At 31.9% G+C, this 131,383-nt stretch overlaps 1 protein-coding gene across 3 annotated transcripts; it reads right to left on the minus strand.

Moving 5' to 3' along the window:
- Positions 1–52,131: 52,131 nt before the first annotated feature.
- LOC127718034 (uncharacterized) lies at positions 52,132–108,130 on the minus strand. Of its 3 annotated transcripts, none has more exons than XM_052223928.1 (6): positions 108,093–108,130; positions 91,417–91,504; positions 73,158–73,231; positions 68,239–68,517; positions 66,830–66,937; positions 52,132–52,953 (listed from the first exon to the last, which is right to left on the minus strand). In XM_052223928.1, exons 2-6 carry the CDS (start codon positions 91,441–91,443, stop codon positions 52,788–52,790), a joined length of 654 nt encoding a protein of 217 aa, XP_052079888.1. In that variant the 5' UTR covers positions 91,444–91,504; positions 108,093–108,130; the 3' UTR covers positions 52,132–52,787. The 3 variants fall into 3 exon arrangements, with proteins under 3 accessions (XP_052079888.1, XP_052079889.1, XP_052079887.1); XM_052223929.1 differs by lacking the exon at positions 52,132–52,953 and adding an exon at positions 58,668–58,979; XM_052223927.1 differs by lacking the exon at positions 52,132–52,953 and adding an exon at positions 62,947–65,119.
- Between the last annotated feature and the right edge of the window lie 23,253 nt (positions 108,131–131,383).

A 131,383-nucleotide genomic window follows, 5' to 3' on the forward strand; every position in this document is an offset into this window, starting at 1 on the left:
ATCTAACAATAATGTATCATCATTTAAATGCTTAATATACAGCACAGGGGTGAAAGCAAAGCCGTAAACAGCAATTAGCGTCATCATTGTGTTTTCCTCCATTTTTTATTATAAAAAAATGTGTAATTCTAAAACTTCAGCCGCTCATTATAAAACTATTGATGGTGTATAAGTATTCAGAATAATAATCAAACTTTTTCAACAAAATTATACAAAGAGTTTCGTTTACTATTCAAGCTGAAAGTCTTGAATATCTTGTATATATAGACTGCTTGCTCTAAAAATTATGTCAAGGATTTAATCTTTTAATTTATATATCAAAGAGAAGTTGACTGATAGACAAACAGACAACTAGCAGAAAGACAGAAAAAAACATCAACAAATATCACAAGGCTATTTAAGAGTAAGAGGGATCCATATATTTAATAGAGGACGGTAGTATTTCAAGGATCATCTACCCTAATGTAATAAAATAGTGTTTTTATGAAGAAAAAGGGTTGTCTTCTTTGATTGAAAAAAATTCATTTGTAAACATCGACATCATTTACAGATATTGTAATATATCGGAAAACTACATGTAAATGTGAACTTCAAAGCCCTCATTTAAAAAGGTAGTTAAGAGATTCTAATTCGGGAAACTTTCTTTATACTGATATTGCTTGCGAATTGAAACAATCATCGGACATTTTCATTATAATGTTATTTTATGTATATTTTTTTTTAAATAATGTATTTTCCAAATCTATAAAAAAAAACAAAGTTTGAACACACATAAAGATAAAAATAAGATTCTTTTTATTCGAATGTAGCATTATTTATTACAATTGTATTGAGCATGCGTAGTTGAAATGTTTCAAAGGCATAAAGTTCAAACCATCGAAAACAAAAGCAATCTCCTGGTAACCTTGTCATTGTTTCAGCACCTTAATGTCACTTCCTATGAATAAATGGACGATGCTATCATCTGTGACTATATGAAGTCCCGAGTCTGATTCATTCATTTGGAAATAATTATTAAGTCAATTTATAGATAAGTGGAATCCGTTTGTTCACTTCTAGAGGACATACAATCGCTAGAATCAGAAACACTTTTGGAATACCTCTTAAAACTATTTATCGATTCAGATCTGTTTTTTTGGTCACTCTTGGTTGACAGACAATCACTGGAGTCTGAAATACTCTTACATACACTTTCAACTCTGTGTGCTTTAATTAACAAATCCCTTTTCCTTATTATTGACTTTTTTCGCATTCTTTCCTGTTTTTGGTTTCCTTTTAGAGATTTTCTAGGATCGAGTGGTATGTTTTTATTTTTATTGTAATGATCCTTTACGGTCAATAAGCTTTTACAAGGAGAACCATTTACATTGGATTTTTTACGAGTATTTTGTTTATTGTCGGTCCTATTAGCGTCTTTCCCTGTATGATGTCCTTGTTTTTGGCTTTTGATATTTTGGGATGCTCTTTCCTTTTTATTTACTACATTTTCCTTGAAGTGATGATCGACAATTTTTGTTGAAGGAATGTTCATCGGTCTATATAGATTATCTTTCTTTGAGGAATCAATATCAAACTGTGATGATAAGCTTTCATTATGTCTATGAACTTCTGATGATATTTTCTGTGTATGGAAAATACTTTCACTACAACAGCTGTTTGTGCGATATTCTTCAAAGCACCCGGATTTTGGCTTTCTGCATTTTATTGCATGTTTATTCTTCTTGCCGGTTCTTATTGATGCTTGCAAAAAACTTTCGTCTTCCTCCTGTTGTTTCTCTTCAGATGCACTCCTTATGATTGGAGGTAGAACGTTTTTTCTATTAAAGAATCTAGAGCGCACGTTCAAGATCCCATCTTCTGAACCGGATGTTAAGGAAAATGTATCAGACATAGTTGAACTAGATGACAGAGACGACATAGGAGTCAATGTACGAGGAGATATTGGACTCAATGTTATTCCAGAACGCTGAAGGGAACCAGTCTTTTCCCTTTTAATCATGAGCCGGTGTGACAGCACTGATAACGTAGGACTTGGAGGAATGACATCAATGCTTGGTAACATTTTCATATTATTCTCTATGATACTACTTTTTTTCTGAGGTTCTGCGATATTATTAGCTTTCTTTGATTTTGACAAACTCCTTCTACGAGATTCAAATTCGTCCGATGATGTTTCAGGATCTATGTCGTCTCTGATTCGTGTAGAACAAGATGGGCGAATATAAGTCGGTGATCTCAGAGGTTCCGGAGAAGTAATTGTTATATCAATGGCAGATATTTTGGTTGTAGTGGTTGTTTTCGTTCTTAATGTACATTCACTATTTACTCTCTCAATTGCTGTGAGAGAATTCAGTTTATAAAAAACATCATCATGGGTTTCTTCGTGGTAATGATTAGATGTGTTCTCTGAAATATGACCGTTTGCATCCTCTGTGCTTGACTGTTCGCTGACAGAAGTGGTTGTAGAACTCTGGCGACAGATGTCGTAAAATGTTGCCCGACTGGAACAGTCCGTTTCGTCTCCATCAGGAAATATCGCATACTCTCTGTGCTTCTTTTTGGATTTACGACTTTTCCTTTCTGACTCAACATATTTGAAATGGGACATTCTTAAATAAGAAAAAAATAACAATATGACCATTTTTCCTTGTTTAAAACACAATTAATAGAACACATTGGTACACTAATCTGCTCATGAACATTTTTCAATCATACAATAGTTTAAAATTGATTTTATAAATACGGATGTCTCCGATTTTTGCAAAACAAAAATTCCAATATCCTTCAATATCAAATATCCTTCTCTTTAGTGCATTTTCTTCCCATGCAAATCTATGTAAAAGCGTTTTATGTATAATTTATCTATCAGAAATTGATAAGAAAATCCGAAAAAAGAAAAAAAAAACATGAATTTTATCATTTTTCTTCATTTTTAACCGAAAATTCAATACTATTTCATTAAATTTTGATATTTATAGTATTATGTTTTCTACTTTTGAAAAATCTTACCTGTTCGTAAAATTTGTTCGATGCGGCACTTTCCTCGATACAAACTATTTGATATGTAATGTTTACTGTTAACAATTGTTTTTATACTTGCACGAAATATTTGAGAAAAAATTTGATTGGAAGAAAATATGAAAAACAGAATTTCTGAATTGGGCTAGGTGATAATATATTTTTAACACTTGATATAGAGATACGTCAATAAGAAGGAAATGACGAAAATTACGGAAATTGCCGAAGTCAAAATTTTCAAACTTCAAATTAAATCAATAAAACTGAAATCATTAGTAACTGTAAACTGTTACTGGTGTAGATAAGATGAAAAATAGAAACAATATGAAAATTCGTCACTTATTGCGAATCATTGTAAAATATGTAACATAAAACAGACCTTTTCAGACTGAAATGGACAAGCATTGAACTACATGCAACTGAAAGACACTTAAGTAATGTGTCGGGGTTAGGCATGTTTGTGAAAGGTGATATATACAGTTAAATAGCTGTAACATGAAAACTCCTTTTTTCAGATTCTTTCATTCCAAAAGGATTGAAAGGTTAACAACGAAAGGCCATATTATTAATCACACACAAAGGAAATTTGATCGAGATGTCAAAGAACGCATTAACTGCAAATTGAAAATATCCCCTGGCCAGAAGCCGGAATTTAGATTTAAATTATAGGGAATGACTATTATATCTTTCTGTCTATTCGAAATAACCTAAAAAATGTGGTGAACACTTTTAAATAACCCGTTAGGTTATTCTTCATAGACAGAAAAATATTACAGTTATTCTTTAAATATTCATCATGAAAACTCTTCAATAACCCTTTATCAGTAGGATAATAATGTGCATAAGGAGATTTGTGGGGAAAAAATTTCCTGCAACCACATCTTTAAGCTAATTAAATCGCAAAATACCTCTAGAGGTCAACATTCTGTGCTTAATAATTAAACAATGTACTAAGCACTTAAACGTTTTAGTGTAAACAATGAAAGGATACATAAAAGTTAAACTATTAGAATTAAACATTTATTCCCTATTGTAACAAAATTTGAGAGGACCGATATTTCAATCGAATAAATGATATTATGTTCAAAAACATCATTCGTTGCCAATACTGAATGTCAAAGTCATAGTCAGAAACTGTGTAGTCCTTGACTTTACAGAAGAAGTGAATTAGAATTTATACCATTTGACATAGGAATATTACCACATTATCTAAGTGGACACTTTAAATAGCCTTAATATTTAGCTCCAATAACAGTATACCTAAATCATACGCATAACACTAGAAGTGAATTATAGATTATACCATTTAACATAGGAGTAGTACCTCACTATTTAAGTGGACATGTCAAATAGCCTTCAGATTTTGCTTCAACTACATTATACCTAAATCATATCCATTACAGGAGAAGTGAATTATAAATTATACCATTTAACATAGGAATTTGACAACATTATTTAAGTGGACACATCAAATAGCCTTGAAACTTAGCTTCATTTTCATTATACCTAGATAAAATGCTTTCTGGAGAAGTGAATTATATATTATACCATTTAACATAGGAATTTGACCACATCATTTAAGTGGACACATCAAATAGCCTTCAAATTTTGCTTCAAATACATTATACCTAAATCATATGCATTACAGGAGAATTGAATTATAATTAATACAATTTAACATATGAATTTGACAACATCATTTAAGTGGACACATCAAATAGCCTTGAAATTTAGCTTCATTTTCATTATACCTAAATAATGTGCTTTCTGGAGAAGTGAATTATATATTATACCATTTAACATAGGAATTTGACCACATCATTTAAATGGACACATCAAATAGCCTTGAAATTTAGCTTCATTTTCATTATACCGAAATAATATGTATTACTGGAGAAGTGAATTATATATCATACCATTTAACATAGGAATTTGACCACATCATTTAAGGGGACACATCAAATAGCCTTGAAATTTAGCTTCATTTTTATTATACCTAAATCATATGCATTACAGGAGAAGTGAATTATAAATTATATCATTTAACATAGGAATTTGACCACATCATTTAAGTGGACACATCAAATAGCCTTGAAATTGAGCTTCATCTTTATTATACCTAAAGCATACGGATAACAGGAAATGTAGGTTATATGTCAATGGGACAGCTACTGCAGACCATTAGATATCAAAATATATTTAATAAATGATAAATTGAAAGACATTTACGATTGCAATATTTGGAGCAGGGACTTCTTACTGTTCCGGAGTATAAGCGATCTTCCTCAGTGTTTGGTGGTGTTATTGTTAATCAGTTTTAGTTTTTTATGTTGTATCATGTATACGGTTGTATGCCTTTGGTCGTTTTTCTTATTGACTTCTATGATATTCACTAGCAATCTTCTTTATATAAAAATATAATAACGAAACTTTACTCTTATATTGCTTAGACTTATCTGTCTGAAAAGTAGAAGGTGGAAATTATAAAATGGACTCGCGAGTTACTTTTAAAAAAAATATGTTCTGATATTTTAGCTTAATTATAGAAATTGAACGTGATGCCGTGGCAAGAAAATAGATTCGTGTCTGTTGCTGTTTAAGAATAAAAAGAGGCAAATACCTTGTCATAAAAATTAATCTTAATATGCAATTGTTTTCCTTCTGCCAATTTTGTGTTATTTAAAAAGACATTTTTCAATTTTTCAATTTATGAAGACGTTCTTTTTTGTGTAAGAACAAAAGATGCAACAATAATATATAATCATACAATTTTCATAAAAGGGAAAGGTTTCGCCTAGAATAAAAAAAAATCAAGAACGATAATTTGCAGATACTTGGGATTAAAAATCAATTTAGACCCCCGATCTTCCCTAAATAGATGTTAAGATAATCAAATCTAAAGTAAAATATGCACAGTTAAAACAACAACATACTAGAATACAAGAGGAAATACGTTTATAAAACGAAGCAATTCATTTCAAAAAAGAAATTGTGGTGCGATTGCCTAAGAGACAACTTTCCATTAAACCGAGATATACCCATTTCGTAAGTCGAAAATGACTGATAACGTCATTGCAAACCACAAAAAAACAATCCAAAGACAAACAACAGTCTACAAAATACAATATAGAAAAACTATATACTACTGATACATGAACTCCACCAAAACCTTGTGTGACCGCATGTGCTTCGGAAGGGTAAGACGAACCTTCTCCACATGTTGTACCCATCGTTTGCTAATGCAAGTACAAATTCAGTGAAAAGTCTAAGTCGGCCACAATTCAGTGAAAAAGAACAAGTATTGTGAATACGACAATTGTCGTCTTTTGTGAAACATAATGGTAAACAAAATTGTGATGGCGTCCGTAAAATTGTTGAAAGGATAACTTCTACTTCACCACTTTTAACTTTGAGATAGCTGCCGTGTAAGCAGCAACCCACTTTCAAAAGTATTAAAAGTTATTGAGCTGCCCATTTCTGATATTGTCAGTTGAGTTTGGAAAACTGATTTTGCATGATTTGCTGTTGGTTTGATGACTTCCAATTTAGTATGAATCACAATGCATTGAGCTGGAAAACCAAAACAAAAATAATCACCTAGAACACCTAGAACACCTAGAAATATGCAGCAGATATCTTTCTGCATTTGATACGATCGATCATATTTTGAATCAAACTTTGAAAAAAACATATTAAGTAGAAAAAGAATCAGAAAAAAGATGTGATATCAAAACAATTGCCTTTTTCTTGACACTAGCATGACGTTTATGTAATAAAACTAGAGGCTCTAAAGAGCCTGTGTCGCTCACCTTGGTCTATGTGCATATTAAACAAAGGACACAGATGGATTCATGACAAAATTGTGTTTTGGTGATGGTGATGTGTTTGTAGATCTTACTTTACTGAACATTCTTGATGCTTACAATTATCTCTATCTATAATGAACTTGGCCAAGTAGTTTCAGTGGAAATTATTTTGTAAAAATTTACAAAATTTATGAAAATTGTTAAAAATTTATTATAAAGGGCAATAACTCCTTAAGGGGTCAATTGACCATTTTGGTTATGTTGACTTATTTGTAGTTCTTACTTTGCTGTACATTATTGCTGTTTACAGTTTATCTCTATCTATAATAATATTCAAGATAATAACCAAAAGCTGAAAAAATTTCTAAAAATGACCAAATCAGGGACAGCAACCCAACAACGGGTTGCCTGAATGGTTTGAAAATTTAAGGGCAGATAGATCTTGACCTAATGAACAATTTTGTATTTGAAAGATTTGCTCGATATGCTTTGGGTTTAGATATATGAGCCAAAAACTGCATTTTACCCTATGTACTATTATTAGCCATGTCGGCCATCTTGGTTCGCGGGCGGGGTCATCAGACACAATTGTTCAACTATATACCATAATGATGATTGTTTACAACTTTGGTAAAATTCGTCTTAGTAGTGTCAGAGAAGATTTATGTAAAAGATAACAAAAATTTACGAAAAATTGTTAAAAATTGACTATAAAAGGGCAATCACTCCTTAAGGCGTCAACTCACCATTTTGGTCATGTTGACTTATTTGTAGAACTTACTTTGCTGAACATTATTGCTGTTTACAGTTTATCTCTATCTATAATAATATTCAAGATAATAACCAAATACGGCAAAATTTCCTTAAAATTCCTAATTCAGGGGCAGCAACCTAACAACGGGTTGTCCGATTCATCTCTGAAAATTTAAAGGCAGATAGATCTTGACCTGATAAATATTTTTATCTCGTCAGATTTGCTCTCAATGCTTTTGTTTCAGAGATATAAGCCAAAATCTACATTTACCCATATGTTCTATTTTTAGCCATGGCGGCCATCTTGGTTGGTTGGCCGGGTCATCGGACACATTTTTTAAACTAGATACCTTATGATGATTGTGGACAAGTTTGGTTAAATTTTACCCAGCAGTTTCAGAGGAGAAGATTTTTGTAAAAGTTTACGGACGACGGACGCGGGACGACGGACGACGGACGACGGACGCCAAGTGATGAGAAAAGCTCACTTGGCCCTAAGGGCCAGGTGAGCTAAAAAGTAATTTTCACTCTGTAAATGCTACTACTGAAGTAAATTATGAGGAAACAGCAGCTTTCAGCAACAAGGTTCTTCAATAGGGTAGGTGTCTCACGGATTGCAGCATCGAAAAATCTACACTCACTAAAGATGTCACTATCAGTAGGGGACGTACTAAGACATATACAAATTATCCGACTATTCTGGTAATACTATCTTAAGATCTAAATAAAGGCAACGTAGTAGTATACGCTGTTCAATAGTCATAAATCGATTTAACTGAAACAAAGAGGAAAACAATGGAACAACAGAAACACTGAACTGCTACAAAAACAAACGCCAACATACATAGAAACGGACTATTTGATAACTACTGTCATATTCCTGACTTGGTACAGGACATTTAAAAAAAATATGGTAGGTTGAACCTGGTTTTTATGGCTAGCCAAGCCTCCTGCTTATATAACGATGTTAAAAATACCGCTAAAATGACAACATGACGTGAGAGGAATACAGTTAAAATAAACTCAAGAACACTCAGGACAGAGAAATACATAAATAAATAATATCATAGTACATTACAACATGTAAACCACAGAATAACAATGGACACCTTCCATTTACACCACAATAGAATTATGAACTGTACGTCACACGAATGTATCAACGCCACAAAAAGTGACGTCATAGGTAAATATCTAAAAATAGAATATAAAATTGGGATTAAGTTTGTAATGGTGTTATTTTATGTATTTTCTAATCATTACAAGAATATTAATATAGAATTGTGTTAGTAATTGTGTAACTATTTGTATTTGCTAACCATGTGGGCTTTTCTTCTAAATCAAAAATGTAAAAATAAATAAATCCTGTGCATATAGTTGCTTTAAACTAAAAATCATATAAATGAACTAGCTGATTAATTATCTAAGACCGCAAAAACATGTCGCCTTTAATTTGAAACACAGACAAGTCGACTACCATGTAAACAAGAATTTTTACGCGCAGCTATTATATTTGAACCGATGAACATGTACAAACTGAATTGCTTATAACCAGAAAAACAGCAGAATGCTAATCAGACATGAAAATAAACAGATTGCGTCTACTCACTGGACTGAGGTGATTTTTTGCCCTTGTAACAACCTCATCAAGATGTTACTAATTTCCCTGACAATCATGACGTGGAACAGGATCTGCTTACCCTTCCGGAGCACCTGAGATCACCCCTTATTTTTGGTGGGGTTCGGGTTACTCAGTCTTTAGTTGTTTATGTTATGTTTTTATGCTATTGTTTGTCTTTTGATCTTTTTTCTTTTTTGTCATGGCGTTGTCAGTTTATTTTCGACTTTGAATGTCCCTTTGGTATCTTTCGCCTCACTTTTATGGCGATTACTCGTACCTCATTTGTGTTTTATGCAGTATTTATCGGTTTTAATCAATTGTGAATAATTAAATCGTTATAGTCCTATCAATATAATCCATTGTAAATCAAAACTAACATAATCCTCCAACGGTCCTCCGTTTAAGAATTCCTACAATGAATTTATAAGACAACATAACAGTAAAGACGTCCTCCCATGTGCGAAATTTTGTAGACGTGCATGTTAAAACACTTTATACATACAATACATAACAACTATAAATTGACAATGGGAATCTGTTATGAACAATTACTTACGACAAAAAAAGATGATTTCAGCTTCCACATTGTGAAGTTTTCATTTCTATGTAGCAACATTTCTGCAGCGCTTGTACATGGAGCATACATCTCCTATTTGATAAAATATTAAAGGGCTTATCTTTCATATCTTGAATTCTCTAATAGAAGGTTTGACTTTACAAGGACAGAAAAGCTATCAAATCAAATCAAGCTTTCCAAGTGGTTAAGTTCAAGTCTACTTAAAAAAAATTTTACAGACACCATCACCAGTTCCTTGACCCATTAGGATTATCTGTTTCACAGATGACGACGATTGTGATCTAATTGTCGTATCCAATATCCAGTCCTTTTTTGGTATATGGCATCACTGAATTTGTACTTATACGAGCATCACGACAGGTACCACACGTCAACCGGGATTTGACTACCCTTGCGGAGCACCTGAGATCGACACAAGTTCACGTCGGTTAGTCTTTATTTTTCCTGTGTTGTTTTCTGTAGACTTTTGTTTGCCTTTACATCGAGTTTCGCTTTTTTCCAATTGCTTTGTCAGTTTGTCTTCGGCTTTGAATTTGAATATCCCTTTGTTATCATCATCCTCATTTTACATGACTAGATCTATACTCTGCAATTTGTAACATATTTTGATTATTGTATTTTCTTGAATAGATTATGAATAAACCCCCAGGCTGATAAAAATTATGAAAGAAAAAATAATATTATGGAGAATCCCTGACATTTCTGAAAAATTTAAATTATTTATATTCATATTTTGTTTACGTTTGTGTTAGAAACCAATTGTTGCACTTTACATCTATTGGAATTTTTATCAGTCTTCCATTTTCTGGAAAATTTTATGCATCATCCAATACTGTTGATTCCTTTTAGGACAAGATAACATTAGGGGTCACATTGGTCATTTGTTTGCACCTGTCCTAAGTCATGAACCTGTTGTTCAGTAGTTGTCGTTTGTTGATGTGGTTCATAAATGTTTCTCGTTTCTCGTTTTTTATATAGATTAGACCGTTGGTTTTCCTGTTTGAATGGTTTTACACTAGTACTTTTTGGTGCCCTTTATTGCTTGCTGTTTGGTTTGTGAGCCACGGCTCCGTGTTGAAGACCGTACTTTGACCTATAATGATTTACTTTTACAAATTGTGACTTGGATGGAGATTTGTCTCATTGGTACTCATACCACATCTTTTTATATCTAATTGATCTATTTTTTTTCTCAGATTTGCATTCTTGTAGACTTCGTTCAAGTGTATTAAACTATATCGTAATTAATTTATTTGTTTTATTTCAAAGCAAATATCTATCTGGGAAAAATTGGGAACACTGGTACAGGCGCCTGTTTAGAAAAGATTGTTTGAAAGTCATTGTTAGCTGTCTTATAGTTATCAAATTGATCTTATTTCTGATACAATACACAAAATACACAATTTTAAGCTTAAAAAAATTATGTGATTCCAACCAGCTTCTGTAAAATACGTTTTTACGATCATAAGTTTTTGCGAAGACGCACCCGTTTCCCTATTCGAAACATGTCATGTTTGATTCAACTACATTTGCGATTCTTTCAATAATTATTTATTTATCAAAATTGAGTGTCATTGACAGAACAGATGTGCTATCGTTGTGTTTTCTAAATATAAATAGTAATACAAAGTTATAATTTACTCCTGATTCTTTTGCTGAGGTATTCTAATGCAGCGGCAGACAATAATCTTAGATCATTTTTCACTATTATTTATATATATTCATGGTTTGCTTCACACAATATATATTGTGTGCCTTCATTTAACATTCAAACTGTGGTGACTGTTGATTGCATGTATCCAAGTAAATATCCCTAATTTTCAAAATGTGAACTTTTCAATTCTAGATCTGTGACACAACAGTTCAGCAGCAGCTTGATATGGAGTATGTGTTCATACAATATTTATTAACTTGTGTTTTGTATCAGCTTTACTTGATAGTGTGTTTACGTTTACAAGAAAACAACTGAACTAAGGAAGTGTATGGTAAAGTTAAAAATTCCCCTCATCTACATCCTGACCAAACATTTACGCAGCCACAATCCCGTCTTCCTTTTTTTAATATTGATGTTTTACTGAAATTGATTATCACCAATTTTTCTGTATTGGTAACACAAACGTGTTTTGTGTTAAGCAGGCACTGCATAGCTTTCCGAAACACCTGCGATCACACTTAGTTTTTGAATACAGTGGCTGTTATCAATGATTAAACATTATGATATCATTTATACAGTGTTATACTCAGAAAAGTTCTGTGGGGTACAATATATGTTCATTAGTGTTTCTTTTTCTTTTATTCATTTAAGAATGTCCTGACCCGACAAGCACTCTCTTATAAACAGCCTCTTGTTTCGTACACCTCTTAATGTAATGACAATTTAATCATAACAGATCCTTATATTTTGACATTTTACTTGGGGAAAAGATAATTGCCTTACAAATGTAACTAAGTATTTAAAAATAGCATATTTGGATGATTGCACATTTAGCTTCGTGTTGATTCTTTGATTAATGGGAAATATACAGCTTATATATACTCATCTTCAAAACGAAAAACATAGGCTTAAATATAATGCAGTTGTCGTTTGTTGATGTGGTTCATAAGTGTTTCTCGTTTCTCGTTTTTTATATAGATTAGGCCGTTGGTTTTCCCGTTTGAGTGGTTTTACTCTAGTAATTTTTGTGGCCCTTTATAGCTTGCTATTCGGTGTGAGCCAAAGCTTCGTGTTGAAGACCGTACTTTGACCTATAATGATAAAATTGAGAATGGAAATGGGGAATGTGTCAAAGAGACAACAACCCGACCACAGAACAGACAACAGCAGAAGGCCACCAACAGGTCTTCAATGCAGCGAGAAATTCCCGCACCCGGAGGCGTCCTTCAGCTGGCCCCTAAACAAATATATATACTAGTTCAGTGATAATGAACGCCATACTAAACTCCAAATTGTACACAAGAAACTAAAATTAAAAATAATACAAGACTAACAAAGGCTAGAGGCTCCTGACTTGGGACAGGCGCAAAAATGCGGCGGGGTTAAACATGTTTATGAGATCTCAACCCTCCCCCTATACCTCTAGCCAATGTAGAAAAGTAAACGCATAACAATACGCACATTAAAATTCAGTTCAAGAGAAGTCCGAGTCTGATGTCAGAAGATGTAACCAAAGAAAATAAACAAAATGACAATAATACATAAATAACAACAGACTACTAGCAGTTAACTGACATGCCAGCTCCAAACTTCAATTAAACTGATTAAAAGCTTATGTCTTCATCATATGAATATCAGGCACAATCCTTCCCGTTAGGGGTTTAGTATCATACCATCATAACATATATGAGAAGAACATAACCCGTGTCGAATGGTTTACTTTTACAAATTGTGACTTGGATGGAGAGTTGTCTCATTGGCACTCATACTACATCTTCTTACATCTATGTATAATAAAATGTAACTCTTTACTTTAAAATCATGAAGCTGGTCACATGCGGGCAATTCTATTTGTTAAGTTTAGCAGTGTTCTGTTGTATAATTTTTGTAATTTGCCAATGTTAAGGTCTTCATAATAAATAGGCTAGAATTTTGGTACACTACTTAAATATTGTCAAAGACTAACACTGTTTTCTCTAAAATACAATACTAACGCAAATAAATGTATCAAGTATTTTGCTTTAAGCAGCATAGAGATCACATCTTCATTTGATTAGTTCGTAAAAATATTCACGACAATTGAATTTTCTGAAAAGTAAGGTAGTCAGTATTTCTTATTTATTCATACATAATTCTACAAAAGTTTAAAAAACAACACCAAAGACACGAAAAATGTCTTACAGGTATTAAAATGCACTATTTAAACAATTTGAAATATAATAGAATTGTTCAAACGTTTGCGAATTCTAAAAACGTTCTAAAATATATTTGAGAATCAAGTTATCAATTAAGTAAAATAAACGTTATGCTTTAGGTACAGAAACATAATATCGTTAGTATAATATCAATTTCAATCAGGATGGTAAGCAAGCAACAATTAATCAATCAAAGTCAATATTAATATTACCAAGTATAGCGATACTTAATAAAATATCTTTAATTTTAAGGCAACAACAAAGTATTAAGGCACACATTTGTGATACACTAAGGGACTAATGGACATCCAACACATGCAACAAAAAATGGTTAAGCAAATCCCGGAGAGTTAATGCCAGCTTGGCAAGAGGCAGGGTTTTTTTTTTTTATTCAAAATGATTTTTTAAATTATTCTTACAGCAAATTTTAATAACACAATATCTGTGTATCGTTTATGCTAGTGCTCAAGTACAAGCTACTTGCCTTGTGATAATCATGGATATTAACAGTCCATCAGCAAAGGGTCTCCCAAGTGGTAGTAATAATTTAAATCGTTCTACTTCTACCATTTTGATAAAAAATTAACAAATAATAAAGGTGATAGTTTATTTTCATTTAAAGCTCATTGCGTTAAAACCCAGATTTGTTCCCCAAAATCTACAAAATATGCATGCACATTATTCTGTATAAAAAGTGAACTTATGTTTCTTCATTAAGATGTCGTTGGCTATCGAGTACTGTCATCTGTATTTTAAAGCCTGTTTTTCTTCCTTTACTGTTGGTTTGTTCATGACGCAATAACTATTATGTAAAATGATGTAGTACCAAATCCTTGCATATTGTATTCATTTAATATAACACAAAGATACACAACACTATTGAATTATGCACCAGTTGTTGTCACAAAAATATCAATCATAGAGTCAAAAAAAAATTTGTTTTCACGAAAAATGAAATATAAACTTGTGAGGCTTTCCTTCCTTTGCTGTTTGGTCAATGACTCCATACCAATTATGTCAATTGATGTAATACCAATTTCTAGTATATTGTTTTCAATGCAATATTACACAAAAATACACAACAACACAAAGATGCACAAACACATTGAACTATGCAGCAAATGTCGTCACAAAAACACCAACTATAGAATCAAAAACAAAATTTGTTTTGACAAAAAAAAACTCTAAAACGTGTTAACCTTTTCAGGCTTTCCGTCCATTGCTGTTTGGTTAATGACTCCATACCAATTATGTCAACTGATGTAATATCAATTCCTTGCATTTTGTATTTAATGAAATATTACACAAATATACACAACAACATGGAATTATGCAGCAGATGTCGTCACAAAAACTCCAACCATAGAATCAAAAACAAAATTTGTTTTCACAAGAGATAGCTATAAAACGTGTTAACCTTTTCATATATGGAAATTTTATCAGTTTGAATGTCTCGTGTATAACTGAAAAACACTCTTGTTTACATAAAAGTAAATTGTAAAACGTGTCAAAATATTCGAGTCCCATGCAGTTTGAATCTGGTTGTTTTTTACAATGTAATAAACTTGTTTATATTCCAGTATGGTTATGTAGTTTGCTATTAAAACTCTTTGTGAGCACGCGTTTGTCGGAAACCTATGTGCATATCTATACTACTAAATTTTTCCACTGATTAATAAGCCTTTACGCCGTAGAATATACAAAATGTTATCAAGCTATACATTTTCCCTCCCAATAGTCCTACAGTTTTCAATTAATCCATTGGATGCTGGATGTGTACTAATTGATATTTTAGTCTTACATACATGATTTTTTTTATTAGTTGTCATTTGCCTTGATCTAGCTGTCAGTAACTGCGAGTTCCCGTCCACGTCCACGTGTTTTTATTAGATGTATTTCTATATGTATCAATCTGATGAGTTATGCCTTTTTTAACTGATTTTTATAGTTTACTCTTATGTTGTACTGTAACACCACTGTCCCAAATTAGGAGAGGGTTGAGTGATCACAAACATGTTCAACCCCGCCACATTCTTTATGTGCCTGTCCCAAGTCAGGAGCCTTAAGTTCAGTGGTTGTCATTGGTTCATGTCTGTCATATTTGTTTTTCGTAAATTGTTTTGTTAAAACTCAGGCAGTTAGTTTTATCAATTGAATTGTTTCATATTTTTCATGTCGGGGCCTTTTAAAACCGACCATACGGTATAGGTTTTTCTCGTTGTTGAAGGCCGTACAGTTGCCTGTTAATGCCTAAATCCACTCCATTTAAACTTTAGTGGATATTTGTCTCATTGGCACTCATACAACATCTCCTTATCTTTATACTTAATAATCAAATTCTTTTTTTTTTTTGTAATTTTTTTATATACCTGAAATTGCAGAATCCAAAGTAAATCTTGTTTGATGCTGTTATACATTTTTCCTACTAACTTATCATTTAGAATCAATTTTTTTATAATTTTTTTTATTTACCTGAAATTGCAGATTCCAACTTAATTATGGCCTAATACTGCAGTATTCGAAGTTTTAATAATTAAAATCCAACTTCTGATATCATGTTATCTGAATTCAATTCAATTTATCACATTTCAGATGCTACAGCTAATGTAATAAAAGTATCAGACAAATGTTATTAGTGTGCTCATATATCTTATTTGTGTTTTTTTTTCCCAGGCATATGCCGCCCTTATGCTCCAGAGTCGCATGGTTCTGGTATTGTTACATGCGATGCCTGAATTTCCGTCGTTTACTGATTGTTCGATTACTATTTTGCTCTTGAAAAATCCAGGACCAATCGCATAAATAATGTATAAAATCCTTATATTCAGTAAGGTATGTCACAATTTACAAATGCACTGCAGATATCATCTGAACTAAACAGAGCTATTCGTATGCTTCAGACACACACGCAACATTACATTTCAATCACACATTCTTTTGTTTTTTGTCAAGTAGTTAAACGCACTGTTATGAACTCTTGCAATTAGATCCTAATATGGAGAAAACTGATTTATCTGAATCAAAATATTAGAAAATAAACATCATCCGGGTTTCTCACAAAATCAAAAGTATATTGCAGGGCATTGGTTTTCTCGTTTACATTTTTTACATTTCTTATTGTGGCATTTTATACCTTACTCTATGGCTTTTGTTCATAGTCGAAGGTCATAAGGTGATCTATATTTGCTAACATCTACGTCACTGGTCTTTAGTGAATAGTTCAAATACTAAGGCTTTTCTACCTCAAGAATATATTACCTTAGCTGTATTTGACAAAACTTTTTTGGTCCTCAATGCTCTTCAACTTCGTACTTTATTTGGCCTTTTCAACTTTTTTTGGTTCGAGCGTCACTGATGAGTCTTTTGTAGACGAAACGAGCGTCTGACGCAAATACATAATTTCGTTCCTGGTATTTATGATGAATTTATCTCTAATTGACAATCATACCACATCTTCTGTTTTTAATTATAGCACGACAGATTTACTGACACTTAATCAAAACCATATCATCAAATTGAATTCGTTTTACTAATAAGTAATCAAAAAGGAAAACAGGGATGTGAGGACAGCTCTTTGACTTACAAATGAAGCATTTGTTTCCCGAACGTTACAAAATTCAATCTCAAATGTGTACATCAAACCAAGCACACGAATCCTAGAGTGATTTTTTGCTCCAATTCATTACACTTGTACAAGTCTAGATAATGTATTCTGCTATATTCAAAATCAATCTTGTTTCTCTAAAGAAGGATTTAAAGACTTAAGTTCAATTAGTCTATGGTGCATCCATACTGAAAACGAGTAATTCATAATAAATATATCCCTATTTGAATTATACGTAATTAATTTGGATACAAGGAATGACATGGGAATGGTAGAAATTGCTATTAGGATATAAATAACTTACCAAATTAAATATATTAAAAATATTTAATAGACATCTTCAAACAAAACTTATTTAAAAAGAATGTTTTTTTTCTAATGTTGTGTTTATATTGTTAATATTTAGATATAAAAAAAACCAATAATGAAGATTTATAACAATCCATTTATTTTCATCTTGTGCCGTAATCGATACCTATATATTTCTAAAACTTTAAAGTAATCCTCTAAAAAGTATAAGATGATGATGATACTGACGTTTTCGAATTTCTTAGATTTGAAAAAGTGAGGAGCAAGAAACCAAAGGGACATTCAAACTCGAAAACTAACGTTCGTCATTCTCGTTATCATTTGGATAACTCGCGCATATATTTTTTTTGCTCTGTTAAGTTCCGATCCATAGTCTTAAAGTGGTTCACTTTACCATCAAACAGCAGGGTTCGGATATGAATATGGCTACTACGTTTTACGAGGGTATCATTAGCTCCGCAGTCAGCATTGTTGTGTTGACATAAAATGTTATATAATTCATTTTCTGTAAATTTACTGTTTATGAAATGTTGAATTATTCGAAACACTTCGGTTGTTCTGATCTTAGGTAGAGATTGCTTAAGTCGTATTTTAGAAAAACAAAATCGAAATTTTCTGGTTTTAATGCTCTTCAATTTCTTATTTCATTTCGCCTTACAAATGTTTGGATTTGAATAATCTTATGTAGACAAAACATGTCTACGATGAATTTCTACTTCATTGTGATACTGTATGTAAAGACCAAATACTGTTTTCTACATGAGCTGTGACCAACTATATAACATTTGATCCGGAAATGTAGCATAACGGTTGACATTTCAGTTAGGGAAATTATTTTCTTCGGCCATACAATGAACTTGTAAGATCAAAGTTTTAAATAGGTTTAAATGTCTTCAAATCAAAAGTACATGAGGGTATGGATGGAGTGTCCTTCGTTTCTGTATTCGTTAATTTACTCGCTCATTATTCCTTATCTTTAGAAATAATGGTTATTCTGTAATTACTTGATAACTGTATGCTAAACATTGTTCTTTTTTGTAATCAGTATATTTCTACCTAATTCTTTAATTTCTGCAGTTATTCTTTTTTTTTTTAGTACCCTATCATTCTCTAATCTTTGATTTTTAAACCATTTTTCTCTATTCTGTATACGCCATCCACAACCTCGTACGAATGGATAACGATTCTATGTTAACGTCTCTTATCTATATCAAATAGTGACTTTTTTAATTCAAGGAAAATTATTAATTGAGGAATTTTTCTCGACTATTTCGCTTTACGTAGTTTGATGATCTAATTTCTGTTGAAAGAATATGTTATTCTATACTCACGAAAACATCTGATTTGACCAGTATAGTGCCCAGTTTCTATAATTAGTCAAGAATCATTCCACACATTTTTGCTAAATGTTTATTCATCTTGAGCTGCGTCGGATAGAAATCGATCTTATGCAAGTGCACGTATACATGTACATGTACATGTAAAAGATTTTAATCGATTTTTGGAACTTTTAAATACAAAATAAAAGATGGATTTTGGTCTGTTTTGTAGGGTTCTTATAAGAACTCTATGTTCAAACAGTTACAGACTTTCCGTTGAGATTTTGTCAACCCGAAATAGGTGAACAGATGTCTTGATATTCTTTGCATTAGGCCGTTTTCTATCCGACGCAGCATATTTATAAACAATTGTTCTTGAAAATTTTAAATGACAATAAAAAATATTTCTATACATATAACTTTGCACCACCATAATGTTACATTGCAAGGAAATAGCTTTGTCTTTCTGACTTTTGTGTGTCTTTTCGTCTTTTTTTGGCACTGACATTGTTTTTTTGTTATAAATTATAAAGGGGTTATCATAATGCACAAACTTATTTTTTATCAAATCAGGACTTAAACGACATCAATAATAATCATCACATCCTATGTTATGGTTCTTATTTTGTTTTTTTTCTAATTTGTAGATAAATAGCTATTTTCATTGGATTATTCAATAAACGAGTTCCTTGTCAAAATACAAATATAAATCATCTTGATTATTTTGAAAAAGAGAGGCGAAAGACACTAAATGATCATTCAAACTCTTAAGTCGAAAATAAACTGACAACGCCATGAGGAACTGAGGGACAGAACATAGTTTATATCTGAATAACAAAATAATGTAAACAGACGATGACCAAAACTGGTCACATCTCGGACGAAACGTGACTAAGAAAATGTGATAGAATTTAATAACTTACTGATGTATTAAGACAACGGCCATGACCTTTTACATTGATCAACAGTTATAAGAATATTTTGTACTGAACAAACTTAATTAACAATTTACAAAATGAATTCGATATATATTACTTATTGCTACTAAATATATTGACAATTTCATTTATTTGAAAATGCTAAATGCCAACTATGGTTAACTTGAATGCTAAATGTTGTTATTTTCCAAAATCTATCAGGAAAAGCCAATTTGGATATATGTACATGAAACGTTTTTTATAACCGTTAAATAGAAAATCAAATATTGTAGTACAATGAAGTATGTGAGAATACAAATAACATAAATGTGTTAAACATTTGAATTTGCATATATCATATATAATTATGAAAAGATATATTTCATAAATGTTATTAACCTTCTGTTCAATTCCTGGAGAATGCGCATTATGTACCTTGTATGTTAATGGAAACACTTCCGCTTTCAAAAAGAACTTAACAAAATGTATAGGACACTTCGCATGAAACAAATCGAATCCATAAACTTTGTGATCCAAAATATTCTGCCATCATGAGCATTCTTTTTACTTTACTAAATCAAATCTTAAACAGCATCATTTGTAATCCTCACATCCCAATTTATTGTTCTTATTTTGGGGTTCTCTAATTTGTAGATAAATATCTATTTTCCATGTATTATTAAACAAACAAGTTCCGTGGCAAAATACGATTATAAACCATCTTGCTCATTTGAATGAGCAACAGAATAATGTTAATATTTGGATAACTAAATAAGGTAAAAGGCGATGACATGACCTTTCAAATCTTAAAAGAAACGTGACTAAGAATATGTGTTAGACTAACATAAATGACTGATGTATTATGGCAAAGATCATGACCTTTTACAGTAATCAACAGTTACTAACAATTCACAATAAAATGCGAAATATATTACTTACTGCCAGTAAATATATTTACAATTTCATATATATGAATATGAGGCTAAATGCCAGATATGGTTAACCTGAATGCCATATATGAAAAATAACCAAATATGGCATTCAGGTTACCGAGAAATGCCAAGTCGAATATATTTGCATGAAAAGTTTTCAAAACCGGGACATGGAAAAATTGATATTGTAGTACAATGAAATATGAGAATATAAATAAATTTAGGCAACAATACTTTATCGATGTTTAAGTATCTTAAAACAATATGAAAATACAAAAAAACACAAAAACACAAACCGATGGAATTCCATGAAATTGAAAAAGAGGCTAGACCGGATGCACCTACATGGTAAGTTTCCTCTGCTATACATGCATCACTCGCCATGCGATTCAATACACAGTCAAAGTTTAAAAAATCAGGAATAGGAGATAATCGGTAAAATTGCCAATCAGATAATTATTATGGTATCTTATGATCATAGACCGCTAAAACATATCGCCAGTGACACAGACACATCGCATCTGTTAAACAATTCGTTAAACACCTGATAACGAAGTCCGTAAAGTGTGTACATGCATAACGTATTAATTGAGATCTGTAAACGTCATACGATATGGTTTATGGTATTTTACTGAATATAATGTTGACATTTGGTAAGTAAAAATGAACAAGTTTTTTTAAAATTCATATATTGAATATATTATATACCATTATGAAATGATATATTTCATTAATGTTATTGGCCTTCTGTGCTAATGGGAGAGCATGTGCATATTGTACCTCGTGATTTGATGGAAACGCTTCCGCTTACAAAAAGACGTTTACAAATTTTCTATTGAATTTATCCTACATTGAAACCATTTTTAAAAGTGTTTAAATATTTAGTAAAATTTAAGATTAACAGCTTCGTGTGTGTTAAAGTATGTTACAATTCAATTTAACATGCTTCAAGAGTAATCATACTTGCAATGTTGAAAGATGTTGGCACAGTCGAAGGATTAAACTCAAACGATGAATAAAAAACAAACAATCTGTCGAAATATAAGCTGTGTATTGTTAATTCATTCTGAAGTCCTCGGATGCAAAATTTTGACAGCAATGTATCGATCTGAATTTATGATTTATGTCAAATCAACAAAAAATCTTTCATTTTGCGCTCTTTGATATTTCGATTCCACTACGTTTCACAGTAAAAAGGAACAAAAGATAACGTTGATCTTCACTTCACCTTCCGCTAAAAATAAATGGTGTCCATATACTTGATAATCCATAGATATGGGACTGTGTTAGTCATGTTAATTGCATCTATTCAATATAACACATCTAGCTTTAAATTAAGATATTGACCTTCATCTAGTAATAGGAAGTGTTGGTCTGTTAAAAAATAAACTTAACGACACATGAGATGATTCTAGAGCTTGTGATTTCATCATTAGTTTTTTAACAAGGAGACACGTCTTAGAATGAAGATATTAAGTTCACAATTTTCAAGTTGAGGTCGTCCCTTCAACAGAATTTACTGAGCCATCATGATCATGGAATATCTTTTTCACAGATGATCAAAGATATATCCGATTATCTTAGTCTATCACGTGCTCTGTACTTCAAATATGTCATCATTTCATGCCACATTCACAGAATAAATACTTGCAATGAATTAAACGAGGGGTGCCATTTTTGGCGCAGGATAAAATATTATGTAAAATCACCGCATGTTTTTCATAAGCAAACGTTCGTATGACTTACGGATTATTTATTGTCTACTTGTCTACTTGATTTTCACATTACATAAACTGCTTGATAATTAAATTAAGTATTGACAATTCACTTGGAAACTGCATATACACCTACGACACTTGCCAAGGTTGAACTCCTGTATAATCATAGGTCTGTTCTATGTTCCTTTGAAATATTAACCAAAGATGAAGAACTGGATTTTCCTTCAATTTATTGGATACATAAACTACAAAAGTGTCTTTTCAAACAACGCTATATTGCTGGGTCTTCCAAGTGCTTATAGAAACCTCTTTCTAAGTTATTAACATCAATTTTATCAGCAATCAAAACCGGACTTCGAAATTATTGTGAAACTACCTATATTAACGGTGGCGTGAAGCAGATGTGGATACTACATGATTCCAAAGATCTTTTAGAGTACATTCAATCAAAGACTCTTTCATCTTGCAATAGTATTAGAGCATTTTTGACATGTCTACACTTTTCACAAGTATTTCCCATTCCAAACTAACAGACAAATTGAAGGAGTTGGTCTTGTTTTGTTTATAAAAAAAGAATGGCCAACTTAGATACAAGTATGTTGTCTTAGGGAGGGATACATCGTACTTTGTAAAAAATCACTCTGATTCAAACATTAAATTCTCTGAAACATGTGAAACTGATATTATCAAAATGCTTGATTTCTTGATTGACAACATATTTGCTACGTTTGGAGAACAGGTTTTTTATCCAACAACCGGCCTTCCAATAGGAATCATCTGTTCCCCTCTTCCTGCCGACTTGTCCCTTGATTCATATGAGGCTGACACAGGAACGTTTTAGGAAGAAAGAAAAGTATCCTTTAACTTCACTTTTCGTTATATAGATGATGTTCTCCAACTAAATAATTCAAAAATTTGGTGACTATGTTGAACGCATCTATCCCATCGAACTTGAGATAAATGATACAACAGATACAGTTAAGTCTGCCTCATATCTTTACTTACATCTATATATTGATAATGAGGGTCGGTTGAAAACAAATCTTTACGACAAAAAGAGATGATTTCAGATTCCTAATTGTAAACTTTCCATTCATATGTAGCAACATTCCAGCAGCGCCTGCATACGGAGTATAAATCTCCTTGTTGATACGATATTTCAGGGCTAATTTTTCCTATCATGATTTCCTTGATAAAGGATTGCTCACAAGGAAGCTATTATATCAAGAGTTCCAAGTGCTGAAGTTGAAATCATCTCTTCGTAAATTTTACGGACACCATCACGATTTGAATTGGTTGACCGTTATAGAATATCTGTTTCACAGACATGACAGATGAAGACGGATAGTCCCAATTGTCTTGGCCTCTAGTAAGTGTTCTACTACTAATCGTTTGGTCCTTTTAACGAGTTCTTTAACTACTATCAAAGAACTTAACGATAATTTTTGTAATAAAACATATGAAATCAGTGGAATTAACCATTTTTGAAGTGTAAAAAATTCTTGGGATGTTTTAGATAAATTACGTGCATTTGATGGTCCTTGTGATTCGGTTAACAGTTTTGACTTTTCCACCCTTTATACTACACTTCCACACAATCTTATCAAACAAAAGTTTCCCTATCTAATTAAATGGTCGTTTGATAGATCTGGTTGCAAATGTATCTGCTGCAACTCATATAAACCCTTTTCTCTAATGAGAAAGGTAAATGTGCTAGATATACTTACTGAAGGTGTGATGAGATGATTAAAGGACTAAATTTTTCTTCTTTACAACATTTATGTACGTTTCAACAATAAAGTTTATCGACAGATTTTCTTTACTGTAATGAATCAAAGTTTATGGCCAAAACTCAGTAAAGAACCGTCTAAATTCCATTTAATTGATAAATTCAACAACACTTACCGTTATCTTGATGATATTTTTTCGTTAAATAATCAAGAATACTCTAACTATACTGCTGAAATTTACCCAACGGAACTTACTTTAAACAAATCTAATATCAACAGCAATAACTGTCCTTTCCTAGATTGAGATAAATCAGTATCACACCAGAGACTAAACACAAACATTTACGACAAAAGGGATGATTCTTCTTTCCCTATTGATCATTTTCCTTTTTAGGACGGTGATGTTCCTTTGGTACCGTCATGCGGTGTTTTTATATCCCCACTCGTTCGCTATGCTCGTGTTTGTAGTGACGTTTTGAAATTTAATGAGCGTAATCTAGGTATTACTAGTAAATTATCAGGGATTTCGTTACCACAAATTACTAAAAATCTTTACTAAATTCTTTCATAGATATAAAGATTTGATCTGCAAGTTTGGCTGTACCTGTAGAAAACTTATTTCAAACGGAATAGCACATTCATAATTGTACGGTGATGTTGTAAACCGAGCCCGGAAATTTAGATACGATCCGGGTAAAATTATCAATCCTTTAAATAAACTTATTATAAAAGGTTACCTATTCGACACTTTAATTAAATCTTTGAATATTGTTTTTATTAGTGTAAATATTGATTTTGTTATCAGTAAATTAAAACCATACTAAATATTACACATATGTACTTTCACGGTACTAAAATCTGTCGATAATTATAATTTGGCATTGCACAAGGTCATGTTTTTCTCTGACTGTTAATGACGTCTTTACACTAAATCCATTGGACATGTTGGATGTTGGATGTGTACTGATGGATATTTGAATCTAAGATACATGATTTTTTTTAGTTGTTATTGGCTTTGAACTAGCTGTCAGTAACTGCGAGTACTCGCAGACCTGTACTTAGTGTCTGTTTATTTTTGGGGTGTATAGAAACCCGTCCACGTCCACTGTTAGTTTTGATAAATGTATTTCTATTTGTATCCATCTGATGAGTTAAGCCTTTTTCAACTGATTTTTATAGTTTGTATTTATGTTGTACTGTTACACCACTGTCCCAGGTTAGGGGGAGGGTTGAGCGCTCACTAACATGTTTAACCTCGCCATATTCTTTATGTGCCTATCCCAAATCAGGAGCCTGTAGTTCAGTGGTTGTCGTTGGTTCATGTCTGTTTTATTTGTTTTTCGTAAACTGTTTTGGTATAAATTAGGCCGTTAGTTTTCTCAATTGAATTGTTTCGTATTTTTCATGTCAGGCCGACCTTTTATAGCATCTAACTATATTAGTTACCCACTAACTCTCATTACAAAATATAACCAAATGGTGAAAAACTTTATTAAAATTATAAGAAAGCATTGCAACAATCTGCAAAAAGACAAACAATGCAGAGAAATTTTTACCCAAGTGCCTAGTATAGCATATTCGAGGTCATATAAACTAAACAAAAATATATAAAACATTACCTTGAAACTTATAACGAATGTTGGTTGAAGGAACCGCATTTCATTATAATTACGTGAGTTCTGGGGATCAATATATTAATCTGTTAAATTATTCATCTCATGAATATTCATTAGTAATGTACAGATTTGATAAATAAATTTGGCTGTACCTGTAGAAAACTTATTAAAAACGGCATTTCACATCCTAAATTTTACGGTTATATTCACGGCCGTCACTCGGCTAACCGAGAGATTGGTCGGTTAATCTATATTCAGTATGCGGCTATATCGGCGGTTGGTCTGTTAATTGGGTTGGCTAAAGTCTGTTAATCAGGTGTCATCGAGAAAATACTTGCAAGTTCAGTATGTTTCATTGTATAACTTTTTAAATATATTTTTTATCATAAAAATTATTCATGTCTGACAAAACAATTTAATGTACTGAATCCAGTGGTGTAATTATTTTTTTTCTAGCTTCGATAAACATTCAATAAAATGAAAAGGCAGGTTACTCATCAATAAATTTATACACATTTTACACACAAAAAATGTACACAAAATGACAACTTGGCTGAATTTACTTGCATGCAATATTTTGAACATCGAAAAAAGACAGGCATTATGTTTGTTAACCATATTAATATCATTGTGTGAAAAATCTACACGAAAATCTGTATTTTGGTGATATTAATCAATTTTTATTAAAAACCTGGTCTGTTAATGGGTCGGATGTATAAAACCCGGTCGGTTATTTGGTCTGTTAAGAGTTATGAATGGCAATGAAAATATAATTTGATTGCTTTATGGGGAGTTATCGGATCAAATGGGTAGGCTCAAGACGAGTGACTAAAATATACGGAAACAACACATGAACAATGAAACATAAATTTAGACAATGGAAATTGGAAATTGATAAAAATGGTTTCAAAAAGTGTAATATTAAAGTAATATTAATTTCATTCAAGAATGGTCGCATATACCATGTGAATTCTGTTTCGTTATTATGAATGACACCAATTTGTCATCTACATTGGTAACCAGTATATACATCATTTTTATAGTTCGTTCTTATGTTGTACTGTCATACCACTGTCCCAGGTTAGGGGAGGATTGGGATCCCGCTAACATGTTTAACCCCGCCACATTATGTATGTATGTGCCTGTCCCAAGTCAAGAGCCTGTAAATCAGTGGTTGTCGTTTGTTTGTGTGTTACATATTTGTTTTTCGTTCATTTTTTTTTATATATAAATAAGTCCGTTAGTTTTCTCGTTTGAATTGTTTTACATTGTCATTTCGGGGCCTTTTATAGCTGACTATGCGGTATGGGCTTTGCTCATTGTGGAAGGCCGTACGGTGACCTATAGTTGTTAATTTCTGTGTCATTTTGGTCTCTTGTGGAGAGTTGTCTCATTGGCAATCCTACCACATCTGCTTTTTTATATCAGAGATAAACGTCGTAATGTAACTAAACATCAGTAAGTAAAATATATTGGGATGCTAAAATATAAAGAATAGAGAAAGAATAATGAGAAAAATAAATAAAATGTAGAGAAAAGTGACATAACAATTTAAAGAATACAGAAATAAACAACATTCCCAATCCGAACCCTCATGGTATACACGAGAATCTGGATGGAGACGCAGAATATAGAATAATAGATAAGGACAGTAGAGAGTGATGCATTGCTAAAAAAGAGAGAAAAATAACAATTGTTTAAGAATACAGACATGAAACACCCCTTTTTACTATTTGGACCCTCCAAGATGATTGTTAAAACAATTTTGGCATTTATTCCACATCTCCTTATTTTTAAATTAATAGTATAGACAACGATATCTATATAGATGCTTTGCAATTTTTTTTACTGTACATCACTTTATGTTATAATGAGACTGGAGTCCGATAAACATTGGCCTCCAGTCAACCGCTGAATCTGATAGCTCAGTAAATATTGTAAAGTGCAAACAAAACAAAATTTCAGGGGGAGGGGGTGGTTGAAACCGTAACGGATTGCGATGTACTCAAATTGGTGACAAATGCTAGAATTTTACAAGCGCACAACTGCAGTTCTCCTCTGCACTTATGTAGAAAGGAACTAAACGGAATAAAATGAATTAAAACTTAAGATAATCAAATGTAGCTGCATTCGCTTCTTTCCATTTACTTCTTAAGAATGTTTTGTAAACAACATATGATTAAGTAATAGAACAAAAGAACCAATTGGATGATGCTGACGAATAAGGGTTTAACGTCCAGTGGCAAATATCATGTCCATATGAGAACGAAAACATGTTATATGTACCCGGTGTTGTATAAGACAGACACTTTCAGTCGGATTTTTGAACGTGCTTCTTTGAACAGACACAAAAATTAAGGCTGATTGAAAACGTTAATAATAAATTCATGCATATTCCAGCGGCCAATCCATATCACGCTATATTGCAGTGACACACCTTTCAATAAAATGCAAAGAAAGTCAAAATAAAAATGCTCTTACTACAAGGATACTATTGCACCGTATTGTCATTTTTTTTACTCAAGTACATCTCATTCTTAACTTTTTTAATGGGAAATTATAAAGGTAGCAAAACTATTGTCGTGGCTAAATAACTCTTAACTGACACAGTTTTAATTGTCCAACCCATTAACAGACTTTATTCCCCTAATAGTCACTAAAACGTGGTATTACTCACGTTATATTACAATGATGAAATATTTACTAATGTCAATTTATTTTTTTAGAACCAAAGTACTATTTTGTGTCCTTTAAATTATATCTAAAATTGTTTGTTTCGCCTTTTATTAAAACAATTGCTATGCGTATAAGCATAAATACCACATACTTGCGCGACGCCTTTTAGTTTTACTGAAGTTTGCGCAGACTATGAAATGTTTTTACAGGTGGAAAATGTTATATGATAGATATCATTTTGTCAGACACTCTTCTTTTTTTTATTTGGTTCTTATAATATGCCAAAAATCTGTATATTTAACAGAGTTGAACATTTAAATTGTGCGTTTTACTCTTAACAGACGTATAACCGACCCGATTAACAGACCAACCGCCCATATAGCCGCATACTCAATATAGATTAACCGACCAATCTCTCTCGGTTAGCCGAGTGTCGGCCGTGATATTGTACTAAAAGCGAGGAAATCACTATGTGATCATTGAAACTCATCGAACCTTTAAACAAACTTATAAGTAAAGGTTATCTTGTTAATGTTGTAATAAGATCTTTGAATATGGTTAACATTGTCACAAATATCGATTTTGTCATCAACAAATTAAAACATAACTAAATGTGTATTCTTTTCGAATGGTTTTTTGGGATGTATAAATACACATCCACGTTTATTTTCAATACAGAGATTGCTTTATCTATAAATAACATAATACATGTTTATTATAAGGTAAAACCCTAACTATCCTACTACCTGTCGATACTTTTATATTGGCATTGCACAAGTCATGTTTTCTCCGACTGTCTATGGCGTTAAAACACTAAAACCCTGGGATGTGTTTTAATTGATTTTAGTCTCTGATGCATGATTTTTTTATTATTAACTGTTTTTGGCTTTTAACTAGCTTTCAGTAACTTCGAGTACTCTCAAATCGTACTTTAGTGTTAATTTAATTTGACACAATTTGTAATGCATTTTTGTTATTCAATTTTTACTTATTTTGTGTTATATCTCGTCTCACTATTTTTAATATGGACCACCTTTGAAAAGTATTTAGCATGACGATAAATTGCCTTTCCTGAACATCATTGTCATGAAAATTATTAAGACGAGTATTGTGAAAATATTGTATAAAGTTCGAGATTGCATGTTAGTTACGTAAGCGCGTCACTGTTTTTGATATCCTGTGGTGTTTGTCGTTGATGGAGTATGTTCGTTGTTGTTCTGCGGTTTGCATGTTGTGTCGACTATTATATTATTTGTTTGTGCGTTTCTCTGTGATGAATGTTCTTGCGTGTGTTTGTGCTGTATTTCTGTCACGTAATATGTCATGTTAGCGATATTTTTTTAACATTGTCATAAAGCGGGAGGTTCGGCTATCCATTAAACCAGGTTCAACCCACCATTTTTTCTTAAAATGTCCTGTACCAAGTCAGGAATATGGCAGTTGTTATCAAATAGTTTGTTTCTATGTATGTTGGCGTTTGTTTTTGTTGCACTTCAGTGTTCCTGTTGTTCCTTTGTTTATCTCTTATAGTTGATGTGTTTCCCTCGGTTTTAGTTTGTATACTGGATTTGTTTTCTCTCAATCGATAATGACTTTTGTACGGTATACTACTGTTGCCTATATCTATAGTGTGTCTTTCTATGTTTTAATGTTACTCTTCTATTTCAGGTTAGGGTGAAGGAAGGCGCCTGTTAAAATTTTTAAACCCGCTGCATTTGTTTGCACCTGTCCTAAGTCAGAAACCTGTTGTTCAGTGGTTGTCATTTGTTGATGTGGTTCATAAGTTTTTTCTCGTTTCTCGTTTTTTATATAGATTAGACCGTTTGTTTTCCTGTTTGAATTGTTTTACACTAGTCATTTTGGGGACCTTTATAGCTTGCTGTTTGGTGTATGCCAAGTCTGCGTGTTTAATGCCGTTTTTTGACATATAATTGTTAACTTTTTACACATTGTGACTTGGATGGAGTTTTGTATCATTGGCACTCATACCACATCTTCGTATTTCTATATATTAATTTCAATGTGTATTTTTGAAATCTCAGTGTGTAATTAATAGTTCTCAGTGTCTGTTTTTTTAATTTATTTCAGCTCAGTGCGTCTTTTTAAAATCTCAGTGTCTAATTTTAAATTCTCAGTGTGTAATTTCGATTTCTCAGTGTTATTGTAAGTTTTTTAATCTCAGTGTCGTTTTTCTAATTCTCAGTGTGTAATTTTTGCCAAAAAAGGGTTTAAACATAGTTTTGACGAGAACGGCTTGCCATACTGACCGATGCATAAAGTCAACGGGCATGACCTTATAAAAAAATCAACACTCTTACGACATATCGTGAATTTCACACGCAATACACATTAATTAACAAATCAGTTCATATATTGACAATTTCATATATTTGAATACGAGGCTAAATGCCAAATATAGTTAACTTGAATGCCAAGTGATGGTATTTTTCAAAATATAACGAAAAAAGCCAATTTGGATATGTTTTATGAACAATTTTCATAACTGTCAAAAAGAAAGTGTCATAGGACAATAAAGTATGCTAGGATTAAAAAGTACAAATATTAAGGGAACAGGAGTTAACCGATGTTCAAGTCTCGTAATTTTCTTTCTTTTTTTCCCAATCACTTTTGAAAGCGATTAAACAAAGTAATGAGCATTTGAAAATTGTACAAAATGAAAACCGATTTTTTTGGTATATGTTGTTATGCCTGAACTGGCCGCTACGCATAAGCAAAAGATTTAGTTTGTTTTTAAGAAATATTTATAATGATTATTACTATTGACATTTTTTTTTTTTTTCATGATAAAACATATCATGTTTGCCTTTAAAAGAACTCAAATCGTAAATTCTATAAATTTGTTATAACTGTATAAGAAGAATGCCAAAAATATATTTTGAGCAAGATATCGAAGTGATAGTAAGGTCAATATACAACAAAACATTGGATATTCCACAAATATAGAAAATTATTTATGCATTTAAAATACAATAACCAGCTTAACATACGTAATAATTTTTACCATCCGCAATTAAAGGTTGAAATATTGTACAGAAATGTTTGAAAGTGAATAATTAAACGTGGAAAGGAATGAGGACTAAGAATAGGTGGTGTGCGTTTTATTTAAACTTTAGTGCACAAACTGGTCAAAAATAGAGAGAATGACACACATATAAGAGAAGTTATCTCCAGCGGTCTTCACACAGCAAAAGATGCTGTCCATATATAGAACATCAAAATGTGGATTATCATATGAACTTTCTGGTATTTTCAGAATGAATTTAAATCTGGACTGAATTGCAGTAGGGTTGAGATTTTCCTGTCAAATTTTATTGGTTTTGGCTTATAAACCTGGACCAGTGTTTCCGAAAAATATGCATCCTTCTGGTTATATTCGGTCAATTCATCCAATGGTGACCAAATTCATTCAAATTGAGGCACTTACAAACTATTTTCATCAGAATCATATAACATGTTTGATTTAAGCAGTCTATAGGCAACAAAATAAATCTTACAGAGTAAATAATTTACAAATCAAATTTGATCAGTGGTATGTTTTTTTGCAGATTGGGTGATGAAACCATGCATACATCTTCAGATGAGTCACACTATCAGAGTTAAATTAAAGATAGACAAAACAAGCTAGGACTGGAGAAAATATTTCGGATGTACGGGAGATATCATCTTAAATTTTGCATTTTGCTTAGCCTCAAATATTTCTATATTTTTCTACAATAAATTGAATATGGAAGTGTTATTTTCAGCCTCAACGTCAGAATAAGGAGATTTTCAAAGTTAAAAAGAGCACACTACATAACCAATTTATCCAAACATGCTTATTAACACAAAATATCTTTGCGTGTTAACGTAATTGACCCATAAAGAAAGAAGAAGGATAAGTGCAGGACTGTCAAAATATACCACAGGTTTTGAAACAATTCACACATACATGTTTAAGCCTGTAGATTAAAATTTGATTCACTTATTACTATATTAAATAACCATAGCCTACCTTCAATAATTACTTGACATATTGTATAGACAAATGTCTATTGGTAACTTATTTGTGTGTCGCAGGGTTGGAGTGTTTTTAAATATAAGCCACATCTTCTATTCCTTATTTGTGTTTTTGTTTTTTGCGATGTACATTAAATGTTATACAGTAGAGTACAGAAAAGATTTCGAGGCAACTGAGATGTTGTTTTTTCCTTCTTTTTCTCGAAATTAATTTCTTGAATAGAAACAATCTTAGAGCGTACAGCAAAAGGAAAAATAGATATTTAAAAACATACCTTGAAAGATGTGTGTAGTTGTTGATGAGGAAAACCGAAGAGTATTTTTTTCAGTCAATATATATAAAAATATAATATTTGTACGCCACTTCTAACCAACTTGTGTTTATACTCATATGAAGCAGAATTCATAAAAAACCCATTCTCAAAGACAAAAAGAAAAAAGTCATCTTGCAAAGTTCTTTAGTTTTAATTTCAGATATATACTCAATGAACCACATTTCAATGAATGCTTACATCTCATATATACCAGGGAACTTGCGATTGAGGATACTATCGAAAGTAGAAGTTCTGCTTCATAACTTGATCTGTTCCTCTGTTTTTGTTTTTGAGAATGTTTTTTTTTATGAATTCTGCTTCATATGAGTATAAACACAAGTTGGTTAGAAGTGGCGTACAAATATTACCCATTGGAATACCGACCTTCTGCTGTAATATCAATCCAGTAATCTAAACAATATCACGCTAACATGTTTAACCCCGCCACATTCTGTATGTATGTGCCTGTCCCAAGTCAGGAGCATGTAATTCAGTGGTTGTCGTTTGTTAATGTGTTACATATTTGTTTTTCGTTCATTTTTTGTACATAAATTAGGCCGTTAGTTTTCTCGTTTGAATTGTTATACATTGTCATTTCGGGGCCTTTTATAGCTGACTGTGTGGTATGGGCTTTGCTCATTGTTGAAGGCCGTACGGTGACCTTGAGTTGTTAATTTCTGTGTCATTTGGTCTCTTGTGGAGAGTTGTCTCATTGGCAATCATACCACATCTTCTTTTTTATATCCAGCATTTTGATGATATCATCTTTGATGTATTTTATTTTTGTGAGAATCAGTGTTGTTCTTCATTTTCATGACTTGTAACAAGAAATATGTATGTTCGGTTCCAACTTTTGAAGAAAAAAGCTCTGTTGATTGAGACGACGCAGTCGATCTTTCAATTGAGCGTTGGGAGTAGTAGTGTTAAGCATAGAACATTTGCTAGTCGAATTTTTATCTAGTTCACTCAAACAACGCATTCCGAGAGAATTTAGCTTGCCTAAACTTCCTGAAATCATTGTTTCCATCAGGATGCTTTTAAATATTTCTACAAAGAAATCTATCGATTTTAATAAGTTTTCTTTTTTCTGCGTCAAGATTTTCAGCAAGAAGAAAAAGAGTCGTTGAAGATTAAATAACAATATATTAAGTAGTTAACTGTAAAATGTCAAGGATATATTTGGACTCTTCCAAAAAAATTATAACCTCTCTGCCTTCAAAAAGGTAAAGATCTTATATGGGAACATTTCGACAAGAAGTGCAGCTCACCTTGAACTTTTTCTGTTTCAAGAATTGGTGTGTGTTCATTATCTACTTAACTATTTCCAACTAACACATTTTTGAAAAAAAAGAACCGTTCGGTCATCAAATTAACACATGCAATTTAACACATATGTACGGGAGGTAAATGTATTAGCACATACGTAAGTGGTAATAATATTGATTTGGGATTATATCAATATTTAAAGAAATATATCAGAACTAAATGATTATTAAAATTGTATGCATTAATCAATTCTAAAAATGATTAAACTTTAAATGTACTACATATTTCGAAAACAATACTACATATAAATGTGTAATGCTTACATACTTATAGTACTGTGTATTCATTAACGTTCGTGGGATACCAATTTTCATGTATTTCGTGAGTTCAGGTAAATGTTCAACGAGTACTATTTTTATATATGCTTGGTTGCAGACTTTTGTAAAACCAAGAAATCAAATATAAAAGAAAATTAAAAAAAGTCTTAATCCACGAAAGGTGGTACCTACGAAAATAAATGAATCATATGTATATAATTTGGTTATATTCTGTTAATTCAGAAATTATTGCGAGGTTTTTGTTATTGCGAATATTGCGACTGGGTGAATATCGAAATAATAAGAACTCGTATTCTGAAATCTGATTCATATACTTGTATGCATCTTTTTCTGCAATCGCAATAACTATTCTCAAATTTTAGTCTGTCATGTTGAAATAGCTATAGTAAATGAACACAATAATTTCTGAATTTACAGTAGTACCTACAATGCATATTGTTTGAACAGTTCTTTAATGTTGAGTACAATATTATTATTTCTAGACATCTTTTGGTTTTATTTGTCGCTGGTTGATGTTTTATTAATGTAGACAAACGTCTCATTTTATTCCTTATTAACCTTTTAAGTCTTTGAATAGAATTGTGTTTGCAAACCATATCCATTGTTGACTGATCACAATTGTACATTGTTCATAAATCATTTGTTTGAATATTATATAGATATAAAAAGATGTGGTGCGAGTGCCAATGAGACAACTCTTCATTGACACGTTACATATATATGTATATATAGAACATTACGTGTGTTATTATGTCAATATTTTTGAAATTATTCAAGTATAACATTATTCAAACAAATTCGTAAGATTATGTAAAAATTTCATCAGATTTCTATTGTTTACAAACTTGGGAGTTTTCTTTGCTTCTGGAAATTTTTCCCTCATGAAATATTTATGATTCTTTGCTGGTGTGCTTTTTATAGTATTCCCTTTGATTTCCGTGTTTAAAATGAAATATCAATGGAGCATGTATATACATTTTATCCTTTTAAACTCTCTGTCAAATATGGAAATGGTCGTGACATATAAATGATGAAAATTAAAAGTACTTCATCTTTCGACGCTATAACTAGTAACTGCTATGTTTAAACTGTATATTTCATAAATTACAACATCTCTATCAGAAATGACTTATTATAAAATAAGCGTTCCGATAGTAGAGAAATCATTTACTCTTTAGAAAGCTTTATTTGCGTTTACTCCTTTTTGAAGACAATTCCGCGACGAAATACTTGCATAGTGTTTTTACTTTGTTGTTGTGTTCATATTACATCAACTTTGAAATATACACAACGGTTTGTATAAACTGAATATGGTTATCTTTTCCAATCACAAAAGTTGCACTCAAAACATAAGTTCGGTTTACAGTATCCTGATACAAACAGAGAAACACGTGACGGTAATCCATCACATGACAGTTGTTTTCCATTCGTTTGATGTGTTTGAACTTTTAATTTTGCCATTTGTTAAGGGACTTTCCGTTTCGATTTTTCCTTGGAGTTCGGTATTTTCGTTTAACTTTTCACAGTTACATAAACTACAATCAAATTTGAGACTAAGTGAATTCACAGTGTATGAATGAACGAAGAGACCTCTACACAAAATGAGATCGATATGAATTCAAATGAGACAAAGTGAATTTGCAGAGTATGAATAAATAACGAGATCTCTACACAAACAATATGATTGCCAATGAGACAAATTGAATTAACAGAGTAGGAATAAACGAAGAAACTTCTACACAAAAAAAAAAGAGATGGGTATGATTGCCAATGAGACAAAGTGAATTCACATAATGCGAATGAACGTGAAAACCTCTTTTCAAAACATGAGATCGGTATGATTGCCAATGAGACAAAGTGAATTTATTAGTTACGAATTTTACAACGAGACCTATATACAAAAAGTAGGATTGGTTTGATTGCCAATGAGACAAAGTAAATTTACAGAGTGTGACTGAACGAGGAGACCTCTATACAAAGAAATGAAATCGATATAATGGCTAATGAGAGACAACCATTCTCTAGAGACCACAAGAGCAAACAATGCATTCAAAAAGGAACGAAAGATTTTATTTATCTTGTTAGTTCATGGTTGCAGCATAATAATCTAAAAGTAAGAATTGAATGGCTCGTTTTGTATTTAATTGGGACGTAAAAACGTATGCTGTGCAGAGTTTAGTAAAATCTTTCGTTTGTTTTTCCCTGCATTCTTTCACTGTTGTCATGGAGAGTAATTAGATTCATAGTTGTTACATTAAGAATGCATTTGCTAATCAAAATCACGGAATCGTATGAAACTTCTATTTAATGTAATCATTTGAAATTTAAGAATAGCAAACTAGATCTTTTAATGTATGTTTGTTTTATACTTGATTTGTTTTTTTCTTTCTGGATCTTATTTTGTTTTAGTATCTCAAAATTTTACTTTCGTAACACAACCACAGCATTATTGGGTGCTTTGTAAGCTAATGCAAACATAGTTTGAGCGCCACATTCTTTATGTGCCTGTCCCAAATCAGGAGCCTGTAGTTCAGTGGTTGTTGTTGGTTCGTGTCTGTCATATTTTTTTTTCGTAAATTGTTTTGTTATAAATTATCAATTGAATCGTTTCATATTTTTCATGTTGGGACTTTTTTTCTATCCGACTATACTGTATGGGGTTTTCTCATTGTTGAAGGCAGTTAGGTTGCCTATAATTGCTTACATCCACTTTATTTGAAATTTGGTGGATAGTTGTCTCATTGGCAATCATACCACACCTCCTTATTTTTATATAAAACACTTTCCTAGAGTATTTATGTTGTTTAATTATCATGAAATAGAACAATTTAGTATACACATCCTTTGCAAACAATTTAATATGATAGGCAACCAAATCCATGCATTTCATGAATACAAATGCAATAACTTTGATACTTTTAGATTTTCATTTAAAATGATATGTTATTACCACTAAAATTTCAATTTCATTGATATAAAATTGACAGAGAGCTCGAGTCGCCGAACTCATTTTTTTTTTTTTAAATATGAATAGCTGAATCTCTATAGAGAGTAGAAAAAACGCCAAAAGGCGAAAATAATCTTGACGTCGTGACTAGAAATCTTATTTTCAGACGTTTATAGATACTACAGAGACACGTGAATAATTTATACTGCAAAATCGAATTAAGTTTCCCCCTATAACTTTCATATCATTAAAACAGAAATGTAAGTGTCAATTTTAAGGAAAATTCGTAGGACACGTTTTTTAGAAAAGACAATTTAATTCAAATTTTTCGCTATGTTTTCAATATTTACGTTCGTCCTAAACATTTGAACTTCTTTCGACAGAATATTCAATTTGCAATATATCCTGAAGTATAAAAGTTACTTATTTATTTTTTTGATGTTCATATGCAATTCCACATGCTCTAATTGCTTTCCCCGAATGAAACCTATCGAATCAGACTTAACACCGGGTTTGTACTTGCATGAGTAACACGACGGGTGCCACATGAGAAGCAAGATCTGATTACCTTTCCGGAGCACCTGATATCATTCCAGGTTATGTTTGGGTTATTGTTGCTCAGTTCTAAGTTTTCTGTGTGGTGTTTTTATACTGTAGTTCTTTTTCGTTTTTTTGCCACGGCGTTGTCAGTTTTTTGTATTTGTTTTTTTGTTTTTTTTTACTGATGAGGTTGAATGTCCCTTTGTTATCTTTCGCCTCTCTTTTAGAAAATATTTAAACAATGGGTGCCCACATTCATGTATTTCATGAATATAAATCCAATGATTTTTCAGCAATTTATTTTCTCTTCTACTCCATGAGTCATTACTGAATTAATCAATTCTTTCTTATAAATTAAAGAATGTCAACGACATTTCAGTCCCTTCCTAAAAACGCCCATAACCTCTCAGCCTTAGGTGAAGGACTTCTATAGCAATATAGTCACAAAAAAAATATCTAACATAGAATTTTCACAGTTTCAAGTCATCTAATTAATACATGAATTTAAAACATATGTACGGGAGGTAATACGGTTAACACATATATAGGTGTCAATGAAATGAATGATTAATTATTTCATAAGATTCTTTACAGAAATATTAACTAACTGATTATTAAAATTTATCCTTTTATCAATTTCGTAAAGCGATGGAATGTACCACATGTATTACACATTACGAAAGCCTAATTACAAACACATGCATAAGTCTTACGTACTAATGGTATAAAATTCGTTTATTATGATATTGTAACAGTTACGCCTGTGGCGTAATGTATAAACACATGTCTAAACTTCCCAACTCCTTTAGGCAAAATTTGACGGAAGATTAATTTGACTATTCTGTTTAGGTTGCTTTTGGTCACATGGCCCATAACGTTTCTAATTATTTATGCATCCCTGGCTTTGAAATGTTAATGCTTGAGCATTCCTGATGAAGGTAAATTCAAAAAGCGGCTTTGGACGCACGAAAATTATTAAGTGTTATTTCCATTTTTGAATGCTGTTGACTTCTAGTCGTCTTTTACTTTTATGTCTCATTGATGTAGACAAACATTACCTTGTATTCCTAATTCACTCTTCGGTTTGTTTTTTTACGCTACATAAAAATAAATATGAAGTTTTGATAACGGATCAATTATGTACGGATCATAATTACATATTCTCAATAAACCATTATACAGATATTCTTTTTACATATCGTAATTCGTTGTACTTTTGCATGTTCACACTATATGGATTTTGATAACAGTGGTCCTTACACAAAAAAATTCTCCTTGTTGAAGGCCGTACGGTTGCCTGTAATTGCTTCATTTAAACTTTGGTGGATAGTTGTCTCATTGGCAATCATACCACATCTCCTTTTACTATATCAAAAGAGTTATGATGAAGAAATATTGAAATCGGCACTACATATGTTAGTTTCACGGTCACCATCACAAATTGATTGATCGATACACAACATCAGGGTCTCAATACACTAACGACATGATTTTGCGATATTAAGATTCCAGTATAGCTGTTTTTGTCGTATTTTCGATTGTGACATATTTAACTGAATGGGGATTTGGCGTGGCGAGTGTTATGCAATTCCCCTATGCGATTTGGTTGTTACCTAGATTTGTTTTTTTTTTTTTTTCATCTATTTACGATCTGAAAATCGGTAAAGTGCTGTTCCCTTGATTTACCCGTGCGTTTTAATGAGTCCTTTTCAATAGAAAAACAAAGGATATGGGGTATCTACTCATGACACTAAATCAGTACATGCACAGCTAAAATACACACAAATGGCAAAGAAACAAAGCCAGGAGCCTAGTTATTCGTTTTGTTTCGTCATTGTGAGAAATTGATGTTATTGGTACATACGATATATTCCAAAACTCTTTATTTGGATTTTTTTGGGCTGAGACGGATGAGATCGGGAAGTTGGGGACAAATCAGTTCAATTATAACAACAATTTTTGAAATCTTTGATATTTTTTTTTTGGAAATATCCCAAAACATTTCCTCAAATTAGTTTTTCCTTCTTAAAAAATATTAACAAAACGTTTTTTAACTTCTACTGCTCTCATAATTTATGCATTAACAGCAACCATTTATGTATAAAAGTTCAATTTCAAGGTCATCCATTTCATCTACCGTATCTGGTGATATAAACTGCTTTATGCAAACAGCAGTTACAAGTCCTTGCTCTCTCATACATCGACATCCGGAAAACCAACAAAGGCTTGACTGAAATATCAAATTATATAATTGTTTTGTTGGGGTAGGTTTAGTTTAAAGAACCTAAGGGCATACGATACAGGTTTGATCATTCGGTTAATTTTTGACAAAAATTTCCATACTAGTTATTTTAACATAGTTAATTCAAATCCATGTATTGTAAGAGTTGTCTTTTTGACATTTTTTAAATTTTTTTATTTATATTGTATTTATGTTGTGTCATAGATCAATTTTTTTCATTCACTGTATGTTTACTTGATTATGTCTATATGTATTTTTGATCGAGTTAAGCCATTTCAATTGATATTTTATAGTGTGTCTTTTTATGTTGTGATGTGTGGTTCAGGTTAGGGTGATGGTTGGTGCCTGTTAAAACGTTTAAACTCGCTGCATTTGTATGCACCTGTCGTAAGGCAGGAGCCTATTTAGTAATTTTCGTCTGTTGATGTGGTTCATAAGTGTTTCTCGTTTCTCGTTTTTAATATAGATTAGACCGTTGGTTTTCCAATTTGAATTGTTTTACACTAGTCATTTTGTGGCCCTTTATATCTTGCTGTTCGATGTTAGCCAAGGTTCCGTGTTGAAGGCCGTACTTTGACCTATAACTGTTTACTTTTTACACATTGTGACTATACCTTATATTTATAACATAAGTTTGGTTTACAGTATCCTGATACAAACAGGGAATCACGTGACTGAAATTCATTACATGACAGTTGTTTTCCATTCGTTTGATGTGTTTGAGCTTTTGATTTTGCCATCTGTTAAGGGACTTTCCGTTTTGATTTTTCCTTGAGGTTCGGTATTTTTGTTATTTTATTTTTCACAGTTACATAAACTACAATCAAATTTGAGACTTAGTGAATTCACAGTGTATGAATGAACGAAAAGACATCTACACAAAAAAAGAGATCGATATGAATGCAAATGAGACAAAGTGAATTTGCAGAGTATGAATAGATAACGAGATCTCTACACAAACAATAGATCGGTATGATTGCCAATGAGACAAATTGAATTGACAAAGTAGAAATGAACGAAGAGACTTCTACACAAAAAAAAAAGAGATGGGTGTGATTGCCAATGAGACAAAGTGAATTCACATAATGCGAATGAACGAGAAGACCTCTTTTCAAAACATGAGATCGGTATGATTGCCAATGTTACAAGTGAATTCACTAGTTGCGAATGACCAACGAGACCTGTATACAAAAAGTGGGATTAGTTTGATTGCCAATGAGACAAAGTAAATTCACAGAGTGTGACTGAACGAGGAGACCTCTATACAAAGAAATGAAATCGATATAATGGCTAATGAGAGACAACCATTCTCTAGAGACCACAAGATCAATGCATTCAAAAAGGCTTTATTTATCCTGTAAGTTCATGGTTGCAACATAATAATCTAACAGGTAAGAATTGAATGGTGCGTTTTGTATTTTATTGGGACGTAAAAACGTATACTGTGCAGTGATTAGTAAAATATTTCGTTTGTTTTTCTCCGTTGTCATGGAGAGTAATAAGATTCATAGTTGTTACATTTAGAATGCATTTGCTAATCAAAATCACGGAATCGTATGAAACTTCTATTTAATGTAATCATTTGAAATTTAAGAATAGCATACTAGATCTTTTAATGTAAGTTTGTTTTATCCTTGATTTGTTTTTCTTTCTGGATCTTAATTTGTTTAAGTATCTCAAAATTGTACTTTCGTAAAACAACCACAGCATTTTTGGGTGCTCTGTAAGCTAATGCAAACATAGTTTGAGCGATCACAAACATGTTTAACCGCGCCACATTCCTTATGTGCCTGTCCCAAATCAGGAGCCTGTAGCTCGGTGGTTGTTGTTGGTTCGTGTCTGTCATATTTGTTATTCATCAATTGTTTTGTTATAAATTAGGACGTTTGTTTTCTCAATTGAATCGTTTCATATTTTTCATGTTGGGACTTTTTTTCTATCCGACTATACTGTATGGGGTTTTCTCATTGTTGAAGGCAGTTAGGTTGCCTATAATTGCTTACATCCACTTTATTTGAAATTTGGTGGATGGTTGTCTTATTGGCAATCATACCACATCTCCTTATTTTTATATAAAACACTTTCCTAGAGTATTTATGTTGTTTAATTGTCATGAAATAAAACAATTTAGTATATACATCCTTTGCAAACAATTCAATACGATAGGCAACCACATTCATTCATTTCATGAATACAAATCCAATAACTTTGATACTGTTTGATTTTCTTTAAAAATGATTTGCTATTACCACTAAAATTTCAATTTCATTGATATAAAATTGATAGAGAGCTCGAGTCGCCGAATTCGTTTTTTTTTTTAAATATGAATAGCTGATTCTCTATAGAGAGTGGAAAAAGCGCCAAAAAGGCAAAAATAATCTTGACGTCGTGGCTAGAAATCTTATTTTCAGACGTTTAAAGATATTACAGAGACACTTGAATGATTCATACTGCAAAATCGAATTAAGTTTCCCCCTATAACATTCATATCATTAAATTAGAAATGTAAGTGGCAATTTTAAGGAAAATTCGTAGGACATGTTTTTAAGAAAAGACAATTTAATTCAAATTGTTCGCTATTTTTTCAATATTAACGTTCGTCCTAAACATTTGAACTTCTTTCCACAGAATATTCAATTCGCAATATATCCTAAAGTATAAAAGTAACTTATTTGATATTCATATGCAGTTCCACATGCTCTATTTGCTTTCCCCGAATACGACCTACCGAATCAGACTTAACACCAGGTTTGTACTTGCATGAGTAACACGACGGGTGCCACATGAGAAGCAAGACCTGCTTACCCTTCCGGAGCACCTGATATCATTCCAGGTTTTTTTGGGGGGGTTCGTGTTGCTCAGTTTTAAGTTTTCTGTGTTATGTTTTTTATACTGTTGTTCTTTTTCGTTTTTTTTTTTTTGCCACGGCGTTGTCAGTTTTTTGTTGTTTTTTTTTTTTTTTTAATTATTAGGTTAAATGTCCCTTTGTTATCCTTCGACTCTCTTTTAGAAAATATTTATACAATGGGTGCCAACATTCATGTATTTGATCATGCATACAGATCCAACGATTTTTCAGCAATTTATTTTCTCTTCTGCTCCATGAGACATTGCTAAATTAATCAATTCTTTCTTATAAATTAAAGAATGTCAACGACATTTCAGTCCCTTCCTCAAAAACGTCCATAACCTCTCAGCCTTAGGTAAAGGACTTCTGTAGCAATGTAGTCACACAAAAAATATCTAATATAGAATTTTCACAGTTTCAAGTCATCTAATTAACACAGGAATTTAAAACATATGTACGGGAGGTAATATGGTTAACACATATAAAGGTGTTAATGAAATGAATGCGTAATAATTTCATAAAATTCTTTACAGAAATATATTAAAACTAATTGATTATCAAAATTTATCCTTTTATCAATTTCTAAAAGCGATGGAATGTACCACATGTATTACACATTACGAAAGCCAAACTACAAACACATGTATAGGCCTTACGTACTAATGGTATAAAATTCGTTTATCATGATATTATAACAGTTACTCCTGTGACGTAATGTATAAACACATGTCTAAACTTCCAACTTCTTTACGCAAAAGTTGACCGACGATAAATTTGACTATTCTGTTTAGGTTGCTTTTGGTCACATGGCCCATAACGTTTCTAATTATTTATACATCCCTGGCTTTCAAATGTTAAGGCTTGAGCATTCCTGATGAAGGTAAATTCAAAAAGCGGCTTCGGACGCACGAAAAAATATTAAGTGTTATTTCCATTTTTGAATGCTGTTGATGTCTAGTCGTCTTTTACTTTTATGTCTCATTGATGTAGACATACATTACCTTATATTCCTAATTTACTCCTCGGTTTGCTTTTTTACGCTATATAAAAATAAAATGAAGTTTTAAAAACGGATCAATTATGTACGGATCATAATTACATATTCTCAATAAACCATTATACAGATATTCTTTTTTCATATCGTAGTTCGTTGTTCTTTCGCATGTTCACATTATATGGATTTCGATAACAGTAGTCCTTATACAAAAAAAAATGTTCTTTTTGAAGGCCGTACGGTTGCCTATAATTGCTTATATCCACTTCATTTGAACTTTGGTGGATAGTTGTCTCATTGGCAATCATACCACATTTCTTTATTTGTATATCAATAGAGTAATGATGCAGAAATATTTAAATCGACACTACAAATTTTAGTTTCACGGTCAACATCACAAATTGATTGATCGATACACTACACCAGGGTCTCAATACACTAACGACATGGTTTTGAGATATTTAGATTCCAGTATAGCTGTTTTTGTCGTATTTCCGATTGTTACATATTTAACTGAATGGGGATTTGGCTTGGCGAGTGTTTTGCAATTCCCCTATGCGATTTGGTTGTTACCTAGATTTGTTTTTTTTTCCATCTCTTTACGATTTGAAGATCAGTAAAGTACTGTTCCCTTAATTTACCCTTGTGTTTTAATGAGTCTTTTCCAATAGAAAAACAAAGGATATAGGATATCTACTCATGACACTAAATCAGTACATGCACAGCTAAAATACACACAAATAGCAAAGAAACAAAGCCAGGAACCTAGTTTTTCGTCCTAAGGATTTTTTTTTTGTCATTGTGAGAAATTGATGTTAATGGTATAATTTTTGTAGTTTATGGACATCGTATGTTTTAGCTTTATATATGGTGTAGACTATTGTTTACTGTTTTTTTGTTGTAAAATTTAGATGTGGTGTTTAGTTTTTCGGTTATACGGTATGAACGGTATTAAGGGATAAGTATTCCGAAACCTATTTAAGGAATAGTATTTTAAAGAAAACAACTATATCATTGGTACATACGACTGATTCCAAAACTCTTACTTTGGATTTTTTGGGCTGGGGCGGATGCGATCGGGAAGTTGGGGACAAATCAGTTCAATTATAACAACATTGTTTGATATCTTTGATAATTTTTTTCTGAAATATTTCCTCAAATTATTTTTTCCTCCTTGAAAGATATTATCAAAACGTTTTTTAACTTCTACTGCTCCCATAATTCATGTATTTACAGCAACCATTAATGTAGAAAGTTAAATCACAAAAATACTGAACTCCGAGGAAAGTCTGAAGTCCCTAATGAAATGGCAAAATCAAGAGCACAAACACATCAAACGAATGGACAACAACTGTCATATTTTCTTATGTAGAAAATGGTGGATTGAACCTGGTTTCATAGCGCTAAACCTCTCACTTGTATGACAGTCGCATCAAATTCCATTATATTGACAGCGATGCGTGAATAAAACAAACAGACATAAATGGTAAAAATGTCAAAATAGGGGTACGTAGAAAAGTTCAATTTCAAGGTCATCCATTTCATCTACCATATCTGGTAGTATAAACAGCTTTATTGAAACAGCAGTTACAAGTCCTTGCTCTTTCATACATCGACATCCGGTACAATCAACAGCTTGACTGAAAGATCAAATTATATAATTGTTTTGTGGGGGTAGGTCTAGTTTAAAAGACTTAAGGGCACACGATACAGGTTTGATCATACGGTGAATTTTTGACAAAAATTTCCATACAAATATTTTTTCACCTAGTTAATTCAAATCCATGTATTGTAAGAGTTATCTTTTTGACATTGTTTAAATTTTTTTATATATATTGTATTTATATTGTGTCATAGATCAATTTTTTCCGTTCAGTGTATGTCTTGTTTTTGTCTATATGTTTTTTTTGATCGAGTTAAGCCATTTCAATTGATATTTTATAGTTTGTCTTTTTATGTTGTGATGTTACACTACTGTTTTAAGGTTAGGGTGAAGGTTGGCGCCTGTTAAAAAGTTTAAACTTAAATTTGTATGCACCTGTCGTAAATCAGAAGCCTATTCAGTGGTCGTCGTCTGTTGATGTGGTTCATAAGTGTTTCTCGTTTCTCGTTTTTTATATAGATTAGACCGTTGGTTTTCCTCTTTGAATTGTTTTACACAAGTCATTTTGTGGCCCTTTATAGCTTGCTGTTCGATGTTAGCCAAGGCTCCCTGTTGAAGACCGTACTTTGACATATAACTGTTTACTTTTTACTCATTGTGACTTGGATGGAGAGTTGTCTCATTGGCACTCATACCACATCTTCTTATTTCTATGCAATAAAAAAATATACCTTCATGTGCTAGTTTTTAAAGATAAATGGAGTTTAAATTTACTCAAATTTTGGAGATTTCTATGCTTTGGACAGCCATACCTTACTTTTTTGTTACAAAAAGATAAAAACAAGCGGAATCTTGAAAGAAAACAACATTTGGGATATCTTTTCTACATAAGTATGCTCTTAACTTTTTTTGAAAAGATTTTTTTTCTATCAAGTGTTTATGATATTATACAAACCCGGTATTTTTTGCTGTATATTTAGCTAATTTAAAAATAAATCATCGGTGATTTGTTTATAAAACTTGGTACAAATACTCTTCATATATAACCCAGCATTTTATAATTTTTAAAAAGAATGGTCCATGTTCTCATTTTCAAGCTAATGATTCAAATCCGTCAAAAATGCATCTTTTCCCGATATGTCACATTTTGACGTCGCTAAAATAACAGTTTACGTCAGCGACGTCCCTTCCTCCCCTGTAACTGTATCGCATTCCCTAAACTCTTGAACATCATTGATACGTTTAAGTCAACATTTGACATACATAAAGATTTAAGGTTAAACAGATTCTCATGATTTAATTTAACATTATTGATTAACAAATCATAAAACTCATTTAAGCTTTATAGAGTTATCCTCCTCAACCAAGGTATATTCCCTTTATTAAAACATGTTGTGGTTTGTTGACTATTTACATTCTAAAAAAGCAGACTGACACTTTTTTTTGGCAGTGCTAGCATTCCTTGTTATGATTTCATTTAAATTAGAGACAGAAGATACTATCCTGACTATTGGGACATTCATAAATTATAAGTCGTTGAAAAAAACCGACAACGCCATAACAAAAAAACAACCAAAATGACGATAAAACGAACAAGTCCACAAAATGCTACATAGAAAAATAAAAATTTAGCAACACAACCACACTATAAAATGGGGATGAGCTCAGATTCTCAACATTGGTAAGACAAACGGATGTGGGAATAAACTGTTAAGGTTGAGTATAAGCTAGTTTCTGTTAATTTAAATTTCTATGAATATTAAATGCATTTTAAGATCGCTAAGCAGCATTTTAATATCGAAAATGTGAGACATGTAACACCTACACCTTCAGAGATATTAGTTTGAACATTAGTGAAACAGGTATATATATAGGTCGCCTATTATTGCTTACATAAACTTCGTTTGAACTCTGGTAGATAGCTGTATCATTGCCAATCATACCACATCTCCTTATTTTTATTTAAAGTTATAGCATTTTCCGGAAATATTTGATAAAAGATAGTTTTTCACATCAAAATATGATTTTTTCCCCTGGGGTATTGTTTAAAAAAATATGTGTTATTATTGTGAACATTTCCATATTGAAACAATGAAATAATGGATCAATGGATAGTGTCTGCTATCTTATGCATTTATGTCTGATCAATGCAGGAAACTATCTAAGAAACTGCGATTTTGACGGTGTTTACGCCATATCGAGCGTACTTCATTTCTACTGAAAAATTATTATGGTGAGCCCTTTTAAATATTTATCATCAAACCGGAGATGTTCATACCAATACAATTATATTTTCAAACAAGCCATTTTTAATAAGATATAATGCATTTTTGCCGATTTTAACGAATAGACCTGTTGCAAAAATTGATATTTGATTGTAACTCCAGAAGTAATATTTCTTATACTCTATGGTGACTGCCTTTCAACACTGAAGCTAGTATCACATAAGTAATGGTAATAAGTAAAAATGATACATTCAGAGTTGTCATATTATCAACGAGTTCTAGATGAATATAAAATCCATAACAATTCAAGATCATGCCAATTAGCAAAAAACTTTGTCGTGCTATACATTTCATATATGGTACGTTTTTCATTTGATTTTTTCAATAATGTATTCTTAAAGAGGTAAATCGTTTACATTTCTCATAATATTACTTATCATTTAAAAAAAAAACAGTCGCAGTTAGAACGATTTAAATTATAATGTATTGTTAAGTCTGCATTTATTTATTATTTCGTTTTTTTACGTTTATTCTTGGTTTATTTTATTTTGACTATTTACTTTAAAAATAATTGTGAAGGAAGAAACATATTTATTTACATTTCACACACAAACATGCTGTATATATTCTGTTCTGTCATATTCAATAATATGCAGTGTAAGCAGTGGGCATACTGTGGATTCATTATTATTCGTTGAATATCAATTTTCGTGGGTTTCGTGGGTACAGGTGAACCACAAATTTAAATGTTCAACGAATTACAAATCTTCTATTGTCTTGTACGCAGACATTGACAAAACCACGAAATCAAATATCCACGGAAATGCAAGTTTTCCTCAATCCACGAAAATTGGTACCCACGAAAATAAATGAATCCACAATATTATAATCTATTATTCTTAAGCAGTTATGAAGGACACATTTTATTCACTTGCTAACACATTTCTGAAAATCAGAAGTCAAATGTAAAGCAAAACCAATCCACGAAACAGAGCATTCATTTAATCTGCTGTAGCAATAGGTGCGTTTCTTTTGATATATGTTTTATTGTAATTTCGCAACCCAATATTCGGTTTATGACAATCTGGTATGCTTTAACTTAATAAGTCAGAGGTTAATCGGTGTTGAAGGGTTGGTTTTTCTGTTTGTGGATATTGAGGCTCTATAACAGAATAAAACATTGTAAACTACACATTGTAGAATATATGATTTAGTGCTAACTGACCTATGCAACAAAAATAAGCAATTTTTAATAAGTATTGCATTCATGCTAGTGTTGATACAGAATTTGCAAAACTAATGTTTTAAGAAATTCATTTTAAAACATTTCCCTTTACTTTCTATTCGATTAAATAATATTTGAACCTGCACTTTACTTAACAAAAAGTGAAATAACAACAATACCGAACACCAAGGAAAATTCAAAACGGAAAATATCTTAACAAATGGCAAAATCAAAAGCTAAAACACATCAAAATAATCGAAATCAACTGTTATATTAACAATGTATCGATTAAATCAACTAAATATGACATGAATATTAAATTTTATTTCTGTCTTTATCATTTATCGGAAGTTTATATATGTGAGGGAACTAATGTGTATATATTCATATTTTGAAATAACCATGCCGAATTATAAGCATGGAATTTGTCATTCGTATTTGCACATTTGCCACAACTATCAATTTGAATATCCTCTATTGTGTCTTCTGATAGTATATATGATTGCTTGTCAGTGCATACATTGACTTAGCGTGGATGTTTGATGTGTTTGAGCTTTTGATTTTGTCATTTGATAAGGGACTTTTCGTATCGAACTTTCCTTGGAGTTCGGTATTTTTGTTGTTTTTACTTTTTAATATCATGTTCACTCAAAAATGTAGAAATTAGAATATTTTTCGTTATAATCAAGAAAAGGCGATTTTCGTCTGTTTCAAGAAATCATCATGTTTGTTATAACTTTTCATTTAGTTTATTTCGTTATATTGTGTCACTATAAAGGAAAAGATAAAGCTATATAGGAGACCTTCTAGTTTAGGTAGAAGCCTTTATCCAAGTTCGTTTAGATAAGTGAGATGTAAGCACTCACTGAAATTAATGTGGGCTATTGACTGAATAGTCATAGTCAATATATCTGCAAGTGAAATAAAAAAATATTAAGGATGTTCGCTACTTTGTTTCAAAATAACAAGCTTTTCAAAAGACCGTTATAAATTGATAGTATATAAATAAAGAAACTAAAAAAAGCAGAAAAAAATTAAGGGTCAGTGTGCTTGTTTTCGAGATATAAGCCATTGAAAATTTGGCGGGAAATAATTCTCTCTAGACTTTTCATACATTTAACATTGGCACCCTTTTTCTTTAAAACATTAGGAAAAAATAACAAGGATTTTATAGCATTTTCAAATATGACTTTTAAAACTATATGTAATAAAATTATGAACAGAAAAGTAGGGGTTAGTGGGCAAAATTATTTAATGGCAATACATGGATAAAACCAGAGGATTCCGAAAATCTGACAAAAATTCCAAAACATGACAAGCAAACATCCTTAAAAGATACTTTTATATTTTCGTTCCAAAGGGGATCATCGGCCTTGAAGTCAGCACTTTTATGTTGACATGAAATATCATTGATACGACTTGGTACAATTTATTTTGGAATTTTAGGTTTGTAATGCTCTTCAACGTCGTTTATAATTTGATCTTCGAACTATTTGATTCGAGCGCCACTGGTAAGTTTTTTGTAGACAAACCGCGCGTCTGGCGTACCAAACTATAAGCCTGGAATATTTGTTATTGGAATCAGATTGAAGTAATACTTGTCATGAAAAGAATAAGGAATATGTATAATATTCCTATTTGTGGAAAAAAATGACCTTGATGGATCAAATATCTTTTTAGTCAATTTTATCTTTGATGGAAAAAAAATGTGTTTCCCTTAACCTTGATTTTTTTAAAGAAGGAAAGGAAACGTTTCATGATTCAGAATGAAACATACGTTAACAAATCGGCATGCTCTCTCTCATATGTTTGCATTACACGATTTACTCTTGTCAGCATTAATGGTCAGCATAATCGACATAAAACAAAACAACATGTATTTTATTTTTTTATTGATTTGGTGTAGAAAGAAGTCATTTATTACATGTGAATATTTGAAATAACTATGACAATCAAATCTTAAAGAAATCCTTTCGATCAAAATTAAGGATTAATTCATTTATAACCACTATCAGGAAAACCTCGTTATACGATCATTTTTATTTTTTTTTTTATTGTTTCATTTATATTTATTAGATTTTTTGTCTGATGTTAGTTAATTCTGCGCAATAAAAAAAAGATAGAATACGGTTGGATGAACATAACAAATGAATCTAATAAATCATGAAGAGAAAAAACATAATATCTTACGTAACAGCTATTTCATACTGTTTCAGAATTCGATAGTTGCTATAGAATAATAGATAATAAAAGGCTCAAAACTTATACTAAAATACACACGCTGGAGTGGTAGTATTTGATTTTCATTGCTATTTATAACGCATTATTCTAGAGAAATTTTTCCTAAATAGATGATTAATACCCTTTGAAACATGCTCATCTATTGAATGGTTGCCGGTAGAGGGAGTTAGAAATATAAATAGAGGATATACACAGACATGCAATAGGCATATTCAAATCCAGTGTACGAAAATATCGAAGTGTAAAGTTTAATGTAATCAAATGATTTGGAGTCATTATTTTGTACTCCAATTGTTCCTGAGCATGTAATGAACAAGTTTGACTGTGCATGTAAAAAACTTATTTCAGACGGAGTAGCACATCCATTTTTTACACCGATGGTGTTTACAGAGCCCGGTAATTTATATACGATAAAATTATCAATCCTTTAAATAAACCTATTCTAAAAGGTTACCATTTCAACACTGTAATTATATATTTTTGAATATTGTTTTTATTTGTATAAATATTGATTTTTTTATCAGTAAATTAAAACCATACTAGATAGTACTGTTATACACATATACATTTTCACGGTACTACAATCTGTCGATACTTATATTTTGGTAGTGCACAAGGTCATGTTTTTTCTCTGACTTGTTAATGACGTGTTTGTACTAAATCTATTTGATGTCGGGTGTGTACTTATCAATACACTAGTCTTAGCTACATGATATCTGTTATTAGTTGTTATTGGCATTGAACTAGCTGTCAGTAACTATGAGTACCCTCAGTTCTGAACTTTGTGTCTTTTCTGTTGTTAGGGATGTATACATACGCCACGTCCGGTCTGTGTTTTTGTTAGATGTTTTTTTCTGCTTTGTATCGATCTGATGAGTTAAGTCATTTTCTACTGATCTTTATAGTTTTTTTTTCTGGTGTGCTGTAACTCCACTGCTGTAACTCCACTGTTCCATGTTAAGGGACGGTTGCGCTCACGAACATATTTAACCCCGCCAAATTCTTTATGTGCCTTTTCCAAATCAGGAGACTGTAGTTCAGTGGTTGTCGTTGGTTCATATCTGTCATATTTGTTTTTCGTATATCGTTTTGTTATAAATTCAGCCGTGAGTTTTCTCAATTAAATTGTTTTATGTTTTTCATGTGGGGCCCTTTATAGCCGACTATATGGTATGGGTTTTTCTCATTGTTGAAGGCCGTGAGGTTGCCTATAACTGCTTATATCTACTTAATTTGAATGTGGGTTGATAGTTGTCTCATTGACAGTCATACCAAATCTCCTTATTTTTATATGATGAGGTTGTTTCATCACTAAAACTAATCTGTAGAACAAACAATTCATAGAAAAAGGATTATAACAAAGAGCATCACCCATATTTTTTTTTATACTCTCTCATAAAGTCTTCAAATGTTTTTGAAGAAACTAGCCATCATTTACAGGCTAGACCTTTTTCTGAAAAAAAATGTTGCCTGTAATTTTAGTTTTATCACATGTTTTCCTTTTTGAATATCTTGCTTTCGAATGTGAAAATCAAAATTTGATCATCCGTTATTTACACATTTACAACATCCACTGAAATAGAAAAGTTCGATTTCCAGGTCATCAATTTCGTCCGCTAAAGATGGTGGTATTGGCTTTTTGATAACAACAGCGGAAGCAAGTGCTTGCTCATGCATACATCGACATCCAGTACAACCTGCAGCTTGGCTGAAATGATAAAAGAAGGAAAGTGACAAACTTTATGGGACAAGCTGATTTTGGTCTATCGTAGATTCCATGAATAGATAGTCAGCCTAAGGATAACAGAACGGAAATGACGCTAAAATTCACATGTGTTCAGTTCTGAAAAACCTCTCTGAATAGTCTATGACCTTTTTATGCAGTTTGAATCAACGTTTACTTTCGAATATTTTCGAATAAAACATCAATAATTATGTTTGTCTGTAGCGGTTGTTCGGTGTTGGCATTTGTAGACTTTATAGAATTAAAGAAGAGGAGGTTTACTAAGGACCCTACTCAGTTTATAAATTGAAATGTTACACAACTATGTGATAATTCGCTTAATATTAATGTATGTATTAAAGTATAGTTAAACTTTGGGTCTGTCAAACACTATAAACATATGTGATCTAACGGATGATATATAGCTTAGATTTATTTATTTATTTTTGAACAAATGACAGCAATAGCCTAAATTTCAGGAGATTGACTTCATGCGGGTATGTTGTGCCAAATAGATAATTATGAAATGTGTTTGATAAACATCGTGGTATTTTTTTTAGTTTGTACATCCAATATAAAATAAGGAGATGTGGTATGATTCCCAATGAGACAATTATCCACCAAAGTTCAAATGAAGTATATGTTAGCAATTATTGGCAACCGTACGGCTCTACAAAAACCATACCATATAGTCGGCTATACAAGGCCCCGACATTAATCTATACAATTTGACAAAATTTAGGATATCCAACAAAAAAAAAACTGCATGTTCAACCAAGTGTACGTCAACAGTCTTATAACTGAACAAAAAAAAAACTTAAAAACTGATCGTTTAAACATCTATATTACATAATGGTAAAACAATCTAATACGGAATTATTGAGTGATTCTTTATGATTGAATAAATCGGTACATTCTTCCGTGTAAGAGAGGTGGAAGATTACGAGGACAAACTGAAGAAAAACGACCTAATTACAAACGGGGGTGATGTCATCAGCCAGAAGGGTAAGCCGATCCTCTCTACGAGTGGCACCTGTCATGTCGATTATGTAAGTACAACTTTGAAAAAAAGTGGACAAGATTGTGTTGACGACAATTGTAAGGTCATTTTCAATGCAATTATCAAATTGTTTTGATACCTAGTTCTTTTTAACACCTGCTTGACTATTAATATATCTTTGGCAATACTTTAAATTTAGAAATCATTGCGAGGTTTTTATCATTGCGAATAATGCGACTATTTGAGAATCGCAATAATAAGAACTCGCATTCTGATATCTAGCAGATATATTTGAATGCGGCTTTTCCACAAATCGCTATAATCAATCTCGCGTTTTTATCCATTCTGCAAAAATCACAACAATAAATGCACGCAATAATTTTTGAATTTACAGTAATACATCCTTGGTAATTAAAATTTTGAGTCATTACTTAAAAATCCTTGACTTTCAAAAAGAACTTGATAATGGACGTTTATCACCTGATGTTCATTAATTTTTAATGAAAATAATTATTAAGTGATATTAATCAGGAAAAACAACGTTGCATGATCACATCGTTACGAGATGTTTAAAAGAGAGGTGAAAGATACCAAAGGAATATTCAAATTAATCATTCGAAAACAAACTGACAATACCATGGCAAAAAACGGAAAAGGACGAAACGACAAACAACATAACACACAACACAATACAGAAAACTTAAAACTGAGCAACACAAACCTCACCAAAAATCGGGGGTGATCTTAAGTGCTTCGGAAGGGTAAGCTGACCCTGTTCAACATGTAACACTTGTCGTGGTGTTCTTATAAGTATGAACCCGGCGAAACTTCTAATTCGGTAGGTTACATCCGAGGAAAAGAGGATTGAATTGTGGTTACAACAATTGAAACATATCAATTGTCATCTTTGAAACAGATATTCAAGAACGTTTAACCACTTCGTGATGACCTCAGTAAAATTTTCGAAGGAATGATTTTAACTTCACCAATTGGAAATCCTGGTTCAATAGCTTCTTTGTAAGCAGCAATCATCTATCAGGGAAATCACGAAAGATAATGAAAGCCCTGGAATATCGTAGCAACTGGGAGGTATATACTCTATATACTGGCGCTTCGAATTCTGTAATGTCGCTACATAGAAATGAAACGTTCACAACTGGGAAGCTGAAATCATCTTCTTGTTGTTAATGTCTGTTCGCAACCAACCTTCATTGCAAATTTCTATATGTTAATTAAGATATGGAGCCGACTTTACTGTATCTTTTATATCAAGTTCGATGGAAGAGATGAGTTCAACATTATCAACAAACGTGGAAATATTCAGTGAAAAGAAATCATCTATATAGCGAAACGCTTTATGTCTATAAGTTAATGGATAATTCTAGCTTCTTTTGATTTTCCTAAGCAGATCCTATTTGAAGTCAGCCTCATATGAATAAAGGAACAAGTCGGCAAGAAAAGGAGCACAGTGAGTTCCCATGTGAATACCAATTGATTTTTGGAACAAACAAGTCTTCCAAAACGTAACAAATATATTGTCAGACAAGAAATCAAGCATCTTTATAATGTCAGTTTCAAAGCATTTTTGGTTTGAATCAGAGTGATGCTTTTTTTTTGAAAAAAAATCATAAGAAACTGCTCCTACAGATATCGTAAACCAACTTTTTTTTAAAGGTAATGATCTGTTATTTATTCATTTAACACCTGCATTTTACATGTTTTAGTCGATAACATTAAAAATTTGCGAAGAATTTCAAATAGCTCTATGACAAAAGTTATCCATTCCGTGCCTCATTAACTCTGAATACAAATACTCAACGATTTAAATACAACACTTTTAAAAATTAGTATTGATAAAATTGGGTGGGCAACCCAAAAAGACATCATAGGTTAATGTGACAATAACTGGGATCCAGCAGCCGAAACTGTGTAAACACTAATCACAGACATTACAACACAAATGATTAAAAAAAATCAAGCAAACAGACAAATAAGTCTAACAAAGAAGCCAACAAAAAAGGTGTAGATAGTAAATATTTGACAATGAGTGTACACGTGCTTCAAGGAGGAGTTGGACATAGCTCGTGACGTGAATGTACATTCTTGTATCATAATTTATGAGCTCTTGTTGTGAATTTTTTTTTACTATAAATTACTGATATAATGTATATATCAAGCATGTCAATATTTCTTAATCAAGTACAAAACATAAACTTGTAACCGTTCGAATACTCAAATAGATTTAACCAAAAACCAATGCCAAATAATGTTCAACTAAAAAAGTCATTTGCCGCTGTGAGTCATTACTGTTTTTCGTTAGTTGTTATAGCATAAATCAGACCGCCATTTTTCTCGTCCGTATTGTTTCATGTTTGTCATTCCACGAGCTTTGATAAGTTACAATAATGTGTTGATTTGCTCAATGGTGAAGGCTACACTGTCTCATGTAGTTTTGAGCATAACGGTCTTTTACTTTGTTTGGTGGATAGTTGTCACAATTGCAATCTGCCAAATTCTCCTTATTACTATATAGAAAAGAATGGGTGTATGAATTTTCAACAACGGTGTAAAATTCCGTACACCCTGATTACACCAAGATAACGAATTTATTTTTTATGAACAATTCTTTTACTCATTTTTAAACCAGAATGTAATATTAAAGAATGGAAATGAAAAATTTCCAGTTTAACATTTTTTCAGTGTCGATGTTGCCGCGCATTGTCAAATACTTTTTTTCTTTATTTTTGGGAAATTTCAAAATATTTTTGTGTTCTTTTGAATTTTCGAAGGAAAAAAATTGTAAAATATTTTTTTTTGATTTTTTTAAAATTTTTGTCCTCAAATTTATTTATTTTTAATTTTTATTTTTAAAATTTTTTTTTTTTTTATTTTATTGATTTTTTTTGTGGAAATTTTATTTTTTTTCTTTATTTTGGCAAAATTTTATTTTTTAAAATTTTTTGGCAAAATTTTATTTATCCCGGGGTGAACAAGGGTTGGGTGTTATTTACACCGGGGAAATTAACCAATCAGATTGCAGTATTTTTGCTGCATAAGAAATAATGTTTTTTATTCAACGAGGGCATTAAGTGTTACCATTATTCGTCCGTACGTCCGATCGTTCGTACGTTCCAAAATTTGTTTCCGTTCTCTAACTTTAGTTTGCCTCAAGTAGATATTATGAAACTTATACACAATGCTTATTACCATAAAAACACTGATCAAGTTCGAATTTGGGTGGCGTCACTTTTATCGTTCTGGAGTAATGTCCCTTTATATATGGAAAAATGATGAATTTTTCACTGCTGTTCGCTAACTTTAGTTTACCTGAACCAAATTTCATGGAACTTATACTCAATGCTTATTACCACCAAACTCAGATCAAGTTCTGATTGGGTGGCATCACTTTTATCGTTCTTGAGTTATGCGCCCTTTATAACTGTATATCCAAGCGGGGGCATCATCTGTGTCCCATGGACACATTCTCAATTTATTTATGATTAAGTTTTTGATGATACTCATTAACTATCTGACAAACAACTTACACCATAATTATGAAACATGTTAAAAAGATACAGAAGAATGATACGAAATCAATTTTACATGTTATATAAAAGTAAAAATCATCACTTGTACTATGAAAGCATAAAATCATGCTAAAAAGTGTTTACAAAATTATTATACTCAAAGATGAATTAAAAAAAAAAGAGATCTTTTCAATCAAAATTAATAATCATTTCATACATAATCACTATCACAACAACCTGGTTGTACAATCATTATTTTCATTGATTAATATCCATTTATTAAAATTTGTGTCTTATGTTAGTGAATTCTCCGCAAAAAAAGAAGGAATACTGTTCGATGAACAAAACAAATGAATCTTATTCATGAAGAGTAAAACATTATATTTGAAAAAGAAACGTCTGTTTATTGTGTTTCGCAATTCGATAGTTGCTATAAAATAATAATAAAATGATAAAAGGCTCATACCGTATACTAAAATATACACGCTACTAGTGTGGACTGAAGTGGTAGTATTTGATTTTCATTGCTAATTACTACGTATAATTCTAGAATAGATGAATAAAACCTTAGAAAACACACTTATCTATTTGTTCGAGAGTTAAATAGAAGATAAACACAGACAGGCAGTAGGCATACTTAAATCGTGTGTACGAAAATATCGAAAAGTAAAGCTTAAATAAGAAGAGAGGCGAAAGATACAAAGGGGACATTCAAACTCATAAGTCGAAAATAAACTGACAACGCCATGACAAGAAAAGAAAAGAAAAGACCAACAGAGAAACAAAAGTACATACAACACAACATTGAAAACTAAAGACTAAGCAACACAAACCCAACCAAAAACGGGGGGGGGGGGGGATCGCAGGTGCTCCGGAAGGGTAAGTAGATCCTGTTCCACATGTGGCATCTGTTGTGTTGCTCATGTTAGTATAAACCTGGTGTAAGTCTAATTCGGTAGGTCACATTCGGTGAAAAGGGGACGGGATTGTAGCTACGATTGTAGTTAATCAAATCAAATGAACTGGAGTCATTATTTTGTACTGCAATTGCTACTGAGCCTGAAATGAACTATGATGATGTTGTATCATCATTAGAGATAGTCTGATGAAAAAACAAGTCAGGACAAGCTTATAACAAATAGCATCAACTATACTTTTTTAATATTCTCTGATAACGTGTTCAAATGAGTTTAAAGAAACAAACCATCATTTACGGGCTAGGCTTTCTTTTGAAAAAAAAATTGTGCTTGTAAATTCAATTTTATCACATTTTTCCTTTATGGATATATTGCTTCTGAATGTAAAACACTATATTTGATCATCCTCTATTTACGCATTTACAACAACCATTGAAATAGAAAAGTTCAATTTCCAGGTCATCAATTTCGTCCGCTAAAGATGGTGGAATTGGCTTTTTGATAACAACAGCGGAGTTAAGTGCTTGCTCTTGCATACATCGACATCCGCTACAACCTACAGTTTGGCTGAAATGACAAAAGAAGGAAAGTGACACACTAAATGGGACAAGCTGATTTAGGTCTTTGGTAGATTCCATGAATAAGTAGTCAGCTCATACCTGATAGAAAGGAAATGACGTTAAAATAGACTTGTGTTCAGTTCAGAAAGACTTTTTTTGGCAGTATGAATCATATTTTCGTATATTTTCGAAAGAAACATGAATAATTTATGTTTGCCTGTAGAGTTTGTTCGATGTTGGCATTTGTTGATCTTTTAGATTTAAAGGAGGGAGAGTAGGTTTTCTAAGGACGTTGATATATACACAAATATGTGATTGCTTAATGATTATGTATGCATTCACGTATATTTAAAGTGTTGGTCTGTCAAATACTATAAACATATGAGATTTAACGGTAGATATATTCGTAGATTAAATTCTTTATTTTTTGAACAAATGAGAACAATTGCAGAGATTTCAGAAATGCATAGAACTTCTTGCGGGTATGTTGCACCAAATAGATAATTATGAAATATGTTGTGATAAACATCGTTGTAAATGATTTAGTTTATACCTCCCATGTATTTTTTCCCTTCAAAAGGGCGTAAAGGGACGTTCTTTTAGTGTTTGCTGTGATCTAATGGATTACAAAACTATCAGTTTTTTTTTTTAAATACCTGATTGTAAACATTGAAGAAAAGATGAAATGTCAGTCCAAATAAGTCCATGTAGACCATTATCAAGCCCTGTCCCTTTTGATAAACCACTGGCCTTCATACAGAATGCCAATTATTTCACAGCATAGTTTTATTACTAAGCTAATTAAATTGACAAAGTTTAGGATATCAAAGTAGAAAATCTGCATGTTAAACCAAGTGTTCACCATCAGTCTTTTGACTAACCAAATCAATTGCAGAAAAATTAATCGGTTAAACATATATATTACTTAATGGTTATACAATCTACAATACGGAATTATTGAATGATTCTATATGCTTCTATGAAAACGGTACATTCGCCCGTGTAAGAGAGGCGGAAGATACTATGGAATATTCAACAAGTTGAACACAGACTGAAAAACATAACTAAAAACGACCAAAATACAAACGGGGGTGGTTGCATGTGCTCCAGAAGGATAAACCGATCCTCGCCACATGCGGCACCCGTCATGTCGCTTATGATAGTACACCTTTGGTGAAAAGAGGACGGAATTGTGGTGACAAACTTGTGAGGTCATTTTCAACACAATTATCAAATTGTTTTGACATCTAGATCCTTGTGAACACTTCCTTGACTATAAACACATCTGTGCCATTAATACATCCTTAGTAATCAACATATTGAGTTATCATACTTAGTAAATCCTTGGCGTTCAAAAAGAACTTGATTATGGACGTTTAGTAACTGATGTTCATAAACCTTTAATGAAAATGATTATTAAGTCATATCAATAAGAAAAAAAATGTTGCATGAGCATATCATTTTAAGGTTTTTAAAGGAGAAGCGATAGATATCAAAGGGATTTTCAACTCATAAATCGAAAACAAACTGACAATGCCATGGCAAAAAAACGAAGTCGACGAAACGACAAACAACAAAACACACAAAACAATACAGAAACTTAAAACTTAGCAACTCGAACCTCACCAAAAACTCAAATGCTCCAGAAAGGTAAGCAGATCCTGCCCCACAAGTGACACCCGTCGTGTTGCTCTTATAAGAATAGATCCATTTGAACGTCAAATTCGTTAGGTTACATTCGAAGAAAAGAGGACGAAACTTTGGTTACGATAATTGAAACTTATCCGTCGTCATCTATGAAACATATATTAAACAAAGTTCAACCAACTCGTCCGTAAAAATATCGAATGAATGATTTTAACCTCACCACTTGGAACTCTTGCTTCATTCGCTTCAATGAAAGCAGCATCCTTCAATCAGAGAAATCATGATAGCATACACCTTGTTGCTCATGACAGGAAAAACCGTTTGAGGTGTTGATGTTGATTATGTTTTAGATGTGTATTTCGATGTTGATTCCTAAATATTCGAAAGATCTACTCTTAAATCTTCAATCAGAATATTTATTTTAGCACTGAAAACTAAAATTTTCTATTGTTCCTCATGCTCAATTGAAATATCCGACTACATAGTCTCTTTAACAAAAGCTTTTTCTGCAAACTCAACAAAGATACCAGGCTTATAATTTTGTACGACATACGCGCGTGTTGTCCACAAAAGACCCATCAGTGACCCTCGAATAAAACATAATTCAGTAGAGAGCATTGAAGACATTGCAGTTTTGCCAACTACACCTACGTTTTTCTATTCATAAGGTGGAAAGTCCTAAGTATTTCGAACAGTTCAAATATTTGTTAACAGTTAATCTATAAAAATTACCAAATCAATGATAATGCTTGTCAATACAGAAAGAAAGACTACTTGGCTGTTGATATCCACAGGGGAAACCCTCACCAGCACTGGCATAACCTTTTAAAATTGCGAGTATGAACAATATTTAAGCATGTAAAAGTTAGTTGTTACCTACTTTAAGTACACCATCATTTGCCCATAAAGCCGTTATACAGTAATTGCAAGAAGGAACACTTCAAAATGGTTCCAGCGCAAAATAACTTCCATATAAATCTTATTAACTTTTTTTTCTTAGCGTAAGCGTTTATATTAACTCAGGAAGTACAACATGCGCATTCTTTCGGATTAGAACAGAAGGTTAATAAGAGTGATAAATATATCATTTGATAATTGTATTTAAAATATTCGAACTACATCTACATGTAGAATCTATGACAAACGTCAAGATTAAATCTGTACAATTGTCAACTTCTCATTTCTCAGCAATAATATACCCTCTGTCCTACCTTTTGGCGTTTACATAAAAATTATCTCAATTATAATGCTACACTCGTGCATGTTCACACTTTTCGGCCTTCATTAACAGGGGTGTGCGCCTAACACAAAACTGCTCCAATACAATTATGAGGAGAAAGGCTGAAACTCATACTTCAATAGTTTATGGTCACCAACACAAATTGGTTGACCGATACGATGAGTCTGTTTCATCTCACTAACTAAATAATTTCACGGTCTTAAATCTTTAGATATCAGATTAGTCGAGTTGTGTCCCATTTTGTGTGTGTGACATTTTGATTAAATGGGCGCTTACCCTATTCCTTAACATCCACTACCTAAGGTAAAGAGCTTGAGTTGGTGCCTAAGATTTTCGCTAATGTATGGACCAAGCAAACAGTGGTTGATCGCAACCATAGTCTATAACCGTTTTTGTCTATCTTTAAAACATTACTTCCCAACAATAAAACAACAATGATTAGAGAAAGTGTCATCATGATAAAAATATGAAACAGGGTAAACAAACACCTTTCAATGTATTTTAACAATAAATATATTCACTTTAAATGCATTTATTTTTCACAAATTTCTTATCGAGATTGTTCACTCTAACTTGACTTTTGACAAACTAGAAAACAATAAAGTGCAAATGTACAGTTGCATGCACAAAAAAGTGTTAACTTTATAAATTTGATAAATAAATGTTAAGATATATTCATAAACGTTATAAATTTAACAAATAAATATGAATGAAATATAAACTTTGATTACATGTTTTTTTAAGAAGACGTTTATTCAATAGTTCAAGTTGGTGAATAAAAACTGTTCCATGCATCTCCTATCATTTCTGAAAAATGATTCCTATTGTTTTTTGTATCGTAGGCTCATGAAATACTACTTTGGTAAGTAGACAACTGGATAATATGCATTTAAAACAAGTGTAGTTTAAAGTATAAGGATTCATCGATGAAACTCCATATCTGCAACAGCGATAAATTTTCTTTATCAGACTGTAAAATTCTGATTTTCATATATGGGTAAATCTACAGTGAGGAATGTTCTGACAAGAATATGTAGTGGTGTGTAATGATGACACTTGAGAAAATTCTCATATTTGCAAGATGAAATTATTGTATGTTCATCAAGTGATGAGCTACTTTAATTGGAATACCTCATTTATACAAACAATTACATATATTTGCTACAGAATGTGATAATAAGAAGGGAACAGTCAATGGTAAATACAAGCTTACGAACATACATAACAGATTATACAAACATTGACAAATATTGACAAAACATTGATTTTATAATGAACAGAAGTCAGTAGTGATATATAATGATATGACCTGCTTGCAGCTGTGTTTTTATGTTTACTTTCACATAAACATGTTGCCTTTTTTCTAGGTGATATTCATTTGATTAGTTTCGCATTATGACAAATTGCATTGTTATTGCTGGCAGCTTGACTTTTTTAAAACGGAACTTTCCAAAAATTGGTAGTAATGGCAAATATAATTGTAAAACATTGCTTCTAAAATAGCTCGAAAATATCCAATGCAAGTCATGTAGATTGCAAAGAGACAGCAAATGGTTGGTGTATATATGTATATAATATTGCCAACTTTGTATTCATTTACGTAGGTTACGTTTCAACGATATGAAGTCGCACCCCCAATGAATATTACTACAATTTGTCCCAAAAATATAACAATGGCAATTTTTGGGATTAATAAACACAACTGAATACGTTTCGTCAGTGTTATTGGCAAAATGATAATTGACAAGGAGGAAATACAGTATTTTAGGTGAATTTCAGAAATACATTATATTAAAAGAATTTAAAGGTAATTTATACAAAAGAGACTCACCAAATGAGACTAGAATGATATTCAAATCCGTCAAATTTCAATTTTGCTCAGGGAGTTGAACTTTAGTTTCTTAACATTTTTTAATTTAAAAATGATATTTCAAGAAACTTTAAGATAATATTTACCTCAAAAATGCTGGATTTGATGCGTCAACATTTTATCCTTTCAATACTTATCTTTTCGACAATTTGTTTCGATATTGGTTTACAATGCATTTGCCGTAGTTTTGTTTCCAGTTGATGCGAGTAAATATAAATTTATATATATATCTATATATTGTGTATGTGTACATATAAGCAATACACCGTTTGGTCATAAGAAAATGTTGTAGGTTTACTACAAAAAACAATGTGGTAAAAACTTGGTTTTAGTTATACAAAATCTTAACTTTAAGAAACATTTCGAAGTGCTAGGACTTCAGTGAAAATTATATATTGGTATAATATGCTATTCCAATATGATTTCCGGTGTCAAATTTGCGGTAAAAAAACATACAAAGTTTTGAGAAATAACTTTTTGGAGCTACGATTCTAAATTGTGTTGTATGTCAAGTTTTAAATTAAATCTAAAGATTGACATTTTTAATGAATATCGCATTTAAGAAAGAATATAACGAAAAGTATGTACAATATAATTATTCATGGAATCATACAAAATATTGAAGTTATATTCAACTGAAGGATTGATCTATGACCAAAGGTATATGTGTTGATATTGTACATGCAGTGCAAACTATCTATGCTATATATAAGTGAATAAATATCCCTTTAAGTTTTATTTGTATACTGAGATTTCCAAAAATATTGGACATAGAATCTAGATTATTTTTTAATCTCAGGTATGCAGGATAAAAATCCTCGTAACCTCATATAATGATTGTTTTAAGCATTGTTATATTTTCTTAACATGTAGGATTTTCAGTGCAAAAGATAATCTGCAAATTTGAGTAGCACACACAAACTTTTAGAATTTAATTTGCTAAACAAAATTTATCAAGAAAGAAGCAGTTGTGTATCTCCCCTAGAATGACATCAAATCATTTATTTGGTATCGATGCAAAGTTGATTGGAAAATTTAAAAATTATATAACTTCATTGGTTGTTCAAGTCAAGAGATGAGAAATTTTCTTCTTCGGACGATTCCCTTCATTGTTCGATTATAAAATGTTTCAAAATGTAAAAGTATCCCCTAATTTTTGCGAGAAAACTATAAGTGTTTTTGAAAAAAAAATTAGAGTGAAAATGACATCACATTAAAATGTCTTTAACCGTAATTGACGCATTTGCAGCAACCATTAAAATAAAATAAATCAATTTCCAAATCGTCCATTTGATCTGCTAAAGAAGGTGGAATGTGCTGTTTAATGACCACTGCTGAAGCTAAAGCCTGTTCATGCATACATCTGCAACCGGTACACCCAACAGCTTGACTGAAATATATATATATAGTAACATTACATACATGATCAACAATAAATGTATATTTTAAATATGGAACGGCAATTTTGAAAAAAGATAGTAAAAACCGTGTTATTTCATTTTTGTAATTTTCGCAAAAATTTACACATTGTTATGATTTACTTAGTCAATAAACCAGAATTCCAAACTTTTTATTTCTATTCACAATTTTATTTGAATTTGTCTGTGATAACAAGTCTTTTTCATTTTATACATTTGATTCTATATTTTTATCATAATTAAAAGTGAAACATAGTTTTACAAAAGTAATTGTACTTTAAGCTAAAACGTATCAAATTATTTTTTTCTTTATATCTAAAATATTGATTGACTTTTGTGCTTATTTAGTTTTTATTGCGAAATTAAGATGATCACATATTCTTCCAACAAGGTTAATAACACACAGATTATGATGTTCATCATCTGACAACAGTATCGAGTTCAAATCAAATATTAGCAGGATAAAAACGTCTTTTTCAGACAACTTACTTTTTTTTTATTTATGTCTCGATCGGTTTTAATTACTGATATAACATTGCTGTAAATATATATAACTATTCTAATACTAATTTCATGATAGGATATATCTTCAGTCTGGAGGCCTGGGTGGCCGAGTTGCCGAAGTTGATCAACTACTGTACCACTAGCCTGTTAACACTGAGATTGTGAGTTCGAGCAGGTAGGAGGTGCATCCGACTTAATTGACTATGATTTCCAGTTTCCTACCAAAAGTTTAAAGGTTCTCTCGGGGAACCTCGAATTCCCTTACCAATAAACACTGACCACCACGAAATAACCAATTGTGCTAAATGTGGCGTTAAAACGTAAAAAAGCAATCATCAATCACCAGTCTGTACATAAATGTGGCGTTAAAACGTAAAAAAGCAATCATCAATCACCAGTCTGTACATAAATGTGGACACTTACTGTGAAGAACAATACAACACATTGAGCACTATAAACCAAACCAAGCAAAGCGTGATATAAACAAAAATACATTTACTACAGAGATCGATATCTCAGTATATTTCTGATTATTTTCATTAGAATTGTTGTTTTTATTACATATATTATTTTTGATTTTATTATAATTGAGAAAAATTAGAATTTGGATCTGTCACCAATGGACATTGGTCAGTTGATTAAAATAATGATAAAAAAATAAGAGTCTCTTCAATTTTATAATTTTTCTTTACTTCATCAATTAAACAAATAGTTACAGATTATTACTCTTTTAAGTTAGTTATATAAGAAATAAGTTATGAAAACTTTTATAGAAAGTGACACTTATTATCTTTTAAACTTTCAGATAAGGTATCTGCCTTTCAAATCTTTTCCCTAAATCAATTTACTGAACAGTTACAAATGTACATTTTAATTTTGTGTTTTACATTGTAAGTCAAGAACTATTAAAAAAAAATCTATATTTGCACAATTTTCAAACTTCATAAGAATGAGAAGGGAATGTACTAGTCAACAATGAGAGGACTACAGAAATACCAATGTCTTAAGATCAAGTGTTTTGCCAATTATTTCATGTCATCGTTTATATACACGAATATGACATTTGAAACTTAGGTTATTTCCCTTTCATCCATAGTTTTGACATTATTTCCCTACAGTTGTCGTTGTTTTAATAAATATCTCGTATTAGATTTAAAAAACTAACCCGTTGTTCTTACCTGCAATTTTCTACTTTAAAAACCTGCCTCATTCCTGGGAGATGGAGTAAATTTCTATTATCACCGTTCACACTGGGTTTTAAATCTGGTGTTTCGAAGAAAACGTTTCTGAAATATTTATATTACAATATATAAATGTGTAAATCAATAAACATATCAAATGCCACATTTCATTGTATAAGTTACTAAGATATGATATGATATTTCATAAAGTTAACAAAACAAGCGGTGAAAGATACCAAGGAGACTATCAGAATTCACAAGTCGAAATTCATAAGGCACTTCATAAAAAACTAAAGACTGACCAACACGAACTCAACAAAAGACCCCCGGATTAATTGTCCTACTTTATACATTTTTAACGTTTAATGGATTTCCTTTGCAAGTGGTATAGTGTACCGAAAGATGTGAAAAACAGCCACTAATGAGGAAACGTACTGTAAATATAGGGGATTCATGTAGTAAAAGATGTTTAACCCCGCCGCATTATTGCGCCTATCCCAAGTCATGAGCCTCTGGTCTTTGTTAGTCTTGTATGTTTTTTTAATTTTAGTTCATTTATAATTATGTCTTGGGGTTTAGTGTGACGTCCATTTTCACTGAACTTGTACAAAATTAGTATTTAGGGGCCAGCTGAAGCCCGCCTCCGGGTGCGGGATTTTCTATCTGTGTTGAAGACCCATTTGTGGCCCTCGGCTGTTTTCTGCTCTTTGGTCGGGTTGTTGTCTCTTTGACACATTCCCCATTTCCATTCTCAATTTTAGTACTTACAAATGAGTTCATTTACATAATATAGAAAATATGGAGACAAGTTATGAGTGGTAATAAAACAACTATTTACTTCAGACCAAATGACGGGGAGGAAAGCAACTATATAACATAAACAGATGGCGTGAAGATCTGTTGGAAACGACCAGTTCCTCATATTGGCGGGAAGCACAAAAAACACAAGTTTCCCAATATAAGAGTACTCGCAGTTCCTGCAAATTAGGTTAAAGCCAATTTCAACAAAATTATAAACTATGTTATGGGATTTAAGACGCAGAATAAAAAGGCATTATACTGATGTTTAATACTCATTTGTCTAAATTTAAAGCAGACAACGCTTACAATACGGTATGGGTTTTGTTAATTTTCAAGGCCATTTAGTGTCGTACAGTTGTGTCCATCCCCGTCCGTTGTTAATCAAACTACATCAACCTTATCTTTGAAAGTTTGAAGTAAAAATGAATAGATAAGCAAAACACTAGTCGAAATGTGACTATGTGCATCAATAAGAGTAAACATATAGCATTCGTCACATGATTTGCAAGACTCAAATAGTAGAACCATTTTAAGCAAAGAACATAAATAAACCGGTAACTTAGTCAGATAAAATTTAACATTCCATCTTGATTGGCACTACTTACGTTACACAACATGCGTGCATGAAATCATCGTTATTTCCTGATCCTCCTCCGGCTTGTCGTTTAAATCTCATATTATGAAATGGTCCGTATCTACGACGGCAGTCTACATTACAATGGTAATTATAAGGTGCCATGCTTTGGGTTGACACAGGTATTTTATTTTTTGAACCATATAAGATAAGTCTTTCATATTCTAATTGTTCTGATGGTGTTCGAAAATATCCAGGAAAATATTTTTGTAAATTGTCTTTTGTTATTGTTGTAAATTTGCGGCTAGTTCTGAAATAGAAATCATAAACATAGAAATAAGAGGTTTTTTTAGGATAAGGTATCTTTTTGGGGTTTGTACTTGGATGATAAAAAAATCAACATTTTTTTTTCGTAAATAAAGATGTTTTAAATTTCTCACTAAACAATTAGGAATAAAGTAATTATAAGCTTAAGGTTTGTTTCAATGTTTCTCGTTTTTTATATAGATTAGACCGTTGGTTTTTCCCGTTTGAATGGTTTTACACTAGTAATTTTTTGGGGCCCTTTATAGCTTACTGTTCGGTGTGAGCCAAGGCTCCGTGTTGAAGACCGTACTGTGACCTATAATGGTTTACTTTTATAAATTTTGACTTGGATGGAGAGTTGTCTCATTGGCACTCATACCACATCTTCTTATATCTATAAATGATATGCCATTAAAATATAGCTATAAGGAATAAATAGATTTGAGCAAAACATGTATTTTTATAGTTTGTTGTTATGTTGTGCTTTTACAGGACTGTCCCAGGTTAGGGAGAGAGTTGAGTGCTCATAAACATGTTTAACCCAGTCACATTTTTCATGTGCCTGTCCCAAGTCAGGAGCCTGTAGTTCAGTGATTGTCGTGGGTTCAGATCTGTTTTTCGTTAATTCTTTTGTTTTAAATTAGGCCGTTAGTTTTCTCAATTGAATTGTTTCATATTTTACATGTTGGGGCCTTTTATAGCCAACTATACGGTATGAATTTTTCTCGTTGTTGAAGGCTGTATGGTTGCCTATAATTGCTTTCATCCACTTAATTTGAATTTTAGTGGATAGTTGTCTAATTGGCAATCATACCACATATCCTTAATTCTATATTAACATAGAACATTATAGTTCTCCAAATTTTCATTGTAGTCGAGTTTCTTAGCATAAAATACGTTTAACTTCGTTTATTTTCATGTCGTTGCAATCGTTGAAGCTTTTTATATAAAACTGTCACTTTTAAAAGTAAACAAATGCTTAAAGCATTCTAGTCAAATATAGAAAACATGCATCTTCGAAAATATTTATATAACAATTCGTATTATGAAAAGAAAAGTTAAACCTTGAACGATTATCTGAATAATTCAAAGCTGTTGATTTATGCATTCAGGGGAATTTTCAAATCTACGACTTACAATGAGCTCAGTGGTTTCTAGCCTTTACATAAAAACCCGAGGTTGTGAATGCTTTATCGTCTCTTCATGACAAATGTGTTGTTGTTCCAGAAGACAAAGCCTCTAATAATATTGTTTTTATATGCAAATATTATCATTTAAGATGTCATACTCGTGTTCTTGTATTGCAAAGCAACAATACGAATCCAACATATACCTTACATCCTTCACGGAAAATAATATTTTAGAAAAATCACCAATTTGTCCTTTTCTCATTTAGTATTCACATAAAAAGGGCGATAAAAAATCTCCCGTCTTTATACTGCATACCTCAAGGTAGATATATATTAAGGTCCAGATATTCGACAAAACATCTTTCTTAAGTTCTAACCACTTTTCTTTCTACTGTTTAGGATGAAGTTTAGGTATATTCGACCAACGATGTCAATCAGATTCATAAAACTTCTAAAGATCTGCTACAAAATCTTCAATCACAATCTTAAAACAATTGCAGTAATATCAACACTTTTGATGTTGAAGGCTTAGATACAACAAATTATGGCAAATTTTGATCTTCGAAATTTAATTTGATTAATAGACTCTTTCAAGTTTGATTATCACTTCCCTGAGTCAGATCATGTCGAATAAAAGTAACAATTTAACTCTGGTACGTCCTTATTATGGATTTATCTCCACCAGCTCAAAACACACAAAAGTTTGAAAGCCAGGGTGAAATAATATAAGGTCCACTTTGCTAAAGGGAGCTGGAAACTTAGTTTCTTAATAACTTCTATAAAGCTTATGATACCCTCGGACGCGCATAGTCCGCCAGCAGCGGAATCAAAGCCGAAAACAAATGAAATTGTATGAACTATATACGGATTGAGGTTCGCTGAGGTGTACGGCAAACATGTCTTGCAATGCATGCATCACATGTTGCACGATTCACATGATATATCTAGTAATAATAGCATTAACGGTACTATTTTAAGTGCAAACAAAATCGCAATAATGACATCAATAACCTGACGTCAGAAATAAACGTGTATGACGCAAAGGTGCAAAAAATATTGTTGTACGACGTAAAAAGTTGTCGCAAAATCTCCTGTCAAGTGTCACAGATTCCCAAATAGCAATAAGGAATATTTCCATACTAAAACCATTTATAACTTGTCTAAGTTTAACTAAAGGTGCTTAGCGAATGAACCGTAACAGATAGTGCATTTTATTATTGACTAATGTGCCATTTGGTCATCTCATTGACATTTGTCCATATATACACTCCTATGTACATTAATTGAAATATAAAAAAATGTATGCCATTGCAACCATATGATATCGTAGGCTAATACAATTTTAGTACTCTGTAGATGTGTAATTTCCTATAAAAATTCCTCTATGACATTGTTTGACATTCTTAACAAGGAAATAACACAGCTTTAGTATGCCCTATAAACCTTGTGAACTCTTCTGCTGGAAAACACGAAAATAGAATTTATTGATAATTTCTGGATGGGAATTGTACATCTATCAAAAAAATTGTACGCATTTTAACTTAATAAGGAAATGAAAGTTCATACTTTTAAAGTGTTATTTCATTAAACTCTTGGTGTACTATAAGAGTGCAGTTTTCAAAAGTACAATCAATAATCAGACATGCATTGATAAGTTGATAAATTTTGTTCATCAAATTATACGGGTGTCGCATCTAACGAAGATATGTCTTCAGTTAAGTACTCATGAGAACAATTCAGATTGAAAAGATTAAGGTTTAAGTGTTTGCTTTTGGTGTAAGTCTGTTTTTTGTTGCTAGTACTCCTGGCAATTATTGCCTAAATGCGTCACATTCTTTTATTGGTTTTTTAAATAATTTTATGATCCTTATAAACAATTTTATTTCGTTTATCCTACTAATTATCTGGGTATGTGACTGCTTTCTGACAGTAACCAAGCATATGAGTTTCAAATTTGTGTTTTTGTAGGTAACTTTGTGACGTCGAAAAATGTATGATATATGCAGGTTGTATATCGAAGGCAGTTCAAACAACTAGTCTTATTACTTTAGATCTAATAAAAACATTAGCGTTAATTGACGTTGTTGCCTAGTTTATGTACAAAATATTGATGGAAAATTTCAAAGTTCAGGGGATACATGGGAAAGTAAAATTCAAAGGCAAAACTTCCAGTAGAATCAATAAGAAAAGCATGTCAAGGTATGTTTACATCACTGTCGTCCAATACTTAAAGTCATATGAAAAAAACAAGTTTCACGGCAAGGAAATTCAAACACAAGATATAATGTTAAATGTACGACAATTAACACATTTGATCTATGACAGAGAAATTAGATCAATATTCTACGTGAGACTTTTATGATTTTAAACTAATAAAGATTCACAGATTGTTATATCCATTTGAAATACTAAGAATTTTGTACCCAAGGAGTAGATTACATTAGCTCTATTTGGCAAAACGCTTCGAAATTTTTTATTCTACATGTTTCTTATCTTCGTTCTTTGTTTAGCCTTTAACTTTAACTTTTTTATTCGAACATCACTAATGAGTCTTTTGTAGTGTACAAAATGATAACTTTTTTCTAAACATCTTATATTCAAGTACTACTACACCTATACGTTATCCCAACAACAGCTAGTTCTGTAGTAGTCGTTTGGTTCTATATTAAATCATATCAACTTTAATCAAGTAGAAAGTAACGCTATGTTCAAAGATAACTTTGAAAAAAACTTACGAAAGCTGAAAATATACTTTTTATGTTGTTAGCGTGTTCGCTGATAGTTCGACGGTTGTAGGTTCGATCCCTCGAGTGCCTCCTCGAACCAACTTATGAGCATTGCATCTTTAATGAGTTTTTTTTTTCCTATAAAACCAACGTCTGTGCAACTTGTTCATTTAGTATATCTATTATATTTGCCAGTGCCATGGTATTTAGAAATAATAGCAAAGAGTCCAAATAAAAGGGCATGCCAACCTGTGTGCTGTTATTTTGTGTTAGAGCCCGTTAACATTCAGACTCAGTGCATCAATTTTGTGCAAAACAGTATATATGTATATCTAAGTAACATGTTATCGTCCTGGATGTGTATGTTTTATTTGCTGTAGGACCTAAGGCAGCCATAAATCGATCGCTATATACTGTAAACCATCGCGGATACGTCATTTCGCCTTTAGCTCTTTCTAGTAATTTTTGCGATTTTCTAATTTCCATGATGTATTAATTTATACTTTATTCATTTAATGGAAGCTCTATGTTTGACATATTTACAACGCTTCAAACTCTAGTCATTTTTCCACTCGCAAAAATAAAGATCACTGTCTGGTTTACAGTTGGTTCATTTACCTGTTAAGTTTAGTAGACAAAAACAGTTTTATATGTCACTTTTCAATGTGCTTTGTCCATTTGGCAGAACAGTGAGAAATGTAATTGCGTTTTACAATTGAATACTTGCATATCATTTTTGATTTTCATCCAAAAAACCTTATTTCATACAAAATATAAAAAAAACTTACAATATTTTTTTCCACATTTGATTAAAATGAGTTACAGCTTGAGTCGATAATACTAATACTAATGTGATTGTCACCTGAAAATAAAACAAAACATCAAACATTGTCAAATAAATACAAACAATTTATAAAGTAATGGTTTTATGAGTATAATTATGCAAAATTAAAAATAAAGAATATGATATCATATAACAATTTTTATCAAAATGGTCGTAATTTTGAGGAGATTTGTAATTTTACCGATTGTGTCCTATTCCCGATTGTGTCCTATTCCCGATTGTGTCATATTCCCGATTGTGTCCTATTCCTGATTGTGTCCTTTTCCTGATTGTATCCTATTCCCGATTGTGTCCTATTCCCGATGTGTCCTATTTCCGATTGTGTCCTATTCCCGATTGTGTCATATTGACTGCATAAATATGGCAAGTTATGCATACATAGCAGAGAGGCTTACCCTACCGACGCAACTGACCTCATTCGTTAGAGTTCGTGCAATTCCGTCAGGTTTTGGAGTTCGTGCACTTCCGTCAGGTTTTGTTTGTTGCCTTTAGTTATCGCTATTTTGTGTATTTTTCTTTTGATCTTTTTTTGTGATACTTTTTCATATCATGCTTCTCGCTTGAGATAGAAAATTATCGTCAGAAACTAAGGGCGCACGTGACGTTGTCAATGTAAACATGAACGACCTCATAGGCAAAATTATTATTCCAGTGCCAAGAATACGTGTCTGAAATAACCTTCATATCAGGCACATTGATGAATATGTAAGGAGAAGTATGCTATGGTTGATAGTTCATAATTAATTATGAATTATGTCTGTAATAGCATAACTTTCTTATTACGTACAACATTAGACGAATGAATTATTTTTCTAAAACCATAATCATCCAAACGTTGAACCTTTATGATTAACAGGTGTCTCTTAAAGATTGATTCATTCAAAAGTATGGTCCCAGGACATGATAATTTGAAGCTTTCTCTTCCTTAGCGTTTAAAAAATGAAAACAACACGTTATATATTTCATGCGTCCGAAGAGCTTTTCTGAATTTACCTTCATCAGGAACGCTCAAAGCCGAATATTTGAAAGCCAAGAATGTATAAGATCAACTTTGCCTGAGGGAGTTTACTGTTACCCTTAGTATACATATACTTTACAAGATTTGAAAATCGGTAAACTACTGCCGCCGGAATTTAATAAGAAATTTGAACATGTTTTTGTTTTCGTCGTTAAGATCAATATGAATATTGACTTGCTTATTATTCCTTAATGAAAGACGAAGTGTATGAATTTAAATTTTATCACTTTTATATAAGTAACTTGTCTCAATTATCTCCCCTACAAAATTTGTCGCTAAAAGATGTTCGTACAGTACAGAGATTTTGTAGTCATCAATTTATTTGATAAAGGAATCATTTACGCAGACAAAGAGTGTAAAGCAAAAAGAAATCTTTGGCAGTGTCAACCATATGTTTTCTTGTTATTGTGCTATGGTCAATTTTGTATTCTTGTCTTTCTTTTTTGTTGATGTACTTTGTCTATAGAGTGTCTTTATGCCTTTTGTTTCTTTGTTGAAATAGTTTGGTTTCTTATTTATAGTGATTAAGATTATATTACAATGTTGACTGCAGTACCTCAATTTTTGACATGTTTACATATTATGTCTCTTTGTTTAGCTCACATAATGTTGTCAATATAATGGAATTCTATGCGACTGTCATACAAGTGTGATGTTTAGCTAGCTATAAAACCAGGTTTAAATAACCATTTTCTATATAAGGAAATGTCTGTACCAAGTCAGGTATATGACAGTTGTTTTCCATTCGTTTTTGACATGTTTACATATTATGTCTGTTTGTTTTCCTCACACAATGTTGTCAATATAATTGAATTCTATGCGACTGTCATACAAGTGAGAGGTTTAGCTAGCTATAAAACCAGGTTTAATCCACCATTTTCTACATAAGGAAATGCCTGTACGAAGTCAGGAATATGACTATTGTTTTTCATTCGTTTGATATGATTGAGTTTTTGATTTTGATTTTGCCATTTTATAAAGGACTTTCCGTTTTAAATTTCCCTATGAGTTAGGTATTATTATTATACAATTGAGATCCAAAATTATAATTCGTAGAAAGACTTCATAACAAAAACACAACAATGGAAAGATAACCAATACCCTTTAGAATCTTGCATGACAATCTAAGTATAAGCAAAACGAACCAATCTAAGCACCAGAATCAACTCGATGTGTCGACAGGGTAAGCAGTTGACCATCCAAACATAAAAGTATGTTTCACGTAAGAAATTTTGTTACAAATAGCTTTTCACACTAAGAATATTACTCGCTAATTCGGAAAGAGTAAATGATTTAAAAGTACTAATGCTAAATCATTTCATTTTATTTCATTGTTTATTAAACAGTGTCCAATATATTTTACTTCACAGAAGTCAAGAGCATTATACAGACCTTGAAGTATGGTATGTTAGTGCAGACAGGTTTCTATGAATGAACAATTTTATTACCAATTCGACTGTCAAACACATCCAAAACGTAAATGATATGTGATTTAGGATGACATATTATGATATCATGTATGACTTAGGTTAAACTAAGTCAATTACTTGTAGAACGAATTTGGATCACTGCAATGATTAAATAATCGTTTTGCATAAAGGCTACAAATATGAAACATATCATGCAAAATATATTTTCTGTTTAACTGGCCACCGGTGAGTTCCATGTCGATAAAACACGTGTCTGCCTTACCAAATTAAAAGCTTGATATCATTGGTAGGTCTTTACCATGTATCAAACATCTGTGAACATATTCCGATCAGTAGAAAACTGTTTTTATTATCACACTGGGATTATATTAAACGCCCTAGCTAGTAGCTATCTGACCAAATGACCAAAACAGAATAGCAAAATTCAACTAAGGTCCGGTTTGCTTGAGGGACTTGAGACCTTTTTTTAATTCGTCAATAGGAAATTTTATGGTTGTATGCACCGAAGCATTAAGTATTGAGCTGATGATACCTTCGTATACTAAAAGTCAACCAGCAGCGATATCGACCCAGTGCTAGTAAATGAAATAAACACTACTAAATCCATTGCGTCCTAAGTGATTTTTTTTTATCATCGTTAGGAATGCTAAAACCATAACATGCAACCTTTTAGTTGTCCTAAGGAGAAATTTTCGATCGGGCCTCGTTTTCGATATGTGATAAGTACATTTCTATATTGATATGTATGCAAAATAAAACCTATACTTGAACTCGTACGCCTCTTCAATTGTTAAACACGACAGGTAAACAAAACAAAGGTAGAATGTTGTAATGGGTTCTTTGCATGAATATAAATGTTCAGTTTCTAATTTTAGCACATACAAATGCTATATATCACACGTATATAAATACGAAGTCAGTTTACAAATGTCAATTGGAGAACACTTGGAATAGCATGAACTCGAACGAAACTAGAGCAGGTGCTTCGTAACGATTATAATCGCCTTCTACGCATGCGCTATCGTGATTGTTAAATTTTAAAGTTATAATTTTCAATTGTTCTAACTCATGGTGAGAATTAAGATAAGGGACAAAGTATGATGAGGCCATTAAATTCGAAAAAAAAAATAAAAGTATTATAAATCTACCAAATGTGATCATAAGACATTAGAATGTTGGACATCGGTATTTATAATTTAGAATTTTGTCTTAGATATTGGCATAAGGGATTCAATTTTCTCACATATAGAGCAAAACAGCATATACTGCCAAAGTAAAATCCTTTTGATATCTTGTCATCAAATATTTAGATATGAGCAACAGCTTTACCCAAAAAATGTGTTGCTACAAAATGTATTTTACAAAGATGTTATTGTGTGTAAAATTCTTTTCTTTGGGTAAAGCTGTACATTTTGACCAAAACAAAAATACGCGAGTGAGAGGAATATTATTTTAGGTCAAATATATAAATAGCGACATATCAATGACGTCATAGTTACATCGCAAGTGACCAAGTGTCAAGTTTATATCAACCTGTTCATTTCTCAATCATATTTTTGAAAGACTTGAATAAGTTTACTCTTTTTTCAATATTATGGGCCAAATATTTGCTATTTTCATACCTTCTCCTTTTCGTGGGCTTTCTTTGTTTACTTTCATCAGAAACGCTCATACGCAAATATGTAAAAGCCCAGGATGTATAAATACATAAAAAGTACAGGAGCTTTTATGACCAAAAGGAACCTAAAACGTACAGCCAAATTCATGAAAGGTCAACTTTGCTTGAAGGAGTCGGAACGTTTGTTTATTAATAATTTGTAATTCTTTAACAGAGAATTTAATAAAAGTTACTTAGAAATCACATAAGAGAAGGAGGTTGGTCCCTTAAAAGAAACGTTGCTATAAAATAGCCTTTTTATTTTGTAATAAATAAGCATACATTGATATTGGAATTATACTATAAGAACAAATATATTAGCAGTGGTCAATCAAATAGATTACATCACATAAAAGGACACACATCAAAATCGGATTATATTTGAGACGGGTGCCATATGTAGAGCAGGATCTGCTTACCCTTCAGGAGATCCTGAGATCACCCCCAGTTTTGGGTTGGATTCGTGTTGCTCAGTCTTTAGATTTCTGTGTTGTGTTTTTTTGTACTGTTGTTTATCTGTTGGTCTTTTTCTTTTTTAGCCATGGCGTTGTCAGTTTATTTTTGACTTGTGAGTTTGAATGTCCCTTTGGTATCTTTCGTCTCTCTTTCTAAATGGTCTATTCAATTGAATCTCCATTACTTCAACAAAGCTATATTTGTTAAAAATAAACTTTTATAATAGACTTAGTAAACATGAAAAAATCTACCATGAAATCAGGGTAAGGAAAGTAGAATCATTGTTAAACAAAATGGTCGATATGAAATTACTAGACACGCATTAAAAATGATTACATATGAGATGCAAAATTAATTGAATAAGAAAATTAATTAAATAAGCTATTTTCAACTACGTCCTTATATATATATATATATATGTGTGATGTGATAATTATTTGTCTTTTCCAGGGCGGGTTCAAATATTGTCAAATATATTAATATATTGATCATTACAGTAATGCTAGGTGTGGACAGCAATACCATAAGTTTTGATAAATTTATTACAAATGTCTGAGATATTTAATGATTGCTGTATGCATATGGAAGTAAAAGTCATGAAAGGTATCAGGACAATAACATAATGAAATCAATAGGTAGAGATCATTTTATCAAATGAAAAAAATACTGTTGGTCAAGATGACAAGAATAATTCGAAAAAAGTTAAATAACAAAAATACCTTACTCCAAGGAAAATTCAAAACGGAAAGACCCTTATAAAATGGAAAAAACAAAAGCTCTAACACATCAAACGAATGGAAAACAACTGTCATATTCATGACTTGGTACAGGCATTTCCTTATGTAGGAAACGGTGAATTAAACCTGATTTCATAGCTAGCTAAACCTCTAACTTGTCAAAAAGACTTTAACTATTACAAACATGTCTAAAAATATCCACGGTCAGGAATTTGATAAAATGTGTATTTCGCATCCAGCTTTTTACAGTAATATTATATCAAAACTAAGAAGGTAGGAAGTTGTCTATAAATCTGTTCATTTACATAAATAGACTAATTGATAATAGTTATAAGGATACGGTTGTTGTTCAATCACTGCATTTTGTCATTTCCATTACTTTCAGATTATTTTATATATAAAATAAAGGAGATGTGGTATTATTGGCAATGAGACAACAATCAACCAAAGTTCAAATGAAATGGATGTAACCCGGATTTGTTTCAGTTAAATCGATTTATGACTATTGAACAGAGATATACTACTATTTCCTTTGTTGAAGACCGTATGGTGACCCCTTCATTTGATTGGTTTGTTGTGTGGTTGTGTTGCTGTCTACTTGACGTTCATCCTACATCCTCGTTTATTCATAACTACGACTGAAAATGGGATAAGATATTTCCGAATGGTACCTGTTCCCTGTCCGAGTGTAGTATCTGGTGTATTGTATAAGTAGTAATGTTATATTTATTGTTTTTACAGCAAAACAATGTTCGTTTGATGTGTATGAGCTTTTGATTTTGCCATTTGATTCAGGACTTTCCTTTTTGAATTTTCCTCGGAGTTCAGTATTTTTTGTGATTTTACTTTTTACATTACGTTTAGTATCAACAACATTTCAGTTGACAGCTTTTTTTTTTGGTTTCCTTAGTCATGATAAAAAAAAATTAAAACTAAAAAGCACCTCACAAATTTCTGAATTATAGCTCCTAAATTAGCTATTGAGCAAGGTCATTATAAAAAGATTGACATAGATAAAAGACTTTGTAAATTGTGTTCTTTAAATTCAATTGAAGATTAAATTCAGTTTCTTATGAAATGTCCAGTAATCAAACAACAACGAACAGTTATGTTAGATTCTGTTTTAAGAATATGTTATAATTCAAAAATCTCGATACAAAAACAGATTTATTTGGCCTCTTCCATGTGAACATAGAAGACATTTGCTTTATCACAATAACTGTGGCTTTGATTTGTAATAAATGTTATAAAAAAAAACAAAAAAAGAAAACAACTGCTATGGTTAACTTCATATTATCAAAAGCGTTAGCAGTATTGTTTCTTTACTAATGCCTATTTGTAATCATTATATGTAACATGCCCTTCATGTTCCAATAATTGGTTTAATAAAGTATTCCTATCCGTTTGCGATTTATTGTCATATATTACGAAAAATATATCAAAAGAAATTATCGTTGTTCTATGTTAGCTGCCATTATCTTGTATATGCATTAAATTAGTTTGTTAACTCAAAAACATATACAAAACTTCAGTTAAAACTGAGTGAACCGAGGTATAGAATCATAACTTAAAATAATCAAGGAAAAATCAAACAGGTGAAAAACATATGACTTTTATGGGTTATTCATGTCATATATATTTAACGTTTGTCGAAACTTCTGTTATCTTGTCAGGTGTTTATTCGATGTAGGTATGTTCTTTGTGAGGATCTACAGGAGCACTTTTACAGAACTTTACCGTTAAATTGTCCACTGTTGTTTCTGTACATATAACATAAATCAGAATTTCCGCATACATTTATAAGAATGTGTTTGCTGCATTTGACAATACTGCTAGTTTTGCATGCGTCCTTTTAAGTACTTTGACTTTGCATTAATGAAAACGTACATGGGTCTTTTCTTATTGCTAAAGGCCGTCCCATGACATATATTTGAGTTTATATTCTCCTGATTTGGCCTCTGGTTAATAGTTATCTTTGACAATCACACCACATATAATTAATTTTGTACTAATATGGTAGTACTGATTCAATACCTTCAACTTATTGCATAAAAATAGTACCATATTATTTTCAGTAGAATATTTTTATAAGTACTATATAAAGGCAATAGTAGTATACCGCTGGTCAATAGTCATAAATCGATTTAACTGAAACAAATCCGGGTCACAAACCAAAACTGAGGGAAACACATTAACTATAAGAGAAACAAAACGGAGCAACAGAAACACAGAACTATATTTGTATTTGACGATACCTGTATATAACTATTTGTTACGTAGAGAAATCTCATATTATGTCTCACTTAAATAGTGGAATAAAAAACCTCATGTACGACAGACGCACGTTTCGTCTACAAAAGACTCATCAGTGACTTTGGAATCAAAAAAGTTAAAAGGCCAAATAAAGTACGAAGTTGAAAAGCATTGAGGATAAAATTTCAAAACCGTCAGGAAGATAAAGATGGGACACAGATGATGCCTCCGCTGGCATATAACGCTATAAAAGGACATAACTGAAGAACGTTAAAAGAGATGCAACCCAAATTTGAACTTGATCTGTGTTTTGTGGTTTTGTGTATAAGTTTCATAACATTTGGTTGAGGCAAACTAAAGTTTATTAACGGAAACTTATTTTGAGACGTACGGACGTACACATAGACGTACGTACGGACGGACGGGCGGATGTACAGACGAAAAGAGTAACAAATAATGCCCCCTCCGTTGCGAGGGCATAAAAATATATAGGGCAAACCATTAAACAACTGTATAAAAAAATGGGGTTACTTCCAACAATTCATTAAAATACAATCAAATAATGAAAAAGTCTAAAAAGACTTGTTTGCAGATAAAACTAATTAAGAAAGAAAATTTGGCCGGGAATAATGTCTCGGGAATTTTCATATAAAGTGTAATTGAAAAAAATCATTATAAATCTGTACCATTAACAAGAAGTTCAAAATGATTCACTGAAATTAATGTATTTAAGATGGTATTTAAAAAAAAGGGAAATATATTGCTTTGACTGGTAACTTTTTTTGCTTTATAGCAAAGTAAAAAGGCAAAAGGGATAACAAAATATTTAGGAAATTATGAGATGCCAACATGCTCAAAGTATGAAACCGATAATTAGCAGTAGTCAAGAATTGTAATCTAGAATTCGGAAATTATGTATGACTTCTTAAACAGGACAACTGTATTACCGTCTATTTTGGTAATTTTATATTTCCTTTTCATGTTTTACTGTAATTGATGTGACGACGTTTATCCAAATATTAATTAGCTGAGTATGATAAAGCAAATTTGTTGTATAGCTAGAGTGTGCAGTTTCCTGATAGTGTTGTTCACATATCATTCATTGATATGCCAGATTGTACTTAGTGAGTGTACTGCAATTGCTCTCTACTAGACCATTCTGAACTCATGATTAATCGTTTATTATGTAAATAAACTCATAAACCCAATCTAAAAAATAAAAACAACATGTTATAAATTGCATGCGTCTAAAGCCCTTTTCTGGATTTACCTTCATCAGGAACGCTCAAAGCTGAATACTAGTATTTGAACATAACGGATGTCTAAGAACCGAGACATTTGAAGAGCTATATCACCAAAAAGGACCTAAATGTTCGCGATAATCATTCACGATAAGCTTTTTTTCAATACCTTTGTCAAAAGAGAATCATCGCTCAATTTCAACTTTTTAATAGGTTTTGGATTTCAAATATTTTGGCCTGGGGTATCTTTTAAGAGACATTTATTGATGAAACTAAATTGATACCATTGATGTTATTCAATACTGGACGGAATATACAACAGACTATCAGCAGTGATATATAAACGAAAGTTAGTATAGATTGGGTTTAGGAAACAAGAGCAGTTCTATTTTATAAATCATCTACCCTAAGTTCAGAAGTATATTGCAAAACTGAATATTGTTGTTGATAGTCAGACAAAAATGTTTGGAAAAATACATTAGTTTTGAATTTTCACAGTATTTTGCTCGATCATTTCACATATATAATATATGTATGAAGTATGTGATATGTGTTTACTTTAAATGTTATAGGAAATTATATATATTTTGAAACTTTTACATTTCGACAAGAATAGGTAGCTTCAATAACATTCATAAAGTTCAGTTACTAGTCAAATAAAGGATTAATTAAACGAAAGTTGTAGTTTCAATTCTTTAAATTCTTTAAAAGGTTAATGTAAATAGCTTTCATTAAAAGGATATCAAATTTGAAAAGCTGGTTTCATCTAAAATTTCAAGGCTGTTGCAAACATTCTAATCATAATTCTACAGAATGAGGGAAAACGAAACAATGTACCCTACAGTTATATAAAAAGTGACAGTCCAAAATCACTAGCACACAAAAACACGGTAAAATAACATATCAATTTAGGTTCATGCTACTTCGTTTAAAATACAATTATTGTTAAGACATGGTTCAAATAAAGGCGACAGAAGTTTTTCGATATTAAAATTAAGGCGACAGTAGTTTGTTGATGTTCAAATTAAGGCGACAGTATTTTAGTGATGTTCAAATTAAGGCGACAGTAGTTTATTGATGTTCAAATTAAGGCGACAGTAGTTTGTTGATGTTCAAATTAAGGCGACAGTAGTTTATTGATGTTCAAATTAAGGCGACAGTAGTTTGTTGATGTTCAAATTAAGGCGACAGTAGTTTGTTGATGTTCAAATTAAGGCGAAAGCAGTTTATTGATGTTCAAATTAAGGCGACAGTAGTTTATTGATGTTCAAATTAAGGCGACAGTAGTTTGTTGATGTTCAAATTAAGGCGACAGTAGTTTATTGATGTTCAAATTAAGGCGACAGTAGCTGATCGATGTTCAAATTCTATAAATAGATTTAGATGGAATATCAAGTTAACGAACAATAACTGAGAGAAACGCAAAAGGTGTCTCTTGCTGCGCATGCATCACCAGCCGTGCGAGTCCACAATTAGTGAAATGTCACACATGTGAATAAGAAACTTAGGTAAAATTACAGATTTCATATAAAACATAAACAAATCAGATATGATCTAATATATTTCCTTCTTTGTCAAAATTCTCTGTACCAAAACATCGAGAGAAAAAAACCAAAACATGAAGCAAACTGTATTTACATTTGATTAAAATCACGAGCTTGATTTTGCATGGCTCGATAAATAAAAGCTCTATACCAATGTTCAAAACAAGTATAGTCAGTGTGTGTTGGGTAAGCGTTTGCAAACCATTAACATGTTTCGGGAATTTTCATATAATGAATAAGGGAAAAAATCATTGTTGATCTGTTTCAGTAACAAGATATTCAAATGTATGCCAGTCAGCATTCCGGACAATATACAATCTTATCATACGATACGAGCAAATAAGCTCTAATACGGACAAATCAGCATGTGCAAAACCGATGATGTTGCCCTGTTGATATAACTCATGATTTAATATTTCTTTCGTCCTGGTCCAGTACTGAAAAAGTCACATTAGCCCATGGGCTAATACGGGACGTTTACATGTACTTCCGATTTCAATTGTTTTAACGCCTCACCTAACTTTGGACCTATCATTATGCATCATGCGCTCAAGATAAATTTTTATCATATTTTCTTACTTAAAATAACATTAAAAAAGACCAATTGATGTTCTGTGTTTTGTAACGATTTGAAACGGAAAGATTTCACAGCCTTTCCAAGTAAAATTTTCGATTATTTTCACTGTTTCATTTCCGTTGACCAGTAATCAGAACGCAGACGATTGAGGAGTAAGAATGGTTGAAATGTCTGTTTAATTCTTCCGAGCTACTTTATATTTGCTAGATAAAATGAATTGAATAAGCATAGTTTAAGTAATTGGACGAGAAATCAGAAATGTCATCAATGTTGACAATAAAATGCTCCGCTGAGCGCAGCCTGATACGACCGCAGAGTTTGAACCCTGAACAGTTGGGGCAAATTTGGACACAATATTCAAGCTTGATACTGTCCGAATTTGGATTGTGATCAAATTTTTGACATAATATAGGTTTCTGACACAAAAAAAAGGTGGTGAAAGATCTTATAAATCCATTGCCCAATACTGTGCAATTAAAGATTTCTTCTTGAAACTTTTCAAAAATTCGAAATTTTAAAAATTTAAAAAAAATATGATTCCCTTAAAAAAATTGGGAAAAAAATTCCCCCCCCCAAACTTTTTTAAACCCCCCTTGGAGCAATAACCCCAAAACTCAATCCCAGCCTTTCCTTTGTAGTATGGAACCTTGTAGTACAATTTCAGAGAGATCCATACACTTACACACAAGTTATTGTCTGGAAACTAGAATAATGCTTGTTTTTGGCCCTTTTTTGGCCCCTAATTCTTACATAATTTGGGCAATTAGCCAAAAACTCAATCCCAGTCTTCCCTTTGTTATATGGAACCTTGTGGTACAATGTCAGAGAGATCCATACACTTACACACTAGTTATTGTTTGGAAACTAGAAAAATGCTTGTTTTGGGCCCCTTTTTGGGCCCCTAATTCCTAAACGGTTGGGACCATCATCCCAAAAATCAATCCCAACCCTCCTTTTGTGGTATTGAACCTTCTTAAAAACATTTCATAGAGATCTATTTATTTAAACTAAAGTTATTATCCGGAAACAAATGTGTTTTCGGACGCAGACGCAGGCGCAGACGACGACGCAGACGACGACAACATCATACCATTATACGATCCCAAAAAGTTTTTTGCGGTCGTATAAAAATGCATCGTGACTACCAAAAGACGAGTTCAAATATGAATTCCTGTATCTTATTGGCGGTAAGTTTCTTAGTTTAATCGAAGAATTCGAATTATTTTATAAAAGTGTTATACCTGGCTGTTTCTTTTTTTACCATGTTAGCAGTAGTTTCTTCAGGACCAATACAGCTAAATAAAGGCAATATTAGTATACCGCTGTATAATAGACATAAATCGATTTAACTGAAACAAATCCGGGTCACAAACCAAAACTGAGGGAAACACATCAACTATAATCTCGAATCTATAACAGGGCCAAACATCCAGTTTATAACACTATCTTATAGTGAGTATGAATAACCTAGGGAATAACATAGCCTTTACTTTAGTAATAATCTTTCAATGGTTAATTCATAATAAAGCAAATGAATTTTCTTCAACTTGTGTTACTCTTTGTTCTTTGCGAAACAAAATGAAACCTAGTATAAATTTAGGGCAACAGTAGGTGTTAAATATAAATCATATATAGGTGTAAAGAATCATAAAATACTTTTGTAGAATAGATAATCGTTATGCTCTTTAAATTGCGTTTTAGATATCCATAAATTGTTAAAATAATGACTTTTACGGTATAAGTCATCGATCATTAAACCATTAAATAAGTAAAATTCAAATTAAATAAGTCAAAATTAAATTAAGCCTTAGTTGTTCAATATTTTGTAAAATTAAATTAATATCGGTTCGGGGTCTATGTTTTCTAAAAGGGGCCTATTTGGTATAATTTTCTCAAAATTTTCGTTTATCAACTAATGAATTACCTTCCGACAGAGTTGACCTTACATGATTGTTGAACATCCTTGGCTTTTATCTTTTTTTTTCATTTTCAAAGTTCTTGTTGACGGTCAATCCAGAAAGCACTTCGAACGCAAAACATTACCAAGGTGGTGTACCTATTATTTTACATTCAGAGAAAACAGCACAAAACAGAAAAGATACAAATAACGTAGTCTTGTAGTTCATGAAGGATATGTTTCACTACATTCTCAACATCAGATAACATGAGGCCAAGTTTCATTATCAAGTCTACCAGTCATTCAAGTTAAGTAAATGAAAATAGCACTTTATAAATTTCGAACGTCCGAAGTGCTTTTCTAGATTTACTTTCATCACGAACGCCCAAACCTAAACATATGAAAGTCAGAGACATGTTAATTCGTAAGTAAGACTTGACAACAGGTGCCATTCGTAGAGTATAAATAACTTGTCATTTTGGAAAACCGGAGTTCAGCCCCAGTTTTTCGATGGGGTTATTTTGCACAATTTATGGTTTTTTGTGGTTAGGTTACAAACTGTTGGTTGCCGTTTCTCCGTTTTCTTTTGGGTCTGTTTTTTCATGAACTGTTGTTTTCTATTGCCCCTTGGTGTTTTCAGTTTTATAGCGCGTTTGATATTTGTTTGGTTATTTTCAGCAGACCTTAAAAAGTCTATCTTTTTTTAGTATTATGTACCTTGTTGTTTTTTTGTCTTTTTTTACACTTTTGATTTTTAGTTATACATGTGTATTACAAAAAAGATGCGAAAGGTACCAAAGGGACATTCAAACTCGTCAGTTGAACACAAGCTGACCATTACAAAAAAAAACAATATTCAATAATTAGTGACTAAGTTGTTATTCATGGTTCATGGTCCAAATTATGCATTCAATCATAAACAAATTTCTTATTGTAGATATATGAATATTATAAATTTTCTTAAAAGAAAGGCAATTCTTGCAAATAAAGAATGCTTAGTTACGAAACTGGGGACCCGAAAGAATGTTCTAATGGTTTTGTTGTAATTGTGAAAGCAGGGGGTTGTTCAAACCCATAAATACAGAGAGTGGTAGTTCGATTGTATATATGTTGGACATTTGCTATTATTATGCGTCATGTCAAAATGCCAGATTTTGATCGGTTGATACGAGGGAGACAATTTACTCTATCCTATGGTTAATACTCTATTATTCTTCACAGAGACGCTTGATCAAGTGTGCGCTTTATTAAATACGGATGGTTGTTATGTACAAGACGTCATAGTTTATTACTTTGAATTTGAACTTTAATAGACATTAATAACAGAACATTCAGTATAATGAATTTAATAACACATATCTGAGAGGGTGATAGAGCAGATTGTTACCCCTCGAAAAGACAATGTCAACCTTGGCAAAGCCTCAGCTGAAAATGTTTTCTCGGGGAACAATCTGCTCTATCACCCTCTCAGCTATGTGTTATTTATATACTAATGTTGTTACAAGAAAACACTATTTGTTGAATAAGAAAAAAATCATCTTATCGTCTGCCAAGTAGTATTACGTACAAAAAATCCCAGCATTGTAAAACTATGAACAAAAGTGAGTCGTGTTCTGTTTATCAGATGTTTATAATTTTATTGCTAAATTACGTGTGTGGGATAACAGAGGATAAACAAACAAGAACGATTTTTTTTCTTTCATTTTTGTAATATTTAACACTTTAGTTCTGTACTTACATATATATGACATATCAAATCGCGATCAATGACTTTTGTGGCATAAATATGTATATGTTACTATATGATAAATGTAACCACATGATTATTACATGCACGTTTTGTAAGTAGACAAAAAAAAATTCTATGTAATTTCCAAGAAGGTATTATGTTTCAACCATTTACTTTTCTATATGTTAATATCTGAATACATAAAGTTTATTGCATTTGTCTATGTTCCTACATTGTTATTGTGCATCTGTGTTTACTCTTCTTTTTTGTCTTTATAATGTATAAAAAAACATATCATGATCTAATTTATTATTCTTGTATTTTCATGAATTGTACATGATTTCATCTCTAAAAATAACAAAACATAATATTTCATAACTTTTTAAAAGTTTATATTTGACATCATTTGTCTTCTTTATTTTGAGGTAAAGTAGAAATGACACAACGTCTATGCAGAACTTTACAAGTACTTTTTTAACATAGATATTTCTTTGTAAAAAAACTAAACAAATATAACAACTTTTTATCTTAGTAAGAAACTAAAAAAAATATATAAACTTTTTATCTTTGAAAGAAACTAAACAAATTTAACAACTTTTTATCTTTGTAAGAAAATACTTAAGCATTTCAAGACTACCTACGGTGATTACTAATTTTGATCATATTATTTTGGAGATGCAATTTAACCAGATATAATAATACACACTCATCAAAAAGAGTTCCATGTATTGTTTAGTTATATGATATTTCCCACAAAACGTAACAAATATTTAGCGTAAAATATCATACGGTATTGCCCTAGTGCAAAGATAGCTTCAAATTAACGACAACAAAATATATTTTTAATAGCTTTTTTCAATTTCTTTTTTCAAAACTTTCAGTTGCAAAACATTAAATGCTTAACTTCTGCCTCAATTAGGTAAAATGGTCAAATATAGTTTAATCACCGGCCTAGTTGTCAGTACTTCTGTGCGTATATGAAATATATACTTGATACGGCCCTTTTTTGTACAATAAAACTTGTATTTCACATGTCATATTAAGGTAAATAAGAAACAAAAGTGTTAAATATTAGTATTGTTGAGGGACAGAAATTAGTATACCTTTCCTTCTTATCTCCGTGAGTGAAAGATTTACGAATGAGAAAGATATTTCAGAAAGAACTCAACCGAAAAATATAATTATCCATACTACAGACGATAAAATACAGCTACAATTTAATATTACTAGCTTATATTCTATCACTAACTTCGAAGATACTGGAAACAAAATTTAACTTGTTGATAAGAAAAAAAGTAATGTATACAGTCTTATATCGACCACAGTGTTTCCATGTTATGTATTTTGCAAAATCGTTTGGAATTTTGGGTCCCTAATGCTCTTCATCTTCGTATTTTACTTGGGCTTTTGATTTTTTTTTTATCCGAGCGTCGTTCGTTTTGTAGACGAAACGCAAGTCTATGTATATACCTCCAATCAATATCAGGTGTCTCTGCATGAATGGAAAAACTATATATCAAATCAAAAGATGTTTTTCAGGATTGTTATTTCGCCTGGAATTATTACTACTTTCAACATTTTTCAGGTAGGTGCGAGCAATCATTATCAGTTTGTTATTTTGCCTCGTAAAGTCTGTACTTTAAGTTTTATATCATTCTCTGTTCACAACGCTACCCTTGACATAGCCCTAAGAGATCAAGGTACTTAACCAAAACTTTTCTATTAATATTTTAGTGTTTGGCTTGTAGGAAGACTTGGTCGTTTTACTTTTTATTTGTTGCGCTTAGATATATTACCTAACTTCTTTAATTGTATTTCATGATATACTTCTTGACAATCATTTAGGCTCCGACTGTTCATCTTTTGTTTTGGGACGTGGGTCTTTTAAAATAAATTGTTTGATTCTAAATTTCTTGACAAAAATAATCAGTTCCAAAAGAAAAATGAACTATTACTGTTTTTCCGCTCAAAATTGGGGTGTGTGAGGGGCAAATAAGACATCAAGTTTCAAAAACAAAATTTTGCTCGTATAATATGGTTCATGAAAAATAATTTGTATTTAAATAAAGTCGATAAAATTGTTTGAAACGAGAGAAAAAAACCTGCACCTTCAACCACACACACACACATACAAAAAATGAAATACGGCGTCATCTATATATTGAAGCGCAAAAGATTTTTACGCAGTAAAATATTGGGATGAAAAGCTATCCCCAAAATTACTGGCCCAAAATTCGAACAATTTTGTTCTGAAATAAATCGTGCGCATGATTAATCCCAAATATGATTGAATAGTAAATCAAGATTTGTAACAAGCTTTGTATATGCTTTTATTTTACTTAGTGTATATGCTCAATATCCGCTAAAGCCTAACATTTTTAAAAGTAGTCAATCGCACCACAACATCTTATTTTTATGAAAACTCGGCCACTTCTATGAATATGAATGAGACCTATACTAAATAATAAATAAATAACGTTGATGAGATTATTTAGTTCATGTAATTGTACATAATAAGGACACCTTATGATCATTTTAGATACAGTATAGTCGTCTGATCTGTTACTGTGATGTCCTTATACCCATTGTGACATTTTGACTGAGTTTGAATTCGAATGACGGACGATGCTTGCATACCAGGAGACGCTTACTCTATCGACGCTCCATTTCAAGTGCGTGCGATTCCATCGGGTTTTGTCTGTTACCTTGATTTGTCTCTTTCAAATCGATTTAAGCGATTTGAACATCGGTATACTACTGTCGCCTTTATTAAAATTGAGAATGGAAATGGTGAATTTTTTAAAGAGACAACAACCCGACCATAGAGCAGACAACAAATTAAGCTAGTTCTATACAAATTTTTTTAGGTGGATCGGATAGTAAAACAAAGGAAGCGCAAAAATACCATGTTCCTTAGATCTATTCGTTGACGAAAATTTCATTTTAGCGTCATTCATGTGGCATGTTGTAACGACAGGAACGTCCTGAATCACACGCTAGTATTTTTTTTTTTTTTTTAAATATACGAGTAAATTCCTGAGAGATTTATTTGTCTTTTAATGTCGTCTGTGTTTCCGTGTTGTTGTCAAAGTGCATCGAACAACTGCATGTTAATTAACAACCTCAAAACAAACTTGACCTTTCAGTTAACCTTCACAGATGTACAAATATACATATAGCTCGGTATCTTTAATGAGATACATATAGATACGTAATCGTAGTAATATCTGCATTTACATGAAATTCGATATATTTTTAAAAAAACATTTACACAAAAATACTGAATTCAAATGTAAATTCAAAAAGGGGAAGTCTATAAAATCAAACGTTAGACTTTATCAACCAACGGAACGAAATCAAATCAACTATCATACTGTCCTAGTCCTAACTTTGTACGGGCATTTCCCAAAGAAAATGAAAGGTTACACCTGGTTTTATAGCTTGCTAAACTTCCCACTTCTGGTCATAATCATTATCTATATAAAAATAAGGGAGATGTGGTATGATTGCCAATGAGACAACTATGCACCAAAGTTCAAATGAAGTAGGTCTGCCTATTTCATGTATTTTCATAACGGTTAACAGCACATTTTTGTTGACCTTAGAAGCATATCACCTTCACCTTCACCTGACTGCAGTAAAGATAAATGTATGAAAAACTTACTATTCGGATTATATGACATCCCGCCATATTGTTTGATCCACAATTTTCTATATACTTTTGGCAAATCTAAGATATACTTTCCATAAACCTATAAGAAGAAATAGCAAAACAATGAATCAACGACAACAAGGCAATCCGTCAAAACTGCGTGATGAATACAATATAAATATTGTGCGATACATATCAATTTATTGTTGTATTATAAAATTATGTGGTTAAAGTAAAAGAAAAAATTAATTTATCGTTAGCCATAAAACAATAGTGGCTTTTTGTGGAAAAGGTGCACATTTCTACAATTTGAATAATTAAATCATTTGGGTAAAAAAGTAATAATTGTTTATTTTTATCAATCATTTGTTTGTTTCTGTGGGAAGATAAAGCAAATGAGAAATGAGTATTTTTGTGGTGAGATAAGACAATTGAGAAATGAGTTCAATTATGAAATCAGGAATGTTTTGCAATGATAATTTTAACTGTTTTTAGCAGGGCTATAACTTTCTTTTTACATAATTCAGATAAACCAAAGGTTGGTGTGTTAAGAAAATGTGTAGATATATTTTGAATATTTCTGAAATTTGTAAGAAAGAAAGAAGCATGTGTTAAACGATCAATTGAATAAAACAAAATTCAAAGGAAAAGCTACAGTAGATTATGAACATCTAAAAGATGATGGACAAAGACGTCCTACAAATAAATCAAGCAAAGGTAACTGATAAAGATTTTTAGGTTACTCTCAAATAATGTATATAAATTGTAAATCGAATCTTAAAAATCGGTGATGAGACTTGGCATCAGTTGTGATTTTAATCAAATTTTAAAACGTCTTTAAAGCAGTATTACTGTGTCTATTGGACATTCCTTCTTTTTAAAAAATTAAAAAATCAAATTTTAATTTTGATTTCTGAAATACTTGCTCACAAATGATTCTATCCAACGATCTTTTATTATCTATTACTGTGTTTGTTTCTATAAAAAGCTGTCTTTGATGGGCACAATACTTTATACACGTTTCAGATTTTCGGACAGATAAGAGGTAAAACGCAGAAAATTCAAAATTGATAAAAATAGTTGTTTTTTATCCAATTATTTTAAATCAGTTAAGCCTTTAGCAATATTAATGTGGACAAATACAAGCGTTTACAGTTCTTACCTTTAACGCTCACAATATTTAACAAATTTCCTGTGTTTATCATAAAAGTTAAGTAATATTTAATTTAATGATTAAACCTTTTAAGTGAACGTTTGTTATTTAGTTTTTATTCATTAAAACAATACACGTAATGCGGATTGGAGTAATGAAACGAAAGAAAAGACTGGTCGGAATAAAGGTTAAAGATTTTTACATACTAAGTAATACAACAGATGACATAACCAGGAAAGTGTGCCGTTTTACGTATGTGTTTACTTTGAAACTGGCATCAATTTACTTCCGTGAGGGAGTGCAAGCAACCATAAAAACGTAATCTGACGGAAAACATTAGCATGTAATTATTACAGTGTAAACTGGAAGTAAATAATTACTACATCTATCAAATATAAAAGACCGAATATTTGACATAAATATTTTACTTGCGGAAATTCAGTCATGTCATAAAATCAATATTGTTCCCAATTAAAATTTTCTACTCATGAATGTGAAGCAACACACGGCAGTTTAAAACATCCTAAATCACAAAATTCACCTAAAAATACACAAAGAAACTTTAATTACCTGAGATAAAGCAAAACTAAACTAAAGATAGTTTAGGTAATCAAATGATTGTTTAGTGTTGTCTAAACCCCGTGATATATATACGATTTCCAGCAACCACAACCCACATAAAAATATTACACACGGAAATCAAAAAAGTTTAATGGTTTACCGAAACAACGTTTAGATACCTTAGATACATTAAAATGTTTTTGTCAATAAATCCCTCAAAAAAAAACTAATGTGAGTTAAATCCTGTCAGTCCCTTAAACCACATTAGGATAACTACAGGGACATAAACATCTTAATTTTCAAAACTTACCAATGCAAAAATTAACAACAACAAAAACACGAGAGTCATCTAAAAATCTAATTTACCAAAAATACACTGCGTCATCAAAACCTACTTGATATATATATAATAGCCGAACATATCTTTAAACGAAACTCACCTTCAAATACCTAAAATACTAGTAATCCAATATGTGCTACCTATTCAACCTTCATTCCCGGTCTTTTGTTGACCATAAGTTCAATGCCTTTTAGATGTATGTCTGCTTTCTTATTCATGTATACATTTAATTTCCTGTCATATAGATTATGATTGCAATACATTGAATATGGCAATTCGTCTGTGTTGTCGATTTTGTGCAAGTAGTTATTCAAGTAGAAACTCTTACTCCTACTTTCCGTTTATAATCATTCAAAGACATTCTACGTCCTTACCCTCTTCTAACTAGATAGAAATTACATCTCGTGTGAGATCAGTTTTATAAACTTTTCAATTTTTTCAATAGAATATGGAATGATCTATGTTTTAAACTCAAAGGTATTCAGACACGTTTACATAACTTGTATGTGTAACGAATATTAAACCCACCAGGTTGTTCAAATCGGTAACGAAAAAAGATCGATGAACAAGGTCTATCGAAAAATAAAGAAAAAAAAGGTGCCAATGTTTGCGTTTTGTTTTTAGTCTATTTTGATTGACTTGCCGCAGACAGTGTCCTGTAAAAGACTTCACGTTCATACAAACCACCTGTAGCTTAAGTTAAGTATTTCCTTATTGCTATATAAACGTCATTTAAGAATGTAAATACAATGTAGAAATCTTTAGTTCACAACGTGATACTATATGATGTAAACAGCATTATATTGACCAATTTTAAAAACCATTATATGCACAGGAATGTACCTGTTTATCATTTTAAAGCTGTTTACAAACTAAAAAAAAATGTGGAGGAAAATAACAATGAAAAAAGCTCATTAGTCAAAGATATACCTATAAAATCATGGCAAAAAAACGAACAGACTAACAAAAGTCTTTCGACACACGAAATTCATAGTGTTATATTCATCAGCTACAAAACACAACAAAGAAAACTAAAAAATGAGCAACACACCCGCTTATGTCACGATAGAGGAAAAGAGGACAGAAGATTGCTAACGCCTATTGTAACATATCCGTAGTCATCTGAGAGAGATGCCTTGGAAAAACTCCCATAAAATGAAGAAAAAAAACTTAACGGTATTTAATTCAAAATGCGGAAAATTTACTTTTAAGCTCACGTACACCTTCATTGTAAATCATAAGAGTATCAGCAGGAGCTGAATACATACTCTTTTAATAATCTTAACGGATTCATTAACGATACACAATAACACTTAACTATAAAAATTGGTTAATTGTCGAAAGATAACTTTTCATTTAGTATGCACTTTTTTACTGTTTCTTCCCCAGAAAATTAACATTTTCATATGAACATATTATATTGATTATATAAGTATGACAAAATAAGGAGAAATATTTTAAACGACTGACTTTACATTAGTTCTTGATTTATTTTAATGCAACAATGTGTTATTTACGCTTAAACCATCACTACCAGAGCTCCAGCCTTAATTAGAATAAGTATAAAGACTACATTTTAAGTAAAAACTTAAAAAACTTATTACAATTTTACAATTATACATAGTAAATCGTCCTTTTAGTGATAAATTTGGGTCAAATCTCGTAAATCGATTTGGAAGAGACAAATCAAGATATCAAACAGAAACTAAGGGAATTCCAAAAGGGTCGAATCTTGTGAAACAGGTATATGAAAGTTCAGACATGAAACGTCAGAAATGGTTGACAAGGAGAAAACACATTTAATTATTTGGTAAGCCACACTAAAAGGTATGTTTATCACATTTGTAATTTGGGATTTTCATGGCTGTTGAAAATGTTACAAAAATATTCAAAATAGTTTGTTGGTTAACTAACATAAGTGTTTTTCGTTATCTTACATAAAACTCTCAACTTTTTCAGATTGTAAAAAAACATATTTGAATACCACACAATTAAATGGTCAGTATTATGATCACCACTTTTGACATGATTAACATAACCTATTTAAAATATATCTATACGTGAACAATATGTGCAATGAGTTAATGAATTACACAAAACCAAAGACAGTTGTATTTCGCTCTGTCCTTCACATATATACCATGCAGACAGAGACAAAATTATTGTTGGTCAATGTTTTTCTATGAAAAATCTGTAATAAAAGCTGTCATTGATCATGGTAAGTCATAACAATGAGTTAAACAGTGGTAATAACTTTCACAGTCACGGAGGATGTGCTTTTATTAGTTAGCACTGTTTGAACTCTTTGTCGTCGGAAGAGGTAAAACACGTCTTCTGCGAACAGAAATTGATAGCTCAAACGTTTTCTTATCATGATATTTAATAGTTATTGATAATTCTTAAAGTGATAGGCGTGCTTTGCTCCAACTTCAAAAATCATTATATGCACAGGAATGGTAGTTTATTCTCTTAAAGATGTTTACAGAATAATCAAAAAGAGGCGGGAAAATGCCGAAGAAATCATCAAAATTCCTTAGTCAAAGAGAGACTCATAAAATCATAGCAAAAAAAACGAAAAGACAAACAACAGTCTATCAATGCACAAAACACAACATAGAAACCTAAAATCTGATCAAAACGAAAACAGGATTGATCATAGTTGCTCTTGAAGAGTAAGCAGATCCTACTCTACGTGTGGAACCACCTGTATGTCTGGTATTAAATACAAATTATGTGTTAAGCCGCACCAGGTTATGACACATTAGAGGAAAAGAGGGTCATCTGAGAGAAATGCCCTTGAGACAATACTCAATTAATTAAAAGAAAAACTTAACGGTATTGGATTCGAATGCGGAAAAGTGGCATCTAACGTCACGTAGACTTTCATTATACATCATATTATGAATTTGAAGGAGCTTAATACGTACTTTTTTGATAATTCATAACGGATTCCTCGATTCAGCGATTGACGTTACCAGAGTTCTTGATTATATCTTAATGCAACAATATGTTATTTACGCCCAAACCATCGCTACCAGCACTCATATATTATTTAGAATAAGTATATAGTCTACATTTAAAGTATCAACGTCGGAAAAGAAACTTATGACAATAACAAATGGCTAATCGTCCTTTTGTGATAAATTTTGGTCAAATCTCGTAAATTTATTAGGAAGAGACAAATCAAGGCAAACTGAGGAAATCACATGAACTCCAAAAGGAGCGAAACATGTAAAGCATAAATATCGATATCAACTTTTGGTCAAAATATATTTATTTTGCGCGATTTTTTAACGATTGGAATTTTTGCAATAAGGAACTTTGGATTGTTCATCTGTCTTCCTGTTGTCGATAATTATTATCAATTTTGAACGTTATTAACGATATATGTCACTCTTTCATTCAGACTATACAACAGAAATTAGTCTTTAAAATGGAAAAAGTTATTCCAACGGAAGCTCCGCCTGCTACTCACCATTATTGTCAAAATAACATTAATGGTACCAATTTTTGTTTTCACTAGATGCACTTCGACAATTATTGTCTCTTCAGTGATACACGAAGCCAAATATATAAGAGCCCAAAACCAAATGCAAACATTTGAAAAGCTAATAAAACCAAATAGTACCAAAAGTAAAGCAATACCCAGACAAGGTATCAGAGTTATGCATGAGGACGATATGTTCCTTAGTTTAAAATCATTTGGAAATTTATAACAGCAAATATGTACTGAGGGATTTTTATGGCTGTTGACAAACTTTACAAAAACATTCACAAGAGTTTGTTGGTTAACAAATTTACGTGTTATTCGTTATCTTACATAAAACTCTCAACGTTTTCAGATTGTTAATATACATATTTAAATACCATACGATCGATGGTCAGTTATTATTATCGCCACCTTTTGACATAATTAAAGTGACCTAATTAAAATGTTTCTACATATGAACAATTCGTGTAATGAGTAAATAAATTAAATAGAAAAGGAGACACTTGTATACCGCTCTGTCCTTCTCATATATACCATGCAGACTAAGACAAAATTATTGTCGGTTAATGTTTTTCTATGAATAATCTGTAATAAAAGCTTTCATTGATCATGGTAAGTCATAACAAAACAATGAGTTAAACAGTGGTAATAACTTTCACAGTCACGGAGGATGTGCTTTTATTAGTTAGCAGTGTTTCAACTATTTGTCAGCACTGTTTTAACTCTTTGTCGTCGGAGGTAAAAATGTCTTCTGCGCAGAGAAATTGATAGCTCAAACGTTTTGTTATCATGATCCTTAATAGCTGTTGATAATTTTTAAGATTATTGGGCGTGCTTTATCCCAGAAAGACTTTTTATGCGCACGGAAATCATATCATATGCTTTTTATATTTTATCTTAATTTTAGACCAATTTCACTTCTAAACTTTATCATTTCTCGGAACATTTCGTGGATATGACTTTTACAAATGCAGTACAAGTGTAACATAGCAGAAAGTGTCCTGTTAGTGTATGATAAAACTTATACAGGGTTACATGAATTAAACAAAATGCTTCTCAAAAAAAACTCTCGCACATTCATTAGATCAAGAAAATCGCAAACATTACGTATCACTACATGCAGTAAGTTGATAATGCAACTATGAAATGTTTGTGATTTTGATATGTATCCTAGTATATTATTTTCAAATAAAACATGTCAGTGTCTTATAAGGCAAGTGAAGATTTGCAAGACGAGACTAGTATAGAAAACAATTGAAAAACAACAAAGAGTTTGAATTTTCAGCGTGTTGTAAATCATTACAACACAAATCTAATGTTTACCATCGTTTTTTTACAGGAAAACCAGTTCAACTTTAGCAAAAGTCAACATGTTATAGGCAAAAAAAAGTTTTGTGTTGTGCAAGGAAAACATATCTATGATATCTTTGATAGTTGGCCTTAGATGGATTTGGCTATTTTGTATGTCCTTTTTGGTTTATAGCTCTTCAACATTTTCGGTTCTTATACATCCTTGTCTTTCAAATATTCGGCTTTGAGCGTTCCTGATGAAGGTAAATCCAGAAAAGCGACAGACGCATGAAATTTATTACGTGTTATTTTCAATTTTTTTATATTTGATTAATGGGATATGAATACGAAATTTCAAATAATGCCTTAAACCTGTTGGCGCGCCTGGTATCACTTTGCAATTCGTGCGATTATGACTGCTTTCATTCCAATGGTTGTTCTTAATTCCTTCTTTTTAAAATGTCATGCATCAAATACAGCCTTCATATATCATAAATTCTGTATAAGATGGGCCTATGCCTTTCAAGCTGACTACTAATGATTCGTTGTCACAATTATGTCAGACATTACCAGATGTGACTTATCACTGGATGTTTACTTGTCATAAGTAATACAACGGGTGTTCCTAGTTCGAGCCCAATTGTTTGCTGGGGTTCAAGTTGCTCAATATTTGGTTTTCTGTAAAGTGCTTTACAGGTAGTTTTGTTTCTTCGCTGTGGCTTTTTTTTGTTTTTTGCGGTTTCCGGTTCTGTTTGTCTTTGACTTATGGTGTTTGATTTGCCGTTTGTACTGAATAGGAATTAGGGATATCTAAAAAAACCTTCGAACAATTCTTGAAAAGAATATATAGAATTTGGTTCGATATATGAGTATATTCACATAATAAGACAAAACGTAGAGTGAAAATAAGATAGACTTTGAACGAAAAGCATTGAAGGGTGGGAGAAATAAACATATTCCGATTTATTTAATTTCACCGTCATTCCATTCGCCAGAAAAGGTTTTCCTTCGAATCATATGAAATATCAAGAATTGTGCACTATCAGCACATAGAAATCATATCGGAAGAAACAACATTTATGAAATCCCTTAATTTCACCTTCGGATATATTGAAAAACATGTTTCGAGGTCTGAGGTCTTTAAATACCAGAGTAGTAGTCTGATCTGTATATTTACCGACACAGTCATATTCCTTATACTGAGATTTTGACTGAGCGTGGATTCAAATGGCGTGTGATCCATGGTTGTAAGACACACGAACCCTGTCGACACATTTCCTTTACTCGTTCCTCAGTCTTTAAAGAGATTTTAATATGGTTGTTTGTCTCTTCGTCGTTTCCTGGAATGATTTTGTAGGTTTGAGATAGATTCTTCCTTTAGTATTTTCCGCCTTTTTATGAGGTATATAAAATTGAGAATGGAAATGGGGAATGTGTCAAAGAGACAACAACCCGACCATAGAGCAGACAACAGCCGAAGGCCACCAATGGGTCTTCAATACAGCAAGAAACTCCCGCACCCGGAGGCGTCCATCAGCTGGCCCCTAAACAAATATGTATACTAGTTCAGTGATAATGGACGTCATACTAAACTCCAAATTATACACAAGAAACTAAAATCAAAAATGATACAAGACTAACAAAGGCCAGAGGCTCCTGACTAGGGACAGGCGCAAAAATGCGGCGGGGTTAAACATGTTTTTTGAGATCTCAACCCTCCCCTATATCTCTAGCCAATCTAGAAAAAACAAACGTACAACAGTACGCACAGTAAAACTCAGTTTAAAAGAAGTCCGAGTCCGTTGTCAGAATAGAAAATAAACAAAATGACTATAATACATAAATAACAACAGACTACTAGCAGTTACTGACATGCCAGCTCCAGACCTCAATTTAACTGATTGAAAGATTATGTCTTCATCATATGAATATCAGGCACAATCCCTCCTGTTAGACGTTTAGTATTATACCGTCATAAAATATATGAGAAGAACATAACATGAATTATATGAATTCAGCAAAGATACCAAGACGCTCGTTTCGTCTACAAAAGACTCATCAGTGACGCTCGAATCATTCGATCCTTCTGTAGGTTTATTTGATTGTATATTCAGATCGGATTCACGAGATGTGAACATCGATGGACTACTGTTGCCTATTAATTGACATTCTCGACTGCCTACGACTTTTGAATCGTAGGATGAATGATGGGTGCATATTAAAAAAATGCTTATAATGTTGATAAATAAACTACACATGCTGTACGGTTTGGAGTTTGTGTAGTTCCTGTTGTTTCCTTACTATGTCTTCTGATTTATTACTGATTTATTATATATTTGAATAAAAAGCATTGGTTTATCATCTTTATATCAGATAATATTCTATTGGTGACCTTCTTTCAATTATTATCCCGTTTATTTCTGAGGAGGCACACACCTGAGATGTCCCACCGAATTTAAAGTTAATGGATCTTCAGATCAAAACGTTGTGTAACTTAATTTAAGTATTCTAAAAACGATAAAAAAAAGACGATCCAAAACAAGAATTTGTGGAAAATGTTATGAGTAGTTTGCATCTTTTATCCACAACTTCCCTTTCCCCGAGTACTAATATAACACCTTGTACAAGCCTAAAGCACTTACGGATCTCATATCATAAAAAGCATTTCAAAGCATGCTCATATTAGCCTGATTTTATAAATTGAGGTAACTCAAACCTTCACATCTCCTTTATGTTTATTACACGTTTTTTTCTTAAGATGTGATCTTTTTTAAATATATACCAATGGATGTGACGGAGATTTAACTGTTTTCTGATAAGGGTAAAGTTTTTTGTTTATGGTAGATTAACGTTTTTTGTTGAAGTAAGGTTCGAGTTCTTCTTTTAAGTTAGGTTTTAAGGTTTTTGTTGAAGTTTGTATAAAGTTTTTTTAAGTAAGGTCATAAAGATTTTTGGCAAGGTTAAGTTAAAGTTTTAGTGTATGCTAGTTTACCATAAAGTTTTGGTTTCATACACTTAAAACGTAGTACACATGTTGATTATGAAGTGAACTATTTTAAATATTTGTAAGTGTTTTGACCCCAGACTACGAGCTTCGCCTAACATGACAGTGCAAGTGGCGCATCGTATCATATGGACACATATTCTTGTTTATAGATATGTTGTAGTCTTTTACGAATCAAAAAGGGCGCCAAATTGTTTGTTTTTGTTCTTGTTTTTGTTGTTTTTAACTTCATTACTATGATGGTTTTGATAAAAGATATACAAAAGAATTCAACCTTCAAGGAATGTGTTATGAATAGCAAATGCAAAAAAAGTGTATTATTTAAACGACGATTGCAAAAATTGATTCATTGAAATACACTAATGTTAAAATGAACCCTGTATGACAAACTGTTATAATAAATCACTTTAAATCATTTATTGATTGAAGTATTGTACAACGAAAACCATTAATAAAACTTATTACTTTATTAACTGTTAATTAATAAAATGTGACTGGTACTTCATGCTGATTTCAAATTTTTGTGTGGTTCCTCGTGCATTAAATCATGAAATTAATAACCTAGATTTTTGTTTTAAATTATGAAAAGGATTTGTACTATCTATCAGAAAATTATTTGAATGTAAATACATTTCAAACCTATAAAATTAACAGATAAAAGGTAAAAAGTAAAACTATAAACGATAAACGCAGAATTGAATTTATCGAATTAGCAATCTAATTATTATTGTGTACCAATTGCTGATGAAGTCTTTTATTAAAATTCCAATACGATATTTTCACAATACTAGTAGTTAAAAAAACCAAATAAATGCAAATTAATTAAAAAGTTTTCCTGATGATTGAAACGTATTCTTCGAATACTTTTTGTAAATTGAAAAGTTAATCATATGTAATGACTATATACATGATCGTGTAATGGACATCCCTGTTGTATTACTATGATAATACTTTTCAATATTAATGTTAATTCAAGGTAATATAACTCATGTTATATGTTGTTTTATTGCTTGTATGGACATATAATGCCTGACCGCATACCTGCCCGTTATGTACGAGGGTCCCTATTTGAATTATTTAAATGTTAATATTCTTGACATTTTCTACTATATGTTTTGTTCTGTTGGTGTTTACCTTAGCAATAGTCATGCATCTTACTCTTTTGCAACAGCTATTTTGTATTCCACACTTCAATCATGCAATTTATGAAAAAAGCGATATTCACCCAAAAACAAGGCTACTCATTTAATTTTTTTATATTTCGATCACTAACAAAGTGGCGCACATTAGGAAATGGATACTATTTTTTCCATATACTGCATGATCATCAAAGAAAATTGTCTAAATATTTACAATGTTATGTACTGTAGATTATGGAATTAGTTCCATTTTTAAACGTTTCATAATGTATTTCAACGGAGAAGTTATGGGTTGTTTTATTTTTGCCATTTAAAGGTTATCTCTTATCTTTTTTAGTTTTTCAAGATAAGTGGCAACAATGAAAAAAAAAGGTTAAATTTGTCATTTTAGGGCAATAACTCCTATAAGAAGTCGCCTGACAGTTTTAACGTATATGGCCAATTGGTAGAGCTCAACATTTTGAACATTTCTGCTCCCGCCAGATTTTCTCTATTTATAACGGTTATCAAAATAATAGACAAAACTTGCATTTTACCTCTATGTTCTATTTTTAGCCATGTCGGTCATCTTGGTGGCAAGCGTGGTCATCGAACTCATTTTGTTTTAACTAGATACCCCAATGATGATTGCGGCCAAGTTTGGTTAAATTTGGCCTTGTAGTTTCGGAGGAAAAGATTTTTGTAAAAGTTAACAGACGTCGACGGACGACGGACGCCAAGGGATGAGAAAAACTCACTTTGGGCCAGGTGAGCTAATAAAAAACTTTAGAAGCAAGACCATTATACGTACAGCGAACACAAACAATTATTAAATCAAAATGACATCAGGTACTCCGAAATGGGTTATTATAGTACTATGGGTCATATGCAATTCATGTTGAATTGCCCAATAGTCAGATTTAAAGATTATCAAGAGTTTAAGGAAGGAAATTTGTTGTTAAGTTTAACTTCGATAAAAAAAAAATGTTGTTACACATACTTAAAACAAAAAATTTTATTTCGTGATTGCGAAAAAAAAATGATGTCTTATACAAAAGTTGTTTTGGTATGATTGTGCAGCTAGGTTGCTGCCTTATTGATGGCTCTATAGAGAATCTATGTTAGTTAGTACCTTTATTCAACATATAACTAGACGAAAATAAATCGGTAATACATGAACGTTTCTTAACACGTTTTAATGATTAAGTATACGTATTTTTTCACTTTTTTAATTATAAAACTTTTAAATTTTCACATTTAAGTTAGATTTTAGGCTTCTTGCACTTTTCATGTGTGCAAGTTTAATTTTTCATAATCACGTGTTAGCCTTGAAAAAAACAAATATCTTTTTTGTTGAATTAACACTTGTCTTTATTAATACTAAACATGTATATATGAGTGAAAACATATTTGTCTTGTTCACAGGTACTTATATTATGATATAAAATAGTAATGTTAACATGGTAATGTTTCGACATTTGTACAAGTTTGATGTACTAACGCTTCATTTACATTGTCCATGTAACGTGATTGAGATATATCCGGGGTCATGAATTGATGAGGCCAGAAAAAGGTTATTAATTAACAGATCACTTTTTACATTTTTCGGTGAATGATTATTTTGTCTTTGAAATTCAACTACACCAACATAAAATGTTTTGTTTGTTTGGTTTTTGAATTCAGATCACTAGGGGATTTTACTTAAAGATTTTTGTTTCCTCATTTTATTTGTTGCGTATATCGATGACTAATCATCCTGTGGTAAACCCCTACTTTTGACAAATGTACCCATGCTATGGACATTGTGGGTGTATGTTATGTAATTTTCCAGAATGATTAATAATCCTTATATTCCCCGCTTTTTCTTTTGATTATACAGATATCACATGTTCTTGTAATTATAAAGAAAAAAAACTGTGATTTATCTATATCTTTGCAGGACTATTTTACATTGGATGTTTAAATTTAGTTTGTCTGACGAGTAAATGAAAATAATTTCAACATTGCAAATAGTTTTGTTGGTGATGGCAGTCGGAGTTATTTTCATGAATCAACATATTTCAATCTTCATGTCAGACTGATTTCCATTGTGAAAACACCAGTTATGAGAGGAATTTAAACTTCTAATACAATTACAACTTCCTTTATTTGCATAATTTCCTAATAAGTCAATAATTCTATGAATATTCATAAGTGCTAATTAAATCGTGTTATATCTTATGATTTATTAAATAAAAAGAACTATTATATTTGATCATAAAAAGACAGTTTTAATTATATTTCATTTAATACAAGCTCAAGGTTATGTTTCTATATCACAAAAAGCAATAGGATGTTGTTACGTTTCACCCGAAACTGATAATTAGTATGTTTGTTTGTTTGTTTGTTTACGGGAGTTTAAACTTTCAATGTTTTTTGGTACTATAAGTTGGCTTTAATAACTTTTAGTAGTGAGCATACACGACGACGAGTTTTCGTTAAACACTTGTTTAGCGCACTGACAATAAATTACAAACCCTCTATAAAACTGTAGATCGAGTACACCTTGCTATGACGCAGATGGTTGAATAAGACTCAACCCCCTTATTCAGAATGAAAAATGAATATTAACTTTGCCTTGTATAAGACCGGAGCATTGAGTCGGAGTTTGACTTGCTAGTCACAAGGTAGAATGTAATAGTCCACAGTAAGACATTTAACCCTACCGAGACAGATTGGACTCCAGGTTGACTAGCTGTTGCATTTGCTCCTAAACAGCAAATGCCACAGAGAAAGTAAATTAGAATACTATTATCCATATCTTTGTAAAACAGTCATTCATAAACACAAAACAAACAAAAAAGTTGAAGATATAAATATTGACCTTCGTTTTAAAGCAAAAATGTAAAATCTATCATCTTTTAATTACATAGCAATTAATATCCAATTATAGATCTAAACGTGCGACATGTCGCTGTTGATACACTAATGGTAACATCTATAAGTAAATAAAGTTATTTCTATACGCAAATTAATATATACTCACGTATGATGTTAATATAACTATTTCATTATCTGCATCGAAGACTTTTCGTTTTCGTATGATAATTCAATCCCACTTCGTTATATACTACTAATATTAATTCAGTCAAAGAACAATTGGTCTGTGTACTTTAAAAATTGTTAATATAAGTATTGCATTATCTACATCGGAGACTTTTCGTTTTCGTACTATGTTAATTCAATCCCACTTCGTTATATACTGTGATATTAATTCAGTCAACGAATAGTGGGTCCGTGTACTTTACAGATCGATAAATTAAAAACAAAAAAAGTTGAATCATTTTATAACAATATCAATCTATAAATCAATCAGTTTAAGAGCATACAAGTTATTATGTCATGATTGTAGATTTTCATAAAACATTTTAATGCAGATTTTGATGCGCAATATTTGTCAAACTTGAAAAGATTCTTATGTCAGAGTTCGGATTTCTGTTTCCGATGTACGTACTGTTGCGTTTTTTGCATTTTATTTTATTTTTGATTTTGTGCCTTTTAGTATGATAGCGTAAATACTTTCTATTGTAATTTCAGTTTTACATTTTTATTTACGAAATTTATTGTTATAAATGGTACAAACATTCTGTATGTTTAAAGTAGACATCTCAATAAAGACGGGATTATTGCAATAAATATGGCAATATATACGTCACCGATTATCGTTACGTCGTAATAATCATGTGATATTGTTTTATTACAAATGTTCATGAGGCTTTACACAAAAGATCTCGGTTCAATCCCAACCTTAAAAGCTCATGAAAATAAACAAGTGCATTCCTGACCTATATTTATTTATTCTAATTGTTGAATCGTCTCGTTAAATGACTGGAAAAGTGTTTACAATAGCCATGAAATGTGTTGTAAAACTTAAACAATATACATACCAAAACTGAGAGGCAAATACGTGCCAAAGTGGATTATAAATATGGCCTGAATGAAATCCATGATAAATTGAAAAGTAAGTAAAAATGCAATGTCAAGGTACTTGCACTTAGATTTTGGCTTATCGTAGGTCACGTTGGTCAGACCTTTCAAGAAAAGGAGCAGTTCACGAAATGTTGCGTTGGCATGCCTCTTTTTATGTATTAATTGATTCTTACTGTACTGTTATTTGTACTCGCCTCAAGAAAGACATGGAACTTTTTTCGGGGGAAAGGGGGATACGTGGGTAGAGAAGGGGGCTAGTATTGTTTGATAAGTTAGACCGTTCAAACGTTCTCTAATTCTCTATGCAAAAGACTGCATTAAAATATTATAATGCACTTTTATAAGAAAACTGATTTCAGTAAGATATTGATACAATTTTGTTCCCTCAGTCTATATCAGACGAAGTATCGGAAAACATTTTTATTGGCCCTCACGTGCTTGTGAAGTATAATTACCAGTCAGTGGCTTATTAAGCATCTTAGCTATGATTACAAGAGGCCAATAATCGATTGATTGATATTTATGTACCGTTTCAGAAAATAATGCGCTGTTGGTAAAATTTTCAAAAGCGTACACTAAAACGTGCGATTCCAATGGCGTAACGTTATTTTGGTGTACAGTGAAATTACCCATAGTCCTTTAGATTCCGAAACGGCGAATTAGTACATCTACATTTATCTTAAGGTGGTACCTAACACTACAGGGAGATAACTCTGTAAAAATCAGCTAAACGTTTTAATTATGTTGTATTGTTAAGGAAATATTAAGCTTCTCAATGATCAAAATTGGTGTTTGTCAAACTGCTATATAACCAATGAAATTTTTCTGATAAAGTGGTTGGTTCAAATTTTTTGAAATTTTTATATTTTTGTCAAAGGGTCAAAGTAAACATTTGGTCAAAATTTTATGAAAATTAAACGAGCCAAATTAATATTAGTCAAGGTGTTGGGTACCACCTTAAATTGAATTAATAAATGTGTCAAGTTAATTTATTCCATTTTATCAAATAACAAGTTTTAAAAAAGAAGAAAACAAATATGTTTTATGCAACTTTTGTATTGACGGATATTGAAAGTTGAGTAAAACATACAATAACAATTGCCAAACATGAAATCCATTTAAATACATTTACATCTTTTGTTTATAATTAGAGTTATTTTTGGAAGAATGTACAAAGTTAATTAGCACATAAAATTTACTACAGTACGTGTTCATATATAGAACTGTGCATGACAATTAGATAAAGAATATTTGCCAATTTATCACATCTCAATATTCATACAATAATTATTTCAATAAATTATTTAATTAAACACTATTGCAAGAGTAACAAAAATACAAGCATGCTCAAACATGGTGCTTGGATACATTTCTTTCAATTTTGCTTTTGACTAACTAAATCAGTAATTTTGGCAAAAATTAGATGGAAACATTACGTGTCAAAAGATATGTAAGATATCTGCTTTATTTTGCATTGTTCTCCTTTTTTTTGTACCATCAACCAACCTTCAATTTTACAAGAATATCACTTTACTTTTTACAATTTGTTTACGAGCTACAGTAACTGTTTTTCTAAAGGTTAATATTTACTTTCAGAAATTATTACAATTGATTTCGTTCACGTTGACAAGATGACTAGAAAACATAAATAACTTATTGTCGTGTTTTCCCCATAAACTATGTATACTTCATAAATAAATATTTACTTTTAGAAAAAAAAACTCCGGAAATGTCAAGTTTTTAAAATAAGAGAAAGGACTTACTATTCCTAAAAAAATATCCAACGTTCATTCAAGACACCATGGTTCGACTAAAGAAAAACGTATAGATTTTTCATCATAAATTACCTATCATTGAGCATTGGACCGTGACAATATCTGATCATTACATGGGAAAATATATATATATCATCAAAACAATATATAAACGTGAATCGAGGTGTTACTTGTTTCAGTGGGGCTTTCCCCTTTCCCTGTTAATCTTGAACTTATACATGCAGTTGTTCTACGTGATGAAATTACGCTGAGCAGACGAGTACTCGGTTGTTTTTCTTGCAAAGAAAATATTAGTAGTACGCATGTCCATTTACCCTGTTGTAAGTACATGTAGTTCCTTTTATGAGAAGTGGAAATTTAACAATTCTTAACTAAAAGTACTATACCTGAAGATAAATCATGACACGATTTTATTCTGTTATTAAAAGGGATTCAAAGGGAATTTTCAGTCTTTCCTACATCTTATATTCTTCTTAAAAAGGAACTACAGTGGCTTCAATTATTCAAATAAAATTAGGAGTCAAAATAATTTGTAACGTTTTTTCTGAATTCTGAAAACATGAGCATTTGCCAAATAATGTTTTTACTCCTTTCCCCTCACATACACACACATCCCGCACATAAACATACAGACAGGAAAATATCAAAATAATTTACGTTTTTTCTGAATTCCGAAAAACATGAGCATTTACCAAATAATGTTTTTACTCCTTTCCCCTCACATACACACACATCCCGCACATACACATAAAGACAGGAAATTATCAAAATAATTTATAACGTTTTTTTCTGAATTCTGAAAACATGAGCATTTACCAAATAATGTTTTACTCCTTTCACCTCACATACACACACATCCCGCACATATACATACATACAGGAAATGACCAAAAGTCAGTAAAAAGGGGTTTTTATTTGTTTGATAATTTTGAAAGAAGGTCATAATTACATAACAACATCCAAAATATCAATTTTATTGAGCGTTTTCACACATCCTCATGTGCGTTAAAATTTGCACATTATGACGCACTTCATATTTTATTTTGCAGATTAAAGATCATTGTCTTCATTATGTTGTTCATGTGTATTCCCGTGTTATTGCACCTAAAAGTTCAATGATTCTTCAGTGTTATCATGTGCGTCATACATATTTTTAAAAGTTGATGAAGTACGCGTTTTTTTATTTTATTTATAAAGGCAGCTCGACACTAGAAACCCGTTTAACCAACTGAGCTTCTTACTGAAGTTACTTTGAAATTTTTAGTCGGTGTCACATGTTTAAAAATGTATGTGCAAACAATACAAAAAATTCTTGAAAAATTTAGTATTATAATCTTATTTATGTAATTACTTATACCATCTCGACTCCTTCATAAGACATGTGTAGGACTCGGAGGTGCGATTGGGATGCTGAAGTGCGATGGTCACGCTGAAGTGCGATGGTCTGCGCCGAAGTGCGATGGTCCGTTCGCTGATGTGCGATGGTCTTTACCATAATTTTATAGATAATTTGATCTAGTGATATGGTTTTTATGAACCATATCACTAGATCAAATTATCTTAAATGTGTACAATTCAATGAGAGATTCTTTATCAGATTATCACTACATTCCTAGTCGATCCCCTGTGCATAGCTTATTAAAATTTATGTTAATTTGTTTTAGTTTTTAATGTTCATGCAATATTTACTACTCGAACTTAAACATGCAAATTAATCAATCAATCTACTTGAAATGAAAAAAAAATCGGTCTATCTAGATAGTTATTGTCCCCTGCAACGATAGCCTAGTTTCTCCCTTGCAACATACGGGTATCTGAGTCATCCTTGTTGTCAATCTGTTAGAGCCTAACAGACAAAGAACACCTATCCTATCTAATGACAACAATCAACCAGTGTTATTGAAAATGAACTGCAACAAAAATGTTTCGCCAAGCATTTTTATCGCTATTGACTTTCAGGTGTGCTATCGGGCTCGATGCATGTGGCTCATTCGGTTACAGGATAAACGCGTTTCCTTAATAACCTTCAAATGATGATGATGATGGATGGCTGCTTAACGTAGCAAATTGATTTGCGTATTCAGGACGACAACATGTTAATGTAATATGGATATTAACCCTGCTTTGTGCTAGACCGACACGCTGAGCCGGATTTTTAACGTGCTAGTTCAACAAGGTAACAGTCCGCAAGGAAGACGTGTCACCTTACCCGGACACATTATTCTGACTCCGAGCCGACATGTCGTCTTTGCTCTTACTCCTTAATGCCGCGTGCTTAGCGGAGAACCAGCAAATATCAATTTTAAAGTCTTTGGCTTTACCCGTCAGGGTTCGAACCCACGACCTCCCGCACTCCAGGCGAACACGCTACCACGAGACCACCGAGGCGGTATAAATAACCTACAGCAGCTAGGTGCCCTTGAGATTGAAAGTCATACGCATTTAATGTTTATGAGCAGTTTAAACCAAATGGGTCTTACAGACGACAACTACCAACTGAACGATACTGAATAATATGCATGAAAGAATACTCTCATTTACTGAAAGCTACCTCAAAATATATTATGCGCTCAACTTTTTCGAGACTCATGGCTTATTTTGATGATCTTTTATTGCTGTAAGAGTTAAATGGTTTGTGATTTTCCAGTAAAGAGAAAGACGAAATTGCGCAAAATAACAGGATAAAATCATTGATATAAAAATTAAGAGATGTGGTATGATTGCCAGCTCTCTACCAGCGACAAAATGACGTAGAAGTTAACAACTATACGTCACCGTACGGCCTTCAACAATGCACAAATCCCATACCGAAAAGCAACCTATAAAAGCTCCAGAAATTTATTTTATCTTGCAAATATTTCATAAACAAGAGGTGTTAACTGCATTGTAAAATGTCATTCTGGACTTCCCGCTCTTTTAAAAACTGTAATGTGAAATATTTACCTTATTTAATGACTTGCGGCGGTAGATAGTTAACATTTTTAAACCACTGCTATCAAAATAGAAAGAATAAACTTGTGAAAAGCGATATATAAAACAAATTTGTTTTTTTTTAACAATTTAATCACACATTTACTGTTATCAATTTACCTAATCTAAAGCTTCAATTAAATATCCCTATATATGAGTTTTTAAAAAAACTACTCCCAGGAACTTCATCCATCGTGTATTATTACTTTACAGAGCCGCCTTCGTGGATTCTTGCGCCTAAAGTGCGGAAGGTCGTAGTTTGATCACCGGTAAGGTCACTCAAACGACATGAAAACTTGTTTTCAAGTGTAGAAGCAAAGACTGGTCGGCTCAGAGTCAAAAAAATGTGTCCGAGAAGGGTTAATTGTCTTCCTATGGACTGTTATCTCGTGAACTAACACGTTAAAAATACGTCTCAACATGTCGGTCAAGAACAAAGCAAGGTTTGTATTCATATCACATTAATATTTTCTCGTCCTGTTGTCCTGGTAGGGTGACAGGTCTTTCTGTGGTCAGTGACTTTATGAACTAGCACTCTAAAAATATTGATCAATATATGTCGGTCAAGAAAAAAGCAGGATTCATATTTATATTACATTAACATTTTCTCGTCCTGGAATGCATGTAAAATTAACCAGCAGACGTTAAACAACTATACACCCATCCAGCCTTACTGAGATCAACGCACAGATCGAAAGGTCAACGAACAGATCGAAAGGTCAACCTAATAATTAGTGTACTGTTTAAGTTTCTTTTTTATAACTGTTTAACAAGTCCATGAACAATAATAGTTCCGAATTTATAGTTTAAAGTATATAAATCAATTTAAAACCTATAGCTCATATATTAGACATCTATTTTTCAATTTCCGACACATTATTAAATTATTTATATTGTTGTATACACATTAAGCGCAATTCGACACATACTGTGTCTACTGCTTACATTTTTATGTTTTCTTATGAACATTTATTGCGTTTTTTGGTTTGTTTAAATAGTTCATGAGGTACTACCATTATTGTTTAAGGTAACTAAGGCAATATGTCCACAGCGAATTGAAATGTATGACAGACTTTCAAATATAATCAGCCATTAAAATCAAATTCGTGATCGGAATATTGAAACAAGGTTACCACATAAAAGTTTATGGCTTAATGTAAAGTTTTTGACAGTCACAGATCAACTGTAGTTTTTTTTTTTAGAATTCTTAACGCATATCTTATATTAAAATGACGGCTTTTGTAATAATTGAATATAAAATTGTTAAATGAACAGGTAAAACTGACGAAAATCATAAAATTGGTATCATTTTGTCGATATATAATTTATATTTCTAAATATTCATTAAGTCAAAAAAGTTTTTTGGTATACTATCATTAAATAAACGAAAGTACATGCTTTTCGATAATGTCTTTCAAACTTTGAATGAATTAATACTAATGTAAATGATTTAACAGATTTTCAAAAAACGAATATGATATCAGATGTACCAGAATGTAAATTGGATAAAAGAGAAGGGAAATTCCGACAATTGTTTTAAATAATTGCCAAGTAATAAAAATCTTCATCATCGTCGTCGTCATTGTCATCGTCAGGGTCGTCATTGTCATCGTCATCGTCCTCCTCCTCATCATCATCCCATTTCCTCCTCCTCCTCCTCCTCCTCCTCCTCCTCCTCCTCCTCTCATCATCATCATCATCATCATCTAGTTTATTCATGAATAATGAAAAAAAAAATCGTGGCATCAAATCTGCATGTCATGTGACATCATGGGTTAAAAGAAATGTTTTTAATTTTGCATTAACTCAAGTTTAAAACAGACATAATTTGAAATCTTAAATTAAAAATTCAGTTTTCAGTATAGAGGTTAGGCCAAATAAAGCCCTTATTACACCTTGTCCGTTGTTGTACAAATCTAGAACTGTAAAGTTATGGTACAATAATTAAGATGTACTATTTCATTTAGGTTCATTTTCAGTGCGGTAAAGTCATAGTACTATATAATAAAGTACACGTACAAAAGTATTATCCTTTTTTTTTATTTTACAGTACATTGTCCTTGATTTGCTGCCCAATACGGGAAGTCACAAAATATCCCGTCTATACGTATAGATTATTACATGGCATTTTTCATATCAGACCCTTTATCGGCCCTAGGTCATGATATCAGCCCAAGAGCCGGAGTCTCGAGGGATGATATCATGAACGAGGGCCGATAAAGGGTCTAATGTGAAAAATGACATGTTATGATCTTTTTTATCATATACTTCAGCAGAAGAAATACAGACAAGAACTATTAAAATTTTGTCTTTCTTTGAACTTCTAGATAATAATTTACAGACAACCAAATACAAATATATTAACTTTCATTATTTTTATTGATATAACAAGCATTTCTTTTATCATGTGACATATCAGAACAATTATTGTGTTCTGAGTTTGAAAAATGTATTGTCACATTTCCTGTGGTTGACATGTGATAAAGGGTCTGATATGAAAAATGACATAATATATAAACATCAAAGTCATTTCTGTAGTTTCAATAGTTATAATGTAGTTTCAATATAATTTTAAGTTTTCCGCACTTTGTTGTCGTTTTTCATAGACTTGATAAACGCAGCCGTGTCGTCTTACAAACAAAGGAGTAGGTCCGGTAAGGGCCGATTTTGGCCTCAAATTTCAGGTTCATCTGATGAAAGATTTTGATCACTTTTTAAACACTTAAGTGTCTACTTCAGTCAATTCAAATAATTCATGTGACAAATTTGAACTGATTTTATCATTAAAGACGCTCAGATTCAAGCTTAAATATGAAAAATCTATCAAATATGCCATAATATGTTACTTTTCAGATGGTTTTTGTCAAAAATGAAAGTGGCCGCATCCGTGTTCACTCTCAACCTTTATATATATTATGTATTATCATCAAATACAACTTGCATTTAAATATTAAGAATGAACACAAATGCGGCCACTTCCATTTAAGACGGAAACCGTCTAAAATTTAACTCAAATGCTAAAATTGTGAAGATTTCAGGAATTTAGCATGACTTAATGATGCTAGTACCCGATATATATACATTGTATTGTCAAAAACTGCCCATATTTATGTAGCAGAAGTATTCTACTTTCCAATAAATAGCTAAAAGTTAACATTTTAACAATTTTGTAAAACTGCTATATTTTGGGGCCAAAAAGGGGTCTTACTGGACCTACTCCTTTCCGGAAATGCACGAAGTTGCATGTGATTAACCCCATGAACAATAACGGAAAGGCATGTGATAACATTCCGGAAGCAGTTAATAAAGGCTCGTTTATCAGTCCGCCGAGGAAATTCTTAGGATTCTGGTTAATAAACATAATAACCCTTTCATAGCCTCTTAATTATTTTTAAATGATATTGAACTGTAAAATTTAAGTAATATTTTATACAAGTATAATTATGATAAAACAATTAAACGCCAAACCATGCTTTAACGATATATATTTTTTTCATTAAAAATTTCATGTTGTTCGGTCAGGTTAGATTTATGGAAAAGAAATAAACAAAACCTTTTGTTTGTATGGTGACATGGTAGATTTATAGTTGTGGTACGTGAACACGACTGGCTGATGGATGGGCTTTTTGATGTCACGTCAGCATTTTCTATTACTATTCAAAATTAACGTCAATTATAAACGTTTTCTATGCAATGTCTTTCAAAATTTGGATGATTTACCAATTGATTTCACAGTTTTATGACGGAGATAGATGATTGCGAAGATGTTACACATTAAATTGATGATTTGACAGTGTTTGCCCTTTGTTCATTATCCATTATTGGATTTTGAAAAATTGAAAAATGAATTATGGACATACTTAAGTGCTATAACTATACAGATAAATTAAAAGTTACTTTTGATTGAAAAAGATGAATTCAGAGTTTTAAAAACGACATAGATTGATTGCCTATCGACATAGATTCTATAATGGATTTACCATCGACATAGATTATATAATTGATTTACCATCGACATAGATTATATCATTGATTCACTATCGACTTAGATTATATTATTGATTACCATGGACATAGATAATATTATTGATTGCCTGTCGACATAGATTATATAATTGGTTTACCATCGACACAGATTATATCATTGATTTTTCATCAACATAGATTATATAATTGATTTACCATCGACATAGATTATATCATTGGTTTTACCATCGACATAGATTATATAATTAATCACTCATAAACATTGATTATAATTGATTTACCATCAACATAGATTATATAATTCATTTATCATCGACATAGATTAAATAATTGATTTACCATCGACATAGGTTATATTTGTCATTGTCATTTCGTCATTGTCATCGTCTAGTCGTTGTCCTCCTCCTCCTCCTCCTCCTCCTCCTCCTCCTCCTCCTCCTCATCCTCATCCTCATCATCATGTTTTCTAACATCATAAATAAATAATAACTCTTTTTAATTTTGGATTTCCTCAACTTTGAAACAGATATAAGAAATCTTAAATTAAAAGTTCAGATTTGAGTGAAAAAGTTGGGCAAAATAAAGCTCTCATAGCACCCTGTCTTTTGTTGTACAAATTTAAAACTGTAAAGTCATGGTACTTCAAAGGTACAATATTTAAGAAGTACTAAATCATTTAGGTTCATTTTAGTACTGTAAAGTTATAGTACTAAAAATGTACACAAACAAAAGTATTATTCGATTTATTTTTTTATAAATCTAGTATATTCTTCTAAAGTTTGCTTTCGAATACAGGAAGTCTCAAATTTCAACCATGCTTACTCGTCCATATATATTTTTATTGATGTTGTTTGGACAGGACAACTGTATGGAACACAAAAATAAACAGAACCTTTTGTTTTGAATGGTGACATGGTAGATTTATAGTTGTGGTACGTGACCACGACTGGCTGATGGATGGACTTTCTGATGTCACGTCAACATTTTCTATTACTATTCAAAATCAATGTCAATTATAAATGTTTTCTATACAATGTCTTTCAAAATTTAGATGTTTTACCAATTGATTTCACAGTTTTATGACGGCGATAGATGAATTGCGAAGATTTAACACATTTAATTGACAGTTTTTGCCCATTGTTCATTATCCATAATGGGATTTTGAAAAATTGAAAAAATGAATAATGGACAAACTTCAGTGCGATAACCATACAGATAAATTAAAAGCTACTTTTAATTAAAAGATAAGTTCAGAGTTTTACAAACGACATAGATTAATTTATATGATTGATTTACCATCGACCTAGATTGCATGATTGATTGCCAATCAACATAGATAATACAATTGATTGCCAATCAACATAGATAATATAATTGATTGCCAATCAACATAGATAATATAATTGATTGCCAATCAACATAGATGATATAATTGATTTACCATCGACATACAATATATTATTGATTCATCATTGACACAGATTATGTTATTGATTCAATTGATATACCATCGTCATAGATATTTTTGGTTTACCATCGACATAGATATTTTTGATTTACCATCGACATAGATTATATTATTGGTTAACCATCGACATAGATTATATTGTTGATTGCCCATCCACATAGATTATACAATTGGTTGACATAGATTATACCATTGACTTACCATCGACATAGATTATGTTATTGATTCACCATCGACATATATTTTATTATTGACTCACAATCAACATATATTATATTATTGATTTACCATCGATATAGATTATATTATTGATTTACCATTGCCATAGATTATTCAATTGGTTGGACAACGACATAGATGATATAATTGACTTAAAATCGACATAGATAATATTATTGATTCACCATCGACATAGATTATATCATTGTCTCACAATCAACATAGATTATATTATTAATTTACCATCGACATAAATGATGTTATTCATTTACCATCAACACAGATGATATTTTTGGTTTACGATCGACATAGCTTATATTATTGATTTCCCATCGGCATAATTCATACAATTGGTTGACCAACGAGATAGATCATATAATTGACTTGAAATCGACAAAGATAATATCATTGATTCACCATCGACATAGATTATATTTTTGACTCATAAAAATCAACATATATTATATCATTGATTTACCATCGACATATGTAATGTTATTGATTTACCATCGACATAGACTATATCATTAATTTACCATCGACATAGATTATGTTATTGATTTTCGATCGATACAGATTATGTTATTGATTACCATCTACATAGATTATATCAATGATTGCCCATCGACATAGGTTATATTATTGATTTACAATCGACATAGATAGTGTTATTGAATCACTTTTGACATAGATTATATGATTGATTTAATTGGTTTACCATCGACATAGATTATATTATTGAATACCATCGACATAGATAATATTATTGATTCACCATCGACATATATTATATTATTGGTTTACTATCGACATAAATTGTACTATTGATTGCCCATCGACATAGATTATATCATTGGTTTACCATCGACATAGATTATATTATTGATTGTTCATCCACATAGATGATGCAATTGTTTGACCAACGACAAAGATTATATCATTGAACTACCATCGACATAGATTATGTTATTGATTCACAATCGACATAGATTTCATTATTGACTACACTCAACATATATTGTATTATTGATTTACCGTCGACAAAGATAATGTTATTGATTTACAATCGACATAGTTTATATTATTGATTTTCCATCGATACAGATTATGTTTTTGATTTATTACCGACATAGACTATATAATTGGTTTATCATCAACAAAGTTCATATAATTGATTTATAATCGACATATATTATATAACTGATTTACCATCGACATAGACTTTATTATTGATTTACATAGACATAGATAATATTATTGAATAACATCGACATAGATTATATCATTATACGTTTAACATCGACATAGGTTATATGATTGACTTACCATCGACATAGATAATGTAATTGATTCACCATCGACATAGGTTTTATTATTGACTCACAATCAACATAGATTATATTAATGATTTTCCATCGACATAGATTATATATTATTCATTGCCGAACAACATAGATCATATAATTGATTTTCCATCGGCAAAGAATATATAATTGATTTACCATGATTTACCATTAACATAGATTATATTATCGATTGCCCATCGAAATAGATTATATTATAAGTTGCCTATCGACATATATTATATCATTGATATACCATCGACATATACTATATTATAAGTTGCACATCGACGTATCCTATATTATTGATTGTCCATCGACATACTAGGTTATATGATTAATGTACCATTGAGATAGGTTTTATAAGAGATTTGGCTCTAACGAAGATGGTTTCGTAGTTTATCGACTAGATGGTCATTTGGGGGATTATGTCAGATAAACAAATGACACCAATGATATTAGAGACTTACTACTGGCACAGATGATTTCACATATGATTTAAGAGATAGTTTTATGGCTGGCATAGATGATATACATATATTTACCACTTACATAGATGATATAGAAAGATTCAGCACTGACAGAAGAGATATTAGAGATTTATTACTGTCAGAGATGATTTCAAAGATAATATACAGAGATTAACCACTGACAGAGATGATTTCAGAGATTAACTACTGACATAGTTGATGTCACAGATGATTCACAGAGATTTACCACTGGCAGAGATGATAATTATACATATATTTCAGACTTACATAGATGATATAGAAAGAATCAGCACTGACAGACAGAATGTTAGAGATTTATTTCTGTCAGATGTGATTTCAGAGATAATATACAGACATTTACACGGATTTACAACTGGCACAGATAATTTCAGAGATTTAATACTGACAGAGGATTTTAGAAATATACCTCTGACATTAATGATTTCAAAAATTTACAACTGGCATAGATGATTTCAGAATTTTACCACTGATAGTTTATTGATCAGATTTACAACTAACACAGATGCTTTCAAAAATTTACCACTGGTGCATATGATTTAAAAGATTAAACCACTGCCGCAAATGATTTCTAAAATTTACCATTGACAGCTGATTCTTTTCGAAAATTTCGAAAATTGACGCACATGATTTCAGGCCACAGATAATGTCGCGTCTACGAGAATATCCATTCTGGTACAATTCCGTGTCATGTTTTTAACATTCGTTGACAGTTCCTCACTTTTTCCATCCATCTTGTTATTTTTCTTATTCCAACGATAATAAAATGGCAGACGACACTTACAATGATAATCTTAGAGGTTTTACTTTGTGAATATGCATGCAGCTGTTTCAAAGACCACAGCCATTTAGTGGAGATAATTAATTCTGTTTTGTTCTCTCATCTTTTTCCAGAAATGATTCTTATTTATAGAAATTTTGGAATTATATGGGTCATTTTAAAAAAATGTCGAATTTTCAGTACACCTATGCTAAAAATTTATTTTTAAAGGAAAATGCAGTTGTAAGTGTTTATATGAAATTTTGTAGGATTTGTGAGTCGGAACACCAATAATAAACACGATTTAGATCTATTTTGATAAGATTAAAATATATTAAGTCAGATTTTTCCGTAATTTATGTGCGTACAGTGTCAGGGTAACACATTTCGAATGATCTTTTTTCTATTTTCTGATTGACTTGATATCTTCAAAAGGAACTATTTTAGTATGTTAATAATAACTATAACGAAAAATCACAGCTTCTTTATTATTCTATGTTTCTACAAACTAAATTCAATCAGCGTACATGAAATGCATGTCTTTCCTATTACCGCTACTAAATCAACCGTTGAATTGTTTCTCCCAATGAATATGGAACAATTCAGTGATGAAAATTTAACACAGCACGTTTCTTGCATAACAGTGTAGAGAAAAGAAAATTCAAGACATTTAGTGAAAACAAATTAGTGGGTACCCTTTTGTCATGTCTATATGCTGTTACCAACATATTTATTAATTACACCAATATTATACTTGTAAAAAGTGCAATTACGTGTTGGAAACCAAAATCACAACAGAAAAAACATTATCACTACATCAAAGGGAGTAGTATCAGAATAAATACAATTAAAAATAATTTTTCAGAAAGGCTTAAAATAAAGGAATGAAAAGTATTATTTTGAAACTAAATTGTTTAGAAAACTCGGAGGGGTTGGAATAGTTAAACAAAAAGGATATCGCAATCCAATGTATTGAATGTTGCCCAAAAAAATTGTCCATGTGACCTTATTGATTTAACATGATACGTCATCGTATTACATCTAGTTGTGTAAGGATTTTTTTTAGCGGAAAGGCATTGTCTTTTTTTTTCAAAAAGTAGACCCTTACCAATGACTTTCCGCAGTCACATTATCACTCTAACCTAAAATTCTACAGTCATTTCAGGGCAATCAAATTATGAAAGTTACTTATAAAATTGTTTTAAACACGTGTTTTGGAAGCAAATCAATCCGCAATAAGTGTTAAACAAAAAAACAAAATTTATTACGCATTGAAAGATCTTGAAAGCGCAGAACATTCACCTTGCTACAATTATTTATTGGACATAAAGAAATCAAACAGTCTAATTCTGCATTGTTCATTAAACCACATCGCCATCCTATATTTAAAATATACTAATAAATAAAAACGGTGTCTGATTGTTCGGTTAAAAGTGTCAATAAAAATAATTTATTATTTGCAAGGCCTACGACGTTTTTCTGGTAAAGTATTTTAACAATACACATTGTAGAAATAGGGTGTTAAACAACAGCGGTGTCTGTGTGCTCTGACATCCGAGGGTGTTAAACAACAGCGGTGTCTGTGTGCTCTGACATCCGTCACACAATGCATTGTCTTGTGTCTCGGGCCAGTGACTAACTCTGGTTAGGTACATAATATGAACAATTAAGTTAACGAATAGGGTTGTGACTTTTTATGTTATTTTTTAAAATTATTATCAAAAAGTACTCTTCGGTCTATCGTTATTAATAGAAGGAGATGTTTGGTATATATCAATGAGACATCAACCCAGTGACAAAAATAAGTAAAAGACACGTAGTCGTCAATAATTAGCAGAATTGTCTATACAGTGCGTGAAGCTCTAAATCGTTCCGAGTCTATACAAGTTTTGAATAAACTAATCAAAAACTATCAAAGATCTGGGCTGATATGCATAAAACTACTATAGTTAAGATTTGTGCCTAATGGACGGATTTTTCTACATGTCCTACGATAAATTAGTACTACGATTGGATATCTTAACTTAAGTGGTTTTATGCATATCAGCCCTGACATCTACAAAAAGAAATGAATATAACTATACTTATAAATTTGGTGCGTCTAAAGCGCATTTCTGGATTTACCTTTATCATCACGCTAAAAACTAAATATTTGAAAGACGAGGATATATACGAACCAAAACACGTGAAAAGTTATATGACCAAAAAAGACCTAAAATAATAGTCGAATTCGTCTAAGGTTTTGCTAGATAACGAAAAAATAAACGGTTACGTGGTAGTAGCGTACTCGTTTTAAGTGCGGGATGTCGTGCTAGGTCACACCAATGACTGCAAAGATGATTCAAATGACTAATCGATTCGGGTCAATATAACTTGTGCGATTGGGATCTTGGTCTGGATGGGGAGTCCTCCATTTTTGTATTCTATAAATATTTTGGTCCAATTTTCTCTATTCTTTATATTTTTTGCCCATTATTCTCTATTCTGTAAACCCCCATCCACACCCTCATGTATGTCGTTTACCAATACATTAGAGTGATACATGTATGCCTTTAACTACCAATACACAATACATTAGAGTGATACATGTATGCCTTTAACTACCAATACATTAGAGTGATACATGTATGTCTTTAACTACCAATACATTAGAGTGATACATGTATGCCTTTAACTACCAATACATTAGAGTGATACATGTATGCCTTTAACTACCAATACATTAGAGTGATACATGTATGCCTTTAACTACCAATACATTAGAGTGATACATGTATGCCTTTAACTACCAATACATTAGAGTGATACATGTATGCCTTTAACTACCAGTACATTAGAGTGATACATGTATGTCTTTAACTACCAATACATTAGAGTGATACATGTATGCCTTTAACTACCAATACACAATACATTAGAGTGATACATGTATGCCTTTAACTACCAATACATTAGAGTGATACATGTATGCCTTTAACTACCAATACATTATAGTGATCCATGTATGCCTTTAACTACCAATACACAATACATTAGAGTGATACATGTATGCCTTTAACTACCAATACATTAGAGTGATACATGCATGCGTTTAACTACCAATACACAATACATTAGAGTGATACATGTATGCCTTTAACTACCAATACATTAGAGTGATACATGTATGCCTTTAACTACCAATACACAATACATTAGAGTGATACATGTATGCCTTTAACTACCAATACATTAGAGTGATACATGTATGCCTTTAACTACCAGTACATTAGAGTGATACATGTATGCCTTTAACTACCAGTACATTAGAGTGATACATGTATGCCTTTAACTTCCAATACATTAGAGTGATACATGTATGCCTTTAACTACCAATACATTAGAGTGATACATGTATGCCTTTAACTACCAATACATTAGAGTGATACATGTATGTCTTTAACTACCAATACATTAGAGTGATACATGTATGCCTTTAACTACCAATACATTAGAGTGATACATGTATGCCTTTAACTACCAATACATTAGAGTGATACATGTATGCCTTTAACTACCAGTACATTAGAGTGATACATGTATGCCTTTAACTACCAATACATTAGAGTGATACATGTATGTCTTTAACTACCAATACAATGCACTACCTTGTGATCTAGAACGTTAAAAATCCGGCTCAGCCTGAATATGAAATAAGGAGATGTGGTACGATTGCCAATGAGACAATTACATAAGATGTTATTCGTAACAATATATGAACAAATCTCCAATTAAAAGGGCGCGCCAAATTCAAAAGTTTATATTTATATCCCTTTTACATATGTTCGACTAATAAACTAACTAATGTAGATGTTATGTCTGCCGCTGGACGTTAAACATTTACTAATCAATTCGATTATTAATAAGTCTTCAATGGGATAGTAAACAACAGTTATAGTCTCTGTAATATTTGCCGCTAGTCGTTCAACATCAACTCATCATTCAAATATAAAAGAATAACTCTTCAATTTAATTGTAACCAACAGTTACAATCTCTGTAATATCTGCCGCTGGTGTAGTATCAATTTATCAAACAAATAAAGAATAAAGAATAACTCTTCAATGGGATAGTAAACATCAGTAATATTCTGTAATATTTGCTACGTTTCGTTAAACATCAAGTCATCAATCAAATGAAGAACAATGAATAACTCTTCAATGGGATAGGTAACAACAGTTACAATCTCTGTAATATCTGCCGCTGGTCGTTAAACATTTATTTAATTTAACTCATCGTTCAAATAAAGAATAACTCTTCAATTGGATAGTAAACAACAGTTACAATCTCTGTAATATCTGCCGCTGGTGTAAAATCAATTTATCAATCAAATAAAGAATAAAGAATAACTCTTCAATGGGATAGTGACTAACAGTTACAATCTCTGTAATATCTGCCGCTGGTGTAACATCAAATAATCAATCAAATAAAGAATAAAGAATAACTCTTCAATGGGATAGTGACTACATTATAACAGTTACAATATCTGTAATATCTGCCGCTTGTCGTTAAACATCAACTCATCAATTAAATAAAGAATAACTCTTCAATGGGAGAGTAAACAACAGTTACAATCTCTTCATCTAACAATTCTACATGTTAGTCTTAACGGTCAAGTCTTTTCTTCTTCTTCTTTGATATAGTAGTTAAACTCAATAATGAGTACTCAATACTTGTGCGTTACGTAGGTGTTGGTAATGTCTATTTACAATAAAAGATCAAAGATCAAAAAAGAAAATACGGTGCATGCTGTACAGTTGGTGCAGGGTGAAAACATTCCATCATCTAGGTAACTAGTGTCTTGAAAGCTTCGATAGTGGGAGCTTTCACTGTCGATTCCGGTAATTTATTCCAGGCTATTACTGTTCTTGGAAAGAATGAGAATTTGTAGTAATCATGTCTTGGGCTGAAGATGGTGTATGCCATGGTATTGTAGTGTCTTGATGTTCTATTTAGTGGAAATAGGTAAGTATCTGTTGGAATTGCTACTAGTCCATTTACAATTTTGTAAAATAGGCATAATCTGATGTTCACTCTTCGTTGGTAGAGAGGTATCCAGTTAAGCTTGCTTATCATGCTTGTGACACTCGATTCGTTACTGTAGTCATTGAAAATATAGCGAGCTGCTCTTCTTTGTACCCGCTCTATTTTGTCAATATTTTCTTGTGTATAGGGATCCCATATGGCTGCGCTATATTCCACTCTTGGTCTTATAAGTGCATTGACAGCATTGGTTTTTGTTTGTTGTGGAGCTTTTTTTGATGTTTCTGCTGAGCATCCCTTGTGCTTGGTTTGCACTGGCTACAATGTTGTTTATGTGTAGGTGCCAGCTAAGGTCGTCTTTGATGGTAATTCCCAAGTATTTCGTGTCTGTGACTGCTTCTAGTTGTTTCCCATGCATGTAATAGGGTTCTTTTATGGGGATTTTAGATCTTGTTAGGTGCATCACGTTGCATTTGCTGACATTAAATTCCATTTTCTATTTCTGTTCCCATTTCGTCAGTGTAGTCAGATCTTTTTGAAGGATGGCTTGATCTTTGGTAGTTCTAATTGGCCGGTAGATGGTGCAATCATCAGCAAACAGACGGATTGTTGACTGTATATCATCAGTGATGTCATTGATGAAGATAAGGAAAAGGACAGGTCCAAGTACACTGCCTTGGGGTACTCCAGATGTTACTCCCACTTTGTCTGAATACTTATTTTCCAGTACAACTGCCTGTGTTCTGTTGTCTAAAAATGCTGTGATCCATTTGTGATTTTTCCCTCTTATCCTATAGTGTCTGAGCTTGTGTAGCAGGCGTGGATGGCTGACTTTATCAAATGCCTTTGCAAAGTCCAGGACTATTATGTCTGTTTGTGTCTTTAAGTCCATCGTACATGTTAGATCATGTATCAGGCCTATGAGTTGTGTCTCGAACGATCTCTTACTTCTAAAGCCGTGTTGGAATTCGGATAGTATTTTATTAGTTTCTAGATGTTTCATGACGTTGGATACTACGATGTGCTCCATTAGCATGCAAAGGATACAGGTTAATGAGACGGGCCTGTAGTTTGCTGGTTCATGGCGTGGCCCTTTCTTGTAGATTGGACAAACAAATGCGTGTTTCCAGTCTGTTGGTGTTTTTCCTAGAAACATAGATTTATTGAACAGGAAAGTGACTGTTGCAGCTAATTCATGATGGAGTTCTTTCAGTATTCTTGGGGTGAGATGATCTGGCCCACTTGCTTTGTTAGGGTTGAGTTCTTTCAGCAGCTTTTCTACTCCATTTATTGTGATGTTGATGTCATTCATGGTGTTGAATTTTTTATTTCCCATATTTGGCATTTCAGTTTTGTTGTCTTCAGTAAACACTGATTGGAACTGGTGGTTTAATGTGTTTGCTTTGTCAACTGTGTCATTAGATGTTTGTCCTTCATGTTTCAATGGTGGGACTCCAGCTGTTTCTTTCCTCATGCATTTTAAAAAGGAGAAAAATGTCTTTGGATTTGGTTTATCATCTGGTGCAACGATGTTTGATACATAGTTCCAGTAGCATTTTCGTGTTTCTTTTTGTACAAGATGTTTCAGGTTTTTATATGCTGTTCTCATTTTCCCGTTATCTGCTGTTTTTTTTAATTTTGTTGTATAGTCTGTCCCTTTTCCTCATCATCCTACGCAGTTCTATGGTTATCCAAGGGTATTCATGTTGATGTGTGATTGTTCTCTGTGGTATGTGCTTGTCAGTAAGTTTTTGAATCTCATCTTTAAATTCCTCCCACATTTTGTTTATATCTGTACTATTTTGATGGTTATTGATAAAGTCGTTTCCAAAATTATTTGCTTCTACTTTCATGGTCTCAAAGTCTGCTTTCTTATATTGGTATACCTTTCTTGGTGTCTGATTTTCTTTGATTGGTGTTGTTGTTGCTTCAGCATAAACAATATCGTGATCTGAAATCCCTGGACAGACTTCAGTTCTGTATATTGCTGAGGGTTTGTTTGTAAGAAAGAGGTCCAATGTGTTGTTTCCTCTAGTCGGTTGGTTAACTAGTTGTACCAGGCCTCTGTCTGTTATGTGATCTATAAAGTCTTGATGTATTTCTGTGTTTTTACCATTTTCTTTGACTTAAGCGTTGGATAGGTCTTTCCACTCTATGTCCGGTAGGTTAAAATCCCCTCCTACCCATACTGTCTGGTTATCAAAACTAGCTGCTTTCTCCAGGTTCTTCTTTATTTCATTCATAGAGTTTATGTCTGTTGTATGTGGATGGTATATTGAACCTACAAAGAGTTTATTACCCGAGGGCAATGTCATCTTTGCCCATATTGTCTCAGCATTACTCTTAAGCTCTACTGCTTCTTCACTCACGAATGTGTTTTTGATGGCTACAAACACTCCACCGTGTTTATCGGATTGTCTATCCTTTCTGTATACATTCCCTTTGAATTCATCAGGGAATATGTCTCCATTTTTAATTGATGGGTCAAGCCATGATTCAGTACCTATTATTATGTGTGGTTGTATTTTTCCTATAGCTGTCGGGAAGATGTCCTTTCTCCTTCTCAATGATTGACAGTTAATTATCATGATTCTAATTTTTTCTGTATCAGATGGTAGTGGTCTTCTTTTGTGTTTTGTTGTTTTCTTAGTAATGATTGATTTTGGTGAAGATGTCATTTGGGGCGAACCTGGATTGCTATAGTTCAATGACTCATTACTTTCATCTAATGTGTTATATGAATTTAAACTTTCAGGTATTAACATTGATTCAAATAAGCTGGTGGCAAAACTGGGTAGTCCGCAATTGGTACAATACCAGGAGCAATCTGAACCAAATAAGCGGTTATAGATGTCTTCGCTTATGTTTTCACAGTTAATGTGGAACCATGTGTCGCACTTATCACACATGACAGCTTGGTCTATAGTTTTGACTGATTTTTGACAGAGTCCACATGGGTATTTTGGAGCCCGAGGACCTGGGTTCGGTTCAGGGTAGTGACATTGTGTTGGCAATAGAATAGCTATATACAAAGCAATTAGTCTTTTATCCGATTTCATCTTCAATTCTACTTTTGAGAATAAGTAATAGTATAATTTCAAATCTATTTGGTGGTTTTTTGATTGAATGAGTACTGGTTGGTCAGTATCATCATTTGATTGTTCTTTTAAATGTGTTGTGTTTGCTACAATTACCAGTGTTACCAAGATAATGTCTCTGATATGTCTCATTTTACTGTTTCATCTTACAGCTATCTTACGGATGTTGACACCGGAAGTAAATGACGAAGTTGTCGATATCCGCGGGAAATTTGGCTTCTATAACAACCAACTTGGATATTTTCCTAAGTTCGCTTTTTGACGTCTAAAGGTTGATAAATGTTTGTAGATATGTTCAAAATCACAAAATGTTCAAGTATTTCTAAAATCACTTCTTTCTGACGGGAACTAAGTAAAAATCTCAGTTATTTTTGCAGCTCCAAATTTGTTGACATACGAACACATACGCATGCGCACTTTTAATATCACAATCACTGTCTGCTATTACACATAAAAAATAACTCGAATAAAACACGATCGCAGTTGGTCTGCTCATTGTTCAGACTCATCGTCACATAAATATATGGTACCCCATCTTTTCTTTCCTTTTTTCTTTTTTGGTAAATGAAAGAAAGTATTGGTTTTCGTCAATGAGATAGCTAGCAAACACAAAAATATCAGGCAAATAGAGGTCAATAAAATTTGTAAATGTCTACATGCGCCATGCAAAACTGTAAACCCGCTCAATGTCTTAACAATTATATATTGAATAAGTTTAAGAATTATATCATAGATCTGTTATCAACACGAAACCTCTTAAAGAACAATAAAATTGAGAATGGAAATGGGAAAAGTGTCAAAGAGACAACAACCTGACCAAAGAACAAAACAGCCCAAGGCCACCAATGGGTCTTCAACACAGCGAGAAAATCCCGCACCCGGAGGAGGGCTTCAGCTGGCCCCTAAACAAAAATATCTACTAGTTCAATGAAAATGGACGGCACACTAAACTGCAAAACATATAAATGAACTAAAATTAAAAAACATATACAAGACTAACAAAGGCCAGAGGCTCCGGATACAAAATTTGGTGACTATGTTGAACGAATCTATCCCATCGAACTAGAGATAAAGGATACTACAGATACAGTTAAGTCTGCCTCATATCTTGACTTACATCTAGAAATTGACCATGAGGGTCGGTTGAAAACAAAACTTTACGACAAAAGAGATGATTTCAGCTTCCCAATTGTGAACTTTCCATTTCTATGTAGCAACATTCCAGCAGCGCCTGCATACGGAGTATATATCTCCCAATTGATACGATATTCCCGGGCTTGTATTTCCTATCATGACTTTCTTGATAGAGGATTGCTGCTCACAAGGAAGCTATTAAACCAAGAGTTCCAAATGGTGAAGTTGAAATCATCCCTTCGTAAATTTTACGGACGCCATCACGAGTTGGTTGGCCGTTATGGAATAATCGTTTCACAGATGATAACGGATATGTTCCTTATGTCGTAACTACAATACCCTTCCCTTTTCACGAATGTGACCTACCGAATTAGACTATTTACCGGATTTGTAATAACATAAGCAACACGACGGATGCCACATGTGGAGCAGGATCTGCTTACCCTTCCGGAACACACGAGATCGCCCCCAGTTTTTGGTGGGGTTCGTGTTGCTTAGTCTTTAGTTTTCTATGTTGTGTCATCTGTACTATTATTTGTCTATTTGTCTTTTTATTTTTGGCCATGGCGTTGTCAGTTTGTTTTCGATCTATGAGTTTGACTGTCCCTCTTTTGGGACAGGCGCAAACATGCGGCGGGGTTAAACATGTTTTGTGAGATCTCAACCCTCCCCCTATACCTCTAGCCAATGTAGAATAAACAAACACACAGCAATACGCACAGTAAAACTCAATTTAAAAGAAGTCCGAGTCCAATGTCAGAATAGAAAACTGTTAAGATATACCTGAAGATTCCCAAAGACGAACTTCTTGACAGCTTTTCTTAATTGTACTGTTAAATATACATGTAGTAATAACGAGATATGATATGATTGCCAATAGACAAATATCCACCAAAGAGTTCAAATGGTGTGGATATATACGCAATAATAGGTCATCGTACGGCCTTCAAAGATGAGAAAAACCAATACCGTATAAAAGGCCCTGGCATTAAAAGTGTGATAACGACTGACATTATCTGGGACATATTTCATTTCGATCATGTATTATAACAAAAAGAACACAACAACGTACAATATATTTCAGGGAGGACAAATCCTTTTACTCTATAATATAGGTATTGCAGACAACTAATAGATAGTATGAAAAAATGATTGCTGTTACTTCAAACTTGTCAAAATACTTTCAATGCTAAACATGTTGATTTAAATTTCGCATTTTATCGGATTATCTTTTGTTCTCCCACTGACTAGGGTAATATCAGGGGATGGGTTTAGTACTCAAAATGCAACTGTTAGTACTATACGACCAGTGCCATCATCTTTGGTATTGTGATCTGCTTACCCTTCCGGAGCATCCGAGATGAACACCGGTTTTTGGTGTTGTTCTTGTTGCTCGGTATTTAGTTTTCTTTTTTCGTTTTTATACGCCCGTCCAAATTTTGACGGGACGTATTATGGTATACAAATGTCCGGTGTCCGTCTGTCTGTCTGTCCGTCTGTCCGGCGTCCACATGTCGCACCGTAACTTGAGAACGACGTATCCAAATTTCATGAAACTTAACATAGTTGTTTCTTATGATGGTCAAACGATCTGTATACTTTTTGTGAAAATAAGATTAAAACTTTTTGAGTTACTGTCCGGCGTCCGTCTGTCTGTCCGCCCGTTGTCCACATGTCGCATCGTAACTTGAGAACGACTTATCCAAATTTCATGAAACTTAACATAGTTGTTTCTTATGATGATCAAACGATCTGTATAATTTTTGGTGAAAATAAGATTAAAACTTTTTCAGTTACGGGACTTTGTAACTAAAACAGGGGGGTGTTTTTTCACATGTCGCGCCGTATCTCAAAAACAATTTATGGTTATTGCTTAAAACTTTACACACTTCTTAGTTATATTAATCTAAAGATCTGTACACTTTTAGGTGATGTTTCAAAATTTTATTTTAGAGTTATTGATTTTTTTATAAAAAAGGGGGGTTTTCACATGTCGTGGCGTATCTCAGAAACAATTTATGATTATTGCATAAAACCTCACTTACAAGACGACGGGCGTATCATGCGCTCGTGGCGCAGCTGTTTATTTGCAATGACATTGTCAGTTTGTATTCGAATTATGAATAATTCAAATATCAGTTTGGTATCTTCCGCTTCTCCTTTAAAGGAAAAAGACTGGGACAGATGAATCTTTAAAATAAGGATACGTCTAGTCAATCTTTTTCTAAAGCCTCTAAGTAACTGTAATCCTGCTTAGTTAAAAATACTATAAATAGGACTGATGAAACTGGCTGTAACAAATATAGTACTAATTTATTGAATTGAAGGATGTTCGCTGATCTTTTTTATTTTTTGTCAGATATTCGGAATCCTCTGATTTTATCCATGTAATATCTGCCAGTTAACCCCTATTTTTATTTCCATAATTTTATAATATATAGGTTAAAAAAGCCATTAATGAAAATGTTAGAATTGAAAGAAAAAAGGTTAAATGTATGAAAAATCTCGAGAGAATCATTTCCCATTTTCAATGGCTTATATCTATCTCAAAATCAAGGACACAGACCTTTTATTTTTGTCTGCTTTTTTAGTTCCTTTATCTATACACTATTAATTTATAACAGTCTTTTAAAAGCTTGTTATTTTCAACCATAGCAGCGAACATCCTTATGAGTTATCTCCCTGAACCAAAGTCTACCACATCAAAGAGGGTGTGGATAGGGGTTAACAGAATAGAGAATAGTGGACAAAAAATAAAATGAATAGAGAAA

Source organism: Mytilus californianus, unplaced genomic scaffold (genome assembly GCF_021869535.1).
Source record: "Mytilus californianus isolate M0D057914Y unplaced genomic scaffold, xbMytCali1.0.p SCAF_10, whole genome shotgun sequence".
Lineage (NCBI taxonomy): Eukaryota > Metazoa > Mollusca > Bivalvia > Mytilida > Mytilidae > Mytilus > Mytilus californianus.

Bases quoted from the DNA above. Each gene is read 5' to 3' on its own strand.
- LOC127718034 (XM_052223928.1), bottom strand. From the start codon at position 91,443: ATGGCGGGATGTCATATAATCCGAATA. The intron at 68,518-73,157 runs GTAAGTTTTTTT...TTTCTATTTCAG, and splicing joins CAAATGTGGAAAAAAATATT to AACTAGCCGCAAATTTACAA. The intron at 52,954-66,829 runs GTAAGAACAACG...TTATCATTTCAG, and splicing joins TTTAAAGTAGAAAATTGCAG to CCAAGCTGCAGGTTGTACTG.